We start from the raw sequence: 136,463 nt of genomic DNA, 5'->3' as shown, positions 1-136,463 counted from the left end.
CTCTCTCTCTCTCTCTCTCTCTCTCTCTCTCTCTCTCTCTCTCTCTCCCCCCTCTCCTGCTGCTGTGTAAGACATGCCTTGCTTATCCTTTGCCTTCCATCATGTTTGTAAGTTTCCTGAGGCCTCCCCAGCCATGCAGAACTGTGAGTCAAATAAACCTCTTTTCATTGTAAATTACCCAGTCTCAAGTAGTTTCTTGATAGCAGTGTGAAAACAGACTAATACAGAGAATTGGTACTGAGATAGTGGGGTACTGCTATAAAGATAACCTGAATATGTGAAAGCAACTTTGGAACTGAGTAATGGGCAGAGGTTGGAACAGTTTGGAGGGCTCAGAAGAAGACAGGAAGATGTGGGAAAGTTTAGAACTTTCTAGAGACTTGTTGAATGTTTTGGATCAAAATGCAGATAGTAATATAAACAATGAAGTCCACACCAAGGTGGTCTCAGATGGAGATGAGGAACTTATGGGGAACTGGAGCGAAGGTCACTCTTGTTATACTTTAGCAAAGAGACTGGCAGCATTTTGTCCCTGCCCTAGAGATATGTGGAACTTTGAACTTGAGATATATTATTTGGGGTATCTGGTAGAAGAAATGTCTAAGCAGCAAAGCATTCAAGAGGCGACCTGGCTTATTCTGAAAGCATTCAGTTATATGTGTTCACAAAGAGATGGTTGGAAAGTGGAATTTATATTTAAAAGGGAAGCAGAACATAAAGGTTTGGAAAATTTGCAATCTCACCATATGGTAGAAAAGAAAAACCCATTTTCTAAGGAGTAATTAAAGTTGGTTGCAGAAATTTACATAAGTAACAAGCAGCTGAATGGTAATATCCAAGGCAATGGGGGAAATGTCTCTAGGACTTGTCAGAGAACTTCACTGCAGCCATTCCCATCACAGGAGAAAAAAGTGGCTTCTTGGGATGGATCCAGAGCCCTGCTGCTCTGTGCAGCTTTAGGACTTGATGACCTGCATCCCAGACACTCCAGCTCCAGCTGTGGCTAAAAGGGGCCGGTGTACAGCTCAGGCCATTGTTGCAGAAGGTGCAAGCCCCAAGCCTTGGCAGCTTCCATGTGATGTTGGGCCTGCAGGTGTGCAGAAGACAAGAGTTGAGATTTGGGAACCTCTGCTTAGATTTCAGAGGATGTATTGAAAAGCCTGGATGTCCAAACAGAAATCTGCTGCAAGGGTGGAGCCCTCATGGAGAACCTCTGCTAGGGCAGTGCAGAAAGGAAATATGGGGTTGGAGCCCTCGCACAGAGTCCCCACTGGGGAACTGGCTAGTGGACTTGTGAGAAGAGGGCCACCATCCTCCAGACCCTAGTAAGGTAGATCCACCAACAGCTTGCACCATGCATCTAGAAAAGCCACAGCCACTCAATGCCAGCCCATGAAGGCAGCCACAGGGGGTATATACTCTGCAGAGACATGAGGAAGAGCTACCCAAGGCCGTGGTTGTGCTAGATGTGAGACACAGAGTCAAAAAATATTTTGAAGCTTTAAGATTTAATGACTGGGCAAGGAGCAGTGGTGCACACCTGTAATCCCAGGACTTTGGGAGGCCAGGATGGGTGGATCACCTGAGGTCAGAAGTTCAAGATCAGCCTGACCAACATGGTAAAACCCTGTCTGCACTAAAAACACAAAAAATTAGCCAGGTGTGGTGGCACATGCCTGTAATCCCAGCTACTTTGGAGGCTAAGGCCAGCGAATTGCTTGAACACAGGAGGCAGGGGTTGCAGTGAGCTGAGATCACACCATTGCACTCCAGTGTGAGCAACAAGAGTGAAACTCCATCTCAAAAAAAAAAGATTTAATGACTACTCAGCCAGGTTATGAATTTGCATGGGGCCTGTGGCCCCCTTTGTTTTGGCCAGTTTCTCTTATTTGGAATGGGAACATTTACCCAATGTCTGTAACCGCCCCCCTCCCCATTGTATCTTGGAAGTAACTAACTTGTTTTTGATTTTACAGGCTCATAGGCAGAAGGAACTTGCCTTGTCTCAGATGAGACTTCTTGAACTTGGACTTTTGGGTTGATGCTGGAATGAGTTAAGACTTTGGGGTACTATTGGAAAGGCATGATTGGTTTTGAAATGTGAAAATGACATAAGATTTGGGGGGACTCATGGATGGAATGATATGGTTTAACTCTGTGTTCCCACCCAAATCTCATCTTGAATTGTAATCCCCACATGTCAAGGGAGTAACTTGTTGGGAGGGATTAGATCATGGGGGCAGTTTCCCCACACTGTTCTCATGATAGTGGGGGAGTTCTCATGTGATCTGGTTGTTTGATGAGTGCCTGGCATTTCCCCTGCTTTCTCTCACTCTCCCACTGCCATGTAAGACATGCCTTGCCTATCTTCCATCTTCTGCCATGATTGAAAGTTTCCTGAGGCCTCTCCAGCCATGGGGAGTCATGACTGTGAGTCAATCAAATTTCTTTTCTTTATAAATTGCCCAGTCTCAAGTAGTTTCTTTATAGCAGTGTGAAATGGACTAATACAGTCTATGTGTGTTTTTGTACCAGTACCATACTATTGTGGTTACTGTAACCTTATAAAATAGTTTAAAGTCAGGTAACATGATGCCTCCAGCTTTGTTCTTTTTGCTTAGGATTGCCTTAGCTATTTGGGCTCTGTTTTGGTTCCACACGAATTTTTAAATAGTCTTTTATAGTTCTGTGAAGAATGTCATTGGTAGTTTGATAGGAATAGCATTGAATCTGTAAATTGCTTTGGGCAGTATGGCCACTTTAATAATATTGATTCTTCTTATCCATGAGCATGGAATGTTTTTCCATTTGTTTGTGTCTTCTCTCATTTCTTTGAGAGATTTTTTCACTTCACTGGTTAGCTGTATTCCTAGGCATTTTATGCTTTTTCTAGCAATTGTAAATGGGATTGCCTTTCTGATTTGGCTCTCAGCTTGGCTGTTGTTGTATAGGAATGCTAGTGATTTTTCTGCATTGATTTTTGCACCCTGAAACTTTGCTGAAGTTGTTCATCAGCTTAAGAAGCTTTTGGGCCAAGACTATTGGGTTTTCTAGATATAGAATCATGTCTGCAAACAGAGATAGTTTTACTTTCTCTCTTCCTGTTTGGATACTCTTTATTTCTTTTTCTTGCCTGATTGTCCTGGCTAGAATCTGAATAGGAGTGATGACAGAGGGCATCCTTGTCTTGTACAGGTTTTCAAGATGAATTCTTTCAGCTTTTGTCCATTCAGCATAATGTTGGCTGTGAGGTTTTCATGGATGGCTCTTAATAGAGGTATTCTCCTTCAATACCTAGCTTATTGAGAGTTTTTAACATGAAAGTGTGTTGAATTTTATTGAAAGTCTTTTCTCCAACTATTGAAATAATTGAGATAATCGTGGTTTTTCTTTAGTTTTGTTTATTTGATGAATCATACTAATTGATTTGCACATGGTGAATCAACATTGCATCTCATGGATGAAACCTACTTGATCATGGTGGGTAAGCTTTTTTATGTGCTGCTGGATTCAGTTTCTAAGTATTTTGTTGAGGATTTTTGCATTGATGCTCATCAAGGATATTGGTCTGAGGTTTTCTTTTTTGTTGGTGTTTCTCTGTCAGGTTTTGGTATCAGGATGATGCTAGCCTCATAGAATGAGTTGGGAAGGAGTACCACCTCCTCAACTTTTTGGAATCGTTTCTGTAGGAATGGGTACCAGCTGGTAGAATGCAGCTATGAATGCATCAGGTCCTGGATTTTGTGGGATTTTTTTGGGGGGGATTGGTAGCCTCTTTATTACTGATTCCATTTTGAAGCTCATTATTGGTCTGTTCAGGGGACCAATTTCTTCCTGGTTTAGTCTTGTAAAGGTGTATGTGTCCAGGAGTTTATCCATCTCTTCCAGGTTTGCTAATTTGTGTGCATAGAGGTATTTGTAGCAGTTTCTGATGGCTGTTTTTTCATTTCTGTGAGGTCAGTGGTAATATTCTTTTCATCATTTCTAATTGTGTTTATTTGGATCTCCTCTCTTTACTTCTTTATTTGTCTAGCTAGTGGCCTATCTTTTTTTTGTTTGTTTTTGTTTTTGTTTTGTTTTCAGAAAACCAACTCCTGGATTCATTGATGTTTTGAATAGTTTTTTGTGGCTCAATTTCCTTCAGTTCAGCTCTGATTTTGGTTATTTCTTGTCTTCTGCTAGTTTTGAGGCTGATTTATTCTTGCTTCTCTAGTTCTTTTAGTTATGATGTTAGGTTGTGAATTTGAGATCTTTCTAGCTTTTTGATGAGGGCACTTAGTGCTATGAATTTCACTCTTAACACTGCCTTAGCTGTGTCCCAGAGATACTGGTATGTTGTATCTTTGTCCTCATTCATTTCAAAGAACTTCTTAATTTGTATCTTAATTTCATTATTTGCACAGAAGCTGTTCAGGAGCATGTTGTTTAATTTCCATGTAATTACATAGTTTGAGCTATTTTCTTAGTCTTGACTTCTATTTTTATTGCACTGTGATAGAGAGTATGTTTGGTATGATTTTGGTTCTTTTGCATTTGCTATGCCCTGCCCTTTTCTATAGCCTAATGCTCTTGACTTCTTACACATAAGCTTTTCACAATTAGAAAGTCAGAACTTTTCATCTTTAAAGTGACTGATGAGTTCAAGAAATATCTTTTCTTTGTCTCATTCTTTTATGATCCCCATCCTTCAAGAAAATTCTCATCTCCAATCCCAAGTCTCTTTTCAGATTAATTGCTACCATCTGTCTCCACATGGCATGGAGATGTCAATAAATCTCTGGTAAGATGTCTTTTCATGGCTGCCACTGCGGCCTCAATTGTTATTAAATTTATTCCTGTTGGCTTTTGGCTTTTACCCACAATAAGTTAACTTCTTTCCCATTGTCATTACATAACAGTGTCTTCTAGAAAAAAGAAAACAAAAAGGAATACACTGATTTCATGAACTGGCCATTTTACATAACCAGTCTAAAGGTCCTCCACAGGATTATCAGATGAGAGGCCTTCATTTGACTCCCTAATGTTTATTTTGTCAAAATTGCATAGCTACTTAATGACAAGGCAAGTGCTGTAATCCATCTGATTTTACAGTTTAGTTAATTTGTAACAGAAAATCATTCTGTTGCATAACTCCTATGACTGGCAGTCTTTTCTAAAAATGTCTAATTGTCTTCTAATTGATTTTATTTAATTTTTATGAGGCTTATATTTTTCCAAAGGCTCTGGATCCAAGTAATACAGAAAGGGAGTTCCTTACCAATCTCCCTTCTTCACCATTTACTGAGCCTGACTCTTTCTGATCAAGAATCTGCTACGAATATGACAGAAACTTTACCTCAAGAATACCCTGTCGGTCCAAAGGGAAAAGAGATGAGCAAACAATTTACTTTGCAGGATAATAATGAAGTAAAAGCAGCATGAATAAATACAGAAAAATAAAAGCAGGTAAAAGAATTACTAACTGCTTGCATGGAGAAGAAAGGGACATGCAGACACATTTTGCAATATTTATGGTAAGCCCTGAAGAATGCACAGGAATTTGCTGAATGGTCATGGAGAAGACCATTTCAAACACAGGGAATAGCAAGTTCATAAGCAGCAAGACGTAAAAAAGCAAGGTGTGGCCATAGAATACTATGCAGCCATAAAAAATGATGAGTTCGTGCCCTTTGTAGGGACATGGATGAACCTAGAAACCATCATTCTCAGCAAACTGACACAAGAACATAAAATCAAACATGGCATGTTCTCACTCATAGGCGGGTGTTGAACAAAGAGAACACATGGACACAGGGAGGGGAGCATCACACACTGGGGTCTGTGGGGGGGAACTAGGTGAGGGACAGCAGGGGGTGGGGAGTTGGGGAGGGATAACATGGGAAGAAAGGCCAGATATAGGTGATGGGGAGGAAGGCAGAAAACCACATTGCCATGTATGTACCTATGCAACTATCATGCATGTTCTTCACATGTACCCCAAAACCTAAAACACAATAAAATATATATTTTTTTAAAAAAGCAAGGTGTGTTTATTTAAATGCAAGTGGTTGGATACTTCAAGAAGATGGAATACAAAGCAAATACTCCAGAATATAGTCAATATCTAACAAAAATATTATTGACAAGAAATTAATTTTAGCAAACAGAGGCCATATTGTATAAAGCTGGATGGGCTATACTAAGAAATAGCAACAAATAAAAGTGGCAAATAAATATTTTTATATGTGCGCCTTGCATTCTTTTTCTCTCTCTCTTACTCCCTTAAGCATATAAATGTCTTACCACAGTCTCAGGTTCACTCTAGCTATCATAAAGATGACTAATCTAGTATAAATTAGCAGTGACTGGACAGAAGAGTGAGAAAAAAATTAAGTGCCTCTTTCTAGAAATACACTAAGATGTGAATCACTTTTAAAGTGTGGGGACTGCTTCTGCCTCAAAAGTTTTGTACCAAGAAATTATTCCAAAGAAAAGGTAAAGAGGGTAATAGTAAAGGGGAGATAATTTTTTAAAAATTAGAGAGAGAAATGAAGATCTGCCTCAATGCCATTTTCAAGTCTTGTGACTTTACATTGCTGACAAAAAAGATCAGTGAAGTTCAGGAAGGAATAGGTAGCTTACCTGAATGAGTTCTGTTTTCCAGTATTTACATTCTTCACTGAATGCCAAAGAATGGAGGCATGATGAAGAAAAAAGAGGTGTGGTATTTGGCAGGAGGACTCCTCTAACAAAGATAAAAGACTTCATGTCTCTGCAGTTTCATCCCCACTGGCTGTGACACAACCTGGTAAATCATCACACAAGTAATGGGTTTAAAGAGTGGAGAAAATACAGCACCTAGATTTTTAAATCCAGAAATTACTTCCCAGAAAAATGCCCAGTCTTCTTATCATTTTTCTGGTTGGTTGAGCTGTATTTTTGTCCTCGACATAAACTGAAAAAGGAGCTATCACCATCCTGTGCACCACAGATGTCAGGCCCAGTAGATTTGACTTATTCCTATGGTTTGATTATTCGTGTTTTCACTTTTCCCTGTTTGGCTGATCACTCACAGAGCAACATTCACGACTAAAAGAATGAATAGCATAGGCCCTAATATATTTAAAAGCATACACCAAAGCCAAATGATAAACAACATAATGGGCCAGCATTCCTGATAACTCCTTTGAAGATAAGACAGGATGAAAAACCATCTGAATGAAACTGAATTTCACCATAGGTCAAGAAGTAGGGGTGAAATATATCTAAAGGGAAATTCTACATAGGGACAATACACATACATAGCAGCTACTCAGTAAATATTTGTTGAGTGATGGGGGACTGGATTTCTCCCCTGGCACACTAAATTTTAATCAGACTTAACAGGTTTAAATGTATCAAAGTGTGAGTAATTCTGACTGCATCTTCACTCTTCAGAACCAAAGTCCATTTCTCTGATAGTTGGCAGAACCACGTGGGAGGGAAGATAACTCAGCACACCCTCTGTGCTATGGTAATAATGGCCCCATAAAGATGTTTACATCCTAATCCCCAAAAATCTATGAATTACCTTACATGTCACAAGGGTCTTTGTGTATGATTAAATTTTTAAAATCTTGAGATTGGGAGATTACCCTGTATCATCTGGTGGACACAGATAATCACACAGGGCCTTACAAGAGGGGAGAAGAGATGAAAATAAGAGACAAGTGTGACAATGGAAGCAGAGGTGGTTGTGATGCATTTGGAGATGAAGAAATGAGCCAGGAACCAAGAAATGCAGATGGCCTTCTAGAAGTTGGAAAAGGAAAATAGGCAATTTCTTCCTTATAGTTTTCAGAAAGCAACACAGCTCTGCTTGATTTTTGTCTGTAAAAACCTTCTTGCACTTCTGACCTCCAGCATTGTGAAATAATAAATGTGATTTGTTTCAAGCCAGTAAAGTGTGTGGCAATTTGTCTTGCAGTAACAGAAACTTAATACATCCTCTTTTACCTTCTCCATTTACAGACAAAAGCCTCAATGGTAAGATACCTATGCCTGAGGCTGGAAGAAACCAGCCAGAATATGGCCGATGTAAAATATGGCCAGAATATGGCCAATGCAGCATAAATGGAAAGGCTTGGAATGTAAATGGCTTGGAATTTCCTAGGAGCCAAGAGAAGCTAAAGGGGCAGGAGCATAATTATCAAAGAAAAAAGGGAAGGTTCAAGATAAAGTAGAGAGGGGGCAGGGCAGTGCATGTGAGGCCTTGAAGACTACAGTAAGTAGTTTAGATTTTAGTCTTAATTCAGTGAGAAAAATCATTAAAGTGTGTTTTGAGCAGTTAGTGATGTGATATGATTTACTTTTTTTTTTTTTTTTTTTTTAAGAGACAGGGTCACCCAGGCTTGAGTACAGTAACACAATCATACCTCACTGCAGCCTCCAGCTCCTAAGCTCAAGTAACCCTCCTGCCTCCACTTCCAGAGTAGACAAGACTACTGGTGAACACCACCACACCCAGCTAATGTTTTTTTTGTTGTTGTTTTTTTGAGACATAGTGTCTCCCTTTCTTGCCAGGCTAGAGTACAGTGCAAGATCTTGGCTTACTGCAACCTCCGCCTCCCGAGTTCAAGCGGTTCTTCCACCTCAGTCTTCCGAGTAGTTGGGGCCACAGACATGCGCCATCACACTTAGCTAATTTTTGTGTTTTTAGTAGAGACAGGCACCATGTTGGCCAGGATGGTCTCAATCTCTTGACCTCATGATCCACCCACCTCGGCCTCCCAAAGGGCTAGGATTACAGGCGTCAGCTACCATGCCCGGCCAGGTTTGCATTTTAAAGAGATCACTCTGGCTGTGGATTGAAGAGTAAACTGTACAGAGGAAATGAAACCATAAAGCCATATGGAGGCTATGAATTAGCCAAAGAATTAGATTGTGGTGGCTTGGACTGAAGTATGATGAAAGGAGAGAAAAGTGAGAATAAATTCTGGAGATGGAAACTGCAGGACTTAATGAGACATAGGTTAAATGGGAATGAGAGAAATTAAAGATGCAGCTGGGAGATTGGTTGACGCATTTACTGAGACTAGGAAGATTTAGAGAAGAAAGTTTAGGAGAGGTGGGGAATAAAGACTTCATTTCTAGACATGTTAACATTAAGACGTTCATGACAGATTTAAGTGGAGATATGAAGTAGGAAGCTGGATATGCAAGTGTGGACATGCAAAACTGGAATTCAAAGAAATGGACAATTTGAATACTATCTTTTTTCTGATCTCTTATAAAAGTTTTATTTAAATAAAGCACTAAGTTTTACTCATTAAAATCTGCACCCATTTCTGCCTTAAATATCTTTCATCTATTTATCTATCTAAATTTCTACTAAATTTTAACCTCCTTAACAGAAAAAAAAATGTTTCCTATATCTCTGGGACTTTTTATAATTATCTTCACAAAGTAGGGACCCATTTGTTTGAATTCACCTAAATGCAAACCACATCCCATTTTTTAAGAAGCAATAGAGAAGAGCACAATTTAACATTTCTAATTATATTAAAATAGGCAATGTTGGGCACTTTTATTTCAATGTATTTTTCCACCTTATTTATGGGCCTTCTTGAAAAAGATTAAACAATGTAATTCTCACTCAATGACTTAAGGAAAATTAAGACCAAATTCATCCATTCAAATGTTTTCACTTTTTATTCTTTCCTTAAGCTAGGCTAGATATCTCTGATAATAGAAAATTGTATAAAATTCTGAGCTCTTCTACCAAATGTCTATGTAATCCAACAACCAAATTGATATGTCTGTGTATAGCATCTACAGATTTTGTGATATTATTGAAGGCGGTGAATTATCAGCTAGTCTTTTCTTTAGAAACAATAGAGGTCAGCAATTTTTCAGTTCTGAAGTAAGTCTCAGCCAAACCATATTTGTCCTTTTAAGTACAAGATGAGAAGGTACAGCAAAATCCTCCTTGCTATGGTTCTCATTAATTTAATGTGGGACTATGGAGAAATAGAACAGCACCTCGTTGGTGTCTCAGCTGCAGTTATGAAGCCAAAAACTCTAAGATTTTGAAGTAAAAGAATTTATATTCTCAATGTCATAGCATTATGCTAGAAAACATGTTTCCATATTCTATTCAGGAAATAGCTAGGTATGAACAGTTTCTCACTGTGCTCCAATCTACTGAGCAATAATTTTCTCTAAAGAAAGAATGGAAAACAGCTGTCAGAGTAGGGTGGGGTTTTTTTAACCAAGAGGAAAATAAAAGAGCAGGTAAGGAAGAAAGCAGTCATTCTGCCAGTTTTGCCCACTGCGTTCTAATCCAAAAGCCATACCTTTAAATCTGCTTCTTAACTTGTGAATTCAACTATTAAAACAAACAAAATAATATTTTCTAAATAAAAGTCAAGCTTTGATTTCCTACCATAATGAGGTTTCACCTTGAAGAGGGGGAAAAACTCCCTAGCCATTATATTCACTTATCCATTATAATATTTTAATCAGACTTAACAGGTTTAATGTATCAGAGTGTGAGTAATTCAGACTGCATCTTCACTATTCAGAACCAAAGTCCATTTCTCTGATAGTTGGCAGAGCCATGTGGGAGGGAAGATAACTCAGCACACCCTCTGTGCTCCATTATAATAAATAAGTCCATTAACCAAAAGTATTTTTCTTTTTTAGTAATTGAATGCTTAAATAGCACAGAAAATCATTCTAATTATATTAGCAAATGTTTAACATTGCATACCCTTCAGTAGGTGCTTATTAAATGCTACGTTCAAAAGCTGTTTTTAATGAATAACAAACAGCAAAGATTGACACACATACATTTTCAGGAACATTAAAACTGACACTTTTCAGAAAGCGTCTCCTTGGGTTTAATCTTACATATGGGAACTTAGCCCAATAGAATGAAAGAAAGAAAAATTTATATATGTATATACCAATATACATAATGTTGTAATATTTATGACCTAGAGGATAAAAAAATTAATGTATAAATGATCAACAGTAGGTGGCAGGCTTAGCAGATTATAACAAGTTGACACAGTTAATTAAAAAGATAATAAAGAATGAAGTTCTGTGCCAAATGTATATAAAATAATGCTAATGTTAAACTGCAGAAAAGAAAACATTTTATATACTAGAGACTATGTTCTGAATATGTACCCCAAAATGTATATGCTGAAACTTAATTGTCAATGTGACAATATTAAGAGGTGAGACCTTTAGGAGGTGATTAAGTCATGATAGTGGAGCCCTCGGGACTGGGTTTGACACCACTATAAAAGAGGTGCAAAGGAGTTACCCCACTTCCATTCACCCTGCCATTGCTTCTGCCACGTGAAGACACAGCATTTAATGCACCATCTTAAAAGCAGAAGTCAAGGCCCTCACCAGACACCAAACCTGCTGACATTTTGATCTTGGACTCCCCAACCTCTAGAATTGTAAGAAATAAATTTCCATTATTTATAAATTATCCACTCTCAGGTGTTTTGTTACAGCAACACAAACAGACTAAGATTCTAGATTAACAAATATTTTCAACACATTCTATGGGAGCCCACCCTTCCAACTTCCTATCTAACAGTATATGAGTTTGGTTAAGGGCAACACTGTGTCAAGCTGCTTAGGATGAAGCATGATTGGTCCAGAGCAGCTATCACTGAGCCATTTATTATTGGCTACTATTATTTCCCCACCTGTGTGACCCAGTTGTAGTCAATGGGAAGTGATATGCAAAGGGACGTCTTCTGAAGATGGGAAGTCCTTCTGAGAAAGTGTTTTCCTCCCAGATAAAACAAAAATCCTTTCTGTTACCCATGTCTTTTGCCCCCTAATTAACTCCAGTGCTCTGGTGTGTGGTTTGGAACTGAGGGAACCATCTTCAAATGAGACAACAAACAAAGGAACCAAAAAACAACACAGTAAAGGTGATGGAACAGAATAAAAAGAGTGTGGGTCCTTGATTATATTATTGAACCTCTGCACCACACCAAGAAGGGCAATCTCTGCACATTTAAGCAAATAATAAATATGGTTAAGCCACCATTAGTTAGGTTTTCAGGTAACTGCAGCCAAACACATACTATCTAATCAATACTCAAATGTAGATGAAGACTGGTAAGGATCAGAAAAATGAAAGTAGAGGCTTTAAGGTAGCAGAAATATAGCTCACTTTTTTCCTTTTAGAAAATATGGAAAGTATGGGTGGAATGGGAAATTAAAACTATTTGTTCTCCTAACTCTCCATAGATTACTATTAAAAACATTTTTGTATAGACCCTTTCAGGTACATGTCTCGCAGGGGATCTTAAGTACCACCTGGTTACCCCTCATTTCAGGAATCAGCCCCGAACTTGAAGGTATAGAGACTCTAAGTTTTTATACATTGTGTAGACAGCTTAAAATCATTTTGGCAGACATCCCCTCCAAGGTTTGCAACAGGTTGAGGGAAATCTCAAGAGGCTAACTGCTCCTTTGAAGGCATCTCCATCAGAACTTTTCAACCTCACTCACATTCCCATTTGTGAGTGGAAATTTCCCCTTGAAATTTCCTAGAGCCTCCAATTCCTCAGTGTTTCCAGGATTTGTTTCTTGGCTTCTACCTGTTCCTAAACACCTTGCAGGCTTAAGTTTCAACCTTCTGATGTGCTAATTTAGTTACCTCTTGTTTGTTCTTATCTCCCCTTTTGTCCTTGTAAACTTACTTTTTTAATCTCTTTGCTATCATTTTTGTGGGTTGTGGGATGGTAACAGGGATAAATGTATGTGTTTCAGGATCTACAGAAGGCATTTCATATATTTTCATGGAACTTAATATTGATTGACAAATGGCCTTTCAAAGGATTTTACCATTTACCCATGATAAGCTGGCTTTAGGGACCTTAAAATTAAATGTTTCCAAAGTAGAAAATCTAATGAAGAAAACAAGGAAAAGAATCAGGGAAGGGACTTTAGGAGGATAAACTATGAAGTCTCCCTTGCTTAGAACACATACTTTCTATCATATTGTCTCCTGTTCATGGCATTTAAATAATGAAACAATAAGCTAATACAGAGATCTATTAGTCCATTTTGCCTTGTTATCAGAGAATACTTGAAGTTGGGTAATTTATAAAGAAAAGAGGTTTACGCCGGGCGTGGTGGCTCATGCCTATAATCCCAGCACTTTGGGAGGCCAAGGTGGGTGAATCACCTGAGGTCAGAAGTTCAAGACCAGTCTGGCCAATCTGATGAAACCGGTCTCTACTAAAAATACAAAAAGTTAGCTGTGTGTGGTGGCAGGTGCCTGTAATCCCAGCTACTCAGGAGGCTGAGGCAGGAGAATCTCTTGAACCCAGGAGGCAGGGGTTGCAGTGAGTGAGCCAAGATCGCACCACTGCACTCCAGCCTGGGCAACAAGAGCAAAACTCTGCCTCAAAAACAAGGAAAAAGAAAAGAGGGCTATTTGGTTCATGGTTCTGCAAGCTATACAAGAAGCAGTGTGCCAGTATCTGCTTCTAGTGAGGCCTCAGAACGCTTATAATGACAGAAGGCATGCAGGGTACAGTTGTATCACATGATGAGAAAGTGAACAACAGAGAGTGGCAGAAGGGCCATGTTCTTTAAACAACCAGCTCCCACATGAACTAATAGAGCAAAAGCTCACTTATTACCACAAGGAGAGCACCAAGCCATTCATGAGGGATCTACCTCCCTAACCCAAACACCTCCCATTAGAACCTACTTCCAAAATTGGGGATCACATTTCAACATGAAATTTGGAGTGAATGAATATCCAAAGTATATCAATAGATAAACAATATTCCCAAAGGAAAACAGATAAAACAGTTAAAAAGAATCTCCAAAGATAAAACCTAAATACAAACAAAAAATAAATGGGAAAAAATGCTTTATTGTCCAAAAGTAACTAGACATGACCACAAAAGCAGTATCCATCTCAAACCATTTCTTTCTTTATCACTCGGCAGATTACAGAGATATTTTTAGTGGAAATAGATACAGGAGTGAGAAATGCTGGACCCAAACTTCTGGTGGTAAACAAAGGACAAGCAAATAAAGATATCCATTCACTCACTCAACAAATATTTATTCAACTATCTTATTTACGACAGACACTGTGCTTGACTTTAGGACTACCAGTGTGAACAAAAGGGGCATGGTCTCCACTCTTGTCTGGAAAGTCTCTGCCCTCTGCCTTGGTCTGGAGTTCATAGCTCAGGAAGGACGAAAGATAATGAAAAAACATTATAAATAATTATTTTGTCTACATTTGCCATAATCCTACTAAAAATAATAGTATGAGACCAATAGAGGACCTAGCCCAAACTATGGATTAGAGTCAGTATCTTATAAGAGGTCACATTTAACCAGTGTTTCTCAAAATGTAATTCCTACATTAAAATTTGAGAACCACTAATGTACACTACAACTTGAAGGGTATAGAGGGGTTAACAGGGAGAGAGGAGGTGAAGAGCAGAGATAGAAGGTATAAATGGGATATGAAAACTTCCATGAGATTTCAGAGGATTAACAGACTAGTTGGTGAGTGCAGAGATAAAAAAAATGTCAATTTCTTTCCATTTTTTTTTTCTTAATTTTAGTTCTTCTATTTGCCATGTGTAGACCATCAAAACTAGCTTTTCCTTTATGCTATGACCAGGGAGTGATCTAACACAATTCTCAAATTTTATGTGCATCAGAGTCACTTATATATCTTCTTAAACCACAGATTCCTCGAGTTTATGACCCTGTAGATTTGAGTAGTGTCTGATAAGTTGTATTTTTAACAATTCCCTGGCTGGGCACAGTGGCTTACCTGTAATCCCAACACTTTGGGAAGCTGAGATTGGTGAATTGCTTGAGACCAGGAGTTTGAGACTAGCCTGGGCAACATGATGAAATTCCGCCGCTACAAGAAATACAAAAACTGGCCAGGTATGGCAATACTAGTAATACTGCTAGATGAGGAACCACACTTTGATAATTACCACTGTAGCATGTGTTTCTGAACTGAAATTCCGATTAAGAAGTCTGTGGTGCATGTTTATTGCAGCACTGTTCACAATAGCAAAGATTTGGAACCAACCCAAATGCCCATCAATGATAGAATGGATAAAGAAAATGTGGCACATATATACCATTGAATACTATGCAGTCATAAAAATGGATGAGTTCATATCCTTTGCAGGACATTGATGAAGCTGGAAACCATCATTCTCAGCAAACTAACAGAAGAATAGAAAACCAAACACCACGTTCTCACTCTTAGTGGGAGTTGAACAATGAGAACACATGGACACAGGGAGGGGAACATCACACACTGGGGTCTGTTGGGGGTGGGGAGCTAGGGGAGGGATAGCATTAGGAGAAATATCTATGTAAATGATGGGTTGATGGATGCAGCAAACTGCCATGGCATGTGTATACCTATGTAAGAAACCTGCATATTCTGCACATGTACCCCAGAACTTAAAGTGGAATAAAAGAAAAAAAAAAGAAGTCTGTGGTGAAGCTCAAGAATCTATATTTTAAACAATGGCTAGGGTAATCCTTTTGATAAAGCAAGACTAGAAAACAAAGTTCTAGTTATAATTTGACTTTTGGAGCCTCTCCTATAAAAACTCCTGCTGTTTGCTATTTTTCCTTCTATATTTAAATTACAAATTACTAATTTATCTACGCATGATTCATTCTCTTCACATTCAACAAAACGTAGAAGCCATTTAACTAAACCCTTGAATTTCACATTTTACTTATTATATTTTTCATTTCCACTAGTTTTATTCTTTTTTACATTTGCTGGGTCAGGAATTATACTTGGTAAAATTGTCATGAACATTTTTTTCCTTTACACTTCTTATGCATACTTATTTTATATTCTATTTCCAGTAATTCCAGTATCTGAGGTCATTCTAATGGTTCTAATTCTGAAATTGGTTGTTTCCGGGTAGCTCTTATTTATAGTTGTTTGTTCCTCCACATGTTTGGTAGTGTGTGTGTGTATGTGTGTGTGTGTACATGTGTGTTTGTGTGTGTGAGAGACAGAGGGAAAAAGTTCATTCTTATTGAGAGTTATCCTGTTAGATATCTTTGAAGCCTGAATTGAAGGTGTGATCCTCTAAAACAGGATTTGTGTTTGTATAACCAGGTTAAACTAATACTTGGCTTGGGATTTCCCTGGGCCACACAGGTCAAGTGAATTATGGTCCCCAGTAAGTGAGAGGATCAGCTTACAGTTACAAATTCTCATGAAAGAAGTTTTGCTTATATTTGGGCCAAGCCCAAGACAGGCAGGATTCTTTACTACTCTTGGTGGAAATTTTTTTTTCTGGTTCTCTATTATGCTAAAGATGTCACTTTTCAGGCATCCTGATTTCTCCTGCTGTCTCTGATAAATCCATTGATCTCTCTGTGTCCCTATCCTTGACCTATTAAAACTAAAGCCTCCAGACCATCAGAAATCTGCAGATTGGCCCAGGGCAGCTGTTGGCTTCAGTGCTGACCGAATGTGAGGATTTATACTTATCATTTTGAACTAAGAATTTCCTTTTCATCCTTGCCAACCTAGCTATGCACCTGAAAATATGTATGTGTGTATATGAGTGTGGTGCATTTATAAAGCTTTGGGGTGTTTATGAACTATCTAGTCTACAACATTGCTGGAAATGGAAGCTCCCCTCACTATATTTTTACCTTGCATCCTGAGGCAGAACCCTTTTGATCTCTGAGCCAAGACAAGTACAACCTTTATCCTCCTCTATCTCTGGCTATGCTTGGTAGAAAAAAATTATAAGAATATTCATCTTTGGTACTGTCTTATTTCTATTTCTTCCATCTCCTGGCATCTTCTTTTCCTACTCATTCTCCCTTCTGCTCTCTTCCCTCTTCCAGCATGCAGGTCCTATGCTACCTCACCCCTCACAGTAGGATCCTATTGAAGTCTCAGGAGTAACTGTCACATTCTCTCATCAAAGTTCTACTTCTCCTCAAGTCTTATTGAAACTTCAAGTTATTATCCAACTTGCTTAACCATCAGTTATTAATGCTTCAAAGAGTACTTTATATATAAAAAGTATATTTCCTAAATATGCACAGTACCTCCAGTTGATAGAATTCCAGGCAACTTTTTAAAAGTAAAGGTAACACTACAGAAACAGCTATTTTGTGACCAGTGATTTCTGTCCATATTCCATTTACAAACACAGAGAAGAATCTATCTCTCATGTAAGACCAGCTAATATGAAGGTTGAGAGTCTTTAAGAGTGCATGTTTAAAATACAGAAAATGTCAGAAGAGTTAACAAGAATAAAAATTGAAAGCAACAGAATAAGTTGTAACATACGGTACATTTGTTTATTGTCTTAATTAATGAAACAAAAAATGTAAGCAGCAAATTAATTACCATGTGCCAATGATACAAAATTAAGATGTGGCACTGGTGGCATGAGGACAGAGAAAGAATACAGAGGCTCAAAGTTAAAAATATGGACAGAAAAAAAAGGGGGGTGGCTTTCAAAGGAGTACAAACAAGCTACCACATCATATGAAACATAGCGACTCTTTATTTAAAAAAAACCTTAGAATCAAGAGGCACATGCTGGGGGGAAAAGAGAATTAAGTGGTCATAAAGCAGCCATTTGCAACATAAATGAACTAGAACCAAAGTACCAAAAATAAAAACTTCTAACAATGACATTGCAGTGTCACGGTAAATCACTGTGATTCAATAAAGCACCAACGCACAAAGTACCATTATTTTGGACTTTAGAATATTTAAGGAGCAGCAGCAACATAATGTAGAGGGAAACTTTCAGAGAAAGCCCTGACTCTACACTTCAGTAAAGGTTTATTTACAGAAGCTCAACTTTCTGGATGGTTTAGTTTTGTTTCATTCTTACCTTAGAGAATACTCAACAAAGAAAGTAGATACCTTTGAGACTAAGCACTTTGCCCACAGGAAAAAACAAAAATCAAGCCTTGCTGCTGAACCCAGGAGTACCTTCCTGACCTTACTGGGGCTTTCCTTGCCTCATAATGACAGACGACCCGGTGGGAAGAGCAAGACAAAAGCTCTATTCACCTCAACAGGCCAACACCCAAGTCTAAGTGGGGTACTTACTGGCCTCCCCTATCACTCAAAGAGCTTTCCCTTTCTATCTATCTATCCAAAACTCCCTTTCCCTGTATAGAAGAGCAGGAGCCTCTCTCCTACTACCCCACACTCCCAACCTCTAGTCTTTCTCAACTGCAGATCCTCATTTGACCCACAGAAAACAAAAATAATTTGAATGATTCTTTTCTCAGTTCTCCCAAGGAGGGTACTAACTAATAACATTCCAAAAGCATAAGAGAGAAATTAATGTATTACACACAATGACTGCTGTTGGACACTAGAGCTACATTATCAAGGTTCTCATATCTTTTTCCTATTATTTGTTCTTCTGTGTGATTCCTAATTTCCAAAACAATCACCAAGAAACAAGCTTCACCTTGGCTCCTGCAGCTCACCCACCATCTTCCAGTTACTCACACCAGCTCCACCTCCCCACACCTGGCCTTGCAGAGTCTGAGTCACTCTGAGGGACAAGCATGCAGCCAAACTAGAGTGTTTAAGCACCTAAAGGCTATCATATAGAAAAGAACTAAGTGTTTTTGTTTTGTTTTTTTTAATTCAAATGTCAAGAAGTCCTTGAGGACTGATTGGGATTCTGAAACAAACACAGTCTCATCCTTTGGTAGCATGCCAACTGGTTGTGCAGCAGCACAATGGAATACAGAAAAGATCATGGACTTCAGAGTCAGCCAGAACTAGTCTTAATCCACAGCTCTGCCTCTTGCTTTTTATGTGACTCTGGACACTCCCTATAATTTTACAAACCTTAGTTTCCTCTTCAAAAAAACATGGAAATATTAATAGTATCTCACTAGTGTTTCAAATAAAAAATAAAATGATATTATACATAGCAGCAACAGTATCGCATATGTCATACACAAAAGAAGTAGCATTGTATATCAATATGTAGTAGACAGAACAGAAATAGTACTGCACAGAAAAATGGGTGCTAGTTCCATGCTTCCTAGAGAAACAAGGTATGCCCACCTGGAAGAGGTGAGCAACACTGCAAAGCAATTACTGATAAGTGTCCAGTGATAAATGATGTAGTCAGCAAATATGTTATTCTAAGTACAATTCTTGATCTAGGAACTGCATTCTATTGTTGATAAGAACCAAGTGATAAATGGTCTGCTTAGTAATATCCTTTCAGAGGAAGAAAAGAGAAACTCAATGTGGCCTGGAATGGACTTGTAAAGTAGGTATAGGGTAGGCATTATTTGTTTTGCTCTGATTTTATTTTTATTTTACTTTTAATTAACATGCCATGAAATTTAACTTTGTTCAGTATACAGTTCTATGAATTTTAACTCAGTTATAGATTTGTATAAACATCACCTTAATCAGGACACGGAATACTTCTATCACCTCAAAACATCCACATCCCTGCTTCTCCAACTCCTGGAAATCACTGATATGTTTTCTATCAGTACAGCTTTGTCTTTTCAAGGGTGTCATATAAATGGAATCATACAGTATGTAACCTTTTGAGACTGGCTTCTATTTCTTAGTGTAATGCCTTTGATTCATCTGTTTTATTGCAGGTACCAGTATATCATCCCTTTCTACTGCTGAGACGTACTGCATTCGATGGACATACCACAATTTGGCTATCCATTTACCCAGTGAAGTCCTTCAGGTCATTTTCAGGTTTTGGCTATTATAAGTAGAGTGGCCATAAACATCTGTACTCGGGTTTGATATGGACTAGGCACTTGGCTTGCATTTTTGTTCACCTCCCTTGGGCAGGCATGTTCTTTTCTTTAGGAAGACTGGAACTAGCATTTATTATTATGTAAAATACTATTTTGCTATGTATACTATGTATTGTTGTATATTGTTTTCATGCTTCTGGATAAACACCTAGGAGTGAGATTGCCAAACAATATGGTAAGTTGCTGTTTAGCTTTATAAGAAACTGCCCAACTGTTTTCCAGAGTAGTAAATTCATCACTATATATATCTTCTTGGAATATAGTGCCAGAAGCAAATTTTCAAGTTCAGAAAAGAAGGAACATATAAAGAATCAGGTATCAAATAACAACTTGCTTTCAAAACAAGTCATTCTATGTTACCCCTAGTAACGTAATAGTGTCCCTGTATATTACTCAAATAACAAATTATGCTACAATAACAAATACATCCTGAAATCTCAGCAACACCATGTAATAAAAGTTTCCTTCTCACTCACATCACAGATACTGTGATATGTACTTCTCTCCTTTAACAGTGACTCAGGGACAAGTTGTGTTTCCATTTTGCAATACACTATCTTACAGTTTTTCTTTTCAGCTGCCTGGAGGAGTGAAGGGAAGGTTTATAATATTAAAACTACTTTAAATCAGAAATGGCACATCATTTCTTCTCATTTTCCCATTGGTCAGAATAAATCCGGTGACTCACATATAGGTACTTGGGATTGAAATGCAAAGGAGCCCACAGAAATCAGGGTGTACAAACTTGTCTGCCACTGCCTGAAATGACAAGCAGAGGGGTAATGTCTGACTAATTCTAAAGGAGAAAGAGGTATTCCAGAGAGAGAAAGTTCAATCTAGCAAAGAAATATGTATACAGTTTTATTAAGCAATGATTGAAATTTTGTGTCCACTTAAGAGACTTTCCCATGAAGGAGATAAATGCAAGTTACTTAAAATTCTAATTTAAAACATATTTTTTAAAAGTCTAATTCTCTTAGGTCAGACATATCACAGTATTTACATCTTTTGTTATACGATTAATTTTTGCAAACCCTTTCATTTTAGTTGCAATTCCCTTAAGAATAATAGACTTCTGTTGTCCTCACAGCTATCCCAACCACAAGCATTCCCTTCCAATTGCATATATATATATATAATCACATGACCTTGTCTAGCCAACATTAAGAATTTGCCATTCTTTGATGCCCTATTTCTTTCAGCCATAATAGCAGTCAAGTACCAACCAGTTGTTAGTATTCTTTAACTGATTTAAGAATTAACATCAAATTTTGAATATTCACAACACAAATGCCTGAGATGGATATGCTAATTACCTTGATTTGATCATTGTACCTAGTATAGACATATCAAAAATATCACTCTGTATCCCATGAATCTGTATAATTATTACATGTTGAATTAGTCCTCATGCTGCTATAAAGAACTGCCTGAGATTGGGTAATTTATAAAGGAAAGATGTTTAATTGACTCACAGTTCAGCAAGGCTGGGGAGGCTTCAGGAAAATTACAATCATGGTGAAAGGGGAAGCAAACACATCTTTATTCACATGGTGGCAGTAGAGAGAAGTGCTGAGCAAAGCAGGAAAAGCCCCTTATAAAACTACCAGATCTCATGAGAACTCACTGTCATGAGAACAGCATGGGGGGAACCGTCTCCATGATCCAATCATTTTCTACCAGGCACCTCCTATGACACATGGGAATTATGGGAACTACAATTAAAGATGAGATTTGGGTGGAGACACACCAAATCATATCATTCTGCCCCTGGCCACTCCAAAATCTCATGACATCACAGTTCCAAGCACAATCATGCCTTCCCAACAGTCCCCTAAAGTCTTAAATCATCCCAGCATAAACTCAAACATCCAAGTCCAAACTCTCATCTGAGACAAGGCAAGTCCCTTCCACTTATGAGCCAGTAAAATCAAGCACAAATTAGTTGCTTCCTAGATACAATGGGGAAACAGGCATTGGGTAAATACACCCATTCCAAATGGGAGAATTTGACCAAAACAAAGGGGCTACAGGCCCCATGCAAGTCCAAAGTCCAATAGGGCAGAAAGTAAACCTTTAAGTTCCATAATGATCTCCATGTCTCACATTCAGGTCACACTGATGCAAGAGGTGGGCTCCCACAGCCTTGGGCAGTTCTGCCCCTATGACTTTGGAGGGTGCAGCCCCCATTCCGGGTGGGACACACCCAAAGCATAAAAATAAAAGCTTTTTATGTTTATTTAAAGTTTAAACAGAGCCTAGAGCAAGCAGACAGGAGCCTTCTACCCATGGTGCCAATTAGATAAAGTGTTTCTCCGTGTAAAAATAAAGAGGAATGGGTGAAGGTGTGGGTCAGAAATATCAACTAAATGTGACTTTCTTTCTACAAATGTGAATAGTTTATGTATTGCTAACTTCTAAATATAAAGACAAAAGACAGGAAAGACCGACCTTTAACTTCCTTTGCAGTGTCATATGCCTAAGGAAAACCCATGAAAGTGGTATCACCAAAAACGGTGGAGCAGGGAACACCAGGGATTTTTCCCTCCACAAAAGCAATTCATGAGCTGGCAGAAACTGAAAGAACTTAACAGAATTCTGGAATCAACCAAAAATTTTTAACAACCAGCTGAAGACTGGGTGAAAATATAAGCTGCTGCTTTGTGGTAAGAGAGTGTCCTAGCATGTTAAATTGCCTATTTGCCATCCCTCACATCTCATGTTGGCAGTAGCCATTCGTATAACAGCCCACACTCCTGGCGCAGACTCCTAGTACCAGGTGGAGCAACTTGGAACTTGTTCTTAAAGAAATATGGTTGTCCATTTTGTTCTGTGTAGTGGCCCCCTGAGGAACTGGTGAAGTGGCTTGCCTTTGTTTAGCCACCTCAGAGTGTTCTCATGGATAAGTGGCTATCCAGGTAGCATTTGCCATAAGCATTAAAGGCATAAGTACTGACCACAGCAGACTGGGGCAAGGCACAACACTTGGACCAAGCAATAGACAGACTATAAAGGGAAATCTGAAGTAAGTTCAGAAAAGGGATGTAATTGAAAAAACAAATTGGCCTTTTTGGGCATATTTTGTTATCAGGATTTATGGACTATCTGACCTTGCTTAGTCATAATCTAAAATGTGGTGACCTCCCAACAAATGATTGCTTAAATGATTGATTAGCGGATTCGTAGATGGATGGAGTAAAAATGGTCTACATTCACTAGTTCTCATTTATTAGAAGTTGACTGTATCATATTTTCAGACTCTATTTTCATATTTTGGATTTAATTCATATTTCTATAATACAACCAAACGAACCTCTTCTACTACTTTTAGAATATCAAAGCAATCAGTAAAAGTGTTTTTTATATATACAGCATTTTTAAACTCTGTTTTATTAAAGTTATGATTTCATATGGAAAAAATTAATGTCATTGAAATAGTTTAAATAATTATATCAGAGTTTTTTAGACATTTAAAACAATAAACTGAATTCACTTGGTATCAATCCAATGTAATCGTTTTTAAACAAACAATAAAACCACTTATGGAAACCTGTTCCTATTCTCTAGATTCCTTATATTCTATTATATTTTATTATCCAGATAACTGTTCTTTGTACCAAACTGAACTCGATATTGTCCTTTTTTCATGTTTTTAATTGATACATAATTATACATATTTAGGGGGTATATTGTTTTGTTTTGTTTTGTTTTGTTTTTTGAGATGAGGTCTTGCTCTGTTGCCCAGGCTAAAGTGCAGTAGTGCAATCATAGGTTAATACAGCCTCAATCTCTTGGACTCAAGCTAACCTCACACTTCAGCCTCCTGAGTAACTGGGACTACCGGCATGTGCCACCATGCCAGGATAATTAATTTTTATTTTTATTTTTATTTTTTTAGAGACTGGGTCTCACCATCTTGCCCAGGCTGGTCTCACAATCCTGGCCTAAAGCAATCCTCTCGCCTCGGCCTCCCAAAGTGATGAGATTACAGATGTGAGCCACTGTGCATGGCAGTACATAGTGATGTTGTGACAAATATAATGTATAGTGATCAAATCAGGGTAATTAGCATATCCATCATCTCCAAAATTTATCATTTCTTTGTGTTGGCAACATTCAATATCATCCTAGCTACCTGAAACTGTATATTATTGTTAACTATAGTCATCCTACAGTAATCCTATATCTATGCAACACTAGAACTTATTCTTCCTATCCAGCTGTAATTTATATACTTTAGTGAGTCTCTCTCTATTTCCTCCTTCTCCCTGCCTTTTTCAGACTCTAGTATTTTCTGTTTTACTTTTTACTTCTAGGAGATCAAAATTTACTTAGCTTCCATATTGAGTGAGGGCATGCAGTTTTTAATTTTCTGTTTTTGGCTTATTTTACTTGACATAATGTCCTTTACTTCCATCCATGTTGCCATGAATGACAAAATTTCACTCTTTTTATGGTTGAATAGTGTTCCATTGTGTGTGTGTACATTCGCTCATCTGTTGTTGGACACCTAGGTTGATTTCATGTCTTGGCTATTGCAAATAGTGCTGTAATAAACATGGAGTGCAGATGTCTCTTTGATATACTGATTTCCTTTCCTTTGGCTAAATGCCTATAACTAGGATTGCTGGATCATATGGTAGTTCTATTTTTAGTTTTTTGAGGAACCTCCATACTGTTCTGAAACCTTGGACCATGGCAGGGTGTCACATAGGATGAGTTTAAAGTTTTCATGTAGATTATAGCGGCATGTACTAGATTTTTCAAACATTCAAAGCAATCAGAATGCTGTGAATCTTTCCAAGATGTTGTAAAGGGTCGAAATAATGAGACTAGAGAGAAGATGTATCAAGGCAGGAAAAAGGAAAGAAAATTAAAACTACTCTAGTCCCCCATGCACACTCAGTTCAGATTGTTCAATAAACCAGCTTTGTAAATCTAAAAATAAATGGCTATTTATACCAGGAAAAAATAGATTATTAGCATTATTATCCAATGATTTGCCATGTAGTATATCCCCTTTTTAGTATTTATCCCACTGGCAATCAGCTTGTGATAGAATATAACAAATAAGCAAACAAACTGCCCCTAACATATCTATGTTGGCATTATCTTCATTTTTACTTTTAAAAGCCATATCTATTTGTCACTTCATTGTAGACCTATTGTAGTTCAAATCATGTTTCTCACACCTCACTTTTTCCTTCCCATCTCTTGAGACCTCAAATTCACCTTCAGGCTTCTTACTTTAATCTTCAAAGACAGCCCGAACCCTTCAATCTCTTAACTTTGTTCTCTCCAGTACATGCTAACTTTCTGCACCTTTAAATGTATTGCCTACTGTTAAAATAAATGTAAGGAACATCCTACCACTCAAATTTACCTCCTTATAAGCTCTTCAGAAATATTTCTTCCAATGCAAATGTTGTCCATTTTATCTCCTCCAAGTTGGACAATCAAACACATTACAAAATGAAAAAAGACAAAACTTGTGCAGCTAGTAATTTGATCTTTTTCTAAATGTGTATATTACAAATTTTACATAAATACTTGCTTAATCAAATATTTTGCTTCTTCGGAGGCAGACTGGTCTTTTACCAGAGGGTTGTAAGTGGCAGAGGAGCCCATAATTGGGACAAGACACCAAGATGTACCAAGCCAGGGCCATGTGCCAGGAATATGAGAGCTAGCACTTACTCTATGAGCACACAGATAGCCATAGATCTTGTCATTGGGCAGAAATCTGAGTGGTGAAGGTACAGTTTTTTTTTTTAAGGAGGTATAAATCATCTAAAGAGTTTTCTAAACAAAATTAGGTTGTGTACCTATAAATTTTCTAAACTCTCTGCCCTCATTCCCAGAAATGGGAGAGAAGTTGATGGGAAAGCAGAGAGAGAAACTGAACTCTAACTGCTACTATCAATTCTGTGCAGATCTGAAACAATAAACTTGTCTCCCTAACAGTTCAAAAATCTACTTAAAAAATGAACACTTCTAAAGGGAAAGCACGCTGAAATGTTAGGAAGAACTTGAAGTTTTAGAGCCAGAAAGATGTGAATTCCAGTTTTGTCTCCATCCTTCCTTTGATAAGTTGTTAATTTCTCAGACTATAATTTCTCCCTGGCAAGACTGTGTTAAATAATAAATAAAATATTCTCTGTAAAACATTTAGGTCTATGCCTGGCACATAATAGGTACTGGACAAATGGGGATATCTTGAGTGACTCTGAATGACCTTTTGAGAGTTTTCCCCTCTGGGCCTAAGTTTTGTTATCTATAAAGTGAGTATATTAATATCCCATCACTGTTGTTATGGGTAATAAACTAGACAACCTGAATGCAATAGCTAGTATGATTAAAACTATATAAAAGTACTAAGTAAGCATCATTTCTTTTCCTTGTTAAACCAATTTTTTCAAAATGGTTTTTGATTAATGTGAATTGAGTAGAGAAACCTAATGACAGACCAAACACTTTATAGGAAACAGGCAATTCATCCTCCAACAAGCCGGGTAAACCCAGGAGAATGAACCCAACATTGCAGATGTTTGACACTTAGGAATCTAAAGCTTACTTTTCTCCGCACAAAAGTTCTAACTAATGGAGAAGTCCTACAAAGAACTGATGGCCAAACAGAAATCACAGTATCTGCTGTATTAATGGCTGGGCCAGCACCTAATGACTTCCAACACACAGGGCCCAATTGTCAACTGTGAGGAACAATAAATTTTAAGTCTTGGGACAAAATAATGCTCCTGACACTTCCCAAATCTTGGTCCAAACTATGGGGAATGCAGTCTGTACAACTCACCAAATCCACTTACTCAGCCAGTTCAAGGAAGACAGCCACCTGCTGCGTGGGTGATCACCTGGAGAACACAGCAGCTATAGAGTTGAACTAAGAGGCCAGGGATATGAGCAGGCCCACAGCGACTCAGGTCAAATTGACATATTGGATCTAATTAAACTAAAGGGCCTCTGCACAGCAAAAGAAACCATCAATAGAGTGAACAGGCAACCTAAAGGATGGGAGAAAATTTTTGCCATCTACCCATCTGACAAAAGGCTAATATCCAGAATCTACAAAGAACATAAACAAATTTACTGGAAAAAAAAACACACATCAAAAAGTGGGCAAAGGATATGAACAGACACTTCTCAAAAGGAGACATTTATGCAGCCAACAAGCATATGAAAAAAAAAGCTCATCATCACTGATCATTAGAGAAATGCAAATCAAAACCATAATGAGATGCCATCTCATGCCAGTTAGAATGGTGATCATTAGAAAGTCAGGAGACAACAGATGCTGGAGAGGATGTGGTGAAATAGGAATGCTTTTACACTGTTGGTGGGAGCGTAAATTAGTTCAATCATTGTGGTGATTCCTCAAGGATCTAGAACCAGAAATACCATTCGACCCAGCAATCCTATTACTGGGTATATACCCAAAGGATTATAAATCATTCTACTATAATGACACATGCACATGTATATTTATTGCAGCATTAATCACAATAGCAAAGACTTGGAACCAACCCAAATGCCCATCAATGACAGAATGGATAAAGAAAATGTGGCACATATACACCATTGAATACTATGCAGCCATAAAAAATAATGAGTTCATGTCCTTTGCAGGGACATAGATGAAGCTGGAAACCATCATTCTCAGCAAACTAACCCAAGAACAGAAAACCAAACACTGCATGTTCTCACTCATAAGTGGGAGTTGAACAATGAGAACACATGGAAACAGGGAGAGTAACAACACACACTGGGGCCTGTCAGGGGGTGGGGTGCTAGGGGAAGGATAGCATTAGGAGAAATACCTAATGTAGATGACAGGGTGATGGATGCAGCCAACCACCATGGCACATGTATACCTATGCAACAAACCTGCATGTTCTGCACATGTACCCCAGAACTTAAAGTATAGTTTAAAAATAAATAAATAAGTAAATAGAGAGGCAGTACAGAGCCAGTTTCCCCACCACAAGGCATATTGATCACACTCACTAATAAAATTGCCTGATCAATCAGTTCCACCCCTCCTCCTCCCTGGGGAGAATTGAGCACTGAGGTAGAGAAGAGCAGAAGTGCCTCTAACACTGTCCACTCCTGGGAAAAAAAAGCTTGAGGAGAAGATTCCTAGTTGCATAAGGAAGAAGATAAGTGTCCCCTCCTTACCCCCCCCAGGTCAAAGCTAGAGCACAGTGGCTCACACCTGTAATCCCAGCATTTTGGGAGGCTGAAGAGGGCAGATCACCTGAGGTCAGGAGTTCAAGACGAGCCTGGTCAACATGGTGAAACCCCACCTCTGCTAAAAACACAAAAATTAGCCAGGCATGGTGGTACACACCTATAATCCCAGCTACTCAGGAGGCTGAGGCAGGAGAATCGTTTCAACCCAGGAGGCAAAGTTTGCAGTGAGCCGAGATCATGTCTATGTGCTCCAGCCTGGACAACAGAGCAAGACTCCCATCTCAAAAAAAGAAAAAAAAGTGCTGAAGCAAAGCAGTACCTTGGGAATTAAGCAGATTGAAGAGGGGTCACAAATAACACCAGAACTAGAGGTTGATTGGGAAGCCACAGAGATGTTAAGGAAGTCACTGCATGAAGCCAGAGGCAAGGAGATTGCCAGGAGGCTTTGACAGAAGAGCAGGTCAGGGCAGGCTTTCTGCCAAGGCAGCAAGCAGCTCCTCAATATGTGAAAACCAGAGTCTCAGATACATAGAGCAAATAAAAGTGTGCAACCAAAGAGGCTTATGGATATAAAATAGGGAAATTAGCACTATACAACAGGTCAAGATATCTGGGCAGTAGTTGCAGCCATTCTGGCTATGCTGCTAACCAGCCATTGACCTCTGAATGTATCACTTTTCTTCCTGGACATCAGTTCCCTCAAATATAAAAATAAGTATCTTCCTTCTCCAACAATAAATGATCGTAGAAAAGGAGATGTAGGTTGTTTGGTGATGCATTAAATCTGACCTGTGTCACCTGGGTGCAGAAGGCATGGGAACTATTATCTTCCCAACAATTGCAATGGAGCACATATTGAACAGAGAATATCTGTTCAAACACCACCCTGGAGTCCCAGAAAGACTGGGTGTGATCTGCAGCAGGATATGAAAAGTGAAATAAGAAACTTTAAACTCTATAAGCAGGCTCACCTTCTTTTTCATATTTTTCTAGGAAATCAGTGAAACAAGAGAACAGCTCCAAGGACAGGACTTGTATTAAATAATGATAGGTGACACATTCTGAACAACTATTTGTATGATTTTTTTCTCTGCCTGCTTTTTCTCTCTCCCAAGCCCACACGTATAAAATATTACAGTAAAGAAAATGTCTTCCACTACAAAAAGTGCTTCAGGAAAGAAAGGACATTGTCATTTCTTTTTTTCAGACCCTAAAAATATTGTGTATTATAGAAATCAAACCCTGGAAAGGAGAAGGAAATTCTGATTTATCTATAAAGCTGAAATCTCCTCTAAAGGGGATTATATACAGCAGGATACAGACATATCTTTTCCTTTCTCTGGTAGAGGAAGCAAGGCTTCATATTTGAATCATAATTAAATTGTACCATTCTGAAAATCCACAATGCTTAGGAAAAAAGTGGGCTCCTGCTGACTAATTCTGAAATTGTAAGATTGTTCTCATTTTCATTTCCAGCAACCAAAAGAAGGAACATTTCTCCAGATGGCACCAACTTCTGGCCACATTCTCTCTCTACTTAAAGGGAATGTGGCCAGTCTATGGGAGCAACATAGTGGTAGCTATGTGATTCTGAGTACTCTGACTACCATGCTTCTGAAAGCATGGATGTTTTCAGGCTTTTAGAAGTCCCGGACAACATTTTAATGTTTCATGGAGATATTAAAAGATATTTCTTTCTGTGTCATCGTAAAAGGAAGGAAAAAATTAAAGCAACTTGGCACTCTTAGGAACATATAATTCTTTTTTATTGCCAGGCGAGATGGCTTACGCTTGTAATCCCAGCACTTTGGGAGGCTGAGGCAGTCAGATCACCTGAGGTTGGGAGTTCAAGACCAACCTGGCAAACAGGGAAAAACCCTGTCTCTAATACAGAATTAGGTGGGCATGGTGGCACATGCCTGTAATCCTAGCTACTCAGGGGGCTGAGGCAGAACAGTTTGAACCTGGGAGGCAGAGGTTGCGGTGAGCCAAGATCATGCCATTGTACTCCAGCCAGGGCAACAAGAGTGAAACTCTGTCTCAAAAAAAAAATAAAAATAAAAATAATTCTTTTTTATTATTATTATGCTTTAAATTCTGGGGTACATGTGCAGAACGTGCAGGTTTGTTACACAGACATACACGTGCCATGGTGGTTTGCTGCACCCATCAACCGTCACCTACATTAGCTATTTCTCCTAATGCTATCCCTCCCCTAATCCCCCAACCACCGACAGGCGCCAGTGTGTGATGTTCCCCTCCCTGTGCCCATGTGTTCTCACTGAGGAACATATTTTTTTTTTTGGAGAAGGAGTCGGGCTCTGTCCGCCAGGCTGGAGTGCAATGGTGCAACCTCAGCTCAGTGCAACCTCCACCTCCTGGGCTCAGGCCATTCTCCTGCCTCAGCCTCCCGAGTAACTGGGATTACAGGCACCTGCCGCCACACCCGGCTAATTTTTTGTATTTTTAGTAGAGGCAAGATTTCACCATGTTAGCCAGGAAAGGAATGTATAATTCTTGATGGCAGCTCTTGCATCTGCAGTTGTTATAATTTGCAATGAGGATTATGTCATTACCCTACAGGTAGCCCCTTCTAAATACAATCTTATAACCAAAAGACTCCAGAATTGAATGGCTATTCCACTAATAGACTGCTTTTCAGACACCTGTAGGATTTTTCAAATATCAAGGATTTAATTTGCTGCATTGAAGTTGAATGAAATGCAAATTTTGTTTGCAGATTTTTCATATATAGATATTTCTTGCCTGATCAGAGACTGATATAGAGTCTCTGAAGCTACCCAAAATATGTCCCATTTGATGTGTCCTAAACTTCTTTTAAGAGAACCAGAGCTCTTCCTGTTCTCCACCCTGGGGGATCAAGGTGAAAAGGAGAACCCATGCGGAAACTTTTCATCCATCCACAAGCTCTGCCTCAACATCTGTGTTGAAGAGAGTGGAGACAGACTGACCCAAGCAGCCAAGGTGTTGGAGCAGCTCACAAGGCAGACCCCTGTGTTCTCCAGAGATAGATACGCTGTCAGATCCTTTGGCATGCAAGTTCAAGCAATTCTCCTGCCTCAGCCTCCCCAGTAGCTGGGATTACCAGCCTGTGCCACCATGCCCAGCTAATTTTTGTATTTTTTAGTAGAGACAGGGTTTCACCACGTTGGCCAGGATGGTCTCGAACTCCTGACCTTGTGATCCGCCTGCCTCGGCCTCCCAAAGTACTGGGATTACAGGCTGAGCCACTGCACCTGGCCAAAACTTTAATATATGAATAAAAGAATTAAGTTACCCATTCAATCATATATATCAAAGACATTATGCCTTCAAACTAAATAACAAAAAATAATTGCACAAATGATTTTATCATAATTTGAAATTAAAATGGGCATCCATGCCAGAATACTAAACAGTACATTTCTGTTCCAGTGTATTACATTTCTTTGAATATTATTTTTGCAGAGCAAAAGGATAAGCCAAAGTAGTTATGTCAACTGTTATAGAGCCCTCCTCTCCAAGTGATGGCTATATGGGAAGTTATTATTCTATTCTCCCTATTTTGTCTATACTTAAAAATTTACATAATAAAGGAAATTTTTTTTAATTTATTGTAAGACATGTAAGTGTAGGTCAGTGTGACCTCTTCACTTTAATTCTTAACAGATGCAGCCTTCCGTCTCTCTCTAAAAGCATTCAGCTTCCTGGAACATTTAATATCACCTTCAAAGAATGCTAGGCACCCTGAACCGCTCTCCCAGTGTCTTATCCCCTCATTCCCTCCAGCACCCTGCTCCTTCTACTGACAGCCCAGGATGGCAAGAGACTCCACAATCATTGGATCTGTGGTCTCAGTTCAACTTTTTACCAGTATATTAGGCAAAATGGCTGCCCAACAGACCCCAGTGTGTGATGTTTCCCTCCCTGTATCCATGTGTTTTCATTGTTCAACACCCACTTATGAGTGAGAACATGTGGTGTTTGGTTTTCTGTTCTTGTGTCAGTTTTCTGAGAATGATGATTTCCAGATTCATTCATGTCCCAAAGGATGAACTCATCCTTTTTTATGACTACATGGTATTCAATGGTGTGTATGTGTCACATTTTCTTTATTCAGTCTATCCTTGATGGGAATTTGGGTTGGTTCCAAGTCTTTGCTATTGTAAACAGTGCCGCAATAAACATATGTGTGCATGTGTCTTTATAATAGAAAGATTTCTAATCCTTTGACCCAGCAATCCCATTACTGGGTATATACCCAAAGAGCCAGGTTTTGCATCAACCCCTTCTTTTGATCTTCTGTGACCTAGAGACTCACATAACAATAGTGTTCTCTGGCCCCAGACTCTCCAGATTGAATGAACCCTTTCTTTTCTTTGTTCCCACTTTGTCTTACTTTTCTTTTTTTAACAGCTTTATTGAGATATAATTTATATATCTTACAATGCACTCATTTAAAGAGACTAATTCAATGGTTCTTAATATGTTTACAGACTTGCACAACCATCACCACAATCATGTCACTTATTCCTTTCTACTTCGTAAGTATCTCCCTTTGCATTATAAGAGATTCTTCATTTGCATTATAAATCCGAGTGCAGGATGCCCCTGCCCTGTGTCTATGACACCCCTACAGCATCTAGCGCCAGATGTCAGTATCAGTAATTCCAGATGCTTGCAGTATTATCACTCCCCACTTTCGCCCTTGTTCTAGCTCTCTATCCTAGGTTGGAATTCATAGAAAGAAGAAAAGTGTAGGCAGAAGAAAAATAATATAAATACCATCATCAAACTACTAATCAAAAAGCTCCCTTCTTCTAGCCACATCCCAATTATTAAGGTTTTTTTCTAAAAAATAAAATAAAAAAACACTAAACAATTTTAGCTAATATCTTAAAATATGTGTTTCTGCCATGAGGCTGATGTGATCGATACCATACACCAAATACTCATCTAATGCAGCTTTACCAAGTAAGAGCCCCACCAGAACTTCTTTCTGACTCTTGGATCCCTCAGTCCAGTCAAGGATATAAAAGTGATTGGAGAAGCTGGTGGGTTGAGGATATGGTGACAAGATCTCTTTGGAGAGGGCTCTCCTCTCCTCATCTCTAATGCTTTAGAGGATGGGCTGAGGTATGTTGCCTTCTATCCCCAAACCTAGTTGGGGAGTCTCAGGGAATACCTGCAACAGCTTGGAAATGTGCTCCCTGATACTGGAGACATGGAAGGCTGGTGCCTGACTTGACCTTATGAAGCTTAAGTGGGCTGGGGACTAGGAAGTCTGGAAGCTTATTAACTGCTTGGATAGAGAAGCCAAGAGACCACTACTGCATAGGAACTGAGCTGAATGATGCTTTGTGTTTCACATCAGGTATGTGTCAGGAGGGAGACAGTGTTGGAAAGAGGTTATCCTGCTTCTCAGCCAACAGGACTACTTAAAGGAGGAAAGAGCTGAAAGAGACTGAGTTGTGTGGTGGACGCACAGGAAGCAATTCATCTTAGTCCAGGGAACTGCATAAGAGAGGGCCCAGTAGGAAACCTCTGAAGAGCTCAAGAAGAAGAACCCGAGAGAGAAGAGTTGGCTTTATCATCTCCAATCCCACCCGGGTGCATCAGCTTTAACCATCCATATGTCCAGAGAACCTGATGCTTCCTAGCCAAGCAGTGCCCTCCCCTACACCTCTGCTCTCTCCTACCCTTAACACTGGCAGTTCCAAACCAGCAGTTTGTGAGGGAGGAAGGAGGTGAGATGAGACAGACCCAGGAACTCACCCTGTCCCTGCAGCCGCCTGAAGCAGGTACAACCTGGGAAACAGGAGAAGAGGCGACCAAGGGCAAATCTTTGTTATCTCATGGTCAGGACATTCTAATTACTGAATTGTGAGTGTGTTCACATCTTAAAGTGACTATAGGATTGTCACATAAGAGTCAGTAGAGAGATTGTGGGATTGGATGAGTCTCAAGATGGACAACCGGGATTCTACAGGAAAGGCCTACTGGTGGTTTGGAGTTTCTCCCCCTAAATCTGGAAAAATGAACATGAACATCCTTCACCAAGAAGAGCTCAATGCTCAGAAGAAAGGGGAAATTGAAGCCAAAATGGAACAGAAAGCCAAGCAGAATCAGGTGGCCAGCCCTCAGTCCCCACATCCTAGTGAAATCACAAATGTACACAACTCTTCCTGCCTCTCCAAAAGGTTGCCAACGACAGTAGCTTCTTGCAGCAGTTTTTGAAGTTGCAGAAGGCACAGACCAACACAGATGCCGGCCCCCTACCCCCTACGCCAGCGCGCCCAGTGCCCCTTCCAGCACACTTACCCCCAGTGCAGGGAAAGGGTCCCTCCTCATCAGCAGGCGTACAGGCCTGGGGCTGGCCAGCTCCTTGGACCAGGTGACAAGCTCTTGCAGCCAAGCAGCTGCTGGTGGCGCACCGTCTGCGTGTCTTCCAGTACCCCGAAGAGGAGGAGGAGGACCACGAGCAGTGGCTGAAAATCAAACTTTCATTCCCAGAGGGAGTTGAGACTCGAAAAATGATAGATAAATTGGCCCACTTTGTGGCAGAGGAGTTAGAAAAAGAAGCTATGGAGGATTACAAGGATAACCAGGCGTTTGCATTTTTGCATGATGAGAATAGCAGAGAATTCCTCTACTACAGAAAGAAGGTGGCTGAGGTAAGAAAGGAAACGCAGAAGTCCCCGACAGCCTCTCAGAAAGTTTCACCCCCAGAGGACAAAGAGGTCAAGAACCTTGCAGAAAACTTGGCCAGGTTCATAGCACGCAGGGATCCCAAGTGGAAACCATCGCCCTCCAGAACAACCACGAAAACCAGGCATTCAGCTTTCTGTATGAGCCCAAGAGCCAAGGCGACCAGTGCTACTGACAGAAGCTGGAGAAATTCCAGAAAGCCAAGGCCGGCTCCACAGGCAACCTCATGGCACACGACACGGCCTGAAGCGCAAGTCCCCTCCTGAGGCCTGTCAGGGTTCTCTACCCGAGCCACCATCTGCCGCGCCTCGTACTTGCCTGCGCTGCCCCCGCCCCCCGCTCGTCATCCCTGCTCCAGCCGCCCCCGGGAAGCCAGGCTCCCTCCGCAACCACCGTGAAGAGAAAGCAGAAGAGCCGGTTGGGGGCCTCTCCCTCACCTCCGTCAGTTCAGTACCTCAAGCGGCTCGCTATGAGAAGCGGAAGTTCGTGGGGCTAGCGGGCGTCGCAGAGCTGTCGGGCGCCGGGAAGAAGCCGCTGAAGGAGCAGCAGGAGATGCATCAGACGTACGACGTGATCATGGAGCACAAGCGGGCCACGCAGGACATGCAGCTGCTGTGGGAGATGGTGCACAGCACCAGCACCGCTACCACAGCGACGAGGAGGTGGACAGCGAGCTGGGCACCCGGGAGCACCAGCTGCGGCGCATGGAGATGGACACGACGACGGAATGCGCCGAGCGGCTGACGAAGATGGGCCAGGCCAAGCACTTCATCGGAGACTTCCTGCCTCCAGGCAAGCTGAAGAAGTTTACGGAGACCTTCAGAGCCTTGAAGAAGGGCCGCGAGCCTGAATACTCCAAGTTCAAAAAGTGCGAGCTGACTGAGGAGAACTTCGGCTACCATATGCTGATGAAGATGGGCTGGAAGGAGGGCGAGGGGCTGGGCTCGGAGGGCCAGGACATCAAGAACCTGGTCCACAAGTGCACCACCACAGCGGATGGCGCCGGTTTTGGCACTGACTGGCCGGCTACGCTCTCCAAGGAGGACGCCGAGTACGAGGCCTTCCGCCCGAGGATGATGCTAGCCTACCGCTTCCGGTCCAACCCCCTTCGCCCCCACCCGCAACAACGCCAGACGGTCTTTCTACCGAGCGGTCTGAAAACAGGTACTTTCAGGAAACTGTCCCTGGTCTGTGGAATGTTCCGGCCTGCATTTCTGCCCACTCCTCCCATTGTCATGAATGCCATGCGGTGTAACAAAGTCTCAGGGCTTATCCAAAAAAAAGAAAAAACAAAAGAAATAATAGGTAGAGAAATCATGGGACTTCTAGAGCTTTCCTCCAGGGAGAGGAAGTTATCACCAAATGAAGTTTAAACACACAGTGGTAAAATTATTTTTATTTAAGCTTTTTTTTTGTCGCAATCCAAGCACCACACTTGTTCAGCATACCAGATGTATAGATATTGTAAGATTGATTACATGCTTTCAGTCTTCTTAATGATAAATATCACTGAGTTTGACATTTATTATGTGCAAGGCACTATGATAAACACATACTGTAACAATCAATATCCCAGGAAAAAAAAAAGGAGACATGGTTAAATTGGGATTTTCTTAGTGAGTTTAATAAAGGGATAATTTGCGAAGATGTGGCAGGTTGTAGGGATGATGCTGTGCCCTGGAGCTAGTAATAGCAGGGCTGTTACCTGTCCTTAAGCCTGAAGGGAAGAGGGTAGGGAGTAGTTTTCCAGAACACAGAAGGAGAGAGTCTCCTAGAAAGCTTCTGGGGAGGAATAGTGACAGCCTAAGGCAATGCTGCAGGGAAAGCTTTCAGAATAAATCCCCAGTCTCTCTCTCAGCCCTCCCTCTGATCTTCTGTCTGGGCGCCCTATTGGCTAAACCAAAAAAAGCAAAGGACAAAGGAGCCTAGTGGTCTATGCAGGTCAGCCTCCTGAGAGGGAGACCAAGGAAGAGGAGGACAGTGGATCTGAAGGAACAAATGAAAATATCTAGTATACATACATATCTCATTTTATTTGCACAAAAACACTCATTATTCACATTCTGCAGATGAGGAAATTGGGGTCTAGAGACTAACTAGTTCAAGGTCAGATGGATAAGGAGTCAAAATTAGCATCTAGCTCTCTCCAGAGCCTATGTTCAAAATTATTGGTGTTCTATCAATGTCTTATCCTCTAAACATAAAGTCTATAAATATTACTATTTTAACTAACGGTTAGTTAAATCATGCTTACACTGATGTGGTGACCAAGGAAATATTGGCCACAGAATAGAATAGCTAGCAAGTCTTTGGAACAACATAGGTGTTTAGTTGGGTTTTTTTGGTTTTTTGTTTTTTTTAATTTTTAACCGTGCTCAAATCTGGGAAAAATCTCATGGATGAACTAGAAAGGGAGAGTGATCATTAGAACCTAATTTGGGAATTTTTCAATCTTTCTTTGGTAATATTTCTTATCACATGTTCTTCCCCATCTGACAAAGCCTATAGATGTAGTTGGAGCATTATTTTTCTTCAGAAAGAAAGCACTTTAAACTTCCAGGTGCTGGAATTAGATATGCTGCATATCACATCAAATGAGGTGGCAGCAAAGGTGGCATGATCAGCCTAAATGTAAACTGTGCAGCTTAATTCTTACAAAAAAAAAAAAAAAAAAAAAAAAAACCTTCCTGCCAGTAATTCAAAGCCAGCCAGGACACGAAACTTTTTTTTTTGAGAAACCAGAGTTCCTTTAATCAGGGAATCAATATCCATAATTTTTATTCAAAATGGTATTATGAAAAGCAGATTTTAATTCAAAAACTCTCCTGCACACTTATATGTACATGTTTTTATACTAAGTAAAATTTTCCTCATATTTTTATAATGATACACACACTACATGTCCTGTACATGTACCAGTGTGCATATTCAAATGTTTATATAAGTTTATTATAAAAAGTAAAGTGATGAATACTGTTTAAAATAACTAATATACTATTTTTAATTTGGGGGGTTACATAGAGTCTCAAATATTTAATTGTGATTTTTAAAAGATTTAGTAAAGACTTCTAAAGCTAAAACACAATTTGAATAAAAAAAAGATTCTTTTTACACAATTATAAATATTTTCCTCACAATGCTGTTTTGACCCTATTTTTAAAGTATTAGATTATATTCCTTTGATCAGATGAAGAAAACTAAACCATTATAAATGGCTAGCTGAAAGTGAATCCTGTTCTTGTGTTTCTTTAGCAGATTAAAAATTTGTCCTAGGGAAGATAACTGGCTTCAGTTCCCAACATAAAAGTCAGGTATGTGCATACTCACACATATGTACTTTTACCATAGCTCCACAGCCCTGAAATGTTATTACCAGATGTTTTTCTATGCATTTTTAGTGATTTGTTGATTTCCTTAAAAGAATAATTTGGTATCATCCAGGTGTGCCAATAAGATTAAGACACTGCTGTTCAAGAAAGAGGCCAGGAGTATTTCCTTAATGTAGCTCTTACATGGAAGCAAACATCAGGCATGCAAAAGAACAATCTCTACCTCTTCCCCACCTTATCACACCTAGGTGTCCTAGCTCTGGAAGTTAGAAGTCTGAAATGGATCTATGAGACTAAAACCCGGGTGCCAGCAGAGCTGTGTTTCTTCTTGTTACTTTAGGGGAGTGAATCTATTTCAATGTTTTTTTCCAGTTTTGCTGCATTTCTTGGCTCAAGCCTCTTCCTTGAGTCCCTCTGCCTTCTTTCTCTGTTGTCATACCACCTTCTCTGTTTGTGATACTTCCACTTCCCTCTCACAAAGACCCTTGTGATTACATTGGGTTTGGCTCATCCAGATAATCTAGAATAACCTCCTTATCTCAAAAGCTTCATCTCAATCACACCTGCAGTCTTTTCTTGCCATGTAAGGAAATATATTCTCCAGCTTGAGGGACTAGAATGTGGACATTTTTGGTGGGACATTATTGTGTCTATCACAGGGGTAAATTTAAAAAGTATTTGTGAGGATTCATTAATTTATGAAGATGGTATAGGATGAGTAAGGGAGACAGTACATTCTCCTAGGTATATAATTTACTTAATTTTAAAAATAGTGGTGGTCATTTACTAAGGTGAAGCATATTAGAAAAAAAAATCATTCAAGTGTGAAGATTATAATGTTGGGGCATGTAGACAACTATATCTGACAACTACAACATTTAAAATTTCATGTATGGCTTGTGATTTGTGGGTCACATTAGATTTCTACTGGCCAGAGCTACCCTAAAAAGTCCTATTTCAAGGAATCCTTTTACACTGTTGGTGGGAGTGTAAATTAGTTCAACCATTGTGGAAGACAGTATGGCGATTCCTCAAGGATCTAGAAATAGAATTACCATTTGACCCAGTAATTCCATTACTGGGTATATAACCAAAGGGTTATAAATCGTTCTGTTATAAAGACACATGCACGTGTATGTTCATTGTGGCATTGTTACAATAGCAAAGACCTGGAGCCAACCCAAATGCCCACCAATGATAGACTGGATAAAGAAAATGTGGCACATATACACCATGAAGTACTATGCAGCCACAAAAAACAATGAGTTAATGTCCTTTGCAGGGACATGGATGAAGCTGGAAACCATCATTCTCAGCAAATTGACACAAAAACAGAAAACCTAACACTGCATGTTCTCACTCATAGGTGGGTGTTGAACAATGAGAACACATGGACACAGGGAGGGGAACATCACACACTGGAGTCTGTTGGGAGATGGAGAGCTAGGAGAGGGATAATGGGGTGTGGGCAGATTGGGGAGGGATAACATTAAGAGAAATACCTAATGTAGGTCATGGGGGGGATGGAGGCAGCAAACCACCATGGCATCTGTATACCTATGTAACAATCCTGCAAGATCTGCACATGTACCCCAGAACTTAAAGTATGAGAGAGAGAGAGAGAGAGAGAAAGTCCTACTTCAAATACACTTGGCCTGTGAAAATTCAAAGCCTCTTCATGATCTCTTCAAATTCCCAAATTTTACATAATCATGGGACTTTCTCCAAATATCTGCTCTATGTACAACATAAAATTTGTGCTCTATATTAGCACAAATCTCTCTATTTTCCTCTATATTAGCACAAAACAAAATTCAGAACCTTTATCATTTATTTAAAGAAAAAGATTTCTATGTGTAGAAACATTATTGATGATATCTGAGTCATAAAACTACATCATAAGATCTGCCTTCTCTTTTACTACCCATTTTTTCTCCCTTAATTCTTTTCATTCTTCCTTTTCTTCTTTTCAGAAACAAAACAATTTCTCTCTTTTTCTCCTGCTTAGTAGTTCAGTAAGCATCTTATTTTGTTGGAGCATGCTTTTGAGATTTGTCTCTCTTTCTGAAATCAAGCAGTTTTCTCCTTAAGATAAACTCTAGTGAATAAAACTTTCTTCATCTTTTACACTTGCAATCAAAGATGAAAGTCACTGGAGTGATTTTTTTTAGTGTATTCACAGCTCTGATTTTAGTGAGAGGTGTAGAGTCACATCTATTTATTACTCTCTGCTATTACAAAATGTGGTAACCCCTAGTGGGACTTTGGGAAGCACAGTGTAAAAACCATCATTCCGTTCTCCTGGCTCACGAAACACCCTACTCTCCCAATTTTTCATTTCTGAGAAGTCCTCCTCAGTGAACGTTGAAGGCTTCTCAACTTCCAAATATATCTAAAATGCTGGCTTTCTGTTGCCCTCCTCAATTTTCCTTGTGTGTTTTCATCCAACAGTGTTTCAACTCTGCTCCCTAAAGGTTATGTTCATTCAAATGTAAACCTCCAACACAATTCTCCTAAAGGCTTGAGGTTCAAATAGCAGCACACTTGCTAGATATCTTCTGTTAGCTTGAGCTTCCACAGGCACCTCAACTTTCTAACAAAGACAATTTCAGAGCTTCTTCTCAGTTTTGATACTGGCAAGCCAATCTTAGGGTCTGACTTAAGTGCTGAAATTGCCTTATCTGGTTTAGATTCAGTGTTGCTGAATTGATTATGGAATCTGAGAAGTCCCATGAAGTCCCACTACAAGTTGGAGACCCAGGAAAGCCAGCAGTGTAGTTCAAAGGCCTGAGAACAAGAGAGCTAATATTGTGCATTTCAGTCTGAGTCTAATGGAGCACTGAAGCAGAAGATTTATGTCTCAACTCCAGCAGTCAGGCAGAGATTAGATACTAAACTTTTACTGAATTATAATGTAGCATATTTATATCTATTTTTTAAATTCCTCCAGGCATCTATTAAGTGTCCTAAAGAAAAATTGCAGTGAAAAACCACAGGATACTCTTCACTAATGCATAAAAAGAAAAAAATTAAATGGGTTTAAAAGAGTACAAATAACCTAGATTTCAAGATCTAGAGAAAACACATAATCTGTATACATATGGTTCCTTGCAAGCAAAAATTGAGACAATTAAGAAAAATAACTGAATATGAAAAAATTAAGTTCTACATAGCTACAGTCTAATTTCCAATGGTATATCAAAGGAAAACCTAAGACATGCTTCTTCTTTTTAGAAATGTTTTAAAGGGTAAGCTCATCTGGAGCTCATAAGAAAATTTTCTTAATATTTAATGAAACAAATACAAATTTCTAAACACTGAAGAATGCTGTGCCAAAGACTTGAGTTTTCAGTATTAGTAAAAATTTGTGCATGCCTTTCTAAGCAACAAGCAAAGACACTGCACATCATTACAGAGTGCTTATCTTCCAATCTGCTTAAAAGGCATCTCAGACCTTATAAAGTAGTTGCCTTTTAAATACATAAAACTTGTAGGGGGGGTTGCAATCACAGACAGTAAGAAGAAATTTCCTAAAGATGTATTTAACCATGTCTCCTATTTCACAAATTTCCCCAGTCAGTGGTTCACCTAGCTGTTGGCCAACTGTTCCAGCCATCCACGATGAGGGTCCAGGCATGCAAAGGAAGAAGCCATCTTGAAAGTCCAGCCCAGTTGAACTTCACGTGACTCCAGTGCCACTCTCTATCTGCCTGCAACTGCATGAAAGAAAGTGAAAATTGCCCAGATAAGCACAATCAATGTACAGAACTGTGAAATTGTAATTAACTGTTTTGATTCACCACATTTTTTTGCTGGTTTGTTTCATAGCAGTAGATAACTGAAACACTGTATATAGCCTATCTTTGGAAGAGTGTATACAACTTTCAACCCCATCTAATTATTCTTACCAACAACCATGGAAGATATAGTTTGAGGGAAGGTATTTGGAAAGATTTAAATAAGACATGACATTTCTCCCTTCAACATTTAAAGAATTTAAAGGATAGCCTACTGACATGTTATTAGTTGGCCAAACAGGGCACCCAAATGAATTAGATGGGCAAAAAGTCAACATGTACATTCCTCTTAATATTTATGATAATAAGGTAATTGAAGATACTTCCTTTGACAAAATCATAAGGCACCATCAGATCTCCAACTGAGAAATATTGATGGGTAATTGGAGTTTGTCTCCATCAAACCCAGTACAAAAAGCAAATAAGATCCGCTGAACAAATTCACCTCTCCAAAATAGAAACTGTTTTTTGTATGAAAGGAGATTTAGTTAATTATCTCATCTCCTAGTCAAGGAGTTTACAGGGAAACTACTGGGATGATGTTCTGCTTTTGGTCCTGTTGTATTTGCTGGTAAAAACAGAGTTCATTAAGTGGATGAGAATTTTGAGTTACCTCAACAACTATCGCTGCTCAGCAAAAAACTGAATTAGAGTATTACCTAACCTCAATTCTAAAGAAGCCACGCTGTAAAATTATAGGATCTTACTTCTGTTACTGCTTCCTTTGTGGCTGAGTTCTGGTGTTTGGGGAGTAGAAAGGGTAACTCTTAAAGATCCCCCCAAGAATGGTGTTACATAAATATTTAGAGAGCTGTAAACCTTCAGTGCCACATGGAAAACTGAAGAAGTACCCAATTATTTTTAAAATTGGAGGGTTGTTGGTGGAATTAGTACTATTAGTGCTCAACATCCTCCTCAAGGACTCAGTTTTAGGAACATATGCAAAAATAATTAATTTGGATTTCTTGACCATGGTAGGGATTCTGTATGCCCAAAACCATTAATTTGTGGAATTATAGGGATGTGTGGGGTCTGTTATATTTAATAGGGTATTATTTGTCTTGTAGGCTAGCATGGATTTTTCAGTAATAAACTAACATTTTCAAATAATGTTAGATTTAACTAAGGAAAGTAAGTGTATTCCAACTAACTTGAATGTTACACTGGTTTCATTATGCTGAACTATTTCACTAAATACTGACCTATCAGAAGCGACAGTATGCAGAGAACATATAAAATTTATACCATTAAATTTAAGATATTTCTGTTTTACTTTCAACCAAGAGTCCTAAGCACTAAAGCATCATCTGATATTAATTTTCTTTTGGTTTCAGAATTTGCCTTAGAAATGATAGGTTAAAACACTAAGAAAACAACATAGGCCAACACAATTAGGCTATCAAGGCTCTGCTTCATTTATTTGATATAAACATGATGATGTATTTTTCCTCTGCCTTTTCTCTGACAAAGAAAATAAATTTGCTTTACAAAATTGGGAATGTGCTGTACCAAAATAAAAGATGTAAGTATATATGGAAATTTAGTATGTAACATCAAGATGGTATTTCAAACTAATGGAGAAAATGGACAGTTATTTTCTTTTTCTTTTTTCTTTTTAATGTTTTTAATTGACAAAAGTATGTATTTATGATATACATGATGTTTTGATGTATGTATACATTGCGGAATGGTTAAAACAAGCTAATTAAATTAGATTTGTTTTTTAAATGGTTGTTTCAAGCAGCTAGCTGTTTAAAAAAAAAGCAAAGCTAGACCTACTACTCAATAAATTCTAGGTGAATCAAATATTTAAATATTAAATGATGAAATTTAAAAGGACCCAAAGAAAATATGAAAGACTTTTTTATTTAATTTTTTGTAGGGGAGGAAGATGACTGAACAGAAGCTCCCACCAATTGTCCTCTCCACAGGAACACCAAATTGAACGACTATCCACACACACAAAAAAAGCATCTTCATAAAAACCAAAAATCAGGTGAGTAATCACAGGAACCGGTTCTAACTTCATATTACTGAAAGAGGCACTGATGAGGGTAGGAAAAATAGTCTTGAATCACCAGTGCCACCCCTTTCCCATCCCTCAGGAGTTGCCTCCTTGTACAGGAGAGAATCTGTGTGCTTAGGGGAGAGAGAATGCAGTGATTTTGGGACTTTGCATTGGAGCAGCACTGTCCTGTCACTATGGAAAGGAACATTGTACAGAATTCAGTTGGAACTCACAGAGGGAGCATTTATTTGAGACCACGTCAGAGGGGAATTACCCAACCCAGAGGCTGAAACCTGAGTTCCATTCCTGGGCAAGTGCTAATGTTATGCTGGGCTTGCAGCAGTTAGACTTAGGGGCATGTGACCTAGTGAGCCACCAGCCAGGCTAGCCAAGGAAGTGCTTGCACCATCCCTCCCTCAACCCCAAGCCAGTACAGCTCACAGCTCCAGAAGGGGATTCTTCCTTGCACTTGAGAACAGGAGAAGGAAGAGTAAAGAAGACTTTGTCTTGCAACTTGGATACCTGCACAGCCTCAGTAGGATAGGGCACCAGGCAGAGTCCCAAGACCCCCATTCTAGGCCCTAGCTCCCAGACATTTCTAGACACATCCTGGGCTAGAAGGAAACCCACTGCCTTGAAGGGAAGGGCCTAGTTTTCTCAGGAACCATTACCTGCTGACTAAAGAGCCCTTGATCAAAGCAAATGCAACAAAAATGAAAATAAATAAATGGAACCTAATTAAACTCAAAAGCTTCTGCACAGCAAAAGAAATAATCAGCAGAGTAAACAGACAACCCACAGAGTGGGAGAAAATATTAACAAACTATGCATCTGACAAAGGACTAATATCCAAAATCTACACAGAACTCAAGCAAATCAGGAAGAAATAAACAAATAATCTCATTAAAATGTGGGCAAAGGACATGAATAAACAATTCTCAAAAGAAAATACACAACCAACATCACATGGGGAAAAATGCTCAACATCACCAATTATAAGGGAAATGCACATTAAAACCACAATGCAATATCACCTTACTCCTGCAAGAATGGCAATAATTTAAAAATCAAAAAATAATAGATGTTGGTTTGGATGTGGTGAAAAGGAAACACTTTTACACTGCTAGTGGGAATGTAAACTACTACAACCCCTATGGAAAGTATTAGATAAAGAACTAAAAGTAGAGCTACCATTCAATTCAGCAATCCCACTACTGAGTATCTACCCAGAGGAAAAGTCATTACGTGAAAGAGACATTGCACATACATGTTTATAGCAGCCTAATTCACAATCGCAAAAATATGGAACCAACCTAAATGCCCGTCAACCGAGTGGATAAAAAAAATGTGGTACATATACACCTTGAGATACTACTCAGCCATAAAACTGAATGAAATAATTACCTTTGCAGCAACTTGGATAGAGCTGGAGGCCATTTTCTAACTGAAATAACTCAGGAATGAAAATCCAAGCATCATATGTTCTCACTTATAAGTGGAAGCTAAGCTATGAGAATGCAAAGGCATTAAGAATGATATAATGGACTTTAGAGACCCAGGAAGAAGGGTGGGAGGTAGTGAGGCATAAAAAAACTATGTATTGGCTACAGTGTACACTGCTTGGGTGATGGGTACACCAAAATCTCAGAAATCACCACTAAAGAACTTATCCATATAACCAAAAATCACCTATATGCCCCAAACTTGATCTTTTTTCTTTGCCTTTGTTGGGTTGGGTTAATCTGAAAACCTTGTCTTTAAGCTTTGAAGTTCTTTCTTCTGCTTATTCAGTTCTGTTGCTGAGACTTTCCAGGGTATTTTGCATTTCTGTAAGTGTGTCCACTGTTTCCTGAAGTTTTGATTGTTTTTTATTTACACTATTTCATTGACTATTTCTCCTTTCACTTCATGTATCATTTTTTAGATTTCCTTACACTGGGCTTCACCTTTCTCTGGTGCCTCCCTGATTGGCTTAATAACTAACCTTCTGAATTTTGTTTCAGGTAGATCAGGGATTTCTTCTTGGTTTGTATCCATTGCTGGTGAGCTAGTGTGATTTTTGAGGGATGTTAAAGAACCTTGTTTTGTCATTTTACCTGAGCTGGTTTTCTGGTTTCTTCTCATGTGGGTAGGCTTTATCAGGGGAAAGGTCTAGGGCTCAAGGTTCCTTTTGTCTCACAGGGTGTTTTCTTGATGTAGTACTCTCCCCCTTTTCCTAGGGATGTGGCTTCTTGAGGGCCAAGTTGTAGTGATTGTTATGTCTTTTTTGAATCTGGCCACCCAGCAAGTCTACCAGGCTCTGAGCTGCTGCTGGAGGTTGTCTACACAGAATCCTGTAATGTGAAACATCTGTGGGTCTTTCAGCCATGGATACTGGCACCTGCTCCAGTGGAGGTGGCAGGAGGTGTATAATGAACTCTATGAGGGTCCTTAGCTTTGGTTGATTAGGATAGTTGACAGGGCCCTAGAACTCCCAAAAGTATATGCCCTTTGTCTTCAATTACCAGGGTGGGTAGGGAAGGACCATTAGGAGGGGGTAGGGAAGGACCATTAGGTGAAGGCAGGGCCTAGGGGTGTCTGAGTACCTGGGCCGGTCTTGCTGCTGTTGCTGTGGAGGATGGAGATGTGGTTCCCAGGTCAATAGTTATGTTATTGGGAGGAATATGACTGCCTCCGCAGTGTCATGCAGGTTGTCAGGGAAGTGGAGAAAAGGTAGCAGTCACAGGCATCACCTAGTCCAGCTTCCACGAAACTCAAAGGGCCAGTCTCACTCCCACCATGCCCACCCCCCACAACAGCACCAAGTCTGTTTCCAGGTAGTGGGAAAGCAGGAACTTGCCCCAAGCTACTCACCTCTCAGCTGTGAAAGTAAGTAAGGCTTTCCTTCTTCCCCTGCCTGTGGAGTCTGCACACCAAATTCATGCCCTCCCCGGTGTTTTCCATTGTTTCAATTGTTACAAAGATCAGCTGGAGGTTTCCTTCTCCCTGTGGCCTTTTTCCAGTGCCTCTGGCAGCCTTCCTTAAGGACCCCTGTGAGACGATGCAGAAATGGCTTGCTGGGTCCCCTAGCGAGCCACAAGGATTTTCCTGCTGCTTCCTCTACCCCTGTATTTTACTCAGCTCTCTAAGTTAACTCACCTCTCTAAGTTAACTCACCTCCAGGTAAGGTCAGAATATTCTCCTGTAATCTAGATCTTCAAGGTTCCCCAGTGTGGGGGTGTGTTTGGGGGCAGATGATCTCCTTTTCCCACTTCCACAGTTTGGGCACTCGCAGTATTTGGTGTGTCTCTTAAGTCCTGCAGGAGCAGTCTGCTTCCTTCAGAGGATCTGTGGGTTCTCTTGGCTTTCCAAATGTATTCCTACAGTCAATATGGAGCAGAAGTTTATGATATGAGCCTCCACACACTGTTCTGTCTGTTCAAGTGGCTGTAATCTAGCTCTGCCTCCTGTCTGCCTTAATCTCCAGCTATATCTCAAAACTTTTTATATGGTGTTATAAAGAGCTTTTAATGGTCAAAAAAACTTGATCAACATTAAGTTTTACATTGTTGACTAACACTGATCTCATGGCCAACAGGAGTGTAACTCATGCCTGAACTAAGTTTATCTAACACATGTATTTTCTTGACAATGCACATCAGGGCCTTCTGATGACTAGGAACACTAGGCCGCACTCTACCACTATGCTTGGGGCCATTTTAAACAGTAAAATCACCTCCAAAACACAAAAATGAGAAAAATTTGGCACAAAATAGACCCTGAAAAGGACTTGTTTCCAGTATGAGAGCTAAAACAAGAAGGTAGAGCAAGCCCAGCTGCAAACAAGCACATCGGGCAACTTAAACATGTTACTGCTCTGTGCACATCCACAAATGAGAGCACAGCAAGTATTGATTGTATGGTTATAAATAAAGTTTAGCAAGCAGGTGAATTCACAAATACAGAATCTGCAAATGATGAAGATCAGATGTATATGTGCTCCTTAAACTAGCAATTTTGCCTATAAAAATGTGTCCTGCTGATATGTTTAGACATATATAAACTGTCTTTATAAGGCCAAGCATAACAACATCATTCCTAATAAAAATGGAAGCAATCTAAAAATCCTCTGATGACATAAACTATGATACATTCACACAAAGGAATGAAATACTGTGTAGTCCTATTATGCATATATTAAAGGTTTTATTTTAAAAAACCTTTATGTATCCATCAATTTATGGTAAATTTCTGATAGAACATCCACACTTTAAGACTACAGAGAGTGAGACCAAGGGCCCAGGGTGAGGAGCTCACTTTCCATTCTTCTGCACTGTTTGGATTAAAAGAATAATCTAATGGGAACTGGATTTTTGATGTGGCATTTTTACAACACCACAACTCTATTATCTCCTTGGCAGAAAAGAGAACTAAAAACAGAACTTTCCCATGATTATAAGATTGCAAAGAAGGGGAGAAAGCAGAAGATTTGAGTAAGCAGAAATGATGGAGGGAAATCAAGTGTTTGCAAAAGCCAGGTGAATTAACTGCGTCAGGTGATGCTGCTAAATCAAATAAAATACAGACTGAAAATTAACCGCAGGATTCAGCAATGTAGAAGTTACTGCTGCCGTTATTGAGAGCAGTTTCATGGAGTGATGGAAACAAGGAAACCTGGATTGTAGTGAGATTAAGGGAGAATGGAAGGAGAACTGGAAATAAAAATAGGCAATGCTTTCAATTTGCCAAGAAAAGCAAAGAAATGGTATGGCCATAATGGAGAAAATGAAATCAAGAAAAGAATTTTTTACAGATGTGAGGAATAATATGTTAAAAGCTAATGAGGATGATCCACAAAGAAAAAAGTAAAAATTGTGTGAGAGTAGGCAGAATGTAAGACCAGTGACACAATAAACAAGTAACTACCAAGCCTTAAAACAATTTGGTGTCTAATTGTTGCTTGTTCTTCTCCTAGCACAGTGCTTTAGGAAGACCACAGATTTTGGGGAGACAGGATCATTAACTTGAATCTAAGGAGTATGAAATTGGTTACTGATGGAGCAAGAGCACAGTCCAACAGAAGAAACTAGAAATATATTCTGTAACAAGCTTAATCAGATCCAAACAGGGACATTTAAAATATGTTAGGCTCTTTCCAATTACAATAAGAAAGATATACAAATTTACCTGAATAGGTAGGGATTTATTATAAGGAAAGAGGAAGGAGATGAGACAGCATTTTCAAAAGGTGCACAGCTAGACTCTTGGAGAACTGGAATTTTTTTTTAAATAACAGAAGTTCTGATGTTTTATCCAGATCCGTTCTCATCCTCTGCTTAGTACTTCCACTATGGCACTCCTGTGGCAGCTTATCTCATGTCTGTTTCCCCTATACTGTGTCTACTTCCCCTGCCATGGTTAATATCCTCTCTCTAGTCCCCTTCTTGCTATCACATGAGGCATCCTTATTTCTTTCTTCTGGGAGTTCCCTTTACCCAGCCCATTGAATGTGTGTGTGTGTATCTGAGTGTATACCATTCAGACTTTTAAAAGAAAATGCAATTGAGTAATCCTTACATGACTCCTTTTATCAAGGCCTTGAACCTGCTTGCCTCATTGACCATGGCGAGTCCAGATGGCTGCCTTAGGATCAGATGTAAACCTTGGAGAAACCAGCTGTGGCCAGCATATCAAGGTTAATCAAACAAATGAAGGTAACATTGGGTAAGAAAATATAGATTGTTCTTTAAGATAAGGCTGTGGGTGTGACAGCTTGGGATTGTTGGAGAGAGTTACACACTAACAATGCCACCTGGAGAATTACTGCTAGGAAGAGCAGGGGAAAGAAAGCACTCAAAAGTCTGCTTAGGCTGGCTCTGGCACACTGCCTAAGAGTTAGCCCCACTCTGGAAAAGACAGCAAAAAGGAAAAAAGAAAAGTCTCCTTCACTACAACAAACAATGGAAGACTCACAATTATTAATAAAGAAAATAGTTGCACACAATACTCTTTTAAAAGTAGAATGATTTCCTAAGTCTCACTAAGTCCTGCTTTGTCCAAATTAGTGGTAACAAGCTCTAGACTGCTATATTTTTTTTATCATTTTGTGTATATGTATTTTTCATAAGCAATCTGAATTCTGGAAATTTGGAGGATATATATAAATGTTTCAATGGTGGTGTTTCATAATTCATCACGAATACAACTGCTGAGTGTGTTTGTACCCCTTTCAGATTTTAAGACCCCTGGAACCAGCCCCAGGGAGTATATTGAAGGTGGCATATCCTCAGAAAGAGAAAAAATAATACTCTAATCTGCCCTTTGAAGAAAAGAAAAAGCTAAGAAAGGCTGGTGACAAAAAAAGTCACAACAGAGGTGGAAACAAAATTAGAGAATTTAGAGAGAGAAACAATGATAAAAATGTAGGGCAAGGTAAGAAAATAAGATTAAAAAGGGAAACTGAAAAAGAGAGTGTATTAATAACTTATTCAGAAAATATTTAAAAACCTCATAATAGTTTATGAGGGGAAAGCATTTGCATATAACTCTTAGTAAAGTATGAAGTAAAATAATTTTTGTAAGGAAAATTTGGATTTACATTTGCATATATCTAAAACCTTCAAAACTCTCCATTAGTGAAGATCAGAATGAGTTCCAAATGTGAAAAAGGTAGAATATGATTTACACAGTACACATTAATTTGAACTAAGAAGTTTCTGTCTTTCTCATACATTGGTCTCGAGGTAAGAAAGCCAAGACTGCCATGGTAGTTCTGGCCCATGATGTCCAGATAGGTCATTTTCAATTCTTCCCTAAGATACAACTCTCATGCTTATGGTCCAAGGAACTACTCACATTTCAGGCAGCAGGACAGAGGAAAAGATGAAGAAAATGGGAGCAGAAAGCACATGCCATTTGTCTCTGAAAAAAAAAAAAAAAGTTTCTTGAAATTGGTACAAAATAATTCTGTTAACAATCCACTGCCCGTAATTTAGTTATGTGGCCATAAAAAGATGCAAAGCAGGCTGGGAAACGAAGTCTTTATTTTGGGCAGTTATATGCCCCACTAAAAGTTCTAAAACAGTAGAAAAAAGGGGAAAAATTAGGAACAGCCAGCTCTCTTCCTCAAACTGTTTCCTACAGAATTATACATACCAAGTGCCAACATGCTTCTTCAAATATATTTATGTGGTATAGGGAATGTTTGCTTCCTATTCTGTGTGTGCCTGCAGTGTTTATATATGATAAAAAAATAAATATTCATTACTTCCACAGTTTTTTTTATTGTACTTTAGATTCTGGGGTACATGGGCAGATCATGCAAGATTGTTGTACAGGTACATTCATGGCAGAGTTGTTTGCTGCCTCCATCCCCCCATCACCTATACCTCACATTTCTCCCCATGTTATCCCTCCCCACCCTTCCTCCCACTATCCCTCCCATAGCGTCCTCCAATGGACCCCAGTGCGTGATGCCCCCCTAATAAATCAATTAAGTAAATAATTTTAAAATAAATAATTTATTAATAAAGCATTATACTTTTTATTTTTAATACTTACTGAAACATTTTAAATTGAATAGCCTAAGACTTTCTAGAATTTTAGTCATCAGGCATCACCAGCTTTTTGCTCAGTCTTCTTTGTGGGTATTGTCCAATCTTATTCACACTATTAGATTACATTTATATCATTAACCCACTTGGAAAGCTGAATGGATAGACTTAGAAATAATAATGATATAGCTGTAAAATTAATTTACCTCACCTTAGCAAGTTCAAATGCTTTAAATTTAATAATAAATTCTAAAATACCAAGAAATAAAAACAGGTTTAACATTAAACCTACTTTCTGCATACAATAGTAGTAGTGGCCTAAAGATCCAAATATATCATTTATGTGAACTAAGAATGTGTTTGGGAACAGAACTCAAAAATATTTGTAGCAATACTTGAAGTCACAACTTTACGTAGCTTTGTAAAGAGCTTTGTTTTCTATCCAAGCAAATGAAATTATTACAGTTGACCCTTGAACAACAGGTGTTTGAACTGCATGGGTCCACCTATGCTTGAATATTTTTTAATAAATATATTGGAAAAATTTTTGGAAATTTGTGACAATTTGAAAAAAACTTGTAGATGAACCATGTAACAAGCATCCAAAAAAATAAGAAAAAGTTAAGTATGTTATGAATGCATAAAATATACATAGATATTAGCCTATTTTATCATTAACTACCATAAAATATACACAAATGTATTCTAAAAAGTTAAAATTTATCAAAACTTATGCACAGAAACATTTACAGACCATATATGTCACCATTAGCTGTAGTGAGAAATGTAAGCAAATGTAAAGATGCAGTATTTAATCATAACTGCATAAAATTAACTATAGTACATACTATATATACTACCATAATAATTTTGTAGCCACCTTTAGTTGCTATTACTGTAAGGCCAAGTGACGTGAGGATCTGCTTTAAGCACAGTATGATGCTGATATCTCCACATGAGCAGTTTGTCTCTCCCGTAAATTGCTATCACAGTAAAAAGTGATCTCTTGTGGTTCTCATATGTTTTCATGGTTAATCCAATACTGTAAACGTTGAATAACACCATCAGACCCATACAAAGTGCTACTACAAATGCTGGAAGTGGTCCCAAGAAGCAGAGAAAAGTCATGACATCATAAGAAAAGGTTGAATTGCCGGGCGCGGTGGCTCAAGCCTGTAATCCCAGCACTTTGGGAGGCCGAGGCGGGTGGATCACGAGGTCAAGAGATCGAGACCATCCTGGTCAACACGGTGAAACCCCATCTCTACTAAAAATACAAAAAATTAGCTGGGCATGGTGGCACGTGCCTGTAATCCCAGCTACTCAGGAGGCTGAGGCAGGAGAATTGCCGGAACTCAGGAGGCGGAGGTTGCGGTGAGCTGAGATCGCGCCATTGCACTCCAGCCTGGGTAACATGAGTGAAACTCCGTCTCAAAAAAAAAAAAAAAAAAAAAAAAGAAAAGGTTGAATTGCTTGATATGTATCATAGATTGAGGTCTGCAGCTGCATTGTCCATCATTTCAGATAAAGGAGTCAACTTGTAAACAGATGACACAAACTTATGGGATCAATAAATGCAGTAGCATACTGGAAATGTATTTTTATCTTCCTTATGATTTTTTCTTCTCTCTAGTTTATCATAAGAATACAGTATACAATACATTAATATAAAAAATATGTGTTAATTGACTTTCTGTTATTGGTAAAGCTGCCAGTCAACAGTAGGCTATTAGGAATTAAGATTTTGGGGAGTCAAAAGTTATATGCAGATTTCCAACTATGTGGGGGTTAGCACCCCTAACACTCCCATCCATCCCCCATTGTTCAAGGGTGGACTGTAATAGCAAAATTCATATGAATTAAGAACATACTAATCAACATTTCACAAAACTTACGTACTGAGATTAAGCAGAATAGTTGTTATGCCAACCATTATTTAATCTTTCTGATTTAGGAGCTGAATGTGATTAAATAATATCAGCAATTGGCACTTCATAGCATCTTCCTTTGTTCTCCATCAAAGCACTTTATAAATATTTATTTCTATAATATTGTTATAACTTAAGAAAGTAGTTTATTATTCCTTCTTATTTAGAGAGATGAGAAAACAGGTTCCAAGAGACAGCAAGTTTTCAAAGATTGTATTGAACTTTATTCATATCTGGGATAACAATTCCCAGAGCTAGTGACCAAGGTGAAATAATTTACTTTCAAAGCCTTCCAGTGAAGGAGTAGCTTAGAACACATGTCCTAGCATGTGTCAAAATTTCATCCCTTTTTAAGGCTGAATAATATTTCATTCTATGTACACACCAGTTTGTTGCCCATTGATCTATCAGTGGACCCTTGGATTTCTTCTACCTTTTGACTTTTGTGAATAAGGCTGCTATGAACATAGGTGTACAAATATCTGTTTGAGGCCCTGCTTTCAATTACTTTGGGAACATACTCAGAAATGGAATGGCTAGATCATATGGTAATTTTAATTTATTTATTTTACTTTAGGTGCATACTATAGCTGGCATTTCTCCCCATGCTATCCCTACCCACCCTCCTCTCCCTCCCCAACCCCCGCTGTCTCTCCCCTACCCCCCACAACTGTCCCCAGTGTGTGACACTCCTCTCCCTGAGTCCACGTTTTCTCGTTGTTCAACACCCACCAATGAGTGAGAGCATACAGTGTTTGGCTTTCTGTTCTTGTGTCAGTTTGCTGAGAATGATGGGTTCCAGATTCATCCAAGTCCCTACAAAGGACACGAACTCATCATTTTTTATGGCTGCATAGTATTCTATGGTGTATATTACATTTTCTTTGTCCAGTCTATCATTGATGGGCATTTGGATTAGTTCCAGGTCTTTGCTATTGTACACAGGGCTGCAATGAACATGTGTGTGCATATGTCTTTATAATAGAATGATTTATAGTTGTTCTTTAGGTATATACCCAGTAGTGGGATTGCTGGATCAAATGAAATTTCTATTTCTAGATCCTTGAGAAATCGCCACAGTCTTCCACAATGGTTGAACTCATTTACACTCCTACCAACTGTGTAAGAGTGTTCCTAGGTAATTTTGTTTTTAATTTTTTTTTCAGTTTTTCAACTGTGGTAAAATATATAAAACACCTAATTTATTTATTTATTTATTATTTTTTATTATACTTTAAGTTCTGGGGTACATGTGCAGATCATGCAGGATTGTTACATAGGTATACACATGCTATGGTCGCTTGCTGCATTCATTCCCCAATCACCTACATTAGATATTTCTCCTAATGTTATCCCTCCCCAATCCCCCAACCCTGTGCTATCCCTCCCCTAGTTCCTCCACCCTAGTATGTGATGTTCCCCTCCCTGTGTCCATGTGTTCTCATTAATACCCCCTTATGAGTGAGAACATGCAGTGTTTGGTTTTCTATTCTTATGTCAGCTTGCTGAGAATGATGGTTTCCAGCTTCATTCATGTCCCTGCAAAGGACATGAACTCATCCTTTTTTATGGCTGCATAGTATTCCATGGTATATATGTGCCACATTTTCTTTATCTAATCTATCATTGATGGGCATGTGGGTTGGATCCAAGTCTTTGCTGTTGTAAACAGTGCCACAATGAACATACGTGTGCATGTATATTTCTAACAAAATAATTTATAACCCTTTGGGTATATACCCAGTAATGGGATTGCTGGGTCAAATGGTATTTCTATTTCTAGATCCTTGAGGAATCGCCACACTGTCTGCCACAGTGGTCTAACTAATTTACACTCCTGCCAACAGTGTGAAAGCGTTCCTATTTCTTCACATCCTCTCCAGCATCTGCTGTCACCGGATTTTTTAATAATCACCATTCTAACTGGCGTGAGGTGTATCTCAATGTGGTTTTGATTTGCGTTTCTGTAATGACAGTGATGATGAGCATTTTTTCATATGTTTGTTGGCTGCATAAATGTCTTCTTTTGCAAAGTGTCTGTTCATATCCTTCACCCACTTTTTGATGGGGTTAACATCTAATTTATTATCTTAACCACTTTTAAGTATATAGTTCAGTGATATTAAATACGTTAATAATGTTGTGGAACAATCACCACCATCTATCTTCATAACTCTTTTAATCTCATATAACTGAAACTCTATACCCATTAACAATAACTTCCCATTACTTTAACCTAGCTCTTGGCAACTACACGTCTACTTTCTGTCTCTAAGATTTCGACTACTCTAAGTACATCATATAAGTGGAGTCATGCAGTATTTGTCTTTTTGTGACTAGTTTATTGCACTCAACATAATGTCCTCAATGTTTATCTAGGTTGTAGCATTTGTCAGAATTTCCTCCCTTTTTAAGGCTGTATAATAATCCATTATAATCTTCCTCCTCTAGCTGTTTCAATTTTGGCAATAGGATATTGATTTTAGATCTTTCCTTGCTTCTCATGTGTCCATTTATTGCTATATATTTTCCTCTAGACACTGCTTTAAATGTGTCCCAGAGATTCTGGTACATTGTGTCTTTGTTCTCCTTGGTTTCGAAGAACATCTTTATTTCTCCCTTCATTTCATTGTTTATTCAGTCGACATTCAAGAGCCAGTTGTTCAGTTTCCATGAAGTTGTGCAGTTCTGAGTTACTTTCTGAATTCTGAGTTCTAATTTGATTGCACTGTGGTCTGAGAGACTATTTGTTGTGATTTCCGTTCTTTTGCATTTGCTGAGGAGTGATTTAATTCCAATTATGTGGTCAATTTTAGAGTAGGTGTGATGTGGTGCTGAGAAGAATGTATATCTGTGGAGTTGGGGTGGAGAGTTCTGTAAATGTCTATTAGGTTTGCTTGGTCCAGGTCTGAGTTCAAGTTCTGGATATCCTTGTTAATTTTCTGTCTGGTTGATCTGTCTAATATTGACAGTGGAGTGTTAAAGTTTCCCACTATTATTATGTGGGAGTCTAAGTCTCTTTGTAGGTCGTTAAGAACTTGCTTTATGTATCTGTATGCTCTCGTATAGGATGCGTATATATTTAGGATCGTTAGCTCTTCTTGTTGCAATGATCCTTTTACCATTATGTAATGCCCTTCTTTGTCTCTTTTGATCTTTGTTGATTTAAAGTCTATTTTATCAGAGACTAGGATTGCAACTTCTGCTTTTTTTCGCTCTCCATTTGCTTGGTAAATCTTCCTCCAACCCTTTATTTTGAACGTATGTGTATCCTTGCATATGAGATGGGTTTCCTGAATAGAGCACACCAAAGGGTTTTGGCTTTTTATCCAATTTGTCAGTCTCTGGCTTTTGATTGGGGCATTTAGCCCACTTACATTTAATGTTAATATTGTTGTGTGAGAATTTGATCCTGCCGTTTTGATGCTAGCTGGTTGTTTGGCCCATTAATTGATACAGTTTCTTCATTGTGTCGATGCTGTTTACCATTTGGTACATTTTTGGAGTGGCTGGTACTGATTGTTCCTTTCTATGTTTAATGCTTCTTTCAGGAGCTCTTGTAAATCAGGCCTGGTGGTGATGAAATCTCTGAGCAATTGCTTGTTCATAAAGTATTTTATTTCTCCTTCACTTATGAAGCTTTGTTTGGCTGGATATGCAATTCTGGGTTAAAAGTTCTTTTCTTTAAGGATATTGAATATTGGCCCCCAGTCTCCTCTGGCTTTTAGGGTTTCTGCTGAGAAATCCGCTGTAAGTCTGATGGGCTTACCTTTGTGGGTAACCTGATCTTTCTCTCTGGCTGCCCTTAGCATTTTTTCCTTCATTTCAACCTGGTAAATCTGATGATTATGTGCCTTGGGGTTGCTCTTCTTGAGGATTATCTTTGTGGTGTTCTCTTTATGCTATTTTATCACAATTTTTTAAATCATTCAGAATCTTGGGTGCTCACAACAAAGATATAAAACATAATCATCTGCTGAGTCTTCCAGTACCCACTCCATCATGCCCACTTCCCTGAGTCTCCCAATCCCTTTCTCTATCGTCTGCCACAGAAGTCATGGCATTTCATCTTTGTTCAGTATGGGCCATCAATTTTTTCATGTATCCTAGTGTCACGTTTTCACCATTCCTAAGGATTTTGCCAGGATATCAAATCTTGATCTTGGGAGAGCACTTCCAAATCAATAAACTCCTTTCTATCCAATTTTATGTTCTGTTTCCTTGATCAAGAACCTGTTAAATCCAAGCCTATATGTGTTCCCCAGGTTCTTCCTGGGACATGTTACCTAGGTCTTTCAGCTCCTTTGAGGTATATCCATTTCCTCCTTATCAGTCCCAGCACATTCCTAGCTGAGGTGTACTGAGACTTGAGTTAAAGATTGATTGGTTAGAAAAGCAGGTAGCGGCAGGGGCCTGACAGAGGCCTTCTTTGCCTTTCAAAAGAAAAGACTTTATATTGTTTTCTACCACAGGGGTGTGTTAGCTTTTACTAGAAAAGGGTGGACCTCTCCTATAGATCCAAAAGGTTCAAAAGTGTCTGGGGAATCAAAATCTTTGAGAACAGTCACCCAGATATCTCCATCCTACAGCTCAACTTCTGAGGTCTTCCAAAACAGAGGCCTGACCTTGGCATAACATACCTGCCTTGAGAGGGCATTTAATCTTCTTTGAAGTTCAGCTAACGAATTGTTACTAGGTCTCAGCTTGGCCCTCAGCTTTGTTTGCCTTGCCTTTGTAGGAGATGAGAGCTTTCTGCATGCAACTGAAGAGGCACCCTGGCTTTTATATCTAGCTTTCAAGAGTATATTACTTACACTCAGCAGTTCCTTTTCTTCCTGAAGAGCATCAGTGGTTCTTAGCAATAAGCAAGCAATCAATCTTTTTCCTTATATCTACTAATTTATCCATAACTCTTAAATACTTGATACATTGCATCTTCAAGTACATTCCCTTCTGACAAACCTGCCCAATTCACCACTGATGAGTTGTAGCAAGTACCATGTGCTGTCTGTGCTCCACTCACCATCAGTATGGGGTCCTCTTTACCAGAGAGGCAGTGAGATATCCAGCTTCAAAACCCCATCTGGTTTTTCAGACAACTCTTGCTAGTAACCACCACCAGTTAGGTTTTCTAGAAGTAAATGCTGAGATAGAGTTTGGGGTATAAGATGTTTAGTAGGGATCAATACCTGTGAAGGAAGGGTTGAGAGATCAAATCAGGCAGAAGTTGGAGTGTGATGCAGGCCTGACAAAGGCTTGGTCAACATTGTAAAGAGCTCTGGAGTAAATGTTACCAGTCAGAATGCAGCACTGACATGGTTCAGATTTGTGTCTCTGCCCAATTCTCAGGTGGAATTATAATCCCCAGTGTTGGAGGGGCCTGGTGGGAGATTATTGGATCATGGGGGAAGATTTCCCCCTTCCTCTTCTTTTGATAGTGAGTCAGTTATCACAAGATCTGCTTGTTTAAAAATATGAAGCACCCTCCTTTCTCTTCCTCCTTCTCCAGCCATGTAAAACATGCCTACTTCCCCTTCACCTTCTGCTATGACTGTGAGTTTCTTGAGGCCTCCCCAGGCATGCTTCCTGTATGGCTGGCAGAGCTGTGAGTCCATTAAACCGTTTTTCTTTTCTTAAAAGTTACTCAGTTTCAGGCATTTCTTTATAGCAGTGTAAAAACTGACTAATACAGAAAATTAATACTGGGAGTGAGGCATTGCTATATAGATGACTGGAAATGTGGAAGCAGCTTTGGAACTGGGTAATGAGCAGAGTTTGGAATAGCTCAGAAGAAGACAGGGGGATGAGGGAAATGTTGGAACTTCCTAGAGACTTACTAAATTGTTGTGACGACCGAAAATGCTGATAGTGATATGAACAATGAAGTCCAGGCTGAGGTGGTCTCAGATGAAGATGAGGAACTTACTGGGAACTGCAGCAAAGGTCATTTTTGTTATGCATTAGCAAAGAGACTGGCAGCATTGTGCCTCACCTTAGGGATCCATGAAATTTTGAACTTCAGAGTGATGATTTAGGGTATCTGGCAGAAATTTCTAAGGAGCAAAGCATTCAAGAAGTAACCTGGCTACTTCTAACAGCATTTGATCACATGCATGAGCAAAGAGATGAACTGAAACTGGAACTCATATTTAAAAGAAAAGTATAGCATAAAAGTTTAGAAAATTTGCAGCCTGACCATGTGGTAGAAAAAACCATTTTCTGGAGAGGAATTCAAGCCAGCTGCAAAAAGTTACATAAGTAAAGAGGAGCTAAATGTTAATAGGCACAACACTGGGGAAAATGCCTCAAAGGCATTTCAGAGACCTTCATGACAGCCCCTACCATCATAGGCCCAGAGGCCTATGAGGGAAGAATGGTTTTGTAGGCTGGGCCCAGGGCCCTGCTGCCCTGTGTCACCTCAGGACACTGCTCCCTGCATCCCAGCTGCTCCAGTTCCAGCTATGGCTAAAAGGATCCCAAATATGTCTCAGGCTACTGCTCCTGAAACCATAAGCCTTGGCTGCTTTCACGTGGTGTTAAACCTGAAAGTGTGCAGAGTGAAGAATTGAGGCTTTACTCAGAGCCTCCACTTAGATTTCAGAGGATGTATGAAAATTCCTAGATGTCCAGGCAGAAATATGCTGCAGGGGCAAAGCTCTCATGGAGAACTTCTCTTAGGAGAACCTCTTCTAGGGCAATGCACAATGTGAGGTTGGAATCTCCACACAGAGTCCCCACTGGGGCACTGCCTAGTGTAGCTGCAAGAAGAGGGTCACTGTCCTCCAGACCCCAGAATCGTAGATCCATGAGAAGCTTTCTCTGTGCACCTAGAAAAGCTACAGGTGCTCAACACCAGCCATGATTGTGAGTTTCCTGGGGTTTCCCAAGCCATGCTTCCTTATAGTCTGTGGAGCTATAATTCAATTAACATTCTTTTCTTAAAAATAACCTGGTTTCTGGTATTTCTTTATAGCAGTGTGAAAACAAACCGATACAGAGGCTTCCCCAATTAGGGTGAAATGGCCAGGACTTTATTCCCCCACCTCAGTCAGTCACCAGACACAGGCTGCCTTGGAAAAGGTATGACCTTGGATGATGCAGTTCAGGGCAGCTCAAGCAAATCCCAAAGAAGCTGACAGCTGGAGGTGTCTGCTGGCTGCACTCCACCAGCTAGAAAGCAAATCCTCCTGAAAGGTAGATTTGGGCAATGTATATCCATGTCCACCACCACAAGTATGAATTTTTTAAATTTTATTTTATTTTATTTTATTTATTTTTTTTTTTAAACAGAGTCTTACTCTGTCACCAGGCGCTGAAGTATAGTGGCACGATCTCTGCTCACTGCAACCTCCACCTCCTGGATTCAAGCAATTCTCCTGCCTCAGCCTCCCAGGTAGCTGGGACTACAGGTGCAAGCCACCACACCCAGCTAATTTTTTTTTATTTTTTTTATTTTTAGTAGAGACAGGGTTTCAGTATGTTGGCCAGGATGGTCTCGATCTCTTGACCTCATGATCCGCCTGCCTCAGCCTCCCAAAGTGCTGGGATACAGGCTTGAGCCACCGTGCCCGGCCTAATTTTATTAAAAAATGAAAGGCCTGAGACAAATGCTAAACTACACTGGATGCAAGACAATATATTTAAGTTGTGAATCTTCCAGAAAAACTTGGACATGTGGTCACCCTAGTTCTAAATAAACCAAATTCTGATTCTAGGTCCTCTGCCCTGTCCCTCACCATGCAGAAGAAGCTGGACTTACGCAAACATGCTTTATATCCTTTCTAGCCTTGCCAGATATATAGGAGAATACCTGATCCAAAAGAATGTTAAACCAAAAACTGCAAAAAAAAAAAAATACAGTGTGGCCTGGGACAAGAATTGAGATCAGTCTCATCAATTTCTCTTCTTCAGAAAGTGAAATTGATGAGACTGATCATCAAGGAAAAAAAAAAGGAAGTCAACAAAATGAAACTGAAGTGAGATGATCTAATGTAGAAATTGAGCAAGAAAACCACAACAGACCATGTTCAAGCAGAAATTACAAGGGAAACAAAACTATGAGTAAGCAGAAGTTGGGAGGAAGATTTAAAAAATTAGAACAGAGGATCAAGGAGATATTTATCATCAAAATAGAGAGAAGTAAATGGACAAAGCCTAAATGAGTCAAGTTAAGAGCAGAACACTCCTGTTTCTTTGATTGTAGACCCACCTTCCCATTCCTGCTCTTCCAAGGACCCAACTGCTTATTTCTAAGTGTGCATGAATCTTTCACCTCCAATTATATTGATTCCCTCATCAAAAAGTTACAAACTAATGCTTCCCAAGCTTCTGCTACAAAGTAATTCTCTGGCATTTGCATTAAAACCAAAGATCCCTATTCAGCCTCTCCATTTTTATTTAGAATAAATCTATGGTGTCATGAGAAAGTTTTGTCTTGTTAATATTGCCAAATTCTATACGCTTCTTTCCCATTCCCAAAACAAAAAAATAATTCCAACTCTTTCAAAATATCTCATTCAGTGGCAATTCTTCCTATTTCATCTGTTACAGCTATTGAGTCTTGTGCTTACTGATGCATCTCCTGACCCTAGAGACAATTGCATCCATGGCAAGAAGCTCAACAATGTTATGCTAGATCCCACAGCAAAAGGATAACAAAATTGGATTCTATGACTCCTTATCATTGATTCACCCTCACCAATTCTGGGAAGTTCAGATAATATATTTCTGAGTGCCTGACCTCATAATGTAACAATAGATTGCCTTTCTAGCAAAAGGAACCAGCACAAGATCTCCCTACTTGAATTATATTTCTACACTGTCCTTACAAAAATATCATTCTGAACTATTTCAGGTCTAAGGAGCCATCTACTGTTTTAAGAACAAACTGCAATTAATGATCATTTTTCAAACCATAAATGCCCAATCAACTAAATGATGTTCTCTCTCGCCCTCTCGCTCTCGCGCTCTCTCTCTGTCTCTCTCTCTCTCTCTCTGTCTCTCTCTCTCTGTCTCTCTCTCTCTCTCTCTCTCCCCCTCTCCCTCTTCCCTCCCTCCCTCCCTCTCTCTCCCTTTCCTGGCCCCCTGCCTTGTCGTGATGGTAGTGGTGATGTGACTCTTTGTTCTCAAGAAATTATGCTGTGCCAACTTTAAGACTGTTTTTATTGTGGTTGTATACTTATGAAAAATAGCCTTATAGTTGTTTATTGAATTTTGAATTTTTTATACATAAAAGTCATGCCCTGTTGGTAATGAGAAGCAAGTTTTCTCTTTGTTGCTTTTAACTGAAGAATATATTATAAGCTCTTTCTCTACATACATTCTGAAACTGTAAAAACACGTTTAAAATAAAGGTCAGCCATGTGGTCTGTGCAATGTTAATTGCTAAGCACTGAACTAGTAATGTAGTCAGTCTTTGAAATTGAGCCTGGCTAGGTGGACAGCCTAGAGTGGCTACCCCATGCTTTCAGAGCAATACAGAATATTGCTTGGTCTCTTCAGGAAGAGGCTGCCAAGAAATGAAGTTTCACATGAGAAACTTGCTGCTCTAATGCATTTCAAGTTACTCTTTTTCCATTTGAAAGCCTAAGTGCAATGAGTGAAGAAATATTTTCTTAAAAACTCCAAACAGGTCTTGAAGTACATGCATGTTCACTGAGGTAGCAATTTCCTCTACCTCTATAGTATCTTGTGCCCATATACAAGAGAAAGAATATGTGTAGTTAGTAAATTTTTTTAAATCGTCTCATGTTTATTCCTGATGGAAGATTTAAAAAGCTAAGGAAAGAAGAGATGCCTTGGGCTCCATGTTAAATGCACTCTAGTAGAACAAAACGTAAAACCGCTGATTTTTAATTAAAAGATAATGATTCCAGAGGGTGGCTGCAGTTAAGATGAAGTAAGCACACTGAACCCTGCCTCATTCAATGAAGCAACTAAAAACCTTGCACAGAAAGCAGAGAGCGGTTATCTGGGGACTCTAAAAAGTAAATAATAGCAGACTGGTTTGGAAGACAAAACAGAACTCAAAGTAAGATCAATCCGCTGGTAAGTTTTGTCCTCTTCATTCCCACTATTTCCTGGCCTTAGACTTAAAAGCATCCCAAAACCTGGAACTCCACACTAGGTGCAAATAGAAGGAACTCCAAAAGAAGGCCTCTCATTCTGGTCCAAAAAGCAGAAAAGGGAGCCTTTCAGGACCAGAGTAAGAAAACCCCAGAATAAGAAAATCCCTTGGGGTGTTCTTTACTGTGCTTTCTTATTGCTACCCCCAGGCAATCCCCTGGAGCAACAGACATAGAAGCAGTGGTAGCTGCGCAAGCCCCTAAAACTCTAAGGGAAAAGAACTCTTCTCTCCGGCCAGAACTTGTGTTCCAAGAGCAGGAGGGAAATACATGTTGCTTTTTTTTTTTCCCCATCTTTCCCTGGCTTGGCTGTGGAAGCAGATGCAGTCACAATAACTGAATATAAGAGCAGAAAAACTACATAATTTTCCCAGCCACAGCCCTACACTACTTACGCCTGTAATCCCAAGACTTTGGGAGGCCGAGGTGGGTGGATCACCTGAGGTCAGGAGTTCGAGACCAGCCTGGCCAACATGGTGAAACCCCTGTCTCTACTAAAAATGTAAAAATTAGTTGGGCATGATGGCACGTGCCTGTAATCCCAGCTACTCTGCAGGCTGAGGCAGGAGAATCACTTGAACCCGGGAGGCTGAGGTTGCAGTGAGCCAAGATCACACCACTGCACTCCAGCCTGGGTAACAGTGAGACTCCATAAGAAAGAGAGAAAGAGAGAGAGAGAGAGAGAGAGAGAGGGAGGGAGGGAGGGAGGGAGAGAGGAAAAGGGAAAACAGATTATTTGTAACATGATAAAAGCCCCACAAACCTACATACCTCAACCATACCTCAGCTTTCTGTTGAAACTGCTCTCTGTAACCCCTAATGTGACAGGCAAGCAGTCCAAACCCACGCCATCTTGGTCCCTGCAACTTGTAATAAGTAATTAAGGTCGTGATTTCCACCCTACCCAGACAATGTGTAAACAAATGCTTATCTTAACTTTTGTGAACCACTTAAGTAACAATCAGAATGTCAAAAGTCCCCTGGCCCTCAGAATGTCCGGAGCCCCTCACCCTCATCTTCGCCCAGGAATCCACTGGAATGTCCAGAGCCCTTCACCCTCATCTCCATCCAGGAGGTGATTTACAGAATCCACTAGCCCTCAGAACATCTGAAGCCCCTCACCCACTCCTGCCCCTCACCCTCTCTCCCAAGGTGGTTTTACAGATATAAAAGGTCTTAACACCCTCCTTTCGGGGCCACGGGTTGGAGAGACACGAGTCCTCCGTGGCCACTGTTAATAAAAACCCTGCAATTTCGCATACTTTTGTCTTGGTGTAGACTTTCTATGCTCACTCCAGTACAACAATTGATGCACACGTATGCAACTCTGCCATATAACTATGTTAACTAATTTTAATACACTTGATTTAACAGTTTCTGTGGGGAGTGATTATGGATTTATCCTCTGAGTAATTCTTCTATATTTTGGCCTTATATATTTTAAGATTAAGTTTCTAGGCACACATAGGTTGAAAATTGCTACAACATCTGGGTAAAATATTCTTTTTTCATTATATTTTGACCCATTTTACCTCTGTAAAGTTTGCCCCAGTTTAGATATTTGAAAGAACTCACACCAGACTTCCTAAAATTCAGAATACAGATGGCTCCTGACTGACAATAGCTCAACTTCAGATTTTTTTTGACTTTATAGATGGTGTGAAAGTGATACACATTCAGAAGAAACTGTACTTTGAGTACCATACAAGCATTCTGTTTCTTATTTTTAATACAGTGTTTAACAAGTTACATGAGATTTTTAACACTTTCTTACATAATAGGCTTCATATTAGATTATTTTGCCAACTGTAGGCATTAGTAAGTATTCTGAGCACATTTAAGGTAGGCTAGGCTAAGCCATGATGTTCAGTAAGTTAGGTATAATAAATGCATTTTCAACATACAATATTTTCAACTTAAAATAGGTTTATTGGGACATAACACTACCATAAATTGAGGAGCATCCATATAGGCCTGTAAGGCTTTTAAAGACAAAGAACACAGTGTAGCAAGAGAAAGTGATTACAGGCAAGCTCCCCAGGGCCCAACTTTAACCACCAAGATGTGTACAAAGAATTTTAGCTTCAGAAGAACTCAAAGAGAATTTTTCAGTAGGGGGGCTTTAAGTCCTTCTGGACACAATCAAACCAGCTTGTCACACCCGTTAAGCCAGTTGGAACTCATCAGTAAAGAAACTGACCTTGAGAATCACTATGGGAGTTTTGGACCTTAAATGACACATCACAAAGTCCACTGCCCCTATCTTGGCCAAAAGTCAAAAACCAGACACCCAAGCATTCCCAGAGATAAACATAATGATTTTCCTTTCCAGCTGTAGATTAATTCTGTCTCTACAATTTCTGATAAAAATTTTGCCTGAAAGTCTGTTAGGTGTGAAATTAATAATCTCCAGTCCTGAGACTGGACAGTATTTACGGTTTGTTTTTTCCAAGTATGTCTTTTTTCATCTCTTCACTCTCAAGCTTTCTGTGTCATTACAGTTGTGCCTCTTATAAATGGCCTATAGCTAGATATTGTATAAATCAAATCTCAGTTTCTGTTCTTTAATTGATAAATCCAATCTGCGTTTATTACTTATTAGAATGTGTCTATCAATATTTTTTCTGGTTTGTATCTAGCATTGTTGTCTTTGCTTCTTTTTCTTCCATTTGCCTTCTATCCCTTTGATTGAGGGTTTTTTCCCTTGTCTCTCTCCTTGCCATTTTTACCCTTTTCTGCTTCAAAAACTGTGTATTCTCTATTTAGTTGCTGATATTCCTAAAGTTTACATACATACTTCATTTACCGAAGCATACTATTGAAACAGGAGTGGTGAGAAACAAACCTCTCAAACACCAAACTGAGGAAGGAAGTGGCTTTTTATTCAGCCAGGAGCTGTGTTGGGGGGGGGGCGGTATTGTGGTGGCTACAGCCTCATTCACTAAGCTCCCCAAGAAGCAGCTTCTCTTCCCTTTTATAGGCTTATAATGCTAAAGGGGAAACTGAAATGAAACTATGTCATCTCCATTTGCTGGACGTGGGACCTTACAATCTTTTGGCTTCATTGATTTGCTAATTAATATGCAGCGCAAGCAGGAACAGGCAGGAGAGGGGGCTTACAGAGACAAGACAAAGGCAGTAAACTATTAGGTGGCAGAGGTGTTTCCAGGCAGGGGCATGGGCCATGCCAACATAGGGGTGTGACCCAGTACTGGGCTCCAGTTGGTAGGGATAACATTCATCTGCAACTCTTTCAAGGCTTACAGATAGCAGAGACAATGGGAACCGAAAAGGGAGTCATCTTCCTAGCTCTTTGGTATTTTATTTCTTTTTTTTTTCACCCTCCTTCCCATCTGGAGGGGAGGAGGAGGTGGAGGTCAGGAAGTGGGAGGAGGGGAGAGGGTCTCCCCTCTCACGATGTATCAAAAACTCTAAAGACCTAAGAAAGTTTTAACTGCAATCAAGAGCCCTCTCATCTTGCATGTCATTGTTATAGACAATTTGTATTTTAGTTCCACTTTATTTTCAAATCCTCCAAAATTAATCATTATTATTATTGTCATTGTTATTTAGACCAATACTTATTAGTACTAGGTTAGACCATATTAATTTTTTTTTTTTTTTGAGGCAGAATCTTGCTCTGTCACCCAGGCTGGAGTGCAGTGGTACAATCTTGGCTCATTGCAATCTTTGCTTCTCAGGGTCAAGTGATTCCTCTGCCTCAGCCTCTCAAGTAGCTGGAACTACAGGCACCTACCACCACACCCAGCTAATTTTTGTGTATTTAGTAGAGATGGGGTTTCGCCATGCTGACCAGGCTGGTCCTGACCTCAAGTGTACACCCTCCTCAGCCTCCCAAAGTGCTGGGATTACAGGTGTAAGCCAATGTGCCTGGCCTAAATTGCTATTTTTATATTTCAAAATTAGCCAAGTATCAACAATTTTAAGTGACGCCACTTAATATTTACTTTGCATTTTACATCCCACTCCTTTCTTCTGTACTCAGTGCCCCACTTAAGAGTTATTTTTTATTAGGGTCAGTGAATGTTTTATTTTTTGTTAGAGTCAGTGAGTAGTAAAGCCTTTCAGATTTCATCTAAAAATAGCTTTATTTTCACTTTATTCTTACATGATATTTTAGATAGGTTAAAAGTTATCTCCCTTCAGTCTTTTGAAGATATTATTTCATTGCTGTCTAACCTCTACTGTTGCTGAGTATTGATAATCTGTCACATTGCCATTACTTTATAAATAATTTGTCATTTCTCTCTCATTGCTTTTAAGATTTTTCATTTTGTCATTGGTGTTCTGCAGTTTGTCTAATATATCAAAGCATGAGTTTATTTTTTATTTCACACAGAATTAATTGTTTATTCAATCTAAGTTTTCATATCTTTCATCAATTTTGAGAAACTGTCAATCATTATTACTTTGAATGGTACTTCTTCCTTATTCTATCACCTCTTTCTGAACCTTCTCACTCTACTCTCACATTTCTCATTCATTTTTTTCCTCTCAAACCCTACATGCTATATTCTATTTAGTTTTTTTAGGTCTCTCTGATGCTACATCTAATCTGTTCTTTAATCCAAATTATTGCATTTTTAATTTCTATGACTATTTATTTCTAGAAGATCTAGCTAAGGCCAGGTATGGTGGCTCATGCCTGTAAATCCCAGAACTTTGGAAGGCCAAGGTGGGTGGATCACTTGAGTCAGGAGTTCAAGACCAGCTTGGCCAGCATGGCAAAACCCCATCTCTACTAAAAATACAAAAGTTAGGTGAATGTGGTGGTATGCACTAGTAGTCCCAGCTACTCAAGGGACTGAGGCATGAGGATCACCTGAGCCTTTGAAGATTGAGGCTGCTATAAGCTGTGATCACACCACTGCACTTCAGGTGGGGCAACAGAATTAGACCCTATCCCTTTCCTCCAAAAAAGATCTATCTAGTTATTTCTCATAATATTTATTTTCTACTTTTCACAATATTTATTTTCTTACATTTTGCTTTAATTTATTTGTATACCAATAATTATATAAATCATGCTTACTTAATGGTCTCTTGAAATCTTTTATATTATCTCAAGGTCTAAGTTTGCCAATTGTATTCACTGTGTCTGTCCACTTCAAATGATAAAGTAGTTCTTCATGTGGTGTGTTAGTCCATTTGCATTACTATAAAGGAATACCTGAGACTGGACAATTTGTAAAGAAAGAGGTTTGTTTGGCTCAGAGTCCTTCAGGCCATACAATAACCATGGCATCTGCATCTGCTCAGCTTCTGGTGAGGTCTCAGGAAATTTTTAATCATGAAGAAGGGAAAAGGAGCTGACATGTCACATGGTGGGAGAGGGAGCAAGAGAAAAAGGAGGAGAAGCCAGGCTCTTTTAAACAACCAGCTCTCACATAAACTAGCAGAGTAAAAACTCACTCATTACCATGGGGAGGGCACCAAGCCTTTCAAGCTGCCATGACCCAATCACCTCCCATTAGGCCCCACCTCCAACATTGGGGATCACATTTCAACATGAGGTTTTAAGGGGACAAATATCCAAACTATCTCATGTGGTTTGTAATTTTTTACTGGGAGCTCATCTTTACTATAAACTTTTTTTAAAATAAGAGCTTTATGTATCTTTCATAAAAATATCTCCTCAAAAGTGTTTTACAATCATTTCTTGCAGGTATTCCAGAGAGTTCCCTAATATAAGATTTGTTCTTATATTAATTTATTGGCTCAGGACTCCCACACCACATGTGAACTATAAATTCTGACTAAATCTGGGCATAGTATAGAAATAAGTCTCAGAATTATCACAGGAGCCTTTTTTCTATACAGATCCCAAACCAGATAAAAGCATTCTTGAAGCTCTATTGAAATACTGAACAGCTTTTCTTCTCCCTTTTCCAAGAGAGACTGATATTTCAAAGTCCTTGTTTTGTACAGAGATCAAAGGGTTAGGCCCCAGCTTTGTGCAATTCTAATATCACATATTCTGTCCAGGAGGGTGTGATAAAATTGAAGCCTCTCATTTCCAAAGCCTGCATCTGAGTCCTCCAACCACATGGACAGCCAGAGAGACAGCTCCTGCATTTTTATTCCAACTATCTTTTCCCTATTCATTTGATTGGGAATTTTATTTATTTATTTGTTTTCTTATTTATTTATTTATTTATAGCTCTGCTATGGATTTATTTTAATTTTTGTTGTAGTTTTTCAAACATTTCTATGTGATTGTAGTGAGTCCATGCTCATATAATCAGCCATGTAATTAGTCCTATAGCTGTCTTCCTATCTTCTAGTTTGAATTTTTTACAGTGTCAAATATCACGTATATCACCTCTTATGTTTATAGGCTCAGCAATTGAAGCTCAAAAAAGTTAGGTACCTTGCCAAATTGTACCAAACTTTAGTATCAGAAACCAAATAAACCTATACATCTAGGTTGTTTTATTCCTTAACCTACAAATTTAGTATTTATTGTTATGTAGATTAAAAGGCCAAGTTTCCATCCAAATGTTATAAGGTTATATTGAAAAAGCTGAGCACTTTAGGAAGCTATATTAATTTCTACATATCACTAGCGTGCCAAGTAACATATTTTCTCTGTAGGGCAGCAGACTGCAACTTGAAAATGAAAATAGATAATGAATCTTGGTTTGTAACCAACTTTTCAATAATTTTGATTTCCTTAACACTAAATATGAGATCCTTTGTATAATTTTTTAAATTTCTATTATCAATTTCAATTTCTATTTAGTGTGAAAGCTAAGAAGAAAAAATGACACGTCCCTTTTTTATCAAGCATAATCATTCTATGAAATAAAATGCTCTCATAGAATATCATGTTAATTTTGCTTAAATTTATAAGTAGGTTTTAGAACATCTGTTCACCATAATTAGGTTAACTGAATATCAAAATTACCAAATGTCTTTCCATTTCTTTATTCTATACCCATGAATGTACTATAGCTTTCAGGACAAAAATGGGAGAGAGGGATGGTTTGTTGTTTTTGTTGTTGTTGTTGTTGGTTTTATACTTTACACTTTTATTTTTTTACCCAGACAGAATATATAAAGTCCTACATGGGTGGTGACTATTCATTCATTCATTTGATAAATCTGTATCACATATCTACTATATATCATCTGTTTTATAATCTGCCAATGTTAGAAATCTCTTTCCTCTTTAGTCACAATTAGATGGAAGCTTCAGACTCTAAGAGCCAGAAACAGGTATACTATCCCTTTATCTCCTCTCCAACACACTGCCAAAAAAATACTCAAATGTTTTCTGGCCCTCTGCTATAAGGTAGGATGGCTTACTGCCAGAGTAGTCTGGGTCCCCATCCTAGAAGAGCTCAACTGGTTATAAAAAACAATGAGAGAGATTTGCTCAAAATCTTAGTTAAGCCATGTGGTCGCAACCAGGTAAAGTACTTCAGGGACACAAGGCATTTTGGCAATGTTAACTGTTGTTGGATTAGGTTAGGTTAGGTTAGGTTAATGTTATGTCTCCTTGGGCAGACATCATGGGTCTATGCTCTAATCCTATTACAATATTTAGTAAAAGTTTAATGGTTATATCCTATCACAAATTTGATACCTAATTTGAGGTACTAATGGATAGGGCTCTTTTATTTTCTTATTTTCCGATAGATCAAAGTCAAGCTGGTACAATGTACCAAAAAAATAATGCTAGGATTCAGCAAGATTTATATTTCTTCTGGGAAAGGGACACAAAAACCTTGGCTTCATAAGTTACAATAAGAGGTAAATTAAAATAATAAACAACAGTCACAGTCTGTTAATTATGTCTGTTCTCCAAGGAAAACGGTAAAATTATTACATGAATGACTAAAAATCTTCAATCTTTTACAAAGGATTTGACAAGAGATTCTTGCAACTAGGGTAATCATAATTTATCATCACAACCAGGGGACTGTGGGAGTGAAGGGAGTTTATGCTGGGAGCACCAGCATAAACTGGGATTATCCTGATCAAACCAGGACATAATCACTTTATTGTGCATTAAAACAAACAACTGGGGTTAGAATAGAGGCCCTGCCCTCACAGAACTCAAAGGCATAGGTCATTAGAAGTCATTATGGTGCAATGTGGTGAATGATAAGATGAAAGAATTGTAGAGAAGGGGCTAAGGACCCAAAAACCCTGTGTTGGGGGTCAGGGGTAATAAAAGAAAACCATGTGTCATCCAATAGTTCCAGAACTCTGTTTATTATCAGAATCACTTAGGGAACTTATTGGAGAATACTTATTCCTGCCTGCCCCCATCCCCTGCCAGAATCTCATTTAATGGGGGAATGGTATCCCAGGAAGAGGAAACAGCATATACAGAGAGCCTGAGGGAAATGAACATCTAACCAATTGTGGGACTTGAATTGTAATCTCAAAGCCTGTTTTACTCTTCATATTTAAGTCCTAATAATATACACAACTGTAATGTGGATACTCCAGATGTTACTAACATAACAAGCAAGTGATTAAATGTGAGACTGGTAGTCAGATGATAATTCTTATTCTGAATTGTCCATAGACTACTGCTTTTATGTTAAGAATTTTATCTTCTTTTTCCTTTAAAGCAGGCCTGTTGACTTCCAGATTCCAGTCTGGCATGTAAAGAGCTTTGAACTTATCAATCCAGTTCTCATAACAACAAAAAAACTGAACAAACTGAAAACTAACAACTCTTCTTTGATCAGAGAATTGAGCAAACAGGTCAAACTGCTGCTTGGAAAAGAGGAGAGACAGACAGGCATATAGAAAGAATCACAGCTTAGCAGGAGCAGAAGCCTGCAGCGGGAGACAATATCAATAAGAACATTTAAAACTAAAACCGACAAATTGCTAGAGTCTCAATGGTAGACTAGCTTCAGAGTTAAACTCCAAGGGAACCCAGCTCAGGGAGAGCCCAACACAGGAAAAGGGGGAGAGCATCCATTTTTAAATATGCGCAGAGCTCTCTGTTCTCCTTAAAAAAGTTTACCCTCAAAGGAAACTTACCAGAGCCTGACTGGGGTTTTACCAGAGCCTAGACAACCTGGGAGAAGGGAAATGACATCCAGCCCTCTCCAGCCTTTCATGTGAGTTGAGAATACCCAACTTAGATTCATTAAAAGACTGAGGCCTAATCACAGGCCTATAGAATGCCTTCCCCTCACACCTTACCACCACATTAATAGTACTCCTCTATAAAACAGGGGATTACCACTAAAAAAACACTTCATGCCTCAGTTTCTGTATAAGGAGTCTCCAGGAAACCCCAAAGACAACACAGGACACGAAAACAGGGACACCAGAGGAAATTGTAGCCCCTGACACTATAGCCACAGCAAACAATAAATACAGCCTGTCTCTGTCTTGCTATGTCACCCAGGCTGTACTTCAGTGGCTCAATCATAGCTCCCTGCAGCCTCCAACTCCTGGACTCCCAAGCAAGCCTCCCACCTCAGCTGCCAAGTAGCTGGGGCTGCAAATGAGCACCACCATGCCTGGCTACTTGTTTTTAATTTTCTGTAAACATGGGGTCTCATTATATTGTCTAGGCTGGTCTTGAACTCCTGGCCTCAAGTGATTCTCCCACTGCAGCCTCCCAGAGTACTGGGATTACAGGCCTGAGCCACCGCACCCAGCCTGTTTTTCTTATTCTTGATTGACCTAACAGTTAACCATTCAAAGTAATAGTAGAAACAGTGCATTCAATGATTATAGCTTACAGATAAGGGAAATGAATAGCAGCAAAAAAGTTATAAAGTGCAGGAGAGAGGAATTGGTATACTCTCTCGTAAGAACTTGTACTATTCATGAAGCAGTACAGTGTTATTTGAAAGTGAAATTAGATTAGTTATGAACATATACTGCAAACTGCAGGGCAACTGCTAAAAAAATTATTAAGTATAATTGATATGCTAAGACAAGAGAGAAAATGAAATCATATACAATGTTCAATTAAAACCAGAGAAGGCAGAAAAGGGTGAAAGAAAGAACAAGTAAATAGAGAACATTTAAAATGTGGTCAGAGATTACTCCAACTATATCAAAAATCACTTTACATTTGAGTGGTCTAAATATACTACTTGAAAGAGAGACTGGCAAAGTGGATAGGAAAGACCCAAATACATGTTGTCTACAAGGGCAGAAGTGTAACAAAACAATTACAATCACTTCTCCAACAGTTGAATTCCTACCTGGTTTAAATAGTTTCTATTGGTATTCACCTGAAAAAAAAAAAAAAGTTTAACATTAAAAATATATAAAAGTCCAAAATTTATAAAGAATAAAAATAATATACTTTTTGTTTTGGGAACAAAAAAAGAGAAACATACTAAGTATAAACGTATGTTATTAAATTTATGATAAATCCAAAGCAATCAAAAATAAGAAAAAGACTAATAGTTGCTGTGTGGAGTTGCAATAATTCAGACCAGTTGGCAAGATGACCTAAATCTTGCTATGCTATTTTTCAAAGATTACAAGTCCTTTACAAGTCTTTATAATGTAAAATAGTTTATAATTCTCCATTTAAATAATCCAACAAAAAGATGGTCACTAAAATGTCACATAAAAGAATGATTAAGGCAAATTTTTTCCTGTTAAACCCACTCCAAGAAGGTACTGATATTATAAGAAGAAAACATTGATAGAAAAATGAAATTAATGTTTATTTGGAAAAGTCTGTACTATTGTCCAAGGTTGTGACTTTTAATTCTCTACCACTGACTTATCTGGTGATTTGCTGATTTGATATGTACATTAGCAGAAACTGAATTTTCATACTCTGGCACCCAAACCACATCTACTTTTTCCAACCCAACGGGATGGCATCACAGGTTTGGTAAATTAAATAGATGGAATCCTACCCAGGAGAATACAGTCACATGAGCACACAAGCACAAGGAGTGGCAATTGTATATGACAAAGCAAAGTTAAAGAGAGAGAAAGAGAGAAATCATCCAGCACACATTCGCTATTTGTCTAAATGAGTTTTCTATATCCTTTTAGTACAGAATCAATACAGAGTCATAAAATCTCTAGCAGCAAATATCATGCTGGGTTTCAAGCAAATCCTGCATCATGAGATCTGAACTGATAATGTAAGATTCATTATCCTTCCTGGAGAAAAAAAAAAATGAAAAGTTACTAAAAGTCCTATCCATCAGCTGAGTTAAGAATTGGCCTTTACGGGGAGTATAGCTCTTTCCTTTCCGTCTGGCGGCAGCCATCAGGTAAGCCAAGATGGGTGCATATAAGTACATCCAGGAGCCATGGAGAAAGAAGCAGTCTGATGTCATGCGCTTTCTTCTGAGGGTCCGCTGCTGGCAGTACCGCCAGCTCTGTGCTCTCCACAGGGCTCCCCTCGCACTCGGCCTGATAAAGTGCGCCAACTGGACTACACGGCCAAGCAAGGTTGCATTATATACAGGATTCGTGTTCACCGTGGTGGCCGAAAACGCCCAGTTCCCAAGGGTGCAATTTTACGGCAAGCCTGTCCATCATGGTGTTAACCAGCTGAAGTTTGCTCGAAGCCTTCAGTCTGTTGCAGAGGAGCGAGCTGGACGCCACTGTGGGGCTCTAAGAGTCCTGAATTCTTACTGGGTTGGCCAAGATTCCACATACAAATTTTTTGGGGTTATCCTCATTGATCCATTCCACAAAGCTATCAGAAGAAATCCTGACACCCAATGGATCACCAAACCAGTCCACAAGTACAGGGAGATGCGTGGGCTGACATCTGCAGGCCCAAAGAGCCGTGGCCTTGGAAAGGGCCGTAAGTTCCACCACTCTATTGGTGGTTCTCGCCGGGCAGCTTGGAGAAGGCGCAATACTCTCCAGCTCCACCGTTACCTCTAATATAAGTAAAGTTTGCAAAATTCATACCTAATAAACAATTTAGGACAGTCAAAAAAAAAAAAAAAAAAGAATTGGCCTTTGCCTTCTTTCTTCTTCATTCCTCCTCTCCAATTAATTCCTTTTAGAAATGTGTAGGTCATAAAATCTGTGCTAATAACTTCAAGCTGAAAGAAACTGATCTGTGATTAAGACCTACATTATAATTACTGTAGTTTAAGGCATAAATAAGTCCCAGTCTACATAATGAAAATGCATATATTCATTCTTTCTACAACTAAGGAATAGAAATGCATGTAGTGGCTGTCCCTACCCTTTCAGATTTTTCTGTGTAAAATTTTACTGCCTCCATATATCCAGATTTTTATAGTCACTTATTTCAGGCTTTGGCATACAGTGAAAATTGTACACAATTCCCTGAGCAATAGTATAACTCCAGCCTGATTCCCACGCATTAGTGGACTAGGATACTTCTCTGGAAGACTGCTGATCTAAGTGTTAGAGAAAAACATGTAGGTAAGTAATTGCAATAAAGCGTTAAAAGTTCAAGTACATTGTAATCAAAACCAATAGACTCTTTTACCACAGCCCACTAAGGAACTTTTGGCATGTCTCTTCCCCAACCACCACTCAACCCTATTGCGCAGAAATAAGTCATCAGTGAGCACAGAGAACTAAGGAATCTGACAGGGATTCATAATCCATGGAAGCATGGGGGCTGTGAGATAGCTGGAGGGTGAGAAGAATGGGAAAACAGCTAGCTTTAAAAATGATCCTGTGAATTTTGAATTGGATCTCCATCAATGTTCTTTGAGAGACTTAAGTAAAGGTTTGAATTAATTTTAATTACATACTTTTCATTGATCAACTCTTTTTTTCCTTCCTTCCTTCCTTCCTTCCTTCTTTCCTTCTTTCTTTCTTTCTTTTGAGATGGGATCTCACTCTGTCACCCAGGCTGGAGTGCAGTGGGGCCATCATGGCTCACAGTAGCCTTGACCTCCCAGGCTCAAGTGACCCTCCCACCTCAGCTTGCCAAGTAACTGGGACAGGCATGTGCCACCACACTCAGCTAATTTTTTTTTTTTTGTAGAGATAGGGGTCCCACGAAGTTGCCAATGCTAATCTCAAACTCCTGAGCTCAAATGATCCTCCCGCCTCAGTCTCCCAAAGTGCTGAGATTATAGGCATGAGCCACCCTGTCTAGCCTGATCAACTCTTTCTTTAAATGTGACAGCATGCTGAGACTGGGCAACATGGAGCCTTTGAAATTTACTCAGATTGCAAGAGAAATATATTTGGACATTGTCTAGGACACGGTAAAGAGAAAGGGTGAAGAGGAAAAGTCAAGAGGTATAGGCCAGGATTTAATCATGAGCGATAGTAGCTCTCAGTCACCAGGTTTCTTTTTCTCACCTTCTCTCTACAAAACCTCATATTTTAGTGAATATGTTCTGGGGACACTCCCAGGCTAGGAATAAGTGAAGCCACCTAGAAGGAAGGCTAGTGGCACTGTTAAATATAGGAGGGACTAACTATGCATAGTTTATTGTCCTAAAATATCTCAACCAAATCATGTATAAGCCTGGCAGAATACAATCAGATTTTGTTCTTCCTATGAAGAAATAACCATTCTCTGTAAACTACCAGAAACATTCCTGATCTCATAGAAGAGATAAGAAGAAGCTGAAGTTCTGTGCCTAGAGGAAGCTAAAACTACTAAAATCGGATCCTGGGCATCAGTCTCAGCTGCGTTTAATGGTACCAGGAAACTAAATGATCCTCTTTCTTTCTTTCCTTGACACATTTTACTAGTCCTACTCCTTTCTGAAATATAGCCCTTCCCACTTTTTTAGAAACGTACTTATCATGTGCAATATAATGTATTAAAGTATCTATACATTGTGGAAGAGTTAAATCCAGCTAATTAACAATTGCATTACTCCACATAGTTATCATTTTTGTGATGAGAACACTTAACATCCAGTATCTTTTTCAAGAATGTAATATATGTTCACTAACTATAGTCACTATGCTGTACAATAGATCTCTTGAATGTATTCCTCCTATTTAACTGTATTAATATATCCTTTAACATCTCCTCATCCTCCACTTCCCCCAAGCAACCCAGCCTTGGGTAACACACTTCTGCTGTCTTCTCTATGAATCCAACTTTTTTAGATTCTACTTATGAGTGAGATCATGTGGTATTTGTCTTTCTATGCCCAGGTTATTTCACTTTACATAATGTTATGTGGGTTCATACATGTCACAAATTACAGAATTTTCTTCTTTTTATGGTAGAATAGTATTTCATCATAGTTATATACCACATTTTCTTTCTCCATTTATCAAAGAAAGAAAATGGATGAACATGAGTTGATGTTGATAAACATGAGTTGATTCCCTACCTTGGCTATTGTGAATGTTGCTGCCATAAACATGGAAGTGTAGATACTCTTCAACTTAGTAATTTTATTGCCTTTGTCATTTCTTTGTATAAGCTTTCTACCCCTTGCTCTTGCTCCATTCCTTCTTGAGTACCAATAATTCTTAGATTTTCTCTTTTGAGCTGACTTTCTATATCCTGTAGGCAATATGCATTCCTTTTCATTCTATTTTCTCCTCTGACTATTTTCAATTAGTTCACTTATTCTTTCCTGTATTTGATCCATTCTGCTGTTGAGAGCCTATAATAAATTTTTCAGTTCAGCAAATATATTTATCAGTTCCAACATTTCTGTTTACTATTTTTTAATTATTTCAACCTCTTTGTTAAATTTCTCCAAAAAAAAAAAAAAACTAAATTGTTTTTCTGTGTTATCCTGGAGACCACTTAGTTTCCATAAACCTATTTTGAATTTGTTTGATCTTGTTCCTCTAGTTCTTTTAATCGTGACAGTAGGGTATCGATTTTAGATCATTTGTCGCTTCTAGGTGGGCATTTAGTGCTATAAATTTCCCTCTAGACACTGCTTTAAAAGTGTCCCAGAGATTCTGATATGTTGTGTCTTCATTCTCATTGGTCTTGAAGAACATCTTTATATCTGCCTTCATTTCATTGTTTATCCAGTCGTCATTCAGGAGCAGGTTGGTCAGTTTCCATGTACTTGTGCAGTTTTGAGTGAGTTTCTTAATCCTGAGTTCTAATTTGAATGCATTGTGGTCTGAGAGACTGTTATGATTTCCATTCTTTTACATTTGCTGAGGGGTGATTTACTTCCAATTATGTGGTCAATTTTAGAGTAAGTGTGATGTGGTGCTGAGAAGAATGTATATTCTGTGGATTTAAGGTGGAGAGTTCTATAGATGTCTATTAGGTCCACTTGGTCCAGATCTGAGTTCAAGTCCTGGATTTCCTTGTTAATTTTCTGTCTCATTCTTCTCTCTAATACTGACAGTGGAGTGTTCTAGTCTCCCACTATTATTGTGTGGGAGTCTAAGTCTCTTCATAGGCCACTAAGAACTTGCTTTATGTATCTGGGTGCTCCTACATTGGGTGCATATATATTTAGGATAGTTAGTTCTTCTTGTTGCATTGATCCCTTTACCATTATGTAATGTCCTTCTTTGTCTCTTTTGATCTTTGTTGGTTTAAAGTCTGTTTTATCAAAGACTAGGATTGCAACCCTTGCTTTTATTTGCTCTCCATTTGCTTGGTAAATCTTCCTCCATCCCCTTATTTTGAGTCTATGTGTGTCTTTGCATCTATGTGCGATGGGTCTCCTGAGTAGAGCACACTGATGGGTCTTGACTCTTTATCCAATCTACCAGTCTGTGTCTTTTAATTGGGGCATTTAGCCCATTTACATTTAAGGTTAATATTGTTATGTGTGAATTTGATCCTGCCAATTTGATACTAACTGATTGTTTTGCCCATTAGTTGATGCAGTTTCTTCATAGTGTCAATGGTCTTTACCATTTGGTATGCTTTTGCAGTGGTACTAGTTGTTCCTTTCCATGTTTAGTGCTTCCTTCAGGAGCTCTTGTAAGGCAGGCCTAGTGGTAACAAAACCTCTCAGCAGTTGCTTGTCTGTAAAGGATTTTATTTCTCCTTCATTTATGAAGCTTAGCTTGCCTGGATATGAAATTCTGGGTTGAAAATTCTTTTCTTTAAAGATGTTGAATATTGGCCCCCACTCTCTTCTGGCTTATAAGGTTTCTGCTGAGAGATTTGCTGTGAGTCTGATGGGCTTCCCTTCCCTCGAAAGAAAGGTAACCCTACCTTTCTCTCTGGCTGCCTTTAGCATTTTTTCCTTCATTTCAACGCTGGTGAATGATGATCATGTGCCTTGGGATTGCTCTTCTTGAGGAATATCTTTGCAGTGTTCTACGTATTTCCTGAATTTCAATGTTGGCCTGCCTCGCTAGGTTGGGGAAGTTCTCCCTGATAGTATCCTGAAGAGTGTTTTCCAACTTGGTTTCATTCTTGACATCACATTCAGGTACACTTATCAAATGTAGATTCAGTCTTTTCACATAATCCCATAAGTCTTGGAGGCTTTGTTCATTTCTTTTCACTCTTTTTTCTCTAATCCTACCTTCTTACCTTATTTCATTGAGTTGGTCTTCAGTTGCTAATATCCTTCCTTCCACTTGATCAATTCAGCTATTGAAACTTGTATATGCTTCATGAAGATCTTGTGCTGTGCTTTTCAGCTCCATCAAGTCATTTATGTTCTTCTCTATGCTGGTTATTCACATTAGCATTTCATCTAACCTTTTTTCAAGGTTCTTAGTTTCCCTGTATTGGTTTAGAACATGCTCCTTTAGCTCAAAATCTAGCAGAAGACCAGAAATAACAAAGATCAGAGCAGAAGTGAAGGAGATAGAAACATAAAAAAATAATAAATACAGGAGCTGGTTTTTGTAAAAGAACAACGAAACAGATAGACTGCTAACCAGACTAATAAAAAAGAAGACAGAGAAGAGTCAAATAGATGCAATACAAAATGATAAAGGAGATATCACAACCGATTCCACAGAAATACAAACTACCATCAGAGATTGCTACAACACCTCTATGCATATAAACCAGTAAATCTAGGAGAAATGGATAAATTCCTGGATACTTGCACCCCCCCAAGACTAAACCAGGAAGAAGTTGAATCCCTGAATCGACCAATAATGAAGTTTGAAGTTGAGGAAGCAATTAATAGCCTACCAACCAAAAAAAGCCCAGGACCAGACAGGTTCACAGCCAAATTCCACCAGAGGTACGAAGAGGAGCTGGTACCATTCCTTCTGAAACTATTCCAAACAATACAAAAACAGGGGATCCTCCCTAACTCATTTTATGAGACCGCCATCATCCTGATACCAAACCTGGCAGAGACACAACTGAAAAAGAAAAGTTCAGGCCAATATCCATGATGAACATAGATGCAAAAATCTTCAATAAAATACTGGTAAACCGATAAATGGCGCCGAAGCAGAACCCGAAGCCTAAATTCCAGGAGGGTGAGCGAGTGCTGTGCTTTCATGGGCCTCTTCTGTATAAAGCAAAGTGTGTAAAGGTTGCCATAAAGGACAAACAAGTGAAATACTTCATATATTACAGTGGTTGGAATAAAAATTGTGATGAGTGGGTTCCGGAGAGCCGAGTACTCAAATATGTGGACACCAATTTGCAGAAACAGCGAGAACTTCAAAAAGTCAATCAGGAGCAGTATGCAGAAGGGAAGATGAGAGGGGCTGCCCCAGGAAAGAAGACATCTGGTCTGCAACAGAAAAATGTTGAAGTGAAAACAAAAAAGAACAAACAGAAAACACCTGGAAATGGAGATGGTGGCAGTACCAGTGAGACCCCTCAGCCTCCTAGGAAGAAAAGGGCCCGGGTAGATCCTACTGTTGAAAATGAGGAAACATTCATGAACAGAGTTGAAGTTAAAGTAAAGATTCCTGAAGAACTAAAACCGTGGTTTGTTGATGACTGGGACTTAATTACCAGGCAAAAGCAGCTCTTTTATCTTCCTGCCAAGAAGAATGTGGATTCCATTCTTGAGGATTATGCAAATTACAAGAAATCTCGTGGAAACACAGATAATAAGGAGTATGCGGTTAATGAAGTTGTGGCAGGGATAAAAGAATACTTCAATGTAATGTTGGGTACCCAGCTACTCTACAAATTTGACAGACCACAGTATGCCGAAATTCTTGCAGATCACCCTGATGCACCCATGTCCCAGGTGTATGGAGCGCCACATCTACTGAGACTATTTGTACGAATTGGAGCAATGTTGGCCTATACACCTCTGGATGAGAAAAGCCTTGCTTTATTACTGAATTATCTTCACGATTTCCTAAAGTACCTGGCAAAGAATTCTGCAACTTTGTTTAGTGCCAGTGATTATGAAGTGGCTCCTCCTGAGTACCATCGGAAAGCTGTGTGAGAGACGCTCTCACTCACTCACGTTTGGATCTTCGTAAACACGTTTTTGTTCTTAGTCTATCTCTTGTACAAACGATGTGCTTTGAAGATGTTAGTGTATAACAATTGATGTTTGTTTTCTGTTTGATGTTAAACAGAGAAAATAAAAGGGGTAATAGCTCCTTTTTTCTTTTCTTTTTTTTTTTTTTTTTTTTTTAATGTTGCTGCCAGTGTATTCAATGATGGACAACAGAGGGATATGCTGTAGAGTGTTTTATTGCCTAGTTGACAAAGCTGCTTTTGAATGCTGGTGGTTCTATTCCTTTGACACTACGCACTTTTATAATATGTGTTAATGCTATATGACAAAATGCTCTGATTCCTAGTGCCAAAGGTTCAATTCAATGTATATAACTGAACACACTCATCCATTTGTGCTCCTTTTTTTTTTTTTTTAATGGTGCTTAAGGTAAAGAGCCCATCCTTTGCAAGTCATCCATGTTGTTACTTAGGCATTTTATCTTTACTCAAATTGTTGAAGAATGGTGGCTTGTTTCATGGTTTTTGTATTTGTGTCTAATGCACGTTTTAACATGATAGATGCAATGCATTGTGTAGCTAGTTTTCTGGAAAATTCAATCTTTTAGGAATTGTTTTTCAGATCTTCAATAAATTTTTTCTTTAAATTTCAAAAAATAAAATAAAATAAAATACTGGTAAACCAAATCCAACAACACATGAAAAAGCTTATCCATCATAATCAAGTCAGCTTCATCCCTGGGATGCAAGGCTGGTTCAACATACACAAATCTATAAATGTAATCCATCACATAAACAACCAAAGACAAAAACCACATGATTATCTCAATAGATGTGGAGAAGGCCTTTGACAAAATTCACCAGTTCTTTATGCTAAAAACTCTCAATAAACTAGGTAATTGATAGATTGTACATTGAAATAATAAGAGCTATTTATGACAAACCTACAGCCAATATCATACTGAACGGGCAAAAACTGGAAGCATTCCCTTTGAAAACTGGCACAAGACAAGGATGCCCTCTCTCACCACTCTTATTCAACATAGTATTAGAAGTTCTGGCTAGGGCCATCAGGCAAGAGAAAGAAATAAAGGGTATTTGAATAGGAAGAGAGGACATCAAATTGTCCCTGTTTGCAGATGACATGATTGTATATTTAGAAAACCCCATCATCTCAGCCCAAAATCTCCTTAAGCTGATAAACAACTTCAGCAAAGTCTCAGGATACAAAATCAATGTGCGAAAATCGCAAGCATTCCTATACACCAATAGTAGACAGAGAGCCAAATCATGAGGGAACTGCCATTCACAATTGCTACAAAGAGAATAAAATACCTAGGAATACAATTAACAAGGGATATGAAGGACTTCTTCAAGGAGAATTACAAACCACTGTTCAAGGAAATAAGAGAGGACACAAACAGATGGAAAAACATTCCATGCTCATGGTTAGGAAGAATCAATATCATGAAAATGGCCATAGTGCCCAAAGTAATTTATAAATTTAATCCTATCCCCATCAAGCTACCAATGACTTTCTTCACAGAATTAGGGGGGGAAAAAAACACCTTAAACTTCATATGGAACCAAAAAAGAACCTACATAGCCAAGTCAATTCTAAGCAAAAAGAACAAAGCTGGAGGCATCACGCTACCTGACTTCAAACTATACTACAAGGCTACAGTAATCAAAGCAGCATGATACTGGTACCAAAACAGAGATATAGATATAGACCAATGGAACAGAACAGAGGCCTCGGAGGCAACGCCACACATCTACAACCATCTGATTTTTGACAAACCTCACAAAAACAAGCAATGGGGAAAGGATTCCCTGTTTAATAAATGGTGTTGGAAAAACAGGATAGCCATGTGCAGAAAGCAGAAACTGGACCCCTTCCTGACACCTTACACTAAAATTAACTCCAGATGGATTAAAGATTTAAACATAAGACCTAACACCATAAAAACCCTAGAAGAAAACCTAGGCAAAACCATTCAGGACATAGGCATAGGGAAGGACTTCATGACTAAAACACCAATAGCATTGGCAACAAAAGCCAAAATAGACAAATGAGATCTAATTAAACTCCAGAGCTTCTGCATAGCAAAAGAAACAATTATTAGTGTGAACCAGCAACCAACAGAATGGGAAAAAATTTTTGCAATCTACCCATCTGACAAAGGGCTAATATCCAGAATCTACAAAGAAGTAAAACAGATTTACAAGAAAAAAAAAAAACCCATTCAAAAGTGGGCAAAGGATATGAACAGACACTTTTCAAAAGAAGACATATATGAGGCCAACAAACATACTAAAAATGCTCATCCCCACTGGTCATTAGAGAAATGCAAATCAAAACTACACTGAGATACCATCTCACGCCAGTTAGAATGGCGGTCACTAAAAAATCTGGAGACAACAGATGCTGGAGAGGATGTGGAGAAATAGGAACACTTACACTGTTGGTGGGAGTGTAAATTAGTTCAACCATTGTGGAAGACAGTGTGGCGATTCCTCAAGGACCTAGAAATAGAAATTCCATTTGACCCAGCAATCCCATTACTGGGTATATATCCAAAGGATTATAAATCATTCTATTATAAGGACACATGCACATGTATGTTCATTGTAGCACTGTTTACAAAAGCAAAGACTTAGAACCAACCCAAATGCCCATCGATGATAGACTGGACAGGGAAAATGTGGCACATATACACCATGGAATACTATGCAGCCATAAAAAATGATGAGTTCATGTCCTTTGTAGGGACATGGATGAAACTGGAAACTATCAATCTCAGCAAACTGACACAAGAACAGAAAATCAAACATCGCATGTTCTCACTCATAGGCAGGTGCTGAACAATGAGATCACATGGACACAGGGAGGGGAGCATCACACACTGGGGTCTGTGGAGGGCGACTAGGGAGGAACAGTGCAGGGTAGGGAGTTAGGGAGGGATAACATTGGGAGAAATACCAGATATAGGTGACAGGGATGGAAGCAGCAAACCACACTGTCATGTGTGTACCTATGCAACAATCCTGCATGTTCTTTACATGTACCCCAAAACCTAAAATGCAATAATATATATATATATACACATACACATATATGTGTGTGTATATATATATATATAAAATCTGGAAAAAATCTATTTACATTTAAGTAATTACTGATAAGGAGAGACTTAACTTCTGTCATTTTGCTATTTGTTTTTTATATGCCTTTTCAGCTTCTTTTTGTCCTTTATTTCCTGCATTACTGGGTTCTTTTGTGTTTAGTTGACTTTTTGTAGTGAAATATTTAAATTCCTTTCTCATTTTCTTTTCTGTATATTCTATAGCTATTTTCTTTGTGGTTACCATAGGGATTACCTCTAACATTCTACAGTTATAGCACTCTAAGTTGAATTTATACCAGCTTAACTTCAATAACATGCATCTGCTCCCTTATAGCTCCATCGCCACCTTTTTCAGTGGTCATGTCAGTTGTAGATACTATATCTTTAGTGTGCCAAAAAAAAAATAATTCTTTTAAATGCATTATCATCTTAAATAGAAAACAAAATGTGGAATCATAAACCAAAATTATAATAATATTAGCTTTTACACATTCTTTGTTTTTGGAAAGGTGTAGTCTTGCTATTTCACCAGGCTGGAGTGTAGTGGTGCAATCACAGCTCATGCAACCTTGATCTCCCATACTCAAATGATTTTCCTGCCTCAGCCTCCCAAGTAGCTAGGACCACAGGTGCATGCCACCATACCTGGCTAATTTTTTTCCATTTGTGAAGATGGGGGTCTCCCTATGTTGCCTAGGCTTGTCTCAAACTCCTGGGCTTAAGCAATCTTCCCACCTTGGCCACCCAAAGTGCTGGGGTTCAGGCATGAGCCATAGTGCCCAACCTTAAACTTTTTTTTAATGGATCAGTATCTTACACCAGGTAGAAAACAGAAAGTGGAGTAACAAACTGTTGTTACAATAATACTGGCTTTTATAATTGTCCATGTCTTGGGCTTTTAAAAGTTTGAATATAATGTGTCTTAGTGTGGTTCTCTAGCAAATTTTTCATTTTAGTTACTGTAATTTTCATCACCATAATTTCTTTTGATTTCTTTTTAGATTTTTTCTCTTTATTGATATTTCTGTTTTGTTAATACATCATTTTCTTGACTTTTTCCACATATTCCTTAGTTCTTTGAGCATTCTTTAAGACAAATATTTTAAAGTATTTCTCTAGATTTGCTGTGAGTTCTTTTTACTAGTCAGTTTCTGGGATTTTTTTCTTTCCTTTGAGTGAGCCATATTTTCCTGTTTCTTTGTATGCCATGTGATTTATTTTGTTGAAAACTGGACATTTGAATCTAATAATGTGGTACTTCTGGAAATTATATTGCACCCTTTTCCCAGGGCTTGCTTCCTTTTGTTGTTTTTATTATTGTTGTAGGCTATCTCTGTGCCAAGGACTAAACTTGTGAGGTATAAACGTCACTGAGGTGCAAACTTAAGGTTTTCTCAAATCCTTTCGGAGCCTACACCTTTCTCTGGGCATGTGCAGTCAACTTTCTGTTTCTCCCTCTACATGCAATTGTTTTTGAATGTACTAATCTTTAATGTGTGTCTCCCAAACAGAAAAAAAATAAGGCAGAGAAAGGTACCAGCCCTTTAAGTACCCTGGAAGTTACTTCAGCCAGAGGGAAAGGCTTGCAACAATGTGAGGTGAGAGAAGTGCAATCACAATGATTGCCTGCCTCTCTGTCTGTACCTCTGTGATCAGAAGCAGCAATCAGCAGTCAGAGCACAGATAGCCAATATGTGGAGCACAGGGTCATTTTTGCCCACTCGTTCTTGTAAGTGGGGTGCAGGTTGCTGCAGATACACATCCGTGGCTGCCTGCCATATAGCTGAGGGGTGGAGAATGAGTAGTTGCAACAGTACTAAACCAAAATTGACCCAAATTAACTACAATTTACTGTTTAAGCCTTCCCCCAGAAAGTTGCAAGCCTTCAGTAGACTTCAGACTTCCAAAACAGTTACATCAGATGATTCTGCTAGTACAATTGACATTAGGTTAGAGGGACAGATTCTGTCTGGCGCACACTACTCAGCCATCTTCCCAGAGCCCTCAGCATTTTTGTATTTTCTGTTACATTTCCAGTGGTTACCAAAATTCTGGCAGAAAAGATATCCTGAAGTATAACTGAATACTTTTTTTTTTAATTTTACTTTTAAGTTCTAGGATACATGTGCAGAACATGCAGGTTTGTTCTGTAGGTATACATGTGCCATGGTGGTTTGATGCACCTATCAACCCGTCATCCAGTTTTTAAGCCCTGCATGCATTGGGTATTTGTTCTAATGCTCCCCCTCTCCTTGCCCCCTACCCTTAACAGACCCTGGTGTGTGATGTTCCATTCCCTGTGTCCATGTGTTCTCATTGTTCAACTCCCACTTATAAGTGAGAACATGCAGTATTTGGTTTTCTGTTCCTGTGTTAGTTTGCTGAGAATAATGGCTTCTAGCTTCATCCATGTCCCTGCAAAGGACATGAACTCATCCTTTTTTATGGCTGCATAGTATTCCATGATATATATGTGCCACATTTTCTTTATCCAGTCTATTGTTGATGGGCATTTGGGTTGGTTCCAAGTCTTTGCTGTTGTGAACAGTGCAGCAATAAACATACATGTGCATGTGTCTTTATAGTAGAATGATTTATACTCCTTTGGGTATATACCTAGTAATGGGATTACTAGGTCAAATGGTATTTCTGGTTCTAGATCCTTGAGGCATCACCACACTGTCTTCCACAATGGTTGAACTAATTTACACTCCCACCAACAATGTAAATGCATTCTCCACAGTCTCACCAGCATCTATTGTTTCCTGACTTTTTAATAATTGCCATTCTGACTGGCATGAGATGGTATCTCAATGTGGTTTTGATTTGCATTTCTCTAATGACCACTGATGATGAGCTTTTTTTATGTGTTTGTTGGCTACATAAATGTGTCCTTTGGAGAAATGTCTGTTCATACCTTTGACCACATTTTTATGGGGTTGTTTTAAATTTGTTTAAGTTCCTTATAGATTCTGGATGTTAGACCTTTGTCAGATGGATAGATTACTAATATTTTCTCCCATTCTGTAACTTGCCTCTTCTTTTTTTTTTTTTTTTTTTTTTTTTGAGACAGGGTCTCACTCTGTTGCCCAGGCTAGAGTGCTAGAGTGCAGTGGTGCAAAAACAGCTCGCTGCAGCCTCAACCTCTTGGGCTCAAGTGATCCTCCCACCCCAGCCTCCCAAGTAGCTGGAACCATAGGCACACACCATTACACTTGGCTACTTTTTCAAATTTCTATAGAAATGAAGTCACACCATGTTTCCCAGGCTGGTCTTGAACTCCTGGCCTCAGCCAATCCTCCCACCTCAGCCTCTGAAAATGCTGGGATTACAATTGTGAGCCACTGTGCCTAGCCCTTAATATATTTTTGTTTTAGAAAGCCAAAACAAAGAATTAATTTCAAGATTCATTGCCTTTTTTGCTTTTATAAAAAAAAGGTAACAACAGATTTTACAGAACCTTTTAAAATTTTTCTTAAAAAGAAATGAAAAGCACATTACATCACCATTCATGCTCTTTCTACTTTTAAACTTTGTCAGACTTTGATGTTTTAAACAGTTCATAAGCAAAACTGAGTCATAGTGCTATAACCAAGTTAGTTACCTGACTCCCTTTTGATATCAAGGGGTTTTTCTTGTGCAATTTGCTTCACCTGAAGTGGAGACAGTAGGTGGGAATGGAGGTGTACACCCTGATTAACAAGTTCCACTTCCCAGCAGCTTCTTGAGAAATCCAGTAAATTCTCAAGACCAGTCAAAGTTCTAGTCCCTTCACATCAGCATTAGTGGAATTCCTGAGATCTGACTAGGAGAAAAACATCAAATGATCTACAAACATTTAAGGAAGGAGCCCACTCTTTCAAAGACCAACAGGATCAAGTAAAATGTCAAAGCCAGCTCTTAGTCTGGGACATCACCAAATGGGGCTAGACATACAAATAGTACTTAATGGTTGATCCTCTCTCTCTCCCTTCTTCTTTCCCTCACTCTCCCACCTGCCATCTTTCTCAATCTATGTAAGTTTCCTATGGCTACTGTAACAAGCTCCCACAAAGTTAGTGGCTTAAAACAACGCAAATGCGCTATGTTACAGAAGTCCAAAGTGGGTCTCACTGAATTAAAATCAATGTGTCATCAAGGCTGCATTCCTCCTGAAGCCTCTATGGGGAATCTGTTTCCTTGCCTTTTCCCACTTCTAGATGTCATCTGGATTCTTTAACTTGCAGCCTCTTCTGCATCTTCAAATCAGTGATCACAATACTTTGACCACTGCTTTCATCATCACATCTTCCCTAACTCTGACACACTCCTTGAACTCTCTCTTCCATTTTCAAGGATCCTTGTGATTGTGTTGGGCCCACCCAGATATCCAGAATAATCTCCCCATTATTAACAACTATAATTTCATCTATAACTATAATATCCTTTCCATGTAATTTAACAGAGCCACAGGTTCTGGAAATTGGCGTGTAGGCATCTCTGAGGGGCCATTATTCTTCCTACCACATCATCTTTTCCCTCTTAAACCATTACAAGGCAAAAGTACTTTTTTCAAGTCAAAAATAAGTCTAGGATTATGAAAATGTTCTAAAATTACATAGTGGTAAGAGTGGCACAACCTTGTAAAAATCCTTTTAAAAACCCCACTGGGTTATATATTTTAAGAGAGTAAATTTTATGGTATGTGAATTATATTTCAATAGAATATATCTCAAAAAATACATTTTAAGTTGACTAAGTTCTATCCACCTTGCTGTTCTATTGTTTTACTTATACGTTAGCAAGAACTAATGCTCACAGTTACCCCTTCCCTAACTTCATCCAATTCAACTCTCTCCTAAGTAGAAGTAAGATTATTGAATCCAGAAGTATCAAATTCTAGAAAGATTAAAGAAGCAGATAACCAATTATATAGTGTGTCTTGGAACTGCAGGCAGGTTTTAGCTAACTGACGCTTTCAACCCCAGGATCAAACTCAGTCATGCTCTAGCAGACCTTCTCATTGGGCTCTACATAATTTAGAATATTCCCCAAGTAAATGAAGTACATATTTGAAACTGTCTTGGGAAGGAAGGTAAATGGAAAAGTTTGAATGGTACATGATAGTAAATACGTGGAAGGAGGTGATATACACAGTACATATCAGCTGCAGCCATACCCCAAAATAAGCAAGTGAAAGTCCTATGTAGCCAGGAAGAATCTCAGGTGGCTTTAATGACACCAAATCATTAAGAAGATACCAGGAGGAAGAGTAGGAGCAGTAGAGAGGGGTGGAAGAGAAAAGGAGTCCAAGGGTTCTTTATCTGAGACTACAGAGTTTACATCACATAGACTCAACTGGTAGACTTTATTCTGACAACAGAACCTCAGCATAGATGGGAATGTTGATGCAAGTATCCAGGGGGTGGCGGGGAGGGAGAGATAAATATTATGTGGATCAGAGGTTTAGAAATCTTCTATATATGTGGTAATTTGGAGCAAGCTCTCCCAGCTTCATGTCTCTGACATCAACTTGGTTAGAAGGAAGAAAATATTAGAAATATATAGGGAGCATAACAACAGAGAAGGTGTAATGACAGACAATATTGAAAACTGAATCCTTGGACTGCCATTCATGTTGGGGTATTCCACAGTAAAACAACCAACTAGTACCCTGGCTCTCTCCCTTATCTGTCTATTCACCTTAGGGAAAATTCAAAACTGATGTTGAGGAAAATGATATTTGTATCTATTAAAACTACTTTTATTCACTCTGAAAAGTGCCTTTATTCTTCAGAAAATCTCATAACATTTATTAATCCTCCCACACTGCTGTCATAAAAGACAAGCCTGAGATGAGCTTTTTTTTTTTTTTTTTTTTTTGCTTTGAGTTTGCATTTAAAAGAATATGATGATGGAAAGGAGATTTTAAGAATTTACAATGAACTCAGTAAGTTATTTACTGCTGAACTTTTCCTTCACTCTCACCAAGGGAGCACATTTATTATGTTTCCTCTGTGCATTTGCATTTCTGAGAAGCCTCCAGAAATGGAAGAATTAGTATATTTACTCTGTAAACAAGAAGACTCTTCATTTTTCAAAAGCTCATAATACCAATGAAATACTTGAGTCAAATATATTTTGTGGCTAGAGGATGTGTCAGTCTAGCTTGATTTTTCAAACTGTGATCAATCCATTTCCACATTGCTCCTTCAGCTGGAGCAATTGCTTATTGCACATTGCCCCTAAAGTCTCTGAAAACATAGGTTACAAATTTTCTAGTTTTAGATAGGGTGGAAAACCCTTTGATGTTTCTAAGGTGAAAATTACCCATCAAAGAAGTGAAGTATGTACTCCAGAAAAAAAACACGTCCTAGTAAAAAATTATATCCTTTTTTGAAAAACAAAAAACAAAACCAAAGATCCTGTAATTTAATGAATACATTTTATTAATTTCAAACTCCCATAGTAATTTTATCCCAGTCTCTCTTGAATCCAAGGAAAGGTTAAGACAATCAAACCAAAATTATCAGTAGGTATATCACCCAAGTTGTGACTTATCCAAAACAAATTTTGAACCCCCAAATTGCTGCTGCATATGATATTTCTGCCCTATTCCACCTCCCCACCCAAAAAAAAACCTCACACACAGTATCAGTTTGTTAGTCTTTATGGATTGTAACAAAGCTTCATACAGTAAAATCCTATTATGGGATAACTTGCTGTCCCACAGGTTTGAGGGACAACATGAAATGTATAAGTCATTTATTTCCCAAATACAAGTAGTTGGGATTTAATGCAATTAGCCTAAGGTATAAACTATCAGGAAAAGAAAATAATAATCAGTTTCTCCAATAGGTTATCCAAAAGCAAGATTTATCAATCTTGGCACTATTAACATTTGGGGAGAGACAATGCTATGTAATGGGGCGTTTCTGTGAATGGTAGGACATTTAGCAGCATCCTTGGCTCCCACCCACTAGATGCCAATAAAAACTCCTCAAGTTGTGACAACCAAAAATGCATTCAGACATTGCCATAAATCCTCCAAAGAGCAAAATCACCCTCTGTTAAGAACCAGTGAGCTAAAGTAATTCAAATCTTAGGTCCTTGATTAGGATCATCAACCCTACTGCTCCTCTTCATTTGACTGCATGAATAATTGGAAGTACGTTCTCTCATAGAATAGTTTAGATATTAAAGTATATTTATGCAAATTGGGTTCCTAGACCTGCACAGAGCCCAGTTCCATACCCAATGGCAATTTCACAGGACAAATACCTTCGATATTGACAGTAGAATTGCTTTGCCCACAAATCATTCAGTAATTCCTTCCTTTTCTCATGTAAGCCCACCTTTTCTATCAGAACAATCAACAAGCCTTTCTCCCTGTGATACTTTTGAGAACCTTGGGCACCTCTTGAAAATCTCATCCCATACTGTTTCTTGGGCCAACACCGGTTGCCTTACTTTGTGAGCAGTTGATTAGTATTCAAATTTTCTTGGGAGACATTTTTTTTAATAAAGGGCCTATTAGACATATGTTGCAGTTTAGAGCTTTCTTTTAGTTGGTTTGGGGCTTTTGTAAAATATCTGTGTATTTTTTATTCATGATATACATGCATATATATTATCAACCTAATATAACAATAAGAGAGAGTGGCTGTAAAATTAGCTTACTCTGGAACAAATGATAAATTGCAATCCAGGAATATATACACCATGGTGAACCATGGGGGTGGGTCTCCAAAGAGGCAAAGGAAGGCAAGAGTTTTCAAAGGCAAAATGAGGAGGGTTACATACATTATTTTGAAATAACTATCTTTGTCTAAGAATCAATAACAAGGGTGGCATCAGTTCAAGGCTGACTAGACAGTTATTAGGCAGATGCACTTCCAGAAGAAGTCTTTGTATAAAGTTACAGTGGCCTTTGTGCAAGGTTGTGATTTTTTCAGAGAATCTTTCTAATAATTTTTATCATAGGAATGTGTGTGTGTGAGCCCCTCCTTTATGGCCTTCTGATTTCATTTTGTTAGGGTTTGGCATAAGTGACTTCATTTTGATTCCAACAACTTCTATTGTGTGTGTGTGTGTGTGTGTGTGTGTGTGCGCGCGCGCGCGCGCACGCAAATATATATCCTGAGATTGCGAAAAGATGTTTTTAAATAGTCTCAGATATCCCTGTTCAATTAATCATACTACAGATCAGCCTCCTAGGCAGATCCACAAGGTGGATCTCAAGGAGAAAACAGAAGACATTGGGACATATATACACACACACACTCACACCCTAATTGGCCTCCTTGCTTCTAACCTTCCTCCACCCCCTACCTCTTTACAGCAATCAGAATGATTCTTCAAAATAAATTTACTACCTTGATTAAAATTGGCTGTCCTTCAGCCTGTCCCATTCCACTTAGAATTCCATAATGAACAATTTTCATACCTTGCCCTTCAAGATTCTCTCTAAATAATTTGGATACCAAGCATCACTCCACCCCACTTAGTTTCACTTTTCCCCTTGTCCACTATGCTCTAGTCATATTCATCTGTCAGTCTCTAGAAAACACCAACATTTCTACCCTTAAGCCTTTTATACTTGCTGATGCATCTTCTTGGGAAGCTCTTCCTTAACTTTTCATGAATCTAGCTTTCTTACGGCCATGAGGTTTCCACATAAATATCACCTTCTCAGAAAAGACTTCCATGACCACCCAATCACAATGCTTGGTTATTTCCTTAATAACACAGTGGAATGTGCAATTATGTTATTAACTTTTCTACTTGCCTGTTGTCTGTCTTGCCTATTCAAGCATAAGATCAGGGTGGGCACAGTGACTCACACCTGTAATCCCAGCACTTTGGGAGGACGAGGCAGGCAGATCACCTGAGGTCAGGAGTTCAAGACCAGCCTGTCCAACATGATGTAACTCTGTCTCTACTAAAAAAAGTTAGTGGGACGTGGTGGCAGCTGCCTGTAATCCCAGCTACTCCTCGGGAGGCTGAGGCAGGAGAATCACTTGAACCTGGGAGGCAGAGGTTGCAGTGAGCCAAGATTGTGCCATTGCACTCCAGCCTGGGCAACAAGAACAAAACTTGGTCTCAAAAAAAAAAAAAAAAAAAAGAACATAAGATTAACAAAGATGAGGAAGCTTCCTACCTTGTTCACCAGTGTATCCCCAGTTACTAACATAATGCTTGGCATAAAGCAGGTATTCAGGAACCATTTGTTGAATGAATGAGTAGTTTCTAGTCAAAAGGGTCACCTTTTGTAACCCAACTTCATCTTTAATCAATCATTTATTGATGTTACTAATTTCTCAGTGAGGTGCCTCATCACCACCGTGGTGCTGCTGATATTAAGTAACCATCTGTTTAAAACTAACAAAGATTCATTAGAGGTCATGGTGCCCTAGAAATTCTCAAAGACTAGGAAATGTAGTACAGTTCTACGGTGGGTGTTTTTTGAGGGAAAGACTGAGTAAACGTAAGACTTCTGCTTGAGCATTAAAGAAGAAATAGAAGCAAGTCTCAGAAATATTGATCTTCAGTGAACCTCCTAAGAAAAAGAGCAGAGGAATATTCTCAGGCTCAGAATACCTATTTGAGAACATGGAAATGGTGTATGTATTCTTTGATTATTCTGAAAGCCTAGCCTCACACTAAACCACCATCGCAGTGTCAGGAAAAGGCTTCTATCATTCTTCCCGCCCACCAAAAAAAAAAAAAAAAAAAAAAGTATGCAAAAGGGAAAAGGAAGTCTTCTTTCTGCTGCAGTGTAGAAAACCAATTATAGAAAGTTGTGTAATTAGAGCTTCTACAAAGTCAACTTGTTTGCCCAACAGTCACATAGATCCTAAGCAGTGGATGGTCATGAAAAATTTGGCCAAGGGGAAATATCTTAGCCATGTACACAACAAACTGATTAGTAGTAGAATGAAGACTAATTCTTCATTTCACTTTTTAACCACATCACAATAAAACAATCTTAAAATTAAATAACTTTTTAGTATTTCATCATGCTTACTTCATACAAATGTATAAGCATAAATGGTGCATAATGTTGTCAATAAAGAGGATACAGAGTTGGCCAGGTGTGGTGGCTCATACCTGTAATCCCAGCACTTTGAGAGGCCAAGGCGGGCAGATCACCTGAGGTCAGGAGTTCGAGACCAGCCTGGCCAACATGGCAAAACCCTGTCTCTACTAAAAGTACAAAATTAGCTGGGTGTGGTGGCACATGCCTGTAATCCCAGCTATTCAGGAGACTGAGACAGGAGAATCACTTGAACCAGGGAGGCGGAGATTGCAGTGAGCTGATATTGCACCACTGCACTTCAGACTGAGCAAAATGAGTGAAACTCCATCTCAAAAAAAAAAAAAAAAAAGGATACAGAGTTAATCAGTTTTCCTCTCGGATCCATTACACATAGGAAGTTATTTAATAGACACTTTATGTGTTCTGTGGACTTATTTGTATGTCAATCTGGGCAGATAAACTCTTAGCTGTGAACCCCAAGGTAATCCTAATCATGCCAAGCCTTTGAACACCTCTAAGAATATGGCATCCCTTACTCCAGCTGACAGTTCTAATGATAAATATCCAATATAGGTCAGTGAATATTTTTCAAAGCCTCAACCCAGTGCAGAGGAACACTCGGTGCCTTCAAGGCAGAGGCATTTCCCAAAAGTCTGGAAAGAAAATTGGAGACCTTTGGTTTTCCGTTTATTCCAGACAGAATGAAGGCAAATCCTGAACTCTTTTTATCTCTCTGCGAATGTCAGTCTTCACAGAATATTCAGAGACTTGAGATTCATAAGGAAGTAGGACTACATATGCCCTTTGGGCACTCCAGCAAAAATTTCCTGACTAACTGTCCCAGACTAGAATTTCTTCCAGAGGGACAGATGATCTTTTTTTTCCTGACTTGATTACAGTCCAGTATAAGCATTTGGGAAGAACATAATACCATTCTTAAAGTTTTCAGTGGTCAAAAGTCAGCTTGTCCCACCTCTTCATTCATTCTCCATTTACTAAATCATTCATTCAGTTGGCTAGTCAACAAGTACTTACTGAGAGCAGCTTTACCTACATGAGGTTAGGGATACAGGAAATAATGGGCAACCTCCATTTAAATAGGAGAATTAGAAACATCACATATGCAGCAAGGCCATAGACAGGCATACACATTACTGTTGGTGCAGCCAATATAGAGATCACTACAAATGGAGAAGACAAGGAAGATTTTATTGAAGAAAAAAAAAGATACCGGGGCTTAGCTTGGACAGGTAATAAATGCATGGATATGGAGAAAAAACAAAGCAAATAAATAAAGTATGGAAGTGTACTAAGGCATGAATGCACTGCCTAAACCTGCTGCAGAGGGTCCTGATAAGGGTGTAATGGAAGACAACATTGGAAGGGTGTGCTAGAACCAGACTGGAAATCCTTGAATGCCAATTTGGGCTTAATCTTCTAAATAACAGAGAAGTTCTAATGTTCTTGAGTAGAAGAACAATAGATTTATAACGTATTTGAACTAAGGTTCTCAAAATATTAAAAATGAAAACTAGAACTAACCACATGATTAAGCAATCACATTTCTGGCTATACATCCAAAGAAATGAAATCAGTATGTGGAATAGATATATGGACTCCTATATTTATTACAGCATTATTTATGACAACCAAGATATGGAATCAGTCTGTGTCCATGAGAAGAATGGATAAAGAAAATGTGCTATAGGTATACAACAGAATACTATTCAGCCTTCAGAAAGAAGAAGATCATGTCACTTATAACAACATGGATAAACCTAGAGGACAATATACTAAGTGAAGTAAGCCAGGCACAGAAAAACAAATACTGCACGATCTCACTTATATGTAAAATCTAAAAAAGTTGAACTCATAAAAGTAGCGTGGGATGGTGTACCAGGGGCTGCAGGGAGGAGGGGAGTGGGGAGATGTTAATCAAAGGATACAAAATTTCAATTAGATAGGAAGAATAAGTTCAAGAAATCTATTGTACAGCATGGTGACTGTAGTTAATAACAATATATTGTAGTCACTGCAGCACTGTTTACAATAGCAAAGACCTGGAGCCAAAACAAATGCCCATCGATGATAGACTGGACAAGGAAAATGTAGCACATATACACCATGGAATACTATGCAGCCATAAAAAACAATGAGTTCATGTCCTTTGTAGGGACGTGGATGAATCTGGAAACCAGCATTCTCAGCAAACTGACACAAGAACAGAAAATCAAACACCACATGTCCTCGCTCATAGGCAGATGTTGAACAATGAGAACTCATGGACACAGGGAGGGGAGCATCACAAACTGGGGTCTGTTGGGGGGAATTGGGGGATGGACAGCAGTGGATAATGAGGTTGGGGAGAGATAACAGGGGGAGAAATGCCAGATATAGGTGACAGGGGGATGGAGGCAGTAAACCACATTGCCATGTATATACCTATGCAACAATCGTGCATGTTTTGCACATGTACCCCAGAACCTAAAGTGCATCAAAAAAACTAAATAAATAAAAAATAAAATAAATATAACCATAAAAAAAGAAATGTGGAAAAAAAATATACTGCAGTCTTGGAAATTGCTAAAACAGATTTTAACTGTTCTCACCACACCAGAAAAGTGATAAGTATGTGAGGTAATGCATATGTCAATTAGCTCAATTCAGCCATTCCACAAATTATACATATTTCAAAACAACATGTTGTGCATAATAAATACATATAATTTTTTGTCAGTTAATATCTTTTAAACAAAAATATCAATTGGAATTGCACAATATAAAAAATAATATCTTTGAACTGGAAATGCCTTTAGAGGTCTATGTAGCAACTTCCAAAGACTAATATGGAAATGATGGCTGGCTAGATTAGAGGACAGAGAGTCTGGAGGTGAGAAGGTAAGTGACAGATGATAAGGGTTTAAACTTAGAGTGACTTCAGAAGTCAAGAGGAGGAGTCTAATATGGGAGATGTTATGAAGTAAGAACTGACAGACTGATCATGATGTAAAAGGAAGACGGGAATCTACAATAACATCAGTTTCAACCCTCAGTGAACACAGCAATGATGGTACTCATAAAAAAAAAAAAAAGTCTTTTTGTGAGTAAGGGGGTAATGATGACAGTTTATGGTCAAGTTCAGCTGAGGTGAACCAAGAATCCAAGTGCATTTTCACCAAGTAGTTGGAGATTTATGACTAGAAATCAGAAGTGTTCAAAGTTAGGGATGTGGATTTGGAAGTCATTTGTGTAGAGGAAGTTTCTGCCAATATTGAAACTATGGTCCGAGAACAGCTTCTGGCTTCTGAGAAGCCACAGATATTGTGGACACACAAGAAAATCATGCCTTATGTTTTTGTTATCCCAAGAGAGAGAAGAGTAGGAAATCCCTACTCCTTGTATTTATTGTTGTATTTATTGTGATCCCTAGTATTTTCATTAGGGATCACAATAAATACAACAAAATGGATCTGTGTAATGTAGAACAATAAGGGCTTCTTCTTACTTGTCTTTGCATTTCCCATGGCTTGCACATAGTGCAAGTGGCTCCCAAAATACTTGTTGATTGAATTCAAATTAAAGCTAGCTTTTAAGATAATTAATATGCCAAAAATGGTTATTGAGAACAGTTTATGATGCTCAGTTTTATCCTGTTGGGAAATAGTAGAAAGCCCACAGAAGCTAGACAAACTTTGGTTGTGTAGTTCTCAAAATGGAAGGAAAAAGATAAAAAATTCTTCCTTTTGCACACTAATTAATCATTAGCAATAATTTTGAAACCAAAATCATTATCATCATTGTTAATCTTCCAAAGCAATACTTAGATTTGTGCCACAAAATTTAACATCTGCCTATATATTCTTTTCTTTATCTTCAAAATTGTAGAATCAAAATTTTAGAACTGGAAAAACCTCAGTGCATGATAAAAATTTAGGATACTAATAGTTGTTCAACATTCACTACATCTTAGCTCCTAACCCCAAACTGCACATTTGTGAAGCCTATATTCCTTGCTGGTTTGAAATCTAATCTTCCAGGATACCAGAGTGTTCAGAACATTTTTTTTTCATTGATGTTATTATTGTTGTCATAGTTGTTGTTAAAGACAGAGCCTTGGTCTGTTGCCCAGGCTGGAGAGCAGTGATACAATCATGGCTTACTGAAGCCTCAAATTCCTGGGCTCAAGCAGTCCTCCCACCTCAGCCTCCTGAATAGCTGGGATTACAGGCATGTGCCAGCATGCCAGACTATTTTATTTTTTATTTTTTGTAGGGACAGGGGTCTTTCCATATTGCCCAGGCTGATCTCAAACTCCTGCTCTCAAGCAATTCTCCCACCTCAGCCTCCCAAAGCACCAGGATTACAGGTAAGAGCCACCATATCCAGCCCAATACAATATTTAAAAAACATTTGTGTGCTTGTACACAGGTCTACCAAGCAATAATTTTATTCATTTATTTTTTTAGACAGAGTCTCACTCTGTCACCCAAGCTGAAGTACAGTCACACTGTCTTGGCTCATTGTAACCTCCACCTCTCAGGTTCAAACAACTATCATGCCTCCGCCTCCCCAGTAGTAGGGATTACAGGCCCACCACTATGCCAAGCTAACTTTTGTATTTTTAGTAGAGACAGTGTTTCACCATGTTGGCCAGGCAAAAGTAATCTGCCTGCCTCAGTCTCCCAAAGTGCTGGGATTACAGGCCTGAGCCACCATGCCTGGCCTTCCAAGCAAGACTGTAAACACACAAATGCCCTCCCTCATCAAACAAACAAACAAACAAACTACATCTTGCTCAAATTAAGGGCTTCAAAGTTTTGTGGGTTGTTTTATTTATTTATTTATTTATTTATTTATTTATTTTTGCATTAATCAAGTCATAGAAAAATACTGGTGTCAGGGAAGGTCCTAAGCTTTGTGGAATAAGGTAGCAAGGTAAATGCTATCTTTCAAATAAAGTGAATAGCATGTGATTAGGCTTAAAACTAGTCATTTGGGCATTTTGCCCACGTATCTTCATTTACTATATATATTTTTGCTTTTTTTTTTTTAGTTTACCAGTGTCCTCACGGAAACCTACCTATAGATTAGTCTAGAAGTGAAGCTCCAGGGATAGTTTCAACAAGATGTCTAGATCCCTGTGCAATGGACAACATGTGTAAACCTTGTATACATCCCTTTGTGATTTCACTTCTACATCTAAGGAGTGAAGAGACCAGCATTAGCATCAAGTTCCTGGTTTCCCAGAGGGATACTTCTGAGTCACAACTGCAAAACCATTGGTTGTCCCAAGCACAAAGCTAGGATTCTCTCACCTTCCTCAGAGGAATCCATCAGTCAAAATGAAAGGCAGTTATATAAACATTCAGAGTAAACATTCAGTTGTTCTTCTATGTTAAATACACACATACATACACACATGCACACACTCTGATTATGTTGAACACACACACATACACACACAAAGTGCTCAGAGGGCATGGAAGCTTCTCAGGAAAGACTTGTAAATTTAACAAGCACAACTTCAAACAAAGCATTCACAGGGCTTCATATTAGACTGTAGAATCCAGTTAAGAAACAGCAAGATTAGTGTTAATTTAATAAATAGTGTTGCTCTGCCCCTCTGTGGGAATACTGAGAAGTGCATGAGAAGATGCTCAGAATTCAGAATCGGCTAATACAAATACCGTTAGAGAAAGAGGCTAAGTACAAATAAAATCCAGAGGCTTCTCTTTTAATGAGAAACCCATGCCAGATATTTATATTTCTGAGTATAGTCTTACTAGACGCAAAACAATAAGATATAAATGACTTGGAAAGCGATTTGCAAATGTCAGGTTGTGTGTGTGTGTGTGTGTTTGTCTGTTTGGGGTTTTTTTTGAGATGGAGTTTCATTCTTGTTGCCCAGGCTGGAGTGCAATGGCATGATCTCGGCTTACTGCAACCTCCGCCTCCCAGGTTCAAGCAATTTTCCTGCCTCAGGCTCCAGAGTAGCTGGGATTACAGGCATACGGCACCATGCCTGGCCAGGCTGGTCTCGAACTCCCGACCTCAGGTGACCCACCCACCTTGGCCTCTCAAAGTGCTGGGATTACAGGCATGAGCCACTGTGTCTGGCCAGCAAATGTCAGTTTTTAATTCACCCACTTGTAAAGTTGAATTTAATGTTTCTATATACTTATTTTCTATTTCTTCCATGTGAAATGTCACTTGGTGGTATATAAAACATGATTACAAGTTTAAAAGTGAAATGCAGGGATAACAGTAATAATTAACATTGGTTGAGTGATAACTATACGTCAGGCACCAGGACAATATTAATTCATTTAATCTTCACAACCCCATGAGATGGGTATTAGTTACTTATACTTTTCAAAGTGCTTTCATATAAGTGTTTTCTGTTGCTCATATACAACACTGAGAAAGACAGGGAACCTCAGGGTACACAAGACACCTCAAAGACCTCCGGGTAAATAGGTAAGCCTGAGACCACTTCTCAAGTGAGAGTCAGAGTCCAAGTCCAAGTATCCTACCCATTTATTTCACTTACACAAAGATGTTTGGTTCACGGCCCTGAAGAGATACATTTACCAGACTAACCTTGATTAAGAAATGCCTATCAAAACTGAATAAACAGAAAGTATTGCAACTGCATCTGACAATTACATGTTTTCTTCCTACTGTTTTTAATATTGAAAGAAAAAAGATGCTGACAAAATTATAAAAACAATAAAGCATGACAATTATTTATTCTGTTATATATTAAGCAGGCTCACTTTAAAGTAAGTTGGTTAGCATTGAAGTCTCATCTGAAGGCCCAAAATGAACCTGAAATGATTCTACTTTCCCGAAGTTTGTATATTTTCCCCCATGATCTAACATAATTAAATGTTGTTTCTAAAATATAGATATTCGTGTGAGAGTTCCCAAGGAGTTCCTATGGCTTGGCCTTCACAAGGCATCTACTTTCTGCCTGGTTCTTATTTGTTTGCTTATTTATTTGGTTTTGGATTTTGTTTTGTTTTGGTTTGGTTTTGTTTTTGTTTTTAGTGCTTTTATTTTTCTTTGGTTTTTGTTTGTTTGGTCATTATGGAGCTACCACCAACCATCATTTAGAGTTGTAACCTTCAATCTTGTGAACATATTTTGAAAGCTCCAGAGTAAATTTTTATTTTTTCAGTAAGCTTCTGGAAATCAACATATCTTACATTTTCAAAAATAAAATTCCTACCCTCAGACTGACTATGCTCATGGCAGTTTACAACTACTACCAGGAATGAACAAATGAAAAAACTAGGATCAAGTTAACACCGACTTGATAGAACACAGTTTCAAACTTATAAGTGATTTACAAAAAGTTAATTGACAAGTCAATTGAATGGAAATTGTGATGGATTTTCCCATTTATTCACTTATTTTTTTTCTGTTTACATTATGTCTTACAAAATAATAAGTAAATTTGCAAACGCTTTTTTTTTTTTTTTTCTTAGACTGTGTCTTACTCGGTTGCCTAGGCTGGAGTGTAGTGGTACGATCTTGACTCACTGCAGCCTCGATCGCCTGTGCTCAAGCAATCCTCTCACCTCAGTCTCCCAAGTAGTTGAGATTACAGGCACCCTCCACTATGCCCAGCTAATTTTTTGAATTTTTAGTAGTGATAGGGTTTTGCCATGTGTGCCAGGTTAGTCTTGAATTTGTGACCTCAAGTGATCCACCCACCTCGGCCTCCCAAAGTGCTGGGATTACAGGAGCCCCCAGGCCTAGCTAATTTTTATTTTTTCTGGAGATAGGTTCTCACTATGTTGCCCAGGCTGGTCTCAAACCCCTTGGGCTCAAGCAATCCACCCAACTTGGCTTCCCAAAGTACTAGGATTACAGGCATGACCACCAAGCCCCGCCAAGTTTTGCCATTTAAATGCTAATAATAATGGCATTTACTTTTAGCAAAGCTTCTTCCTGTTGTTGTGGTTGTGGTTGTTGTTGTTGTTGTTGTTGTTACAAAATGTTTAATCATTAGACCCCTGCAAGATAGAGGCCCCACATCTTGAAGTCCTGCTCTGAACCTGCTCCCGCTCATCCCTCTGCCTGTGCCTGGAGCTAGGAATCCACAGGGACACGGGACATGCCCACCTAGAGTTGGCCCCTTCTACAGGTACCCGCGCCGCCCAGCTTGCTGGGTGCCTAAGCAGGAAGATGTCTAGTGGAGAGATCGAAGGAGCATGGTCAAGAGAGCTGCAGTGTTCGCACACTGTGCACCAGCTCCTTGCTGTGAGATGCTGGGCAGAGCTTCCACCGGAATAGAAGAAAAAAGGGGGTGGCCTGTGGACTTGGAGCTGCATTGGGAGCCAGCCCTGCAGAGCCACATTCTGACAAAAATCCCCTAAGAGTCTGAAAAATCTGAACCTAGCCTTCCAGGTCCTTACTAAGGTATATGAGCAAGGAATGAAGCCAGAACAGAATGTTTTCATCAAATGTTAGCTAGATTTTTTAAAAAGAAAGGATCAAACAAAACTCGGCAAAATACAGAACCAGGCAACACACATTAGAAGCACTATTATTAGCTAATATATGAAAATCTGTTCAACCTGAAGAAAATGGAATACAAATTAGTCAATAGGAAATCCTTGCCTGGGCCCAATGGCTCACACCTGTAATCCCAGCACTTTGGGAGGCTGAAGCAGGCTGATCTCTTGAGCCCAGGATTTCTAGACCAGCCTGGGCAATATGGTGAGGTCCCATTTCTACTAAACACACACACATATGCACACACACAAATAAAAGATGGGCATGGTGGTGCGCACCTGTGGTCCCAGCTACTCAGGAGGCTGAGGTGAGGTCAGAGAATCACTTGAGCCTGGGAGGTGGAGGTTGCAGTGAGCAAGATCACTGCCACTGCACTCCAGCCTAGGTGACACAGCAAGATTCCATCTCAAAAATAAAATAAAATAAAATAATAAGATACCACCTCACACCCACTAGAATGGCTGGAACCAAGAAGACAGACAATAACAAGTGTTAGTGAGTATATAGAGAAATTGAAACCCTCATATCTTGCTTATAAGAACGTAAAATGGTACAGCCACTATAGAAAAGTTTGACAGTTTCTCAAAAAGTTTAACATAGAGTTCCTATGTAACCCAGCAATTCCACTCCTAGAGAAACAGAAACATACTTCCACAAAAAAAAAAAAAAACCTTATCCACAAATATTCATAGCAGCATTTTTCATAATAGCCAAAAAGTAGAAACAATCTAGATGTCCATTAACTGATGAATAAACAAAATGTGTTATATTCATTCAATGGAATATTATTCATTCCTAAAAAGGAATGATGTACTGATACAAGCTACAACAAGGATGAACCTTGAAAATGTATGCTAAGTGAAAGAAGCCAGAAACAAAAGACCATATGCTGTAGGACTCAGTTTATGTGAAATGTCCAAAGTGGGCAACCCTATAGAGACAGAAAGCAGATTAGTACTGCCTAGTGCTAGGAGACTAGGAGTTGGGAGAAAGTAGAGTGACTGTTAAGGGGTACATGGCTTCTTTTTGGAGTAAAGAAAGTATTCTAAAATTAGATTGTGGCAATGATGGCACATCTCTGTGAACATACTAAGGACCAATGAATTGTATACTTTAAGCAGGTGAATTTTATGGCATGTGAATTATATTTCAATAAAGCTGTAATTTTTAAAAATGCATTATTGGTAATGGTACTGGATAACTGATGTCTCATATACCCATGGAAATAGCCTTTTAAGAGGGCAGTTTCTCTTTGAAAATGTAAAATACACATATGCTTTGATATGGAAATTCCATTTCTACAGATCTCTCCTGTTTGCACATATCTGCACATAATTACAAAAATGTGTATAAAGATGTTTGTTGCGGGATGTTGTAACAGTTAAATATAGAAATCAACCCAAAGGCTCTTCAATAGGAGAGTGATTAAATAGATTACGGTATTTTCATGCTATTGTTAAAGAATGAAATTTTGGGCCAGACGTGGTGGCTCATGACTGTAATCCCAGCACTTTGGGAGGCCAGGGCTGGTGGATCATGAGGTCAGGAGATTGAGACCATCCTGGCCAACATGGTGAAACCCCATCTCTACTAAAATACAAAAACTTAGCCAGGCGTGGTAGTGGGCGCCTGTAGTCCTAGCTACTCAGGAGGCTGAGGCAGGGGAATCGCTTGAACCTGGGAGGAGGAGGTTGCAGTGAGTCAAGATGGTGCCACTGCGCTCCAGCCTGGCGACAGAGCAAGACTCCATCTCAAAAAAAAAAAAAAAATGAAATTTTGTGTCTTGTTTTGAAAAATAAATCTGTGTAACAAACTTTTACTTGTACCTCCTGTATCTAAAATAAAAGTTGAAATTATTTTTTTAAATAATTTTAAAATTAAAAAATAAACATTTTAGAACCACAAAATTTTTAAACTTGGTTCAACTGGCAAGAAGAAAAGGCTATCTACAATTCTGAGTCCAGATATTTTCCATTGCTTGGGAAGACAATTTACATAATGTATATATCAATGTATTAATTATAAGAAGATGAGTGAGATCATGTTAATGAATAAATTATCACAAAGGTAGTAAAAATTTTTAATCTCCTGAACAAATACAGTTCCTTGGAGCAAATTATAATTTCCTACAAAAAGTTACTCTGTATTTACTAAAGTTTACAGATTATAACCTTTAATAGTTGTTATTACACACTGAAGTTTCAAAGAAACTGGCCAGGCATGTGGCTTATGCCTGTAATCTCAACACTTTATGAATCCTAAGTGGCAGTCTCTTGAGCCCGAGAGTTTAAGACCAGCTAGGGCAACATAGTGAGACCTCATCTCTTACAAGGTCCACTTTTAAAAATAATAATTTTTAAAAATTAGCCAGGCATGGTGGTGCACATGTCTGGTCCTAGCTACTAGGGAGGCTAAGGCAGGAAAATTGTTCAAGCCTAGGAGTTTGAAGCTGCAGTGGGTGGTGATTTTACCACTACACTCCAGCCTGGGCAAGAGAGTGAGACCACATCGCAAAAAATAAAAAATGAAGAAACTAAATTAAACTAACCTTAAAAATTTTTTGGATGCAACTCTTGTCCATTATGTTCTTAGGATCATCAACCACAAGCATACTTAATCTTCCTTCATTTCCTTCCTTTCGGAAATTAACTTGATAAATAGCTTCATCCTTTTATTTTCCTCATGATTTCTTGTTATATACCATTGAGACTTAAAACTATGGTTCACTTTACTCTCGTTTTAACCAAAGCTGAACTTTTGTTTATAATTTTTTATTTCCACCTAATGTGATATCATGCAACATTTTTTTTTTTTTTTTTGAGATGGAGTCTCGCTCTGTTGCCCAGGCTGCAATGCAGTGGCACAATCTCAGCTAATTGCAACCTCCGCCTCAGGGGTTCAAGCGATTCTCCTGCCTCAGCCTCCCGAGTAGCTGGGATTACAGGTATGTGCCACCATGCCCTTACAGGCATGTGCCACCACACTAATTTTTGTATTTTTAGTAGAGACGGAGTTTCACCATGTTGGCCAGGCTGGTCTCAAACTCCTGACCTCAGGTAATTCGCCTGCTTTGGCGTCCGAAAGTGCTGGGATTACAGGCATGAGCCACTGCACCCGGCCTCATGCAACAATTTAGTTAAATTTTAACTTTAATCAATATATTCAAAACATATTGCTAAGTGAAAAACGTGTGTGTGCTTAGACCTATGGAGGGGAAAGAAATTAAGAAGATACATAAGTGGATTACATTTTTACTCTATATATACCCAAATTATTTGACTTTTTATAATAAGCATTAACTCATGAATTTCATATATAATCTAAATAAGTAAATGTGATATAGCTGAATAGATTATTCTGAGAGCAGAGTTCCATGTGACTCAGGAAGAATAAGCAAAAAGATTCACCCTGTCTGTAAATGTCTGTCTTTTAACTCTCCAGGTTTTTCATATTTTTAATGATAATACTTATTCACCCAAATGAATAATTATCTATAGAAATTCATGCAGTTAAAAAGAAAAGATGACATGGACAACTAAAAAAGAATAGTGCAATTTTCTGAAGAAAAATGTAAGGGTATAAAAGGGTATGGATGAGGTTGAGCTCCCTCACTCTTTTTCTGGTTTTCCCAATTGCTCCCCCTTCTCTTCTGAGCCAGAGACCATCTAACAGTCCAAATTCTACCACAGGTGATAAGATTCTCATAAGCAGGGAAGGGTGTACATGCACACACATGCCTTTATAAGACACTTGCAGAGTAGGTACAATCAACACTTTCCTCCTAACTTTAAAATAATAAATTTCATTCACCTGATGTCAGAAAAGTTGACATCCCACCCTTAGCCTAACTCTACATCATTCAGCTAAGCAAGTTTGCATACAGAATCTGAAAAAAGACTAACCTTCCTAAAAAGCCTTGCATTCCAAGAAAAGCCATGAATAATAGAACATTCTGGCTTCCTTTAACAAAACAGAGGCACATCTTATATTTTTTCTAAATCAAAACTGACCTGAATGTCATCTAATTAGAATTCTGGATTGCCATTTTTGTATGCTATGAATAGTTTGTTCTTTCAATGTAGTGAGCCAGTACTTCTGAAAGCTGGACTCCCTTGCAAACATTGCAAGAGGTGGTGGGAGGGGGAGACACACACAATATACCTTTACTTATTGTTAAAATTTGTCTCTAAGGTTTTTTCTAATACACCTAAGTAATATTCTTACAAGCAGGACTTTCTGCCCAAAACCTGCTTATTGAATATGAAGCAATGTCTTTTTTTTTTTTTTTTTTTTTTTGAGATGGAGCCTCACTCTGTCTCCCAGGCTGGAGTGCAGTGGTGCAATCTCTGCTCACTGCAACCTCCACTGCCCAGGTTCAAGCAATTCTCCTGCCTTAGCCTCTCGAGCAGTGGGGATTAGAGGCGCCTGCCACCAAATACGGAAAATTTTTTATTTTTAGTAGATACAGGGTTTCACTTGTTGTCCAGGCTGGTTTTGATTTCCTGACCTCAAATGATCCGCCTGTCTTGGCCTCCCAAAGTGCTGGGATTACAGGCATGAGCCACTGCACCCAGCCACAGGAAGCCATGTCTATTCCCTAAGAAGATATAGCACATAGGTAGAATAAGTGGTGAGAATATCAAAATAAATCTATTTTGAATAAATGGTCAAATTTACTAGGCTCATCAAAAAACTTATCCACCACAATCAAGTAGGCTGTATCCCTGGGATGCAAGATTGGTTTAACAATAAATGTGATTCATCACATTAACAGAACTAAAGGCAAAAACCACAATTATCTCAATGGATACAGAAAAGGCTTTTAATAAAAGTCAACATCCCTTCATGTTAAAAAAAATTCTCAATAAACTAGGTATTAAAGGAACATACCTCAAAATAATAAGAGCCATATACAACAAACCCACAGCCAACATCATACTGAATGGGCAAAAGCTGGAAGCATTCTTCTTAAAAGCTGGCACAAGACAAGAATGCCCTCTCTTGCCACTCCTATTCAACATAGTATTGGGTGTCCTGGCCAGGGCAATCAGGCAAGAGAAAGAAATAAAAGGCATCTAAATAAGAAGAGAGGAAGTCAAGCTATCCCTGTGTGAAGGTGACATGATCCTATATCTAGAAAACCCCATAGTCTCAGCCCAAAATCTCTTTAATCTAATAAACAACTTCAGCAAAATTTCAGGATGCAAAATCAATGTGCAGAAATCACTAGCATTCCTATATATGAACAACAGTCAAACCAAGAGCCAAATAATGAATGAACTCACATTCACAGTTGCCACAAAAAGAATAAAATACTTAGGAATACAGCTAACTAAGGAGGTAAAAGATCTCTACAAGGAGAACTACAAACCACTGCTCAAAGAAATCTGAGATGACACAAACAAATGGAAACACATTTCATGCTCATGGATAGGAAGAATCAATATTGTTAAAATGCCACACTACTCAAAGCAAATTATAGATTCAATGCTATTCCTATTAAACTACCACTGAGATTCTTCACAGAAAAACCATTTCAAAATTCATATGGAACTAAAAAAGACCCCAAATAGCCAAGGCAATCCTAAGCAAAAAGAACAAAGCTGGAGGCATCATGCTACCCAACCTCAAATTATATTACAGCACTGTAGTAACCAAAACAGCATGGTACTGGCACAAAAGCAGACACATGGACCAATGGAACAAAACAGAGCACCCAGAAATGAGACCACCGACCTACAACTATCAAATCTTCAACAAAGCTGACAAAAATAGGCAATGAGGAAAGGATTCCCTATTTAATAAAGGGTGCTGGGGTAACTGGCTAGCCATATGCAAAAGACTGAAACTGAACCACTTCCTTACACCATGATATGGTTTGGCTGTGTCTCCACCCAAATCTCGTTTTGAATTGTAACTCCCACAATTCTCATGTGTGTGGAAGTGACCCAGTGGGAGGTAATTGAATCATAGGACAGACCTTTCCCATGCTGTTCTCATGATAGTGAATAAGTTTCATGAGATCTGATGGCTTTAAAAATGGGAGTTTCCATCTCTTCTCTTGTCTGCCACCATATGAGACATGTCTTTCACCTTCTGCCATGATTGTGAGGCCTCCCCAGCCATGTAGAACTATTAAGTTCATTAAACTTCTTTCTTTTGTCAATTGCCCAGTCTTGGGTATGTCTTTATTAGCACTGTGAAAATGAAATAATACAGTAAATTGGTACCAGTATGGTGGGGCATTGCTGAAAAGATACCTGAAAATGTGAAAGTGACTGTGGAACTGGGTAACAGGCAGAGGTTGGAACAGCTTGGAGGGCTCAGAAGAAGACAGGAAAATGTGGGAACTTCCTAGAGACTTGAATGGCTTTGCCCAAAATGCTGATAATGATATGGACACAAAGTTCCAGGCTGAGGTGGTCTCAGTTAGAAAAGAGGAACTTGTTAGTAACTGGAGCAAAGGTGACTTTTGTTATGTATTAGCAAAGAGACTAGTGGCATTTTGCCCCTGCTCTAGAGATTTGTGGAACTTTCAACTTGATAGAGATGATTTAGGGTATCTGGCAGAAGAAATTTTTAAGCAGTAAGGCATTCAAAAATTGACTTGGGTGCTGTTAAAGGCATTCAGCTTTATAAGGGAAGCAGAGCATAAAAGTTCAGAAAAATTTGCAATCTGACAATGTGATAGATAAGAAAATCCCATTTTCTGAGGAAAATTCAAGCCAGCTGCAGAAATTTGCATGAGGAACCGAATGTTAATTCCCAAGACAATGGGGAAAATATCTCCAGTGCATATCAGAGGTCTTCACAGCAGCCCCTCCCATCACAGACCCAGAGGCCTAGAAGGAAAAAATGGTTTCATGGGCTGGGCCCAGGATCCCTCTGCTGTGTGCAGTCCAGGGACTTGGTGCCCTGTGTCCCAGCCACTCTAGCCATGGCTTAAAGGGACCAACATAAAGCTTTAGCCATGGCTTCAGAAGGTGCAAGCCCCAAGTCTTGGCAGTCTCCACGTGGTGCTGAGCCTGCAAGTACACAGAAGTCAAGAATTCAGGTTTGGGAACTGCCACTAGATTTCAGAGGATTTATAGAAATGCCTGAAAGTCCAGGCAGAAGTTTGCTGCAGGGGCAGGGCTCTCCTGTAGAACTCTGCTAGGGAAATATGTGGTGGGAGAAGAAGGGAATTATGGAGTGGGAGCCCCCCACAGAGAGTGCCTACTGGGGCACCACCTAGTGGAGCTGTGAGAAGAGGGCCACCATCCTCCAGACCCCAGAAAGGTAGATCCACCTACAGCTTCCACCCTGTGCCTGGAAAACCACAGACACTCAATGTCAGCCCATGAAAGCAGCTGGGAGGGAGGCTATACCCTGCAAGGCCACAGAGGCAGAGCTTCCCAAGACCATGAGAACCCACCTCTTACATCACCATGACCTGAATGTGAGACATGGAGTCAAAGGATATCATTTTGGAGCTTTAAGATTTGACTGCCCTGCTGGATTTTGGACTTGCATGGGCCCTGTAGCCCCTTTGTTTTGGTCAATTTCTCCCATTTAGAATGTTTGTATTTACCCAATGCCTGTACCTTCATTGTATCTAGGAAGTGCCTAGCTTGCGATTTTACAGGCTCAAAGGCAGGAGGGATTTGCCTTGTCTCAGATGAGACTTTGGACTGTGGGCTTTTGAGTTAAGACTTTGGGGGACTGTTGGGAGGCATGATTGGTTTTCAAATGTGAGGACATGAGATTTGGGAGGGGCCAGGGGTGGAATGAGATGATTTGGCTGTGTCTCTACCCAAATCTCATCTTGAATTTTAACTCCCACAATTCCCATGTGTTGTGGGAGGGTTCCAGTAGGAGATAATTGATCATGGGGGCGGGTCTTTCCCATGCTGTTCTCATGATAGTAAGTCTCACTAGATCTGATAGTTTTAAAAATGGGAGTTTCATTTGTTGCACAGTAGTGCTAGAGGCTTTGCAGTTTGGTCCTTGGATCCAGAGTCACCACTGGTGCTGAGCTGCTAGGGAGCCCCTTTTGGTGAGCTTATTGGAGCTTGAACCCATTGTCACCCCTCCCACTCACTGGCAAAAAAAAAAAAAATGGCTGAAGCAGATCGCACAAGAAAGCTCTTCATTGGTGGGCTTAATACAGAAACAAATGAGAAAGCTCTTGAAGAAGTATTTGGCAAATATGGATGAATAGTGGAAATACTCTTGATGAAAGACTATGAAACCAACAAATCAAGAGGAATTTCTTTTGTCACCTTTGAAAGCTCAACAGATGCTAAGGATGCAGCCAGAGACATGAATAGAAAGTCATTACATGGAAAAACCATCAAAGTGGAACAAGCCACCAAACCATCATTTGAAAGTGGTAGGTGTGGACCATCTCCACTTCCAAGAAGTAGAGGCCCTCCAAGAGGTCTTAGAGGTAGAAGAGGAGGAAGTGAAGGAACCAGGAGACCTCTCTCATGGGGAGGACACATGGATGATGGTGGATATTCCATGAATTTTAACATGAGTTCTTCCAGGAGACCACTCCCAGTAAAAAGAGGACCACCACCAATAAGTGGGGGTCCTCCTCCTAAGAGATCTGCACCTTCAGGACAAGTTCACAGCAGCAGTGGAAAGGGAGGAAGAGCTCCTGTATCACGTGGAAGAGATAGTTAATGGAGGTCCACCATGAAGAGAACTGCTGCCCTCTCATAGAGATGTTTATTTGTCCCCAAGAGATGATGGGTATTCTACTAAAGATGGGTATTCTACTAAAGACAGCTATTCAAGCATAGATTACCTAAGCTTTCATGATACAAGAGATTATGCACCACCACCACAAGATTATATTTACCGTGATTATGGTCAGTTCACAAAATGACTATCCATCAAGAGGCTATAGCAATAGCAATAGAGATGGATATGGTTGTGATCGTGACTATTCAGATCATTCAAGTGGAGGTTCCTACGGGGATACACATGACAGGGTAACTCAGGTGGTGCTCCACCTACACGAGGGCCCCTGCCATCTTATGGTGGACACTGTTGCTATGATGATTACAGCAGCTCACATGATGGATATGGTGGAAGTCGAGACAGTTACTTAAGCAGCCGAGGTGATCCCTACTTGGGTGGTCATGATCGGGTTGGCAGACAAGAAAGAGGGCTTCCTTCTTCTATGGAAAGGGGGTACCCTCCTCCATGTGATTCCTGCAGCAGTTCAAGCTGCGGAGAACCAAGAGGTGGTGGCAGTGGAGGAAGCCCATCTGATAGAGAGGGAGGCAGAAGCAGATGCTAGAAACAAACAAACCTTTGGACCAAAATCCCAGTTCAAAGAAACAAACAAAAAGTGGAAACTATTCTGTCATAACTACCCAGGGACTACTAAAAGGAAAAGTTGTGTTACCCTTTTTAAATACCCTGTTAAGTTCCCCTCCAAAATTTTTATGTTCTTGTGAGGAAAAAAGTAAAACATGTTTAATTTTATTTGACTTTATGACATTGCTTTTCAACAAGCAAATGTTAAATGTGTTAAGATTTGTTTGGAGAGAGATCCAAGATGGCTGATCACTAGCAGCTAGGGATTGTACTTCCCACTGAAAGAGCAGAGAACGAGAGGACACCACACTTTCAGATCAATTTTTGTTGCTCACGCACCAGGAGATTCCCAGTGGAGGAGCCCCATGTGTTGCCAGCGCGACTCTTGAGGCTAGTGAGGCAGTTTTGCCGCTGCCTTGGTGTGGCGGTTCTTGGTGCAGAGTCAGAAAAGCACCATCAATCTTAAAGCCGCTGTTTTGGCTGGCGCGGTGGGTTGCTCAGATTCTAGCGCGGGGAATCAACAAGTTGGACGTCCATTCAGAAACCCAACTATAAAGACGGTAATTATGAAGACCACAGATGGATAAATTTATAACGAAGGGAAGAAACCAGCCTAAAAAGGCTGAGAATACCCAAAATCAGAATGCCTCTCCCTCTACAGGGGATCACAGTTCCTCATCAGCAACAGAACAAGGCCTGATGGAGAAAGACTGTGTTCCATTAGCAGAAGCTGGCTTTAAAAAGTGGATGATAAGAAACTTCTGGGAATTAAAAGAACTTGTTCTAACCCAATGCAAAGAAACTAAGAACTTTGAAAAAAAGGTTTGACGAAATGTTAACAATAACACACAATTTAGAGAGGAATATAAGTGAATTAATGGAGCTGAAAAATACAACACGAGAACTTCGCGAACTATGCACAAGTTTTAACAGCCGAATTGATCAAGCAGAAGAAAAGATATCAGAGGTCGAAGACCAACTTCATGAAATAAAACAAAAAGACAAGATTAGAGAAAATAGGATAAAAAAGAACAAGCAAAGTCTCCAAGAAATATGGGACTATGTGAAAAGATCTAATCTATGTTTGATAGATATACCTGAATGTGACGAAGAGAATCAATCCAAGCTGGAAAATACGCTTCAGGATATTATTCAGGAAAACTTTCCCAACCTAGCAAGGCAGGACAATATTCAACTCCAGGTAATACAGAGAACACCACAAAGATATTCCTCAAGAAGACCAACCTCAAGGCACAAAATCGCCAGATTCACCAGGGTTGAAATGAAAGAGAAAATACTAAGGGCAGTCAGAGAGAAAGGCCAGGTTACCCGTAAAGGGAAGCCCATCAGACTCACAGCAGATCTCTCAGCAGAAACCCTACAAGACAGAAGAGAGTGGGGGCCAATATTCAACATCCTTAAAGAAAAGAACTTTCAACCCAGAATTTTACATCCAGCCAAACTAAGCTTCATAAGCGAAGGAAAAATAAAATCTTTTGTGAACAAGCAAGCACTCAGAGATTTCATCACCACCAGTCCTGCTTTACAAGAGCTTCTGAAAGAACCACTACAAATAGGAAGGAACAACCAGTATCAGCCCTTCTAAAAAAATACCAAAAAATAAAGAACATCAACATAATTAAGAAATTGCATCAACTAATGGGCAAAACAGCCAGCTAACATTAAATGACAGTATCAAACACACATATATTGTTATTAATTCTAAATTTAAATCGACTAAATCCCCCAATCCAAAGACACAGACAGGCAAAAAAAAGCCAAGACCCATTGGTATGCTACATCCAGATCCATCTCACATGCAAGGATACACAGACTCAAAACAAAGGGATGGAAAAAAATTTACCAACCAAATGGAGAGCAAAAATAAATAAATAGAAAGCAGGAGTTGCAGTTTTTGCTGATAAAATAGACTTCAAAGCAACAAAGATCAAAAGAAGCAAAGAAGGATATTACATAAAGATAAAAGGATCAATGTAACAAGAAGAGCTAAAGATCCTAAATATATATGCACCCAATACAGAAATACCCAGATATATAAGACTTATAAAGAGACTTGGACTCCCACACAATAATAGTGGGAGACTTCAACATCAATATTAGACAGATCAATGAGACGGAAAGTTAACATCGATATTCAGGACTTGAACTCAGATCCGGAACAAGTAGACTTAATTAACATTCATAGAACTCTCCACTTTAAATACACAAAATATACACTCTTATCAGTACTACATCACACGTATTTACAGGTTTAAATAAAATATTGGTTGGCTGCCTGTTAATTATTTTCTTCCCTCATTTTTTTTTATGTCTCTATTATTAAACACAATTACAGGCATACCCAGTTTTAGACTGCATTCTAGCCCGAGCAATAAAGCAACACCCCTGTTCTCTCTCCCTCTTCCTCTTTCTTCCTTTCCTTTATTCTTTTTCTTTTTTTAATTCTTTTTCTTTCTTTCTTTCTTTCTTCCTCTAAAAAAAAAAAAGAATAAAGGAAAGGAAGGAAGTGGTTGTGTTTTTGAAAACAAAAATACCGTCCTTTTTTTTTTCCTTGAAAGCTTTTGGGTGTTTAACTTATACTTGGTACTCTAAGATACCTAGTATGGGTCCAAAAAAAAAAAAAAAAAGATTTGTTGTACTAGTGTTGTAACTTTTCAAGTAAAAGTGTCCCTAAAGGCCTCTTCCTATCTGATTTTTCCCAGTAAATGAGGCAAGCAATTCTAAGATCTTCTACAAAATATCTAGCCATCCAGAATGGAGAGATGAATCGTTCCGCCTACACAAACAAGCTAGCTATTAGAGGGTGGTTGGGGTAGGCCACTCATAAGATTTCAGGGTGTCTTCCAACTGAAATCTCAATGTTCTCAGTATGAAAAACCTGAAATCAGATGCCTATGTAAGGTAAGTGCTATTCACCCAGTAAACCCAAAAAAAGCAAATGGATAATGCTGGCCATTTTGCCTTTCTGACATTTCCTGGAGAGTATGCAAGAACCTCCCTTTTCTCCTCCCCCAGTAAGACCATTTAAGTGTGTGTTAAACAACTACGGAATACCAAATAAAAAGTTCTACCAAAAAAAAAAACAAAACAAAACAAAACAAAATGGGAGTTTCCCTGCACAAGCTCTTTTCTCTCGTCTGACACCATGTGAGACATGACTTTCACCTTCTGCCATGATTGTGAGGCCTCCCCAGCCACACAGAACTTTAAGCCCATTAAACCTCTTTCTTTTGTAAATTGCCCAGTCTTGGATATGTCTTTACTAGCAGCATGAAAATGGACTAATACATACCCTATACAAGAACTAACCTAAGATGGATTAAAGACTTAAATGTAAAACCTAAAACTATAAAACCTCTGTAAGACAACCAGGGCAATACCATTCAAGACATAGGCACAGACAAAGATGTCATTCTCAAAATGCCAAAAGCAATTGCAACAAAAGCAAAAATTGACCAATGGGATCTAATTAAACCAAAGAGTTCCCACACAGCAAAGGAAACTATCAACAGAGTAAACAGACAACCTACAGAAAGGGAGTAATTTTTTGCAAACTGTGCATTCAACAAAGGTTTAATCTCCAGTATCTATAAGGAACTTAAATTTACAAGAAAAAAAACAAACAACCTCATTAAAAAGTGGGCAAAGGACATGAACACACTTTTCAAAAGAAGACATTCAAGCAGCCAACAATCATATGACAAAAAGCTCAACATCACTGATCATTAAAGAAATGCAAGTCAAAACCACAATGAGATACCATCTCATACCAGTCAGAATGGCTAGTATTAAAAAGTCAAAAAATAACAGATGCTGTCAAGGTTGTGGAGAGAAAGGAACACTATACACTGTTATAAATTAGTTCAACTATTGTGGAAGACACTGTGGCAATTCCTCAAAGATCTAAAGACAGAAATACCATTCTACCCGGCAATCCCATTACGGTTATATGCCTAAAGAAATATAAATCATTCTATTGTAAAAACACATGCATGCTTATGTTCATTGCAGCACTATTCATGACAGCAAAGACACAGAATCAACCTAAATGCCCATCAATGATAGAATGGATAAAGGAAATGTGGTATATATATACCATGGAATACTATGCAGTCAAAAAAAGGAACAAAATCAAGACCTTTGCAGGGACATGGATGGAGCTGAAGGGCATTTTCTGAGCAAACAAGCACAGGAACAGAAAACCAAATACTGCACGTTCTCACTTATAAGTGGGAGCTAAATGATGAGAACCCATGAACACATAGAGGGGAACAACACACACTGGAGCTTATAGAAGGGTGGGAGGAGAGAGAGAATCAGGAAAAACAACAAAGGAGTACCAGGCTTAATACCTGGATGATGAAATAATCTGTACAACAAACCCCATGATACAAGTTTACCTATATAACAAACCTGCACATGTACCCCTGAACTTAAAAGAGATGGAGGCCAGGTGCGGTGGCTCATGCCTTTAATCCTAGCACTTTGGGAGGCTGAGGTGGACAGATTACCTGAGGTCAGGAGTTCAAGACCAGCCTGGCCAACATGGTGAAACCCTGTCTCTACTAAAAATACAAAAAACTAGCCAGGTGCAGACTCGGGAGGCTGAGGAAGGAGAATCACTTGAACCTGGGAGGCAGAGGTTGTGATGAGCCAAGATTGTGCCACTGCACTCCAGCCTGGGTGACAGAGCAATACTTTGTATCCAAAAAAAAAAAGAGAGATTGAAAAAATTATTACGTATTCAAAATTACATTTTTAAAAATGTGCTAGGCTGGGGATGGTGGCTCACTCCTGAAATCTCAGCACTTGGAGAGGCTGAGGGGGGTGGATCACTTAAGCCCAGAAGTACGAGACCAGCATGGGCAACATGGTGAAACTCCATGTCTACAAAAAATACCAAAAAATTAACTGGGCATGGTGGTGCATGCTTGTATTCCCAGCTACCCAGGAGACTGAGGTGGGAAGATTCGCTAGAACCCAGGAGGCTGAGGCTATGGTGAGCTGTGATCAGGCCACTGCAAAACTCTGTCTGAAGGAAAAAAAAAAATGCTGGATGGTACATGTTGTATACTCAGCAAACAATGCATGAGAACACACTTATAAAGCTTACTAAAATGATTAGCAAAAGTACTAATATTTTTATTGGTCATAACCAATATTCTTTCTCTCCCTACATATTGGTCATAACCAATATGTAGGGAGAGAAAGAAGCTCTCTTGCTCAAATATTGTGATATATTCCATTAAGAAGAAAAGGGAAAAGTGAACATGTCCAGCTGGCTGTTTGTGCAGTCTCCAGTGAGCCTTAGAAAATTAGGCGCATCCTCTGGGTCCTACAGACTTACTAGCTAGTCCTGCACACCTGCCTTTCTGAGGATTTCCCTCTATTTAACTTCTCACTAATGCCTTATAAAATGTTACATTTCTTGGCTTCCTCTCTGCAGAAAAACACAGATTAATTATAGCGTCCTATTAAATCTGTGAGTTTTTTTAATGTCACCTAAATCAAATTTAATGATTCCCCAAAGTGGATGACTAATATTTATGAATAGCCGTCACCAAAGGTATAACTGTGTCATGTAAGTGGCCTACTATAACTTCTAATTGTATGCTGCACTTAAGAAAAGCACACACATCAAAAGTTTCCTGGAAAGTTAATGCTCGTACAAGCCATGAATAAAGTGAGGTTCTTTGCTCTATTTGAACAGTATCTTTGTGAATTCCTAACTAATTCTCCCAATTTGCAATTCCCAGTTTGAAGCAGTAATTCTCTTCCCTCGTTAGTCATTCAGAGAAACTAACGCAGTCCACAAAGCCTCCCAGGATGAGTTCTTTCATCCAGAGATTGACAATTTAGAAGAGCAAAATCACTGTGAACAAGTGAAAAGACACCAATACCCTGGAAATGCCCTTGAGATAAGATGGAAGATTCTCTCTCAAGGCATAGACACCTCCTCCTCCATGACAAGGGCACCAGCAAGCATGGAGTAGAGCATTAGCAGATTATACTCCCGTAAAAGGGGACAGGCATTCTATTCTTATTCCCCTCTCACAAGATCAGCCCCAAAAACGCAGAGAAGGAAAACTGAGAAATTCCTAATGAGGGAAATGCTTTGAAATTGTATGTGCAGTGTATGGTGGCTTTGGCCAGGGCAAAGGGCAATCCAGCAAGAAAGGACAGAAGATAAGGGGAAAAGTTAGAGCTCTGTTTTGGCTTCTCTTCCCCTGCTATCTTGAAACAAATAGTGCCTATTCTCATGCCTGAAGTGACTCAGATCCACTAGTGTGCTGGAGCTGGTATAGTGACTCTCAATAGCCAGTTGTTAAATTTTCAGAAATTTTGCCAACTAGTTGTTAAGATAGCCATTATTAAACATTAAATTGCGTAGTTATTATTGGCCAGGCGTAGTGGCTCACACCTGTAATCCCAGCACTTTGAGAGGCCGAGGCAGGCAGATCACTTGAGGCCAGGAGTTTGAGACCATCCTGGCTAACATGATGAAATCCCAACTCTACCTAAAGTCAGAAATAAGCCAGGCATAGTGGCACACACCTGTAATCCCAGCTACTCAGGAGGCTGAGGCAGGAGAATCGCTTGAATCTGAGAGGCAGAAGTTGCAGTGAGCTGAGGTTGCGCCACTGCACCCCAACCTGGGCGACAGAAAGAGAAACCGTCTCAAAAAAAAGTTATTATTTAAATAAGTCATATTAAATACAAAGATATTTGTGTTTATAGCACCATTATTCACAATAGACAAAAAGTGGAAGCAACCAAGTGTCCATGGACAGGTGAAGGGACAAGCAAAATGTGGTATATACATACAATGGAATATTATTTAGCCTAAAAAGGAAGGAAATTCTGATGTATGCTCTAACATGGATGAACCTTGTGGACATTATGCATAGTGACATAAGACAGTCACAAAACTACAAGTATAATTCCACTTACATGAGATAGCTAGAGTCAAATTCATAGAGGCAGAAAGTAGAGAGTAGTTGCTAAGGGGTAGGAAAGGAGAAAAATGGGCAGTTAGTGTTTAATGGGTACAGAGTTTCAGTGTTGCAAGATGAAAAAGTTCTGGAGCTCTGTTTTACAGCAATGTGAATATACTTAAAACTATAGAACTGTATACTAATAAATGGTTAAGATAATACATTTTATACTATGTGTATGTTACCACAATTTAAAATTTTCTTAAATTCAAAAAATAAAAAGGAATTAAGTCCCAATTTCCTGGTTTTGGTAATATATAATTAAGTAAGATATTAGTGGCTGGGTCTGGTTGCTCACACCTCCAATCCCAGCACCTTGGAAGACTGAGGCAGGCAGATCGCTTGAGTCCAGGAGTTTGAGACCAGCCTGAACAACACAGGAAAACCCCATTTCAACAAAAAATAGAAGAAATTAGCCAGGCATGGTGGCACACACCTGTAATTCTAGCTACTCAGGAGGCTGAGACATGAGGATTGCTTGAGTCCCAGAGGTGGAGGTTGCAATGAGCCATGTATGATGGTGCCACAGCACTCCAGCCTGGATGACAAAGCAGGGTAAGACTCTGTCTCAAAAAAAAAAAAAAAACGTTATCATCATGGGAAGCTGGAGAATGGGTACTGTGAATGTTTTCAGAATCAAAACAGCATCACTAATGTTAAGAAAACCCTAACAAATAGAACCAAGGAAGGAATGAAGAGAGGTTCTCATGCTTATATGCTTGATAACAAAAACAAGTATACAAAAAAACACAAGCTTGCGCAAAAGCCATCACAACCTTACACAAAAAATGTTTTCTGAAATAATATCCTGCCCAGCAACTGCCTGTCCAACCTCAAACTACTGTCACCCTTGTTATTTATCTTTTTAACCAAGGATAATTATTTCAAAACAATTAGGAGATCCTCCTCACTTTTTCCTTTAAAAACCTTTGTCTTCCTTTTCTGCCCCACCCCCCAAAACATGCAAGTAGTTTACTGTGGTATGTGCATGACCATGATAAGTCTCTATTCCCAAATAAATTTCTTTCAGAGAGCCTCTTTCTGTTTGTTATTTAGGTTGACAGTGCACAGAATCTCCCTGTGCTGTGCTGTAACTTCTTATGAGTCTGTAATTCTTTCCAAAGAAAAAGTTTCCTTAAAGTAATAAATACTCAAACATAATCACTTTCTAATTATTTTACTACAACTTTGCCATTACCTACGTTCTTGCTTGAAGTATTGCTATCTATTGTGTTTGCATGGTGGACATACTCTGTAACAGTGTGCTACTGCGTATCTCCTCTCAACTTTACTTTCAGTTGGCAGCTTGAAATAAGCCACAGTGAGAGTGTTTGTATCACAGAAATCAGTAGACACTACAAGCCTGGTCTTCTTCCTACATAGCAGCCAGTTATTAAGACTTTACCCGTGGCCCAGGTACCCTCATGATTAAAATCAGGTTAGCACTGAAGCTCTTGCTTGTGAGGAGATGAGAAGTAAGTGGGGACTAACTGACCTCTGGCAGTTGCTTAGAAACTTTAGAAGTTGAGGAATTACAATCTATAGATTCAGTGTCAACCAAAATCCAAGCAAGTTATTTTTGTGGGTATCAACAAACTGATTCTTATGTTTATATGGAGAGAAGAAAGACCCAGAAGACCCAAAGATAACAGTATCCAACTTCATCTAGGACTTTTTTTTTTTTTTTTTTTTTTGAGACGGAGTCTTGCTCTGTTACCCAGCTGGAGTGCAATGGCACGATCTCAGCTCACTGCAACCTCTGCCACCTGGGTTCAAGCGATTCCCCTCTCTCAGCCTCCCAAGTAGCTGGGACTAGAGGCGAGCGCGACCATGCCCGGCTAATTTTTTGTATTTTAGTAGAGACAGGGTTTCACCATGTTGGCCAGGATGGGCTCGATTTCCTGACCTCGTAATCAACCTGCCTTGGCCTCCCAAAGTGCTGCGATTACAGGCATGGGCCACCGTGCCTGGCCCAGGATAATAAAGCTACATCAGTCAAGATAGTGTGCTACAGGAGAAAGAATAGACAGATCCCTGGAATGGAATAGAGAGCCCAGAAAAAGATTCCCATAAATACAGACAGCTTGTATTTTTTTCTCTGCTTACCACTTCTACCCTCTCGTTGATCTTCGGCAAAGAAGCAAAGGCAATACAATAAAGAAAATAAAATCTTTTCAACAAATGGTGCTGTAACAATTGGACATCCACATGCAAAAAAGAAAAAAATATTAGTCTACACACAGACCTTTCCTCACTCACAAAAATTAACTCAAATTGGATTACAGATGAAAATGTAAAATGGAAAACTATAAAACCCCTGGAATATAACATAGAAGAAAATCCAGATGACCTTGGGTTTGGTAATGACTTTTTAGCTATAACATCAAAGGCCCAATCCTTGAAAGAAATAATTGATAAGCTGGACTTCATTAAAATTAAAAATTTCTACTCTGTGAAAGACACTGTTGAGAGAATGAAATGACAAACCATAGACTGGGAAAAAATATTTGCAAAAGACATATCTGACAAGGGATTGTTATCAGAATGTATAAAGAACTCTTAAAACTCAACAAGAAAACAAACAACCCAATTAAAAATCAGCAAAAAGGCCAGGCGCAGTGGCTCCCACCTGTAATCTCAGCACTTTGGGAGGCCGAGATGGTGGATCACTTGCATTCAGGAGTTCGAGCCCAGACTGGCCAACGTAGTGAAACCCTGTCTCTACTAAAAATACAAAAATTAGATGAGCATGGTGGCGCATGCCTGTAACCCCAGCTACTCAGAATGTGAGGCAGGAGAATTGCTTGAAGCAGAGGTTGCAGTGAGCCAAGATTGCGCCACTACACTCCAGCCTGGGCGATAGAGCGAGACTCAATCTCAAAAAAAAAAAAAAATAGGGCAAAAGGGCCAGCCAAGTGGCTCATACCTGTAATCCCAGCACTTTGGGAGGCCGAGGCGGGTGGATCATTTACATTCAGGAGTTCTAGAGCAGCCTGGCCAACATGGTGAAACCTGGTCTCTATTAAAAATACAAAAATTAGCTGGGCGTGGTGGCACATGCCTATAGTTCCAACCACTCAGGAGGCTGAGGCAGGAGAATCACTTGAACCCAGGAAGCGGAGGTTGCAGTGAGCCAAGATCTACCGTTGCGCTCCAGCCTGGGTGACAGAGTGAGACCACGTTCCAAAAAAAACAAAAACAGAAAGTCTCAAAAAAAAGACTACATCTCAAAAAAAAAACCAGAAAGATCTGAACAGGCACCTCATCAAAGAGATATGCAGATAGCAACCAGCTTATGAAAAGATTCTCAACATCATATGTCATTGGGGAATTAAAACAATAAAATGCCACTAACTAGGCCAGGCACAATGGCTCACGCCTGTAATCCCAGCACTTTGGGAGGCCAACGTGGGCAGATCACCTGAGGTCAGGAGTTCGAGACTAGCCTGGCCAAAATGGTGAAACCTTGTTTCTACTAAAAATACCAAAATGAGCTGGGCATGATGGCAGGTGCCTGTAATCTCAGCTACTTGAGAGGCTGAGGCAGGAGAAATGCTTGAACCTGGGAGACGGAGGTTGCAGTGAGTCAAGATCATCCCACTGCATTCCAGCCTGGGTGAAAGAGCAACAGTCTCAAAAAAAAAAAAAAAAAAAAAAATCAAAACACCAACACCACCAAATGCTGGTGAGAATGAGGAACATCAGGAACTCTCATTCATTGCTTCTGGGAATACAAAATGGTACAGCCACTTTGGAGGACAACTTAGCAGTTTCTTACAAAACTAAACCTACTCTTACAAAAAACAATGCAGCAATCATGCTCCTACGTGCTTACTTAAATGAGTTGAAAACTTATGCCCACAGAAAAACCTGCACATGGATTTTATAGCAGCTTTATTCATAATTGCCAAAACTTGTAAGCAAACTAAGTGTCCTTCAGTAGGTGAATGAATAAATTAAATGTGATACATCCAGACAATGAAATATTATACAGTGCTAAAAAGCAATGAGCTATCAAAACATGAAAAGACTTGGAAGAACCTTAAATGTATATTGCTAAGTGAAAGAAGCCAACTGAAAAGACTATATAATATATGACTCCAACTACTTGACATTCTGGAAAAGGCAAAACTATGTACGAAGACAGTAAAAAAATCAGTGGCTGCCAAGAGTTAGTGGGGAGGAAGGAACGAAAAAGTAGAGCCGAGAGAATTTTTAGGACAATGAAACTGTTCTGTATAATACTATAACATGTCACTATACTTTGCCAAAACCCATACAACACCAAGAGTAAACTGTAATATAAAACTATGGGCTTCAGGTGGTAATGATGTGTCAATGTCATGGATTATAAGAAAGCACCAGCCAGGTGTGGTGGCTCACCTCTGTAATTTCAGCACTTTGGGTAGCTGAGGTGGGCAGATCACTAGGTCAGGAGTTTGAAGCCAGACTGACCAACATGGTGAAACCCCATCTCTACTAAAAATACAAAAATTAGCTGGGTGTGGTGGTGTGCACCTGTAATCACAGCTACTTAGGAGGCTGAAGCAGAATTGCTTGAACCTGGGAGGCAGAGGTTGCAGTGAGCCGAGATTGTGCCACTGCACTCCAGCCTGGGTGACAGAGTAAGACTCTGTCTCAAAAAGAAAATACCAATTTGGTGCAGAATGTTGATATTGGTGGAAGATGTGCACAGAGTCCAGGATAGGTATGTAGGAACTGTCTGTACTTTCCACTCAGTTTTGCTATGAATCTAAAACTGCGCTAAAAAAAAAAAAAGCTTACTTATTAAAAATCCATATAGAAAATACAAGGTACCCAAATAGTCAGGTAATCTTTAAAAAGAACAATGTTGGAGGACTTACACTTCTCAGTTTCAAAACTTAAAACCAGATGATAGGAATTAAGACATTGTGGTAGGGACCTAAGTATAAACATAGGGGTCAGTAAGATAGAATGGAGAGTCCAAAATTAAAGCATCACATTTATAAAGTCAATTGATTTTGTAAAGGGTGCCAAGACAATAAGAAAAGAATAGTCTTTTTTTTTTTTTTAGTCCTATGTCCGATGGAAAAGAATAGTCTTTTTAAAGGATACTGAAACAACTGGACAGCCACACGCGAAGCAATGAAGTCGAACCTCATGCCACATACAAAGACTTAACTCATAATGGATCAAATATGTAAATTTAAGACTTAAAGCTATAAAAGGTTTTGAAGAAAATATAAGCAAAAAACTCTGTGATCTTAAACTCTGTGATTAGACAATGGTTTCTTAGATACCAAAAGCTGGTGAGATTGTAAAATGGCTCAGTCACTTTGGAAAAGTTTAGTAGTTCCTCAAAATGTTAAACACAGAGTAACAATATGACCAATTGAGTAACCATAAAAGCAAGTCCACTCCCAGGCACACAACTAAGAGAAATGAAAACATGTATCCACACAAAAAATTGTCCATAAATGTTCATAGCATCATTATACATAATAGCTGAATGTGGAAACAACCCAAAAGTACCCCTCAACTGATGAATAGGTAAACAAAATGTGGCATATCTAAACAACAGAATATTATTTAGCAAGAAAAAAGAATGAAGTTACTGATACCACATCATGGATGCTAAATGAAAGAAGCCAGTCACAAAAGACCATATATACTGTATTGCTCCATTTACATAAAACGTTCAGGATAGGCAAATCCACAAAAACAGAAAATAGATAGTGATTGCCGAGGGCTGGGGATAGATGGGTTTGAAAGGAAACAGGGAGTCACTGTCTATGGGTAAATTGCAGAAGCTTCTTTTTTTTTTTTTTTTTTTTTGAGATGGAGTTCATTCTTGTTGCCCGGGCTGGAGTGCAATGGCATGATCTCGGCTTACCGCAATCTCTGCCTCCTGGGTTCAAGCGATTCTCCTGCCTCAGCCTCCCAAGTACCTGGGATTACTGGCATGACCCACCACACCCAGCTGATTTTGTATTTTTAGTAGAGATGGGGTTTCTTCATGTTGGTCAGGCTGCTCTCGAACTTCCAACCACAGGTGATCCACCCACCTCAGCCTCCAAAAGTACTGAGATTACAGGCGTGAGCCACCGTGCCCAGCTTCTTTAAGCTTCATTTTCTCCCTAAATACCTAGTCATGCATTCCCCTAAGAATAAAGACATTCTCCTATAAAACCACAACCAATTATCTACAGAGGAAAATTAACAAATCAATAATGTCATTTAATATACAATTTATATTCAAATCTCCCTAATTGTCCCAAAAATGTCTTTTATTAGCTTGTGTAGCTGTTTTTAAATCCAATATTTGATTATTAGTAGTACATTGCATTACATTAATTCTCTTTTGCTTCTTTTAATTTAGAACAGTTCTCATACCTTTTGATGGTAGTGTTTGTTGTTTATAAGGTTGGTAGTGGTGGTGATACTGATGTTTCTCATGACGTTGACTTTTTGTTTTAACAGTTCAGCCCAATGTTCTTATAAAATGCTCCACATTCTGGACTTGAGATTTATTATTAGTATCTGATTGTTTCTTCATCCCTAGATTCAGATTAAACATTCCTGGCAAGAATAATACATAGATGGTATTGTGTATTTTATTGTATCACCATTAATGATGCTATTTTTGTTAAGATATTTAATGTAGTATCAGACCTCTTCATCATAAATGAAGTATATCTTTCCCCTTTGCAATTAATAAATTACTTGGAAGTGAGACCATGTCCCCCAGTTTTTCACCGATGTTGTTAGCATGTATTGATAATCCTTGCCTGAATCAGTTTTTATGTTTTGAATTGAAAAAGTTATTTTTTTTCATTTGATCATTTCTTCTATGTTTACTAATTGAAACTTTGTTGTTGTTTTTTTAAAGCATTTCTCTTTCATATCAATATAGATTTACAGATTTCTTTCCTCATGTATTATGACCATTATTAATTTATTTTCCTTTTTAAGACAGGGTCTCACTCTGTCACCCAGGATGGGGTGCAGTTGTTTGATTTCAGCTCACTGCAACCTCTGCCTCTTTGGCTTAAGCCATCCTCCAGTCTCAGCCCCCCAAGTAGCTGGGATTAGAGGCACACACCAGCACGCCTGGCAAATTTTCATATTTTTAGTAGAGACAAGGTTTCACCATGTTGCCCAGGCTGGTATCAAACTCCTGAGTTCAAGCAATCCACCCCGCTTCTGCTTCCCAAAGTGCTGGGATTAAAGGCCACTGTGCCCAGGCCATGATTAATCATGATTATGCTCATGTTGTCCCAAATTTGGCCACAGGTAATCTGCCAACCTAACTCCTATGTCTTTTTGACATAACCTCTCTAGTCTTTGAGCACTTCCACTTCCCAGGCTACAACCATAGCAAGATGCTCCATGCTCACCTTGAACTTTCCCTGCCCTATACCTGGAATCAGCCATTTCTTTCATGGAAACCTGATGCCTTCTAGTAGAGAATCGTATTTAAAAACCAAGAGCTGAGTGTTATGCAGTGTTTACTATTACTAGTCCTTGACAGTAAACAGAGCTAGATTTTCTTTTTAAAAAAAATCATCAGGATAGACATATTTCTCAATTTTACAGAGGTTCTTTATCAACTTTTCCATTCCACATGTTTATCTCTCTTCTTCTTCCATAATGAAAACCTTGATTCCCATTCAAACCAATACCTTTACTCATTTGGGCTACCTACTACACACACGAAAAGTAATTTCACCATTACAACAACAACGTTTATGAGATAAAATTCTAAATTTATTTGCATTTGATCTTTGTCCTTAGAATTCATCCTACTAAGGATATAGGGTCAGTGTGCTGTGTTCAAAAGAAACTTGAATTATATTTTCTGTGTGTTTATGATTTTAATATTTATACACCATTTACTTCATTTTGTTCTCTTCGTGTTTGGTTTTAGGGTCTTCTTTTCTATCTTTTTTATTTACTTTTAGATTATTAACTCCTGGGTGTTTCCTGTCTTTCTTCATCCCTATCCATAATAGAAGGGCCGGGCATGGTGGCTCATGCCTGTAATCCCAGCACTTTGGGAAGCCGAGGGAAGTGGATCACTTGAGGTCAGGAGTTCAAGACCAGCCTTGTCAACATGACAAAATCCCATCTCCACTAAAAATACAAAAATTAGCCAAGTGTGGTGGCACATGCCTATAGTCCCAGCTACTAAGGAGGCTGAAGCACGAGAATTGCTTGAACCTGGGAGGCAGAGGCTGCAGTGAGCCAAGATCATGCCACTGCACTTCAGCCTGGGCAACAGAGTGAGACTCTGTCTCAAAAAAACCCAAATAATAATAATAATAATAATAAAAGGTGCTAGTTTTGCCTGGCAATTTTTCTTTTTAAAGTTCTAAGGATGGTCCCAATGTACCATTTAGGATCTCTTGGGATCTTCTAATATATAATTACAAAGAGGGTAAGAAAGAAATGCAAGAGGTGCATGGAAGGAAGTTAATCAGGTATGAGAGAGTTCCCTTTCCATTTAAAGAGAGAGGCACAGGAATAGCTGTAGTATACAAGAGAAGTAATTGAGAAAAGGTCTTTAAGCAACCAAAAATAGGTTCCACACAAGAGAAAAGGCCACTTCAGCTGAAAAGGGAGTTTCAGTAGGTTGGGAATATGAGGTCGTCTGAGTCAGCCAAATTCTCCATCTTGGCTCATTCTAAATATTTAGACACTGCTCTTTCCTGATCAACATCCTGACTTCCTCATAAGAGACTATATATAAGTCCATGAATCAAACCAATTAAATTTGGCAACCCTGAGGATCAAACACTGTGTTTGGCCTACAGTTGTTCCAGTTCTTCAGCTGCAAGAGCTTATGTCTTGCAAAATCTCTTACAGATTTTTGTAGCAGAGCCACAGAAATTCCCTGGGTTTCACGGATAACTTGTTTTTTGTTTGGTTGGTTTGTTGTTGTTGTTGTTGTTGTTGTTGTTTTGAGACAGAGTCTCACTCTGCCGCCCCCAGGCTGGAGTGCAGTGGTACAATCTCAGCTTGGCTGACTGCAACCTCTGCCTCCCAGGTTCGAGCGATTCTCATATGTCAGCCTCCTGAGTAGCTGGGACTACAGGTGCCTGCCACCACACCTGGATAATTTTTTGTATTTTTAGTAGAGACGGGGTTGTATTATGTTGCCCAGGTTGGTCTCGAACTCCTGACCTCAAGTGATCTGCCCATCTTGGCCTCTGAAAGTGCTGGGATTACAGGCGTGAGCCACTGTACCCAGCCTTGTTATTATTTTTTAAGATGTTCAGCAATATTAGAAGCAGTTACAACACCCTCACAACCTCAAATTCCATGCCTACCCTTTATATGATCCTATGGCAATAGGATTTAGAAACCCAAAGCCTTGGCTTCAGTTAGCATGTCACCGCAGATGATCAAATGAATGATTTAATTAGCTATTTTGAACCAGGTGTGGTGGCACAGGCCTATCAACCCAACTACTTGGGAGGCTGAGTTGAAAGGGTCATGAGCCCAGGAGTTCAAGGCTGCAGTGACGTATAATCTCCACTGCACTCCAGCCTGGGCAACAGAGGAAGCCCTTGTCTCAAAGAAACAAAAAGGCTATTCGCCATGGGCTGTGAAAATCCAATTCCTTAATGTTAGCTGGGTTCTCCTTGCCTCCATCCCAAACCAGGCCAATTAACCAACTCCAACTCTCCATCATCCCACCCCACCTACCCTTCTCCTATTGCCTACAATCACTCCTGCTAAGAATTTCTCCATCAGCTAATTTCTTGAAACTATTTAATGAATGGCTCACAGACAAACTGGGAAAACAGGAATAAACAGAAGCTATGTAGATAATACTACAAACAAAAATAGAACTAGAGGCCGGACACAGTGGCTCATGCCTGTAATCCCAGCACTTTGAGAGGCTGAGGCTGGCAGATCACCTGAAGTCAGGAGTTCAAGACCAGCCCGACCAACATGCAGAAACCTTGTGTCTACTAAAAATACAAAATTAGCTTGGTGTGGTGGCTCATGCCTGTAATTCCACCTACTTGAGGGGCAGAGGCAGGAGAATTGTTTGAACGAACCCGGGAGGTGGAGGTTGCAGTGAGCCAAGATCATGCCACTGCACTCTGGCCTGGGCAACAAAAGTGAAACTCCGTCTCCCCCGCCAAAAAAAAAAATAATAATAAAAGCAGAGAGCCAGTCTACTGGTACACTGCTACCACTGCCACTGAACACAGGAACTGTAGTTTGCACTGTTGTCATCCCTGGTATTCAACACTGGATCCAAGGGTTGGCAACACAGACATTTTTGTACTTGCCAACTTGATGCTGCTGCCACTGACACCAGAAAGAAATCTCTACTGTCCTTGTTTCTTTGTGTCATTAGTTTCAAATTCAAAATCCCAGATGAGTGCATCTGATCGGCAGAGCCTAAGTCAAGGGCTTACATCCCAGCTGGCAGAGGAACTAGAATACTAGGTGTCTATTCATTTCAACTTCTCTTTTGGGAGGCAAGGAATCCCTCAAAAAGGAAGGGACTTCAAAAGCTGGATGTTGATAATTACAAATGTCCATTACACATATGCTCTGTGCAAATGCCACAGGATATAACATGTACACAGAGTTGTTTTTAGCAATACTATCTTATTTTCTTTTTTTTGAGACAGAGTCTAGCTCTGTCGCCAGGCTGGAGTGCAGTGGCACGATCTCAGCTCACTGCAACCTCTGCCTCCTGAGTTCAAGCAATTCTCCTGCCTCAGCCTACCAAGAAGCTGGGATTACAGGCAGCGCTGCCATGCCCAGCTAATTTTTGCATTCTTAGTAGACACGGAGTTTCACCATGTTGACCAAGATGGTCTCAATCTCCTGACCTCGTGATCTGCCCACCTCAGCCTCCCAAAGTGCTGGAATTACAGGCATAAGCCACCGCGCCCAGCCAGCAATAGTATTTTTAATATATATAACACAGTGCCTGTCTCATAGAAAGCATTAAACAAATAAAAACGGTTATTAATGTTATCATACTTTCATAATTACTATCATAATACTATCATAATCATGGTCATCATTATTACAAAATGTCAACCTATGGGATCAATGAACAAGGATTAAATAAGGTAACAAAAGTCTCAGGTAAACTGTAGAGACCAATGACAAGGAGGACTAGATCGCCTCTCCAGATCCCATGGCACTATTTAAGACCCTCCAGAAATTAGGTATGACCCCAGGGATGGGAGGGGGAAAACCCCAAATTGACTAAAAGTAAGTTTCTTTCACCATAATGGATCAGAGACTCAAAACAGAAAAGTTGTTACACAAAAACAAAAAGAGGTATATTTATTGCACATTTGAATGGCAGGCTGATATTTGTAACCACTATACCAGTTTTCAGTTTTACTGTACTGGTCAAGCAAGATGCCTATTAGACCCTTTCAGGAAAGCTTCAGAGGACTTGCCACACCACCTGTTCTTTTCTATGTCTTTTTTTTTTCTTTTCTTTTGAGACGGAGTATCCCTGTCTCCCAGGCTGAAGTGCAATGGCACAATCTTGGCTCACTGCAACCTCTGCCTCCCAGGTTCAAGCGATTCCCTTGCCTCAGACTCCAGAGTAACCAGGATTATAGGCACCTGCCATTATGCCTTGCCAATTTTTTTGTTTTTTTTTTTTTGTTTTTAGTAGAAACAGGGTTTCACCATGTTGGCTAGGCTGGTTTTGATCTCCTGACCTCAGGTGAAAGGTCATTGTGCCATTGCACTGCAGCTTGGATAAGAGTGAGACCATGTCTCAAAAAAAAAATGAAAAAACGTGGGGAAAGCTTTTGAAATTTTACCTATTATTTTGCAAGTCATAATGTAAATAGAAAAAAGTATAATCAGTATGATAAAGCACTAGAAATGAGTGTAGTAAAGAAGGAGCTTTGCTTGGAATTACAGTTGCACCCACTGTTCACAGAAAATAGGGGATGGTCAACAAAATGCCAGCTGGTCTTGACTCAGTGTTGGAGAAAAGAGTGAAGATAGCCAAACTGCAGCTACCTAAGCAGTCCTTTCAGCACCTTGGCAAGGTCTAAGAATGCGTGGCCGCTTTTACACAGTCATGAACACTGGCTATCAGTGATGAGGCATATGCTGTGACCTACTTGTCAGTATCTACTCTAGATTCATTCCCTTTTAGTTTAATTCTGGGTGGCAAGGTATCCAGCCTTTCTTATATCTTGGGGTGACCAATAGTACATAAGCAGAAGGTCTGGAAGGACCTCTGTAAAAGCTCTTTTTAAAAGGGACATACATAATGCTGACAGGATTTTTTGCCATTTTCCTTCCCACTTTTTGATGGTGGAATCTGATAGCTGAAGCTGTATCAATCCATGCATCATGAAGTGACCTTGAGGATATAAAGTATGATAGAGAAGAAAGATAGGAGACTGAATTCTTGCTGATGTCATGAAGATGCCAAAAGAGCCCTGGATTGCCACCTTAGGGGATTCTATAACTTGAAAGAAAAAAATAAGCCTTTATTATCACATTTAAATCTGTTTTTTTAAAAAATATTATGCAGGCTAATTCTAACCTACATAGATGAAAAATACACTTTTTTTTCTTTTTTGGTAGACAGGGTCTCGTTCTGCCATGCAGGTTGGAGTGCAGTGGCATGATCTTGGCTCAGTGCAATCTCTGCCTCCCAGGCTAAAGCATTCCTCCCACTTCAGTCTCCCAGCACCTCAGCCTCCCAAGCAGCTGGAACTACAGGCTCACACCACCATTCTAGTTTTTCTTTTTCTACTTTTTGTAGAAATGAGATTTTTGTCATGTTGCCCAGGCTGGTCTTAAACTCCTGGGATCAAGCAATCCTCCCACCTCAGTCTCCCAAAGTGTTAAGGTTACAAGCATGAGCCACCACACCTGGCAAGAATACATATATTTTAAGATAAAGATTAAAGATCACTTTGATTTTCTGAGTGGCTTACTCAAGGAAATTATTTCAATGATAAGCTAAGTTCCTCAAATGACCTGAACTTATCACTTCAGTTCTAAAATTTAGCATTTAATATTAAAGATAAGAGTTATTTCCCATGTAGCCCCCTCAGATCAATTTGATCAAGACGTGGTATTGGCTGGATGCATGGCTTATGCCTGTAATCCCAACACTTTGGGAGGTCAAGGTGGGCAGATCACCTGAGGTCAGGAGTTTGAAACTAGCCTGGCCAACATAGTGAATCCCCGCCTCTATTAAAAATGCAAAAAAAAAAAAAATTAGCTGGGAGTGGTGGTGCCCACTTATAACCTCAGCTACTTGAGAAGCTGAGGCACAAGAATCACTTGAACCCATGAGGCAGGTTATAGTGAGACGAAATCACGCCACTGCACTCCAGCCTGGGCAAGAGTGAGATTCTGACTCAAAAAAAAAAAATGTGGTACTATCGTCCCCACACTGGCTTACACTCCACTTAAAAGCCCAATTATTATCTCCAAGTTCTAACCCCTCTTTACTCTGACAATCTCAACCTTCGAGCTATGCTTAAGGACAGAACAATCAAATAGGCTGCTATGATTGTTAAAATCCCAAGCCACCTTATATGGAAAAGTTTCATCACTCCTGAATCATAGGTCTTGTATTAATTACAATAAATACTCCTAAGTATTATTATCCAAACCCCAAAATCTCAGTGGGTTAATAAAATTCAATGTGGGTCAGGAGGGTGGCCAATACTGCTCCATGCAGTCACTTGGAGACTCAGGCTTATTCCATCAAACATCTCAATCTCCTCTGTTGAATCCTTTCTGCATCTTGTCAACTAAGAAAAAGAGAAAGCAAAGAAGAGTGCATGGGAGATAATTGATGGTCTTGGAAACAACATACATCAGTTCATCACACATCTCATTAACCAGACAATAGGCATATGGCCCCACACAGCTGAAAGGATGCAGGAAAATGCAGTCTAGCTATATGCTAAAAAGCAACAACAAAACAAATTAAGACAACAGGGTATTTTTGTTAACACTGCTGTTACAAATTACCCCAAAACTTGGTGACTTTATTATCACTCCATTTCTGAGTCAGGAATTTGGGAGATTAGACAGGTGCTTGTACTGTGGGGTCTTTCTCATGAGGTTGCAGTCAGATGCTAATCAGTACTGCAGTCATCTTGAAGGCTCAACTGGGGCTGGGGAGGGTCTGCTTTCAAGGTGGTTTATTCGCATAGCTGACATATTATTGCTGGTTGTTGGCAGGCCTCAGTTCCTCTTATCATAACCCCTTTTCAGTGGGCTGCTTGAGTGTCCCTTGCTATTAACAATTGGCTTTCCCAAGTATCTTAGTCTGTTCTGGCTGCTAGAAAAGAATACCGTGGCAGCCTTGGTAACATGGCAAAACCCCATCTCTACAAAAAATACAAAAATTAACCAGGTGTGATGGCATGCACCTGTAGTTCCAGCTACTTGGGAGGCGAGGTGGGAGGATCACCCGAGCCCAGGGAGGTCGAGGCTGCAGGGAGCCATGATCACACCACCGCACTCCAGCCTCAGTGACAGAGAGAAACCCTGTTTCAAAAAAAAAAAAAAATGAATACTATAGACTGGGTGGCTCAAAAACAACAGCAATTTATTTCTCATAGTTCTAGAGGATAGGAAGTCTAAGACCAAGTCAATGGTTGATTCAATGTCTGGTGAGCCACTTCCTGGTTTGTAAGGACTTTCTTCTCATTGGGCTCCCACATGGTGAAAGGTGCAGGACCTCTCCAAAGTCTCTTTTATAAGAGCACTTATCCCATTCATAAAAGCTCCAGCCTCATCACTTAATCATCTTCCAAAGACCCCACCTCTTTGGGGGTCAACGTGGGAGGCCAACGTGGGCAGATCACCTGAGGTCAGGAGTTCGAGATCATCCTGGTCAACATGGTGAAACCCCATCTCTACTAAAAATACAAAAAATTAGCTGGGCATGGTGGCGCGTGCCTGTAATCCCAGCTACTCAGGAGGCTGAGGCAGGAGAATTGTCTGAACCCAGGAGGCGGAGGTTGCGGTGAGCCGAGATCACGCCATTGCACTGCAGCCTGGGTAACAAGAGCGAAACTCCATCTCAAAAAAAAAAAAAGAAAGAAAGAAAAAGCAGAGCCAGGCCTCCTATACATGATACAATGCATCTCATTATTTCATTCTTTACTGTGGCACAAATCCCACCAAAACTCCTCCCTACACCTTTCCTCAATATAAAATATAAAGTCACAAAAGTACTAGGCCAAAAAAAAAAGAATAGTATTTAAAAATCCTCTTGGGGTGGGAAAGGCTTATGAAATACATTTAAAATGGATGCATTAACTATACAAACATTCCAGACACTATAAACAAAGTAAGGAGACAAATGACAAATCGGGAAAAAAATTATGTGTTACACATAAAAAGCAAATTTCTCTCCTCTCCCCACACTCCCCCAAAAAAACCTATTTTTAAAAATCACAGGAAATAAAATTTTAAGAAAAACAATTTTCAATTAAATGTGTCAAAACCCTACAACAATCTTTAGAGACTAAAAATGGAAGGCCAGGCGCAATGGCTCACACCTGTAATCCCAGCACTTTGGGAGGCCAAAGTGGGTGGATCACCTGTCAGGAGCCTGGACAACATGGTGAAACCCAGTCTCTACCAAAAATACAAAAATTAACCAGGCGTGGTGGTATGCACCTGTAGTCCCAGCTACTTGGGAGGCTGAGGCAGAAGAATTGCTTGAACCTAGGAGGCAAAAATTGCAGAGAGCCGAGATTACACCATTGCACTCCAGCTTGAATGACAGAGTGAGACTCTGTCTCACAAAAAAAAAAAAAAAAAAAAAAAAGGAAGAAACCCGTAAGTATGAATGAGAGATAAAACAAAAACAAGTATTAAGTTTTAGAAGCTGGAAAATGCCTACCTAAAGGAAAGCAAATAAGCAAAGCTATTAACCTTGTATTAAATAGAACGTTAGAGGCCAGGAGTGGTGGCTCACACCTGTTAATCCCAGCACTTTGGGAGGACAAGGCAGATGGATCACCTGAGGTCAGGAGTTTGAGACCAGCCTGGCTAACATGGTGAAACCCCGTCTCTACCAAAAATACAAAAATTAGCCAGGTGTGGTGGCAAATGACAGTAATCACAGCTACTCAGGAGGCTGAGTGAGGCAGGAGAATCGCTTGAACCCAGAAGGTGGAGGCTGCAGTTAGCTGAGATCACACCACTGCACTCCAGCCTGGGCAAAAGAGCGAGACTGTTTCAGAAAAAAATTTAAAAAGGCCAGGGTACATGGTGACTAAAAACAAACGGTTGGTTTCAGTCTACATGAAAACTCAGATCCTGACAAGTTCCCTTTCCTACTCTATGACGTGGCCAAATTCATTCACAACTTAAATATTTTTATTAATGTGTGCATACACATTTAGAACAGTGGGTTTTCTACCAGAAAAATGAACTCTAGGTAAAATGTTTTCAAGTCTTTATAATAAATATTCAGATGGAGTTTAAATAGCAAGGAAATACCCCCAGGGTCATCAAAGATTGTGTGACAAACCTACTTTCATCCTTTCCAAATTACACCCAGAGTCCAGGGGAAAGCATTGCTTTTCTAAACCCAAAATGGTCATTATCTGGATCAATTACATCAATATTCCTGTGTTCTTAGAAAATGTGAGAATTAGCTTAACAATCTAATTTGGAGGCTAGGCGCAGTAGCTCACACCTGTAATCCCAGCACTTTGGGAGGCTGAGGTGGGTGGATCGCCTGAGGTCGGGAGTTCGAGACCAGCC

General features: G+C 39.2%; 4 pseudogenes across 2 annotated transcripts; all 4 read left to right on the top strand.

Moving 5' to 3' along the window:
- Positions 1–33,978: 33,978 nt before the first annotated feature.
- Positions 33,979–50,157, top strand: LOC116530943 (annotated as a pseudogene).
- Positions 50,158–71,949: 21,792 nt separating this feature from the next.
- Positions 71,950–75,391, top strand: LOC116538568 (annotated as a pseudogene). The gene is made up of 2 exons (XR_004263698.1): positions 71,950–71,953; positions 74,680–75,391. The product of XR_004263698.1 is annotated as a 60S ribosomal protein L15 pseudogene (transcript).
- A 5,346-nt stretch (positions 75,392–80,737) lies between these two features.
- Positions 80,738–82,383, top strand: LOC116538474 (annotated as a pseudogene). The gene has a single exon (XR_004263652.1). The product of XR_004263652.1 is annotated as a mortality factor 4-like protein 1 pseudogene (transcript).
- A 29,044-nt stretch (positions 82,384–111,427) lies between these two features.
- On the top strand, positions 111,428–112,917 carry LOC116559382 (annotated as a pseudogene).
- The last annotated feature ends 23,546 nt before the right edge of the window (positions 112,918–136,463 follow it).

The sequence above is a fragment of the Sapajus apella genome, unplaced genomic scaffold, assembly GCF_009761245.1.
Source record: "Sapajus apella isolate SASKATOON/1434 unplaced genomic scaffold, GSC_monkey_1.0 scaffold1, whole genome shotgun sequence".
Taxonomy (NCBI): domain Eukaryota; kingdom Metazoa; phylum Chordata; class Mammalia; order Primates; family Cebidae; genus Sapajus; species Sapajus apella.
The sequence above is the reverse complement of the archived record's forward strand: the minus strand, read 5'-3'. Positions and strand labels throughout refer to the sequence as shown.